Source organism: Anolis carolinensis, chromosome 2 (genome assembly GCF_035594765.1).
Source record: "Anolis carolinensis isolate JA03-04 chromosome 2, rAnoCar3.1.pri, whole genome shotgun sequence".
Lineage (NCBI taxonomy): Eukaryota > Metazoa > Chordata > Lepidosauria > Squamata > Dactyloidae > Anolis > Anolis carolinensis.
This window is the reverse complement of record NC_085842.1, coordinates 145,471,807-145,599,843: the sequence shown is the minus strand read 5'-3', so window position 1 is coordinate 145,599,843 and position 128,037 is coordinate 145,471,807. Positions and strand designations below refer to the sequence as shown.

Sequence of the window (128,037 nt, the reverse complement as noted above, 5' to 3'; positions counted from 1 at the left end):
TAAATTCTAAAAGACTATTATAAATCATTAAAAATTACAATTTACAGCCTAAGGAGGGAAGGAGTAGCCAAAGGGAGAGAAAAGGAGCCCAAGCGGCAATGGGAGAGAAGGAGGCGATTTAGCAACACGATTGGTTGATAGACTTAAAATAGTGTATAAGTACTAAAATAATGTATAAATATTAAAATAAATATAGTGTCCCTACTTCACGGATTTTCACTTATTGCGGGTGGTCCTGGAACCTAACCCCAGTGATAAGTGAGGGAACACTGTTATATCATGGGGCGTCAAGAGTTTTAACCTCAGAGAGACAAACCTTGCCAGGAAACCCTATGGCAGGCTCACCTTAGAGCAGTGGTTCTCAACCTGAGTGACCAGATGTTTTGTCCTTCAACTCCCAGAAATCCTGACAGCTGGTAAACTGGCTGGGATTTCTGGGAGTTTTAGGCCAAAACACCTGGGGACCCACAGGCTGAGAACTACTGCCTTAGAGTCAGGACCAGCCAGAAACGAAGGCACACAGCAACAAAGTATCAAGAAAGCCCTAGGAGGGTAACATAGAAGGGTTTCCTCTGTAGCAGACATGAGCAAACTTCGGCCATCCTGGTGTTTGGGACTTTAACTCTCACAATTCCTAACAGCCAATAGCGAGTTAGAAGTCCAAAACATCCAGAGGGCTGAAGTTTGCCCATGCCTGCTCTGCAGAGTGGGAACTTACACAAATGAAATTTCTTGCATTTTCTCCCACATGTCGGCACACTTGGAAAAATTATTTGACACCTGCACTGTAACACATAGTGGATGAAACAGGATCCGGGTAAAACTTGCAAGGATCACACCTGCCAACAGATCCCCTACTTCCACATTTAATATCAAGATTCTCATCATGCAGACATCACGAGTTCAACATCAGCTTTGAGAAGGTGGTGCAAATATCTTGTGGCACCCTTGTCTTCAAGGTTTGTTCACAAGATTTATTTCAGTTTCATCTGACAAAATAATCCTAATACAGATTATCCCATCCTACAAGAAATGGGTAAAACCATCTCAGAGTATTCAGCCTTATGAAATGCATGAGGTTGCTATAAAACAACTTTGAAGGCAAGTACACACTTTGAGTACAAGGGCACACTTAAACCTTCACTATTACAAGTGTTAAAACTTTCAGCCTATATCATTCCTTTGAACTCAGAAAGCTCTGGCTCCTTCACAGAAGCACCATCATGAAAATTGCAACTTCCCAGGAGTTTCTGATGTGATAAGAGCAGTCCAACAGCTTTTCAGTAGGTGGTCTCTGCTGCATAAGGTTCTGTGATGCATACTCTCAACAACTAAAATATCCCAAATGAGAATCTGGGCTGCATCTTGCCAAATCTGATTCAAACTTAGAAAAAGTAGCAATGAGGTGGTAACCTAAGATGTGGGCTATTAATTCCTATCTCTTCACTCAACAGCCTATTGTTAGAAAATGATGGGTTATATGACACCTTGCTTAGCACATTAGACCCTTGTGTTTGTTCTCTGTTTAGCACAGTGGTTCCCAAACCTCTTTGGCCTACCGCCCCCTTTCCAGAAAAAATATTACTCAGCGCCCCCTGGAAAGGGGGGCGTGGTTTAGAGGGGTGGGCATGGCTCCTGTTCAAGTGGGCAGGGCTGAGCCTCTCCTCTAGTCCAAGATGCAGGGGAAGAGGTGGGTGGGGCCACAAATGGGTGGCAAGGACTGGGATGGGCGGATTTATGAGCTCTGAGGCAGGGCTGAGCTTCTATCCCTGTCCTGCGGCGCCTGCCAGGACACAGTGGGTGGGACTAGAAGAGCGGGCAGGGCCTCTTCCCAAGTGCCTGACAGGGCTGAACCTCTTTACCCCGCCCCCGTGTTCTAACAAGCGCCTCAGGGGAGGTATACAGAGGCTCAGCCCTGTCTCTCACTCTTGGGAAGAGGCCCTGCCCATGCCCCTAGCCCCACCCTTTAATTCTAAAAGGCCTCTCAGGAGAAGTACAGAGGCTCAGCCCTGTCTCGGGCTCTTAGGAGGCCCCGCCCCCTTCCCTAGCTCCGCCCCCTGTGTCCTAACAGGCACCTCAGGAGAGGTATAGGTTCTCAGCCCTGTCTCCGGCACTTGGGAAGAGGCCCCGCCCCACCTCCTAAAAGATGCCACCACTGCCCCCCTGGATCGCTGCAGCACCCACCAGGGGGCGGTAGCACCCACTTTGGGAATCACTGGTTTAGCACATCCATAAATTTATCTCCATTATCTTTCCTTTGAATCAAATATTTTAACAGTCTACTATGTTTTGTTGTCTCCTGGTATTTCTTTAAAATCATTAAAATACCAAGGCTCGTTGTGAAACAGTTTATCAATTCAAGCCTTTATCATATCCTCTGATCTAATTCTGTTCATGCATGTTAATGTTTGGTAATCTATATCACTTCTTCAATTCTCTTCTACAATGCCTAGACATAACACACAATTTATCAAAAGAAATCAATAAACGGAATTGAACAAAGCATTATGCTGTTGGAAAAAATCTCATTCACACATATTTGTCATCTCAATACAGCACATTGGACCCTTGGTATCCATTGAGATTTGATTCCAAGATCCACTGTGGATACTAAAATCCATGGATGCTCAAGTCCCATTAGAATCTCACTTATCCAACATTTGCTTATCCAACATTCTAGATTATCCAACACAGTCTGCTTTTTAGTAGTCAATGTTTTTATAGTCAATCTTTTCAAAACATTGTGATTTGATGCTAACTTCGTAAATACAGTAATTACTACATAACATTGCTGTGTATTTAACATGTAAAACATGTTTTGGTGCTTAATTTGTAAAATAATGTAATTTGATGTTTAATAGGCTTTTCCTTAATCCCTCATTATCCAACATATTCGCTTATCCAACGTTCTGCCGGCCCGTTTATGTTGGGTAAGTGAGACTCTACTGTATATACAACAGTATGGCAAAAGGGTGTCTGTTATATAAAATGGCAATTCCAAGGTTGGCTTTTTGGATTTTTGTAAAAATAATTCAAGCCACGGATGGCTGAATCAGATGCAGAAACCATGGATACAGAGTGCTGATTGTAATAACTCCTAAAATTGTAAAAACACATTGCATTAATATATCTCAAAGTAATAGTTCCTCCTATTCTTTAAAAAGCTTCTTCAAAACATAGGACAAAATCTCCTGCCTTTTTATTCCATTAATTTGAATATGTTTGAGTCATCTCTCTCATCAGATCCTTGGGGGCTACTGAAAGTGATATGACAGTATAAGTTAGCCCCAGCACAGTACACACCAAACAAGCAAACGGGATTCTTCTTGCCTGTTGGTTTTATATTCATATTCATATTCCATTGCACTGCTGCATGACTGTTAGGGAATACAAGACTTTCTGGTTACTGTCCACAGTGAACACCCTACCAGAGTTTTCTTCCAGCTGAGTCACAGCATTCTTATACCTCAGTTAATGAAGTAGACCTGCATCAGAGCATTACTTCTTTTTTAAAAAATGGCATCAGAATGAGGAATAACATAGGTTCCTATAACACAAAAAAGCTCAGTTGAGCAAGCTTTGGTGAGGTTTTAGTCCAGGACTAACAATATGCATGTCTGAAATAAAACAACCAGGACAGGAACATTTTGGATAAGTAAACAAAGATTGTAGAGATAACTTGAAATCTTTCTCCAAAATGTATCTAGGGATTACTTTTTATTTCACTAACATCCACCTTTTGTTATGATTTCCATTTTGGTGCCCAAACTTACAATCTGTGTTTTATTTCACGCTTGAGGTAATTAATGAGGCCAGCTTTAATGAAGACAAGCTGCCACAAATTGACACTGAAATTGTATTTCTCCACCATCTTCCAAATGACTTCAAAGTTAAGAAAAAAATTCCTGCTAGACACAACTGAAGACATATCTCTCCCAGCAGGAGAGATAACCTGCATTTTATCTATCTTGCTATATATCTTTATCTCTCTGTTGTAATCATGTTGTACCCTGCCTCGAGCTGCAAAGAGAGGTGGGCAATAAAATTATTATAATCTATTTTAAACTATATCTGTAATTACACTTTGCTTATCTACAGGAACCTAAAAGTATTGCACATTACTATTCTATGAAGTAGGATGAGCTGAGAATCTATGATTGATTGCATGAATCTTACATTATAGAGAAGCCAAGATTTCACCTGATTTATAATGTGTTTTAGAGGTAGAGGAGGTAGATGTGCAAGTGGAGTTTACACAATGGATATGGGAGAAAGCTGTAATATTGAGCATATCTGATTAAGGCATTTTAATTTTAGAATACTGTATCATATACTATTGTATTTTGTGTTAATCATGCTATGCATATGTGTGCACAGTGGAATATTGTATTTATTGAATCCCCCCCTTTCTTTTTAGGCTTTCCAGAATCCAATACTTGTTTATCTGCTTAGAATGGTAGTTTTGTGTGTTCTTCCTCATTAATAACTGTTGCTGTCTTGTTGTCTGGCCACAATATTTTGACCACACACTTTGGCCACAGGAGTCCCCCATTCATCTGTGAAATACCGGAATAGGAGAGTAAGGCTGCAATTAATCACAGAAATCTCTTTACAAGTGGTTCTGAAAATTCCAAATTTCCCTATGACTACCATCACCCACTATATGTGTGTGTCAGTTCCTTCCAAATCACTTGCTAAATGAAGGTTCACAGGGCTTTTTTAGGCAATGCTCACGGGTGTTTTAGCCAGTTCCTTCCTTTGAAATTTATCCCACAGCATCTATCATCCACTAGGTAATGCTGCCACTTTTGAGTTTTATCTGTTTAAAGATAAAAACATTCAAAAGTTTATTCCCTTCAGGACATAAACTAATAACGGACTGAATGTATGGCCTTTGGAAAAATAAAAAGCCATCTGCTTTAACTACAGAAATAAATAAACCCAAATCAAATACATCTAATGCCAGTGAGACACTGTTGTTTTTTTGACAAGCAACAAATAGCTGGCTCAGTGACACAAATACATTTCAGAAGTCTTTCCAAGAAAGATTCCTGAAATTAATGCCAATAAAGACACAAGATAGAAAAGTTAATTCCACAAAGTAACAAAATTGCAGGACCATGTATGCAGGACGTATAAAGGAAAAATTCCTGACTCAAATAAAGCTTGTTTTAATACATACATACAGATATCATTGCAAACTTTTCAGAATAGGAATTGTGCCTGTGCATATGCAAAGAAAGGACATCTCTGAAGATTTGTATTTTTTTTCTTTATCATGAAAATAAAATGTCCTGTAATTTGCTGCAGGACAAAATCTTCCCTCTTTCTCCTTTTTTTTTTTTGGCTTTAAGTTAATTCTTGTAAGTTAAGCCAAATGGGGCTAAGAATTTTGCAGCTCTCCAAATGTCTTTTTGCCTGCAGCTCCCAGCAATCCTTGCCACTGGCCGGAGTTGCTGGGCATGGCCTTTCAACATATGGAAGGCTGGCTGCACAATTCCCTCCCCTGTGCTAGCATGATGTTGGCTACAAAGTTAGGGTACTGCCTGTGGTCCTTATTTAAAGTGGTGGCAGGAGTAACTCCGCCTTCTACTCTATAACCAGTAATTTTGGGAGATTTGCTTTAGTACAGAAGAACAGAAAGTGATATGGTAACTACACATTGGTGCAGAGTTTGGAAGTATATCGCCACACTTCTTAATCTACTAAAAATTGGTCCACATAGGGTCAAAATTTCTCTCACCAAATTATAATTCTCTGCTTTGCAAATTCTACATACCTTTAATTGGGTACCCAACACAAGCTCATAGACTGATAGGTCTTTATGCCATGGCATTCCTCTGTATTGCAAGTGTTTATGAAGGGAAGAAAATATTTCATGTGGTTTCATAATGTGACTACACTAAATTTATATACATAAAATAAATACATAAAAACTATTTGAAACATCACAGGAGGAGATTGTGCATGGAGAAACATGTAACCACTTTCAATCATAAACTGCCTTCAGTGATATCATCACACTTTTATAAACTGTCCTCCTACTTAATTCCTTTCATGCATTTGGTTCAGAATCAATTGCTGGATGAAATATGAGAAATACTCTCATACCTTGGAAAGTGAAAGCAACATTTTAAAACACATGTTTTAACGAGCGTAGTAGTAAGCCAGGCTTAAAAAGCAAACAATAATGCTCATTTCAGTGTATAGTAAGTGCTAAAACAGATTTGTTTTGTTTTTTTATAGGAAACAATCTGAAAGAGTTTTGGATTTCCTTCTACAGAAGCTACAAAGTATTTTTCATCCCCCCCCCCCTTTTTTATAAGGATGAGCAGAAACCACACACTCAGGATTCTCCATTTTGTTTCCAGAACAGAATTTAATCTAATATACATATTCCTAGATACAGTAATAACCAGAATATGCCCACTGGAAAAGTTAAAAGGTAATTTTTTCCCAGGCTCTTCTCAGCCCGGCTCCAAATAAAAACAAATGTTTGTTATTTCTACACAAAACTAGAGTTTAAAAAGTTGAGGTTCTATGAAGAGAGAAAAAGGACAGCAACAGTAACCAAAAACAGGAAAGCAGGAATTCCAACAGGGTCTACTGTTGCTGATTTGGGAACGGCACCAAGGGTCTGCTAGAAAGGAGGATCACATCCCTTCCACCAAGAAGTCCAGAAGGCTAAGCTCCCCTCAGCCTTCCATGTACTCTTGAAAAGAACATGATAATTCAGAATTGGTCAAAAGGACATGTTACCACTGATTTCAGGCAGATGTCACCAATGGGAAATCATGACCCATACTTCATTTCAGGGCTAAAGACAAGAAATGCAACATATTCCTCTGCCAAAATCTGATTATCATAATAATGGCAGAGCTGGGTTTCCTAAATGAAGGGTCCCACATGAAAAAGACAGGGATAACCAAGGGGTATCAGGAAGTGAGGAAAAGGGGAAGTGTATATGGTCAAGAGATTAATGACTTCCGCTTTGCTGCTGATGGGACCAATCCCCAGTACACATAGTTGGAGGACATGTACATGCACAACAGGACCCAACATCTACAGAAACTAAAGACTTGTCACCTAAGGAGTCAAACGCACATCAACTCTAAGGTCACATACAGAATCAACAACTTTCCCCACAGAACAAAACAGTTCTGCATCCACCCTCCCATCTTGACTAAGCTTGGCTTCACACAGATCCTCATGTTCACAACTTTCACTAGAACCTCATATTCACAACTCTCACCATCAAATCTCTTACAGCCTGAGCTGTAACAGAGCAAGCACATGCTTCCTATGAGAGTGTGTCTTTGGAGAAACTTGGATTCACTGGAAGGACAAGGAAATTCCCATTTCACTTTGTTCCACACCCTCAGCTCTGTGCAAACAGAATGCCCAAGGGCAAACTCCAATCTGGAGTACCACTGCTGTCAATAAAGAGCATCACTAATAGAAACAGCATGGTTCATTTAGTGCTTAAATGCTGGGACTTTTCCCAACCTCCCAAAATCCAAGTCAGCCTACAGATACCTATCTCTGAAATGAAGCTGTGGAATCCAGAAGGTCAAATACTGCTTCCGGCCCTGTTTGTTAACCATTACTCTTGTTCATCTGGAAAGGTAAGGGAGGAACCCTGGAATGGTTGTGCTTCCTAAGAGCTTTGCTACTGAGCCTCCGCAATAGGTGGTGCCATAGGCACATCGATCTCACTTCTCAGGCCATCTGCCTTGGAGAAGTTAGTCTCCAAGATATGGCGCTGGAGGTGCCGCACCCATTCTTCTTGGATGGAGAGGGGGCCCTGGAACTCCACTTCGCAAAACCTGTACAAAGAGAACATAATGCATATTGCAGTCAATTTGAAAAAAAAATGGGTCATTTCAAAGTACATAGTGAAACTTTCTGAAACAGTCTTACTCAACCTGGTGTCTTCTAGATGTTGTAGAATGCACCTCTCATCAGCAGGGCCAGTGGTAAACAATAATGTGAGATGAAGGCCAAAACATCTACATGGTAGTGAGTTAGGAAAATTTCAGGGGGCAAAACAGAGTTTCTTGTCCATTTCTTGGCTTACCTTGGTGAATACTATGGCAAGACGTACTGCCCCTGTAATATGTCTGATAGAATACTATATAGAAGAGCCACAGAACATACCATCTATTCAAAGTTTACCATCAAACAGATATGGCACAAACCTGCACTTCAGTGTATAGATGTTGCCTACAAACTTAACCAAAGAAGTCTGTGGTGGCCTTGGAACCAAAGAGGGCACTGGTCTCACTCTAAGAGGTGGCTGGCGAGCCTCATCAGCCTTCTGCTGCACATCACTGGCCTCATCTTCCCGAGGTAGAGGAGCCTCAATGGGTTTGGCCTGCCTCCGTTCAAACTCTAATAAAAAGAATAAATGTTTATTTCAGAAGGGATGGCTGGGCACGGCAAACAGCAATGGCTGTAACAGAATGGAGTTGAAAACAATATTCTTTGAAAAATTATGTGATTGGAAATATAAATACTGTGGAAAAATAAATACTGAAGAAATCTGCTTCTCCTGAAGTAGGAAGATAACAAAAAAATTTCTACATTTTTATGGCCATTTAGACCAGGGCTTCTAAACGTTTTCAAAAATATGCATGGAGAGGCTGGCAGGGTTCCTTCTCCTCCTCTTTTTTCCACCCTTACCTCCTTTGCTTTTCCTCATCCCACCTCCACCGCCTCCTCCTCCTCCTCCTCCTCTTGCCCTCCTCCTCCATTGCCGGGTGGTTTCTTTAGCCCTCATACAGCCACGTGACTAGCTGCCTCTGACCAGCTGCCTCATCTGGGCCGTTTCCCTTCTCTTAGCAGGCTGAGCTCAGCTTTTTCTGTTCCTTGTTTGACAGAAGCAGCAACAGCTGCTGTAGCTCCTACTAGGGGTAGGGAGGGGGGGAAGGAAGCTTTTCACAACGGCAACATTGAAGTATGGGGACCCCACTTGGGGTCGGAACCCACAGTTTAAGAAGCTCTGGTTTAGACAACCATTCAAAAATATTACGTTTGTGTTTAGCACTTTCTCTTATTGCTAACACAGCTGCTCTCTTTACTCCTTAAATACAGCAGTGGCAACAGTGGGAAATAAGATCTGTTCCTGCATCCTACTCAACCCATAATCCCAAGGAAGCTAGTGTCTTCTCTACCAAACAAGCCTCTTCTGACTGTCCAACAAGCCTTGCAATGGGCCCTATACAGACAATTTTCATGTAATGACTCACTGTTGATGTTATGGTGCTGATGCTCCTCCACCTTCACCAGAGACAGAGGGGATGTGACTACAGGCCGCTCACCACTGCTACCACAATCCACAGCTTTGCTGGGCTCACTGGGTAACATCTCCCCTAGTAGGCTTCTGCTTGCCAGTAGAGGGCTGCCTGCATGCAGACTCAGGGGAACCCTCTTCCCAGAGAGGTCGATTTCACGAAAATGAGAGGCGTTGCGGAACTTCTTGGTAAAGGGCCGTCCTCCCTGGATATAGCTGCGATAGGCTCCGGCTTTCTGGGGGCGATGCTTGATCCATTCACTTAAAGTCTCGATCGGGGAGCCGTTCACACACCACTCAGTCACTCCAAACTGTCTGAGATGCGCACGAGCATGGCTGGCCAGTGCCTTACGGTTCTCAAAGTAGAGGCCACAGAGTTCGCAGCAGGCTTCGCTGGCTGGGAGCAGAAATGGCAGGGAGCTAGACTGAGCAAAACCCTCAGTAAATCATATAAGCAGAATTTCAAGAGTGGGGCACTAAGTCTTACTTGCTTCATGACCCTACTTCCGTTTCCCCTTTAAAGGCTGACAAGCTGGTATACCCTACCTGAAATTCCTTAAGCATCACTTTCTAGTCTCTTACCTGCAACCCGCAAGCCAAGTAAATTCAACTACATAACCCTTCATGCATAAACTAGCTAATTGCATGCCTTTGGTTACTGTGGAGGTTTCAGCCTATGATTGAAGGCATAAGTGTTTGCTGTATTTATTGACACCAGATGGCTAACTCTCCAAAGATAGTGAAATAACCTATTCTTACAGTTAGAAGCTGTAAGTTTAAAGGTCAGGCAGTATTGTATCAAGTAAAAAGACCCGGCAATGCATCACCTTCTCGTTTACATTAGATTTTGAAAGCACCCACCCATTAGGATGTTTACTTAAACCTCCAAGTTTGTCACAAACTATTTATGATTAGAAATCCATAAGTAAATGAATGCATCACACCCAATTACAGCAGCGAAAAAGTAACCCCATTAAGGAAAGAAACAGAATACTAGTCTTTCTCTGGGTCCCATTCGTATCCCGTCCCCCATCCTGAAGAAGCACTTACATGTATGAGTGGGCTTTTCATGCATATGCTTGGCTTTGAATGGCAGTTCAGTCTGGATGTAGGTTTTATGCTTCATTTCACTGTGGTGAATACTCAGACGCTCATCTGACAGTGGACGCTTAGTGGACAGTGTCGTAAAGAATCCCTCCTGTGATTTGAGTGGGGAGAGAGAGACCTCTCGACCAAGATTTGGTTTTCCAGTCCTCCCACCCAAGGGGGACAAGGTCATGGACTGCAGCATTTTCCCATGGGATTTAGGATCAAATCCCTCATCTCCCATGGATTTTGGAAGCTCAATGCTCATTGTGTTTGGCTCCTTCTTTATGAAGTATGGCTTGTTCTTTTTCTTTATAATTTCTCGAAGTGTGTCAATGGGGGAGCCATTGACTGACCATTCAGTTACACCCATCTGGCGTAAGTGGGACCTCGCATGGCTGGAAAGTCCTTTTCGGTTCTCAAAAAACTCACCACAAAATTCACACCGAATATCCCGCACAGGGTCAGCACGAGAAGCTGTGAGAGACAGAAGGAAGGAAAGAAAGAATGCTTAACATTAAAAAATGTAGCATATGCAGCAAAACATGTAATTCTCTCACAGTGCCTTTAGTATTTCTGAGGCACTTTTCAATATAACAAAAATGAGGAATTTAATTACTTTTTTATATAATATATTGACTTCTTTAAAGCCACCATTCATCAGGGTTTAGTGCTCAATTGATTCTAAACCTGATTGTCTATGACTGTACAATATATTCAATACTTCATTATCTTTCAGGTGGTTGGACATTTGAAAAAAAGTGTGTCTAAATATTATACCAACTACAGGATTTATCACTGTGCTAAAGTATCACATGTTTGAAATGTCAATCTCTTATCATTTCATCTGTGCAAGCATGTGGGAACACATGCAATGACACCCCAGGGGTATTTGCATTTTTAATAGGGAGGAAAAAGGCCTGCTGCCCCACATCCCCATTCTGATATGCTTCTTTTTCTATTACCAAAGAACTATGTTTCTGGTGGCCTTATTATCAACACTTACAGAGATTGAGTGGGGACATATCTTCTCGTGGTGACCAAGCTCTATCAGACAGATGCGAATCGTTGTGAAGTCCCCCAGACAACATTTCTCGCTTGATTTCCATGTGCAATTGGTCTTGTTTCAGCTTCTTGTGCAGAGAGGAAGGAGAAGGAAGCCCTGGGAATATTTTTCTAGCAGTTGGGGGAGAAGATGAGGTAGATGAATGCCCCATGGGGCTCCCTGGAGGGTGTGCCTTCTTAGGGATTGCAGACACATGACCTTCCCCTGGACTGTGGGGCTCCAGAGAGCTTCCAAGAACAGGCAGGGCAACTGATTTTTGACCTTGGGCTGGAGAGCTGGAGGTACTGGTCCGAGGCTGTGATCGCCGCTTCATAATTTCTCGGAGTGTGTCGATGGGAGAGCCATTTACATACCACTCAGTCACTCCCATTTGTCGCAAGTGTGATCTGGCATGGCTGGAGAGCCCTTTCCGGTTCTCAAAATATTCACCACAGAACTCACACCTGATGTCGCGCACAGGTTCTGCTCCAGAAGCTATGAAGAAATATGCGAGAGGAGACAATCAATTACAGTGCTTGGGAACATGGAAAAATGAAAGGTCAAAGAGCAGACTGTGACGTGGGCACCATCTACTGTTCCCCCACAAAGCAGTATGAAGCAGGCACACAGCACAAGCATCTTATACAAGACAAAGCCGATACCTCAATAAGAATGGCCAAAGGAAATAAACCACCAACAATTCCTGTGAAGCTTGAAATTTAGGGGAGGACATGGTCAAAGCAGGAGACACTGGAGAAAAGGATAAGAGATGGTGGACAGCAGGCACAGCCAATTTAAAAAAAATGCAGAACCTGGCTGATCTTACGACATCTTGTCTCTCTAGTGATGAGGCAGAACAGAAGCTGTGTACTTTCCCTCCCACACAATACCATCCAGTTCTTTAAATAAAGAAGCCCAAGTGTATGCCAAGGAATCTACAGAAAGGTTAGATCTCCCCCATGACAGATATCCTAGGGTCTATTTCAAAATGCAGGCCCATTCAGGTAGATCAAAAAGCTGGATAGTACTTTCCTGTACAGCTGCACAAGTTGATCCATTATGGAAAAGGATGAGTATCCTTTCTCTCCTAGATTTTAATGTCTGCTTAATTTTCCCTATTTGTTTAGGAGAAAAAGCACCAAATGATCTGTATTTGCCAGAAAACACTCCTAACCCATGCAGCCTCCTGTGAAAGCATCCAGTATATGGGGTGCCCATTGTTATCAAAGGTTTTTAAACCAACACTATGGAGATAACTCTCTGACTGATCTTCTTTACTTGTCCCACACACAGGAGAGGAAATAGCTGATGCACATTTTTCCTCAATCCCTGGAATGCAATGTAGATTCAGTTTCAACCCCTGCTGAACTTCTAAACAGCAAAATAATAAGAAATCATTTCCCTCTGACTGCTAAATGCCAAGGAAAAAACCTCAATACCGAGTGTTTCATCTACTCTAGAATGTGCAGCAGAATCCAATCAATTGCCTCAAAAGGGCTCAGACTCTAAAGAGGATATACTCCTCCTTCCCAATCTACAATAAATCTCCCTTTCATCTGCAACAAAAGTTTATACTGGGATTCTCCCAACTTCATAGCCAACAAGCATACAGCCTTGCCCTAGCTCATTCAGGGAGATGCCATCCATCTGGAGCAAGGTGCAACCATGGAGTAACTGTCCAGACAGGGACGATATAACTTCAGTGAGTGCAAAGGCCAGCTGGAAAAGCTGCACAATAAACTTCGGGGGGGGGGGGGAGCTTTTGAGGCAAGGGGGAGTGGAGAATATATGGGCAACAGAGCCTGCTTCCCCATCCCTGCACTGCTTATCAGACATGGGAAAAGAAATGGCAAGGGCCTAGATAGCTAGGGGTATAGCTCCATATCACATAAACAAGACTGGGAAGGGAGAGAGGAGGAGGAGGGGATAAGAGCCAGTGCTGAAAGAACCTACAGAGATTGAGTGGAGCCATCTCAGCATCTGATGCCCAGTACGCACTGGATGAAAGACCCTGTTTTCTTTGAAGATTGGCCACAGCTGACAGCCTGTGACCATTTGGCTTCATTTTCTTGGATGATGGAGGGGATTGAGGTGAGAGTAGAGATGGCTGTTTGCCCAAAGGCCTTGGTGAATGTACTTGTTTCATGCCTGTGGCAGGCGCTGCTGTAGCTGTGCTCTTTGGGCTCGGTCCATCAGAGCTCTCAGTCTCCCCTAATGATTCTCTCTCACTAGAGAGGAGAGAAGAAAGATGGCCTTTGAAGTCTTCATTTTTGATGAGCTCATTTAAAACATCAATAGGAGATCCTTTAGCATCTGGATCGCTCACTCCCAGGTGTCTCAGGTGGGCTCTAGCGTGACTCGACAGCCCCTTTCTGGTTTCAAACCAGGCACCACATAACTGGCAGTCATTTTCTCTGCCCGAATCACTATCTACAGCTGCGGGGGGAAAAAAAACATTGATCACAATAGATACGATCACACAGAGAATGTGTCTCAAGCACCTGTTAACAAGCTAAAGAGGATCTTGCTCCAAAGGCTCAGTTTGTTACTCCAGAAATGGTATCATCAAGTAGCTTCCCAAAAGATTTAAGAAATAGACCCAAAGAAAAGGCATGATATTCACCTAAACCACTGCTGCTGGCTTAATAGTTGTGAACAGACATTCTCATAGAAGACTCATGTTTACCCTATATTGTAACCTGTATAAACCTAGAAGATCTAGCCAAAATTTCCAGGGGTCAATCTGAGCACTGTATCTTAACTTTTATCAAAAAAGAAGCCACATTCTTATCTGGGTAGAATGGCAAAAGACAAGAGCTCAGTCCATCCTGGGAAAACCTAAAAGAAGCACCAACTTCTCTATTTTCCCCGCTGCAACAGTACTTCTGGCCTTTTTGAATGCCTGGGCAGGAAAATGGCGGTGGTGGTCAGAGATGACTGGCTCCCTGAGGCAGCATTGGTGCTTTATTCTTTATATGGAACAGCCTTCAACTTAACCATGAACTGTAACAAAATCTATAATTTTGGTCCCAAACCTGCTCTCAACATATATATGAGGTCAACTTATACATGAGTATATACAGTAACCAGATTCCTTAGGTCACTTTTTCAAACAAACAAGAATCATCTTTCTTGAAAATATGCTGAAACCTTTTTCAATTTCATCAAGAACTACTACGCTATCCAGACCTTGATAACCTTTTGAGACCAGTAAGACCCACTTAAGTGTCAGATTCCACCAGTCCCAGATTTAGTGAAGCTACCAACAAGGAAGCAGGTTAATAGCAAAAATGCAAGATAGCAAAATGAGCAGTCAGTAAAATGCACACATTCTCTCAAATTTTCAATTGACAAGATTCCAAGTATTCATATTTCCACTTAACATTCCATTGCATCTGAATTATTACCCTCCACAATAGCAGAACAAAGCAAAACAGAAGCCTTTCCAATATGTACTAATTTCCCATAACTGAAGTTTTCAGAAATGTCTTCGATCCAGTTTCAGCTCTAGATTTAATTTCAAAACAAGGATGAGCTTAAAGGGCTTAACAGTGACTATTTCACAATCACATATTACTATAGTCCACAACATGAAATATAACCTGTTAGCAAGAATATGCCTGATACCAGAACTTAAAACTGTGGTGACTCAATGAGTGCAGAATTGCTACTTATGCCAGGTTTTGTCACATGTACACTTAAGCTATGTGGAAACAGTAAGTCACAGTTATGATTATTCAAATAGGTATAGAACTGCCTATACAAAACACAATTCAAGATCACATCTAGCAAGGTATAGCCAGTCAACAAAGAAAAATAAAAGGAAAAAATTTAGAATGCTCTCTAGAATACGAAAACAAATAACTTACCATGGGGAAAGAAGTGTAATTATAGGTGTATTCTATCTCAAAGTTGTTAAAATGTTGTTAAGTTTCTTAGTAACCTTTCTCAATTGTATAGCTGAGAGGGAACTACATTATACTCAAAGTCACCAATGTTCAAATTGAACTAAAACATTGTCTTACAACAAGAGTTGGTTGGCCCAATAAAATACTTTGATGGCAGCAAAGAAAGAAATTGGGCTTTTGAATGATATGGTAGCCAGATGAAAGGGAGGATTTTGGTCAGGGTACCACAGGAAACGTCCACATCACTGAAGCCACAGATTTGGCTACTGCCAAGAACCGTGAGGGGCACATAAACACAAGAGTGCATTTTGCAGCATTGGTCAAGCCCACCAGAACATTCCTCTCTCTGTACGGTCCAAATTACCTGTACCTTTAGACAGATTGAATGAGAGCTCATTATTACAACACCAGAAGCAACTGCAGTAGGGGCACTGGATGGCTTAAATAATTTCTGCTGCTTGTTAGGGCATACTGCTGAATAGCATTACTGAACAGACCTAACTCAAACACATAAGCACTTCTGCTACGTCAGTCTATGAGCAAACTAAGAAGCTCCAACATTAGTTGCAAGTCCGCAATGGATGGCCCAGACAAGGAAAGGACACAGATAACATGCATATTTGCAAAGCAGAAAAAGCAGCAACTCAGTAGCAGTAGAAATTGCCTTGAGCTGGGAAACCTGAAGTATCAATAGCACTGTGTCTCTCACCTTTTATTCCCAAACCCTGTACAGAGATGTTCTTTTAAAAGCACTATATATTCTCAGAAACGTAGACTGTGTCTCAGCTTTTTATTCTGATGAAGATAAACATCAGTCAGGACTTTTCTGATGAAAGAGATTGCATTTATGGCTGTTGCCACTTAAGTGAAAGAATATTCCTGCTATCCAGCAGTTACTTAATATCTCTAAGCACACATCAGAATGAAATATGCAGAGAAGCTCTATGGGATCTCCAACGTGTAATACAACTATGACTCACTCTTCCAGTGATACATCGGGGAAGGAATGCATTGACTTGAACAAAACTGCTTCTTTGGGAACAGAAGTCTCTCAGATGTGTGTCTAAGGAATTTTAAAATGAGCAAATCCTGCTTATGTAACTTGTGAAAGACAAGAACTGCCTCTCACCAAAACCAAAGAATCATATTAATAAACTCAGAAATTCTTGTAGAAAAAGAACAGGACTCTTTAGCCACTGATCAATTTGTCTCTTATGTCCTTCCTTTACTGTGATGTACATAAGATGGAATGTGTGTGAAAGCAGCAGCCTGCCCAGCACCAATAGTATAAGAGATATCTTGTTGGTAGGCAACCCTGAATTGGTTCTCACTATACGATAATGCAAAACCCAAGAGCTCCCTGCAGCAGCAAACTGCAAGCCAACTCTCTTGCTTGAAAGCAGCATCAGCATCAAACAGACTCACTTAGATTTAAGGGGCCTTCTTCCTCCGGCTGCGGCCACTGTGCGTTAGGAGAACTCTGCAGAGGGCTCAACGGTAGTTTGGGGCTTTTGTCTTCAGGGTTCTTTGGCAGAGGAGAACCAGGCAGAGCAGGAACCACTTTCTTGAATAGGGGAGATGCTGGTTGGGCAACATTCTTGGGGGTGAAACCTGGAGGGGATTTGATTGCTTTGTTTACAGGTGGCTCCTGGAGCTGTTCTGGAGCTTTGCTGAGAGGCAGTAGTGTTGGCCGTGTGGACCCTGCAGTCCCTTCTTTGGGAGAAGCAGATTTTTTGCTAAGACTTGGAGAGATGGGGCCGCTGTCCACTTTGCCCTTCTGCTTCATCAGTTCATACAGTAAATCGATGGGAGCTCCACTGCTCTCAGACTCAGCCACACCAAGCTGACGTAAGTGAGAACGGGCATGACTGGACAGGCCCTTGCGTGTCTCGAAGCAGGTGCCACAGACCTCACATGTCGTGAGGTTTGGTGCTGGAAAGAGGAGAGTGACTTATTGAGACAAGGTTAAGCTGAACCCACATTCGTCTTTGCTACCAGTCAGCAGACCTATGGCGCACCATGCTATCGTGATTTGGACCTCTATGATGGTATCAACCAACAAAATACAATCTTGGACATGCTAAACACACAACTACACTTCCAGTATATTTAGCCAGGGAGGGTTTCACTAATGATTGGGGTGATTTTTAAAGGGTACTCGGTAACCAAGTTCCTTTAAGAAAGAAATCAACATTTTTATTACCAGTCTACCATAACACTAACACTTGAAACATGTTCACACACAAAACTACCCATATACTAGTTAAGCTATGTAAATCGACAGGGTAACATCTTCTTCAGCCTTCCTCTTAACACAATATTACAATTCAAATTTTCAAACCTATTTCAAATATGACCACCCAGTGTAAACAAGAGGCAGGAGATGTATTTCACCAAGAGAGATTCCACCAAGAGAGAATGGGAAGAAGGGCACTCAGCTTGATCTGGTCCCTTCTTTGCTTGAACTGTTTCCACTTTATTTGGTCATAAAAAACCTACTGTCTAACTTTTAAGAACTGATCACTTGTTTCCAACACCACCCTCCTCATTCTTTCCCTCCTTTTATGTTGTGTCTTTTAGGTCTGTGAGCAGATAATCATTTTTTAATTGACCTTTCAATGCTAGTCTTGGAATACTGGAATTAAGGGAAATGCTTTAATAACCATACATCATCGCAACTGACTATTTGTGATGATCTCAGAAACTGAAATTTGAAAGAAGGAATATTTTCTTTGTTTCATAGAATCATAGAGTTGGAAAAGACTGCATGGGCTATCTATTTCAACCCCGTGCAGGAAAAGCACAATCAAGGTACCCCTGACAGAGAGCAAATACAAATTAAACTCGGAAATGTACATTTCTTTTAAGTGCAGTAACATCATCACAAATAATAGGAAAAAACTCCCAACTTCAACTGAAAATGATCCATACTGCTACCAGCAAACATATTTGCACAAGTCTATTCCCCAACTGTTTGGTTATTTGACTGCTATCATTTACCACCATGATTTCACACAAAACCTTTGAATGATTTTAAAGCAATACACTGCATGGAAAACATTGTAGTGTTTTACTACACAGGATATACAATATACTGATATGAAATATTTTTGTAAGGTAAGAGTTAAGGAACATGCAGCTCAAACATAGCTTTTTACTCAGTTTTATAGCTCAGCCTCTAATTCAATGGCTAGATTTGGGACAACGATAACAAATAAACTTTTAATTTATTTTGCATTTCTGCCTTAAGAGGAGATGAGCAAGGATAATATTTTGTCTTTAAGTAAATTCAGGCTTCAAGCAGTTCAAAAGTTTAAAAGGGAAAGCTTCCCATACACTATTATTTAGAGAAGAAATGTACTTTAAAAAGAGGTATTTGCCACCATACCACCCAGAACCTTCAAAAATTGCCCTTCCCTATATTAGACTTTCAGTATTTAATCAAAGTAAGCATTTTGTACAGAGTTTTGTGAACTTTTCAATATGAATAATATGGATCATAAAAGTCTGCAAATTTTTTATCAGCAATTAGGGAAAAATCAAAAGGAATGATTCCACCTTTCTTTAATAATGTTGGTTGAAACAAAAGACCTGCATTGTAATAAAATAATGAAAGTTTTCAAGATACCTTTGTAAACTCAGATACCACACACACACACACGAACACACAAAACTAAATACCAACCCAAAGAAAAATACTCACTTTTGGAATCTTGAGAGTCTGTTTTGTTACTGGAAATTTCAGGAGACAGTGAACCCCCTATTCTATTTGGGATTTGGTCTAATGACCCCGCCAGAGGACTCTTCTTCTGGAGGGGTGGAGACCCCATCTCTGTAGTAACAATTTCTTCTTCGTCTTCAGAAGCCATAACTAGTAAAAGACAGAAGCGAACATGTAGCTTCAGCTGGAAATCAGAAAATTAACAACGCAAAGAGGTTAAGCACATTGCAAATTATTCAGTGGCAAAGTCTATAGGAAGCTACTGAAGTTTACAAAAATTACCATAGTAGTAATGAATCTAGATTTTAATGTAAAAAAACCTACAGTAAATCAATCTGTCTTTCTGAATAATAGTCCCATCAGATGAACTAAGCAAATCGTAACAGAAAAGATGTTCAAAATTTTCAAATCAGTTATCTTGCCATAAGTTACTTCCCAGTTAGACCAGCCTTTCTCATCCGTTCTATCCTAGAGGAACTCTTGAAATAATTTCCAATTTAGCCCCAAACTGGTGAAAAGTCTTTATAAGAACACAATACTCATAAGCATCCTTACCTGGAGAGTGATAGCAAGGTGTAGTGGTGTTATACTTAAATTGCCGAGTTCCAAACCTTGCACTGAGCACTGATGCTCAACCTATCTCTCACCCTAATCCTCACTTTGTGAGGAAATGACAGGAGAGTGTTTTTTATGCCATTGTAATAAAATACAAGATTTAACTCCAGTAAACATGTGCATATGTATAAATTACTTATAGGGCATTACTTCTGTACCAACCTAAATAGGCTCAAACTACAAAGCAGATCAGAAAACGGGAGACATGAAATAGGGGGTCCTTTCCTAAATAATTCCAAATTCAACTCTTGTTTTTTGGCTTAATTCATTATAATTCACAGATAGTCATATTAATCATGCAAATGTAACAAAGCTATACAGTAAAAATAAAAAGCCAGCAAATATAGCAAGCTTAAAAAAGTGGGAAACGTCTATTGTGTTGTTATGTTGCATACTATATTCATGATTTTAAAAGACTGATGTCAACCAACATGATAAGCATACAAAAAGCATCTTCCATTTAAATTTAAAAGCACATCACTAATTTGTTGTTGTTGCCATGTTCCTTCATACCATTTCTGACTTAAAAAGAATCTAAGGTGTACCCATCATGGGGTTTTCTTGGCAAAATTTGTTCAGAAAGGGTTTACCCTTGCCTTTCTCTGAGGCTGCGAGAATGTGACTTGCCCATGGTATTCCAGGGGGTTTTCATGATTGAGCAGGGATTTGAATCCTGGTTTCCAGAGGCATAGTCCAACTCTCAAACCACTACACCACTGGCTTTCCAAAGTATGGTGTGGTTATGTAATCTGAAGTCGCCTGGTGATGCTATTAATATCATTAGGTTTTCTTAGAGCAAGGAATGGTCAGAGAGGTTTTGCAAGCTCTTTCCTCTGAAATATAGCTTACAGCACCAGGTATTCATTGCCAATCTTCAATTCTAATGTTAAGAATGGCTTGCCTTCCTTCATTTCCAAGATCTGACAGGAGCTGGAGCCTTTAGGGCACATGAGTCAAATGCAAGGTATGTGGGTCAAATCTGGCCACCATGTCATTTTATGTGGCCCACAAAGCTTTCAATGCCAGGGCAACATAGTTACAGTTATACAGCCTTACAATTGCAAACAGCCCTTTGAAGGGAAAAAGAGCTTGACACCATGCTTTAGCATATTTACCATTCAATGTATTTATGTTTCATGGCATTACCAAACATTTTGTTTCAATTTAGCAATAGACCCAGCAAGAAGAGTTCTGAGGATAATATGGGCTGTTAAAAAGATGAATGGGTCCTGGAGCAAATCAGGTCTGGGTTCTCCCTAGAAGTCAAGATGACTAAACTGAGGCGGTCACACTTTGGGCACAATATGAGAAGGCATGCCTCACAGGCAGCAGGAGAAGGGGGAGACCACTTTAGATCCAGGTACGCTGATTCAGTCAAGATACTGGGGCTCTGAGCCCTGTGCAAGGGAGTGAATGCCTGGATCTCTTGCTATAAGTCAAAGTTAATTTGAGAGTAAACCATGGGAACAAAGTAAAAGAAGGACCGTGAAGACAACTGTCAGGAAGAAAAGCAACTCGTTTGAAATGCAGTGATGGAGGATACGTTTACAGATAATGTGGACTGTCAAAAATACAAATAAATGGGTCTGACAACAAACTAAATCTGAACTCTCACTATGATGAAAGTATTGCAGTTCAACTTATCGTGGGATTACATGACTCACTGGAAAAGAGCACAAAACTGAGTGTGGATGAAGGCAGGAGGGAAAGAAGCCCAGGCCACAGGTGGGTTGGCTCCATCTAGTAAGGAAGCCACCCCCCCCCCCCCCCAATTCACAAGGCCTCCTGAGCAGGGATGACAATCGGCGGTGCCTCCTTCTTAGGATCAGTGTCAGTTGGAAGTCACAGTAGTGGTAGAGACCATCCAGTCCAGCCTTCCTACCGGGCAAGAACACCCAATCAAAGCACTCCTGAAAGGAGATTCCACCTGAACATTAGAAAGAACTTCTTCACTGTGAGAGCTGTTCAGCAGTGGAACTCTCTGCTCCTCAGTGTGGTGGAGGCTCCTTCTTTGGAGGCTTTGAAGCAAAGCACTATGTTGGGAGTGCTTTGAATGAGATGTTCCTGCTTCTTGGCAGAAAGGGGTTGGACTGGATGGCCCACAGGTCTCTTCCAACTCTATGATTCTATGATGGCCACCCAGCCTCTGCTTAAAAACCTACAGAGGAGACTCCACCAGGCTGGGCTCCCAGGCAGCAGCACACTCCACTGCTGAACAGCCCTGCCCCTCAAGAAGTTCTTCCCAATGTTTCTGAGGTCGAGTTGAGAACGAACAATAAACAAAAGCAAGAACCAGGAGGTCCTACGAGGAGGCACCCCATCTTTCCTCCTCATAAAGTGATATTTCATTGCAGTGGCAAGCCCCTCTTCCCTGAGCCGCCGCCGCTTCCCTTGCTACCAGAGACAGTGACTCGGCCCAAGAGGGAGGCGCTGGCCAGGGCCCCGGTGCTGCAAGCCAAAGCGAAGGTGGCGGATGGGAAGGGAAGGAAGGGCCGCGGCGGATGAGCGAAAGGGGAGGGCTTGGAAGGAAGAAAGGGCCCTGCTAGGCCCTGACAAGGAAGGTTTCCGGGCAGGGCCCGGCTCAGACAGACCGGCGGAAAGGCTCGCAGAGAGGGGGCGCCCCTTCCTTCCTTCCTGCTTTTATTTTCCCTCCCCGACACCCGCCCGCCGGGATTTGGGGCCTCCCCGCAGGAAGGAGGGAGGGAGGGGGGAGCTTGGCCTTGGGGCCCCACTAGCCAGGCAGCCAGGGATCCCACCCGCCAGCCGGCCGGCCGATCCCGCGCCGCCAAGGCTTACCGGCCTCGGGAGGCGGCCCCGCGCCGGCCTCCGCATCGCTGTCTCCTTCCTCCTCCCGGGGCCGGGGCGCCGCCGCCGCCTCCGGGGCTTTTGTGGCTCGGGGCTGCGAGGGGGTGGGGGCCGCCATCTTGGGCGCAGCACATGCGGGGCCGCAGCCAGGCGGGAGGGCGGAGCGCCGAGGCCCCGCCGAGCCCGAGCAGGGAGCGCAGTCGAGCGCCGAGCCGGGCCCCCACCAACCAGGCCCAGGCTCTCAGCCGGCCGGGAACAGGCCCAAGGACTCCGGCGCCGAGGCGCAGGCAGCTCTGGGCTCGGCCTTGCAGCAGGCCACACCAGCCCAGCGCCTCCCCTCGCCTCCGCCTCCCGCCCGCCCGCCCGCTCGGAAGGCAGGCAGGGAGAGAGGGCAAAGCAGGCCGCTCGGCCAAAGGGCAGACGGGGAAAGCCTCGGGATTTTCAGGTCTTCTCAGGAACGCAATGTTAACAAAACAACTGCGTCTGCTCTGTCTGTTTGTGAATCATCTCCTTTATGTGATTAACAGCTATCCAGGATCAGAACCTGAAATCTTTCAGTAGCAATCCTATCCTAAAATTTCTCTTGCCACGTTAAAACAGTGGATGTGGCTCTTAATGAGACATTCCGCATTATCGCAGGTTGTCTACCATCCACACCACTGGATACATTTTACTGTTTAGCTGGCATTACACCACTTGACCAAGGCAGTGACATTGGCGGCCCATTCCGTTTGGATATTAGTCAGTACACCAACGCCTTAAAACAAGAAATAGTTTTCTAAGATCTACAGAGATACTCGCAGGAACGCCTCGGCAAGCCAGAGTCCAAAAGTGGCAGGTTAAAACCCAGAACCTCAAGCCATGGCTGGTACCAAATGAGAGACTCCCCCCGGGCACATAGAAGACTGGGCGACATGGAAGAGATGCAGAGCCAACCTCAAGAAATGAGGCCACAAAGTGGAGTCCACAACATGCAAGTGTGGAGAAGAGCAAACCACAGACCACCTATTACAATGCAGCCTGAGCCCTGCCACATGCACAATGGAGGACCTTCCCATAGCAACACCAGGGGCGCTCCATGTGACCAGATACTGGTCAAAGGACATTTAGTAGAATGCCAAGTTTTTAAACTTTGTGTTTTTAAATACATTACAACTGTACCCTCAGTTCACTTCTGATACAATAAATAAACTCTAAAACTAAAATATCTTATGTACAAGACACAACCACATGTATACCCTGCCCAAATTGGACACTGCCTAAGTCTCTTTTTGGGTTCTGCACTGATAATGGAATCATACCCTATTTTTTGGAGCCTCCAGTGGCGCAGTGGGTTAAACTGCTGAGCTGCTGAATTTGCTGACTGAAAGGTCAGCGGTTCAAATCTGGAGAGTGAGGTGAGCTCCTGCTGCTAGCCCCAGCTGCTTCTACCAACCTAGCAGTTCAAAAACTTGCAAATTTGAATAGATCAATAGGTACCGCTCAAGTGAGAAGATAACAGTGCTCCGTGTAGTCATGCCAGCCACATGACCTTGGTGGCATCTACAGACAACGCCGGCTCTTCAGCTTAGAAATAGAGATGAGCACCAACCCCCAGATTCGGACACGGCTAGACTTAATGTCAAGGGGAAGCCTTTACCTTTACTTACCCTAATTTAAAACAAAATGTTATTTAGCATTTTCTATTTTAGCATCAAGGTGTTCAACACTATTTCAACCCAAACATGCACATGAAAAAATAGGGACTGTGCTGCCTTTACTTGAACTGCTTCCCTTCCCAGTGCTGCCACCTTAACTCCCCAGATAGTTTCTCCATACCTCACAAGCTCTGAGGATGCTTGCCATAGATGTGGGCGAAATGTCAGGAGAGAATACTTCTGGAACATGGCCATACAGCCCAGAAAACATACAACAACCCAGATATTAATGGCTGAAATTGATTACACTCTTTAGTCCTAGAATTTTAAGGATTCTGCTGAACATTAGACTCCTTCCACACAGCTGAATAAAATCCCACATTATCTGCTTTGAGCTGGAATATATGGCAGTGTGAACTCTGATAACCCAGTTCAAAACGGATATTGTAGGATTTTCTGCCTTGATATTCTGAGTTATATAGCTGTGAGGAAGGGCCCCCAGTCTCAATGTGAAATTGGAGCAGAAAAGGTAAAAGATGCTTTTATTTCTCACAACTCTCTCTATGGAAAGTTATCTGTGTCTAGAAAGTTGTTCAGATTCCACTTGATGGACAACAAAGTCAGAATGTGAAACTGAAAATGGCCAAGATGTGTATTGTAGTTCTGACTCAAGCAGAGCCCCCCTTAGAATCTTCAGGCTTCACACTACTTTGAAAGCCTGCTCATCAATGCCTGTAACATCTGCAGAACAATCTTCCAAAGATACATTTGAAGAGATTGAAGTCCCAATGGAGGAATGAGAAATGTGGTTTCATCTTCCATGACCTCTGCCACAGGAATGGGAAAAAATGATAGAAAAAGATAGGAACTGAGTTTAGACATGCAGGTGTAAAACTGAAAAAGGAGAAAATTGTTGAAATCAACAGAGAACAAGGATGAAAATAAGTTTGAACTCCTAAACAAATATTTTTAAATAGATAATGTACACAATTTCCTAAAAGTTTACATTGTTCATAAGTAACCTACAGTTTTGTGTGTGCATACACATGAGGAAGTATAACTGAAAGCATAGTTACTAAACTAATTAACAGAAACTCAGATTCAATAACAGATGCTTTGAATGCCATTTTAATAAATATGAGTGATTTTGAAATTTGTGGAGGTTGTGAATTAAGGGGAATGTGAGACAGCATACCTAAGAAAGGAGTCCATGGCTTCACAAAAGATCAGAGACTTCCTGCACACCAAATGGGGTTGCTTTACTGCAACTGAAGGAATGAAATTTTACTGCCCTTTGTGTTGGTCTCCACATGGCTAAAATGTTGGGAGAGGCCTCTGCCTGCATGAGATCCCTCAACCAAAGAACAGAAACAACATCTAAGACAAAATGTTGGTCTCTCACTGTAAAGCCATCATTTCTCTTATTTTTAACATCTTTTGCTTCATGAAGTTTCAATAGAGTTTCAAAAGCCTGCATCATGTATTTTGTTGGTCAGTAAAGGCATCACTTTTTGTTAGATTTTGGATTATATTTTGCGGCAATTCTGTAATTTTGATAAATACAATTTTAATGTATCGTTTTTTGCTTTGAATCCAGTGAAATTGAAAGAAATTGTGTGTGTGTGTAAAATCGATAACTATACAGCACACTGAGTTGATATATTAGGTTTAAATCCAATAGTTAATTCCAAGTAGAGTGTTGTTGCCTGTGCTTTCATTTCATTTTTGACTTCTGGTGAATAAAACAATTCTATCACAGGGCTTTCTTGGAAAGATTTGTTCAGGGGGCGAGGTTAGCATTCTTTTGAAGCTGAAAGTATGTGACATGCCCCAGATCATACAGTGGGTTCCCATGGCTGAAGGGGGATTCCAATACTGTTCTCCCAATAAACCACAACACTATACCTGCTCTCTTGTCAAATAGAGCAAACTTGCTATATCCAAATTCTTCCCATATGAAGGATACTGGAAATGAGTTAGGACTACCCTTGCCATGGCCTAACTTAGTACTGCCATTATGGTTATGCCTTGACCTAAATGAGGTTTAAATATGACCTACTCCATACCTCACAACCTCTGAGGATGCCTGCCATAGATGTGGGCGAAATGTCAGGAGAGAATACTTCTGGAACATGGCCACACAGCCCGAAAGACATACAACAACCCTGTGACCTACTTTAGTTTCTGCTTTAGTATGTGCCTTCTCTAGCTCTTCTTCAGACAGATCTCAGTGGAACACTTAGGACAGCAGATCTCTTAAGATCAGTTGACAGAAGAGAGTTCAGCAGGGTAAAGGTGATTTCTGCCAGTATAAATAGCTTGTGATTAATTTTAATTGATTTTTCTTTTTGGAATATGTGGGAACCAAGAACAATGCAAGGTATAACCTTCAGGATCTGACTCAAAAGAGATTACGAAGTTCTCGGTGAGAAGTTGAAGGACCTTGATGAACTCATTGTCATTTTGTCTCTGCTTCCATATGAAGGATGTGGCTATGAAAGAGAGGGAAGAATACTGGAGTTGAACAACTGGCTCCACAGATGGTGCTGCCTGCAACAATGTGATTTCTTGGGCACTGGTCTACCATTTTACTAAGACGGACTTCTGGCAAGTGGTGGGTTGCACCTCACAGCAGTTGGCAGGAATGTTTTTGCTAAGGGTCTCATAAACCTGATCAGGAAGGCTCTAAACAGAATTATTTTAGGGAGGGAGTATTCTTGAGGTAGGAGTTCACCAAGTGCTGGAGATAATAACCCAACTGTTAGAGAAAGAATTGGGCAAATGGTATAAGAACCCAATAGCGGGGGGAGAAAAAAATTATATAAGCACCTAGAGGGAATGACTGGTGTGGTTTTAGATGTTTATACACCAGTGGTTCTCAAACTTCGCTTCTCCAGATGTTTTGGACTTCAGCAGCCACAATTCTGAACAGCTGGTAAGGTGGCTGGAATTTCTGGGAGCTGAAGTCCAAAACACATGGAGGAGCACAGTTTGAGAAACACTGCTCTACACTTAAGGCATAGAGCACAGGGAATAAAATTAACTTGAATTCATAATACAGCAATGGACAACGCCGGCTCTTCGGCTTAGAAATGGAGATGAGCACCAACCTCCAGAGTCAGACATGACTGGACTTAACGTCAGGGGAAACCTTTACCTTTTTACCAAGCAAATATAATAGGCATCACTGAACCTGTGGGATGAGTCTCACGACTGAAATGTAGTAATGAAGGGTATAAATTATTTCAGAGAATTAGACTAAACAGGAAAGAAGGTGTAGCATTGTGTAACAATGATGTTTACACTTGTGAAGAGATCGAAGACTTAAATCCTGGAAGGAATGTTGAGAGCATCTGAGCAAAAATTAAGAAGTAAAACAACACGGGTATCATTGTGGAGGTCCACTACAAACTGAGCATGGGACAGATTACCAAAATGTCAAAAAGGAGAGTAGTAGTAGAAAATGATGATTTTAACTACCTGAATATTTGTTGGAAGACAAAGTCTGCCAAGGTTACAAGGTCCAACAATTTCCTCACTTGCTTTACAGACACTTTGATGGTCCAGAAGGTGAAAAGACAACAAGGGCGTCACCTATTTTAGATTTGATCCTAACCAACAGTGACAACCTGGTTAATGGAATGAAAGTGGCAGGATCCTTAGGAAGGAGTGACCATGATCTCTAGGAGTTTGTTATAGAGAATAAAGGTGAAGCCAGGCATGGTCAGACAAGCATTCTAGACTTTAAGAAAGCTGATTCCAGGAAACTTAGGAAAACACTGGGTGTGATCCCATGGGAAGAGTTAATGACAGATAGGAATTTCTTTAAAATGAGATAATGATTGCATAGTTTCAAATACGTAGCTCCAATTTGAAAAAAATGGGAGATGTTTAAATAAACCAGGAGGAAAATCTAAAAAACTCAGCTGAGTAAGTCAGCATGTGTAGGGAGAAAAAAAAAACTAAATTGCAGAACAAGCTCAGGTTTGCTAGAGAGATAAAAAGGACTGTTTTGATTATGTCTGTAGCCATTATGGTATGAAGATGGTGAAATGCTAATGGGACAGGAAAAAAGTAGAACTACTCAATACCTTATGTGTTTCAGACCTCTTTTATACTGCCCTATAACCCAGGATCTAATTCCAGATTATATGCTTTAAACTGGATTATATGCATCTCCACTGCCAGATAATCTGGGATAAGCAGAAAGTCTGGGATTGGATCCTGGGATATAGGGGCAGTGTGGAAGGGGCCTTAGTCTTATCTCAGAAGAAAACGGTGTTTAACCAGAGCAAATGAAGCAGATGGCGAAGAAGGAGAAATGCAGCACCAGACAGGTAAAGAGGTAGTAGCATATCTGACTGCTCTTAGTGAATCCAGATTTCCAGGGTTAAATGAATTACATCCAAGAGTATTCAAAGAACTTGCAGAAGTCATTTCAAGACCACTGGCAATAACCTTTGAAAATTCCTGGAATACAAGAAGCTGCAGCAGACTGGAGGAGGGTAAATGTTCCCATCTTCAAAGAGTAAGAAAAAGAGGGTCAAAGAATTACTGTTCTTGCAGCCTGACATCAATCCCAAGCAAGAGTCTAGAACAGATTATTAAACAGACAGTCTTAGAAAGGAATGCCATGATTACTAAAAATCAACATGGGATTCTCAAGAACAAATCATACCAGACCTTTATCTTTCCCTCCCTCCCTCCCTCTCTTTGGACTTAGAGACAGACTTTTTAGATTAATGGAATGCTATGGTGTAGCATATCTTGATTTCACTTTCACCCTTTCCAGGGGGACATATTGCTGCTTGTGCTTACACCATTTAATATGCCAGTGTAAAGTACAAAGCCATAGTGGGTAGCCATTAGACAATGGGCTCAAAAACAATTCTTCTCAAAATCAAACAAATGAGCCTTGCCAGGTAAATTTAGGATAACGTGAAGTTCATATGAATATGGACAAATATACGCTGAAGCAATTAAGTAGCCCTTTAGCAAAACACTAAAATGCCTCATATATAGAGTGCCAAAAGTTACTAGCCCACATGCTTTTATATGCCACTGATAGATTACACCAGACAAAGCACATTACTAGTCCCGTTTCTTAGTATATTTGACCTGCTGATTCCAAAAATGTTATCAGTTTTCCCCTATCAGCTCTAGTTTTTGAGATACAGAACACATGCCATCTACCAGTCGTCATCTGTTCCACCATATAAAACTATGATAACCTTATCTAAGGACCTTATCATACAGGCAGGGGGAAAGTGGGGGAAAGCAGAGGGAACTGTCCTCCTTCGTTCCCTGCCATCTTTTCCTGTCTTCTGGGATGGCCTCCCATCCCATGTGGTTTCCTGCCCTTTCCCTGTTCTTTTCCCACTTCCTCTTCATGTACTCCACTTAGGAGTCAGGCTACACCCAATTCCTTCAAAGGCACTCTGAGCTCCGTTTCTCCATGCTGGCAAAACAGAGTCCCACAGAGTCCCACTGGAAATTGCCCTGCTTCATGAGATGGGCTTCATGAGATTCTGTTTTGGCAACTGGGAGAAGACAGGGAGCCCTCCCACACAGGCATATAATCCAGAATATCAAAGCAGAACATCTTACAATATCTGCTTTGAACTGGGTTATCTGAGTCCACACTGCCATATATTCCAGTTCAAAGCAGATGTGGGATTTTATTCAGCTGTGTGGAAGGGGAAGAGTTTCATAATGTCCATAGAAACTAAGAGCTGATGCAGTATCTCAAAGAACCTAAGAAACAGAACTAAGACACTAAGAAATTTTAAGGGGGTTGGGCTGTGTTATTTTGTGTTGTTCATACTTCACTGTATACAATATATATTTGAAACTTTTAACTATAGCTATACTGGGTTGCTGTGAATTTTCTGGGCTTTGTCGCCATGTTCCAGAAGCATTATCTCCTGACGTTTCGCCCACATCTATGGCAGGCATCCTCAGAAGTTGTGAGATTGTGAGGACTCCCGGGTGCGCAGCATGGCGGTGAGCAGGGCACTTTAGAATTCCCGAGCAGTGCTGGCTTGGATCTATTGACCGGGTAGAGCTATAACTCCCTTCCCTGTCGCAGATCAAAGCGAGGGGAACAGCGAAACCTAGGACCAACCGAATGACCTAAAATAGACCCCCTCCTCAAGAGGGAGACTCATAAAGGTCCTGGTATTGGTCCCCAGGCACGGCCGGTCAAGATCACAAGTGCGGAGAGGGCGACCTTCCTGCAAATCGCTGGCCGGGCGCGCTTCTTTTTAAACAAAGACTCCCAAGAGGGAAAAGCAAAGAAAGATATTGCGATTGGAGGCAGTAGATCAAGGTGGAGATTTCCTTTTCTGCACTGTGAAGGTGAGGATCGAAACCCTGTTGGACTTATTAAAGGAAAGAGGAGGGGGACTCAGTTTCCACCCCCCTTGTATTTAATCTTTTTCTATACTTAAAATCCTGCGAGTTCTGTATATTCAGAAATCCCAATCCGTAATTAAAAGCCATTTTGTATGGTATGCTCAGGCCAAAAAAGAAAAGAACTTTGGAAATCACTTTGTGAGATCCACAATAATAAAAATTTGGGGAAAATACAAAAAGAAGATATATGGAAAAACACCTATGTGGATTTCTCCACTTGAGGCAGCACAGAGACGAATATCAGGATGGAGTAAGAGGCTGGGATATAAAGAATTACTAAAAAAACCAAAAAAAAAAAAACCAAGGAGGAGTATGGATAATGAAGTCACAAGAAGAAATGAATAAATTAGACAAAAACATATCTTGGTTCCAATTCTGGCAGATAAAGGAATATTACAAAAGAGATAAGGAAATAGGGTTTGCTGAACAAAACAATTGGTGGGACAAAATAATGCAATCAGACAGAAAAATAATATCCAAAATATATGAAAAGCTGATAGAGTGGGAAGTGGAGGAAGATAAAGAAAAGAATTATATGAAAAGATGGAAGGAAAATTTGGGTAGACAAATCAAACAACAAGAATGGGAAACAATTTGGAATAGAAAATTAAGATACTGCCACGCAATAGACTTGAAAGAAAATTGGTATAAAATGGCATACAGGTGGTATATGACCCCCAGGAAATTAGGGAAATCTTACAAGAACGCAAATACAAATTGTTGGAAATGTGGCAAGAAAGAGGGATCATATTTCCACATGTGGTAGACATGCGAAAAGGCCTAAAAATATGGGAAAAATATACAAAAAAATTAGAAAAAATATTAGAAATCAAAATGCCATTTAAAGCAGAAGTATTTCTGTTAGGGATACATGACATAAAATTAGAAAACGACGAAGATAAAATACTGTTTTTATTAACAACAACGGCAAGAATCTGTTATGTCAAACTATGGAAGGAGAAAGAGATTCCAGAGGATGATGCTTGGATGATAAAGGTGCTTGACATAAGAAATATGGACAGACTGACTTTTCTACTAGCAAAAAATAAAGGAATCCCAATTAAAGAAACAAATTGGAATAAAGTGATGGAAGAACAAAAGCAGACTGAGAAGAAAAGAAAAGAAAAATAGAAGGGAAAAAAGGATAGAAAAAGAGAGAAGGAAAGATAACTCCAACAGAAGGGAAAAATCAAAAAAGAAGAAAGGGAGAATAGAATTAAAAGAGGTTTAGGAATGGGAAAGAAGGATAGGTGAACCGCCCTGAAGAAACTGCCAAAAAGTCACTTAAAAAAAATTTTTTTTTTAAGAAAACTTTTTTCTTTTTCTTTTTTTTCTTTTTCTTTCTCTCTTTTCTTCTTCATACTTTTTTCTCATTTCTTGCTCTCCCCCCACCCCTTCTTATCTTCTCTCCCAAGCTGGGAGGATACTTTTAATGATTTGTAAAACCAATAAAGATTATTTTTTAAAAAAAGAAGTTGTGAGATTGTGATAGCTATACTGTTGTTTAACAATTGTTCAGAGGAAAGGCATTTGGACAATAGAGGGAAGCATGGTACCTATCAATACATAAGCAGGTGAAAAGATTACAGTCCTTCTTCTGCCATGTGCGAACTCAAAGGGTAGGAAAAGGTTTCTAAATTATGTTAAAATTATAGGTGAAAAATATGTCAGTTTGCGAGGGATAGATTCTATGTCTAACAGATTCTTCTAACTGACCAGTGAGGTTCTATACTAACATTGCTAGTATAGAAACAAGTTTGTTTTTTTAAAAACATACCTATAAAAAACAAACATTATGATGGTATGACAATTGAAAATGCCAATCCCTTTATTCCATGCACAGTTATGTACTTCTAATGCCTCATGGTAAAATTCTGAACTAGTATTAGTGATCCTTGTTATTTTTTCCTGGCTGTAGTCCATAACTATCACACGAAGGTTTTATCAATGTGAAAATCTCAGAAATATGCCAGGGCAGGCAAGCTGTAGAGACAAAAATCTAATGTTAAGACAGCAAATTGTCACTGTTGTGAAAAAAACAACTCAAATTATAATATATTGGCCTCAAATATGATGTATCAAATTCAGCCAAATTCATGATAACCTTTCCCCCTCTCAAATAATTATAAATTCTGAGTACTGCTTGATGCAATGTCAGGAGGAAACACTTCATATTATATGTCTGCTAACTAATGCACAAATTACAGGGAGAATAATTGTCCCATTCTTATTTTGGCACTACAATTTCACTGGCCACTTAAAGACCTGGCCCAGTGGCCTACTGATAAGAACAAGAAGCAAATTTTACACCTCTCACATGTGTTATACTCTATAGGAACCAATCTTTACCACAGTTTTCTACCAAAGTGTGTCTTTTCTAAAAGTGTTATTCTTTGGAAAGCTGTCTCAATTGACATGATGTATCATTTTCTATACTGGCCCCATCACCTTCCTCTCTGTTAGCCAGCTTCTAATATCCGAACAGGCTTTAGCCTCCTATCCATTAGATATGAACTGGGATAGCTGGAAGAGTGGTGAAAATCAATGATCAGGACAGTTTTTTCCGCTACTACATTAGGGCCTTTAGCGGGCTCCTAGGAAAAATGTGAATTCTACATTTTCTTCCCTGGGAAGAAAATGCACTTAAGTTTACCATTATAACAAACACAATTATTTTATTCATGGGCAAAGTAAAGGAATACAAATGGTTACTTTTACTAGCACTATTTCCAGGATGCGTGTAAAGTTTAAAAATTGCTTACCATCTCTGAAGGATTGCATGGGCTCATCTCCCCAGGAAGGAGGAAATGGGGAAAAAGGTGATTGTGAAATGCTGCATTCGGATATGGGAGTTGTGCTTTTGCAGGGCCTAAAGCCAAGCATCTCTCTGTCTTGATTTGGAGATGAAGGATCGGTTCCTAGTGCAGATTGAAGCATAGGATGTTCTGAAGAATTGGCCAATAGCTCCTTCAGGATGTTAATTGGTGAGATGGTAAGTTCCCAATTGGTGATACCAAAATCTCTCAAGTGGGCCCTGGCATGACTGGACAAGCCTGCACGTGTGTCAAAGCCTGCCCCACAGAATTCACATCTCATTAAACTGAAGGTGCCCGGATCAAAGTTTGCAACTGTGAAAGAAAGAATAACAATCAGTGTCATGATAAATTATAAAGCTTATGCAATAAGCAAGATCAAGAGACCACCCACTAGACTATGCAATTAAACACACAACACTGTGACAGCCATCACCAGGAACCTGTAATATTTGCTTGTGAGAGAGAATATAGGGGAACATACATACCCATCTTCACAGGAATGAAAAATATTTTTAAAATTGCAAAATTTGTAAATTGAATACATACTACCTTTTTTCTTCTTCTTTTGGAAGGAAAATTTTTGCTCAATAGCTTTCACTTCTTCTGCAGAGATGAAGTGACGGACATTGTAGCTCACACCCACCCTGTTCAGGTGGCCCCGCACGTGATTGGCTAGGCCAATCCCATTGTGGAACCTGTCAGGACAGTATGGGCATTTCCTCTCCTCATTCTTCAACATCGACGAATCTGCATCCAGAAGGTCATCCAGTTCTAGAGATCCTTCTAGAGAGGAATCTAATAGGAAGACACCTAGGGGAGGGGGCTCATCCATTCCAAACTCTCGGGAGAGAGGCAACACCTTTTTTTTGAGAGTTTTCATCTTGGGTCGTTTCACCTTTCTGCGATAAAGATTAATCTCCTCAACAATTACAATAGGAACCATCTGACGTAACTGGTGCTGCTGTCCTGCTGAGGCTACTGAAAAATCTATTGCTTTCAAAGTGCCCCTGAAAGTCCTTTTGAGGTCCAAGGCGGACTGAGGAATAGCAAAGGGCCTGAAGTATCTATTCTCTGCTAACTGTATTTCTGTTGCTAAGGGGAATTCTTCTTCCATACTCCTAACATCATTTATGGGTAACCACTTGTGCTGGAGTTCTTCTAACACACCTGGGTGGCTTTTGGCGTTCTCCCTCTCAGAATCAAGTGGCAGCATTGTGCTTTTATTCCTTTCTTTTAGGGCATGTGGAGAGTAAGCGTTTGCTGAGGTAAGAGAGGACATCTCCAAGATCTTCTGTGAGGTGCTATAGGGAGCTCGTTTCCTAGCCCGAAAGCCAGGCTTTGGAATTTCTTTCTTATTACTGCCATTACTTTTATTAAGTCTGTGATGCCCCCCTGGAAAGGGAGGGGGAGAGTCATAAATGATCTCACCGTGGGATTGGGGAAAGAATCTGTCTGCTTTGCTCAAATAATCACTTTCTGAAAATCGACTGGACCTGTTAGGGCTGTAGGTATCCCTACTAGTTCCAGGCTGATTCATATCTGCTTCAAAAGTCTCTGTGTTCCATGGCAATTGTGAATGAGTGTATTTCATGTGTTCTTTTAAAATATTGTCATTTGGGGCAGGAAAGCTGCAAAGCATGCAAGTGCTATGACCTTTGTTGCTACTGTGCATATGTGTCGTTTGAGGAAGACGCTCATTTGGCCGGAAGTGTCTGTATATATTGTGAATGGAGCTGTCTCTTGGTTCACTACCTCCAGAATTGCCAAACAAGTTCACATGCTTCAAACTTTGGTCCTTCCTCTCCCTGACATGCATTTTTGCATGCTGGACAAACACCTTAGAGGAGTTAGTGCCAAACACACATTTTGGGCATTGTAGCCTGGCATCACGTCCTTCATCCGGAAATTCATCAAGCTTCTGAATTTCCTCAATTATTTTTTCTCGTGACTCCTGATGGAGTCTCCTGTGCTGCTCTAGAGAATCAATGTCCCCAAAAGCCCATCCACACTCATTACAAGTCAACTGACATTGATCTTCAGCATCCTCTCTGTCTTGATCCAGATCTAGTCCTCTGTTATGCTGAAGCATGTGATCCATCAAATGTTCCTTCATCTTAAAATAGATGCTGCACTCAATGCATGTATACACAGTGGGATCCTCCTCCTGGCCTATATCCTCTTTCCCCTGTTCATCCAGCAGGAGACTGGATATATAGGGCCTTGTCTCATCATCATAAGCACTGCCGGTAGGAGACTCTGCAGACCTTGGGCGAACATGTTCCACAGTATCTCTGCCCCTAATGCTCCAAGTGCGTTTACGGACAGCCAGGTCCGTAGCAGTTTGAATCCCTGATGTTTGCAATGCCCATTCAGCTGTGTTGCCAGGACTTACATCACCCAAATCAGAGTTCATTGCCTGTCCCTTCCTTGGGGAGGGTGCACTCTCAGCAGTCTTTGCTTTACTTAGGTGAGGTTTTAGCGTTTTTCTAAATACTGGCAGAGCCAGTAAAGAAGCTTCTCGTGCCAACTGTCCCCTGACAGATAGGTTTGTTGCTACATCTGTTGGCTTATTTATGCTTCTATAGGGAGGACCAAGCCCTTCATTGTGCTCAGAAAGCCAGTCAAGTGTCTGAAAGCCCTTATTTTCCAATTCTTGCTTTCTGTCTAAGTGCTCTTTGCTGAAGGATTCTAGCTGCTTTGGTTCATTGCTGTGATATCTTTCATCCCCACTAACAGTCTGTGCACCATCAAGTTGTGGAGAAACTTCCCCAGCTGCCATTCCAGGTTCTAAGTGCTCAAGCTCCCCTTCTTGATCATCAGTATTCATTTGCACAGTTTTCATAATGTTAGATTCCACTGCAGAAGTAGGTTCTTCTGAGTAAGAAGGATTTTTCCATGAGATATCCTTAGTGCTCTCTGAATCTTTCAAACCAGGGAGTCTTTCTAAAGTGCTTTCTTCTTTGGAGACTCTGCCCACTGTCTCCTGTGTAGAGTAGTCCCACAAAACAGTCGTGCTTCTTTGATCCGCTGATCTTCTTGAATCTGCTTTGTAACAGCCTTTCCTAAATTTCAAGCGGTGCTCTGCCTTGCTGCTGAAATGAAAATGTCGAACACACATTATTTATTTTATTTATTTATTTATGACATTTATATCCCGCCTTTCTCAACCCCGAAAGGGACTCAAGGCAGCTTTACACATAGGCAACTAATTAATGCCTTAAAACAATGTACAATTGAAATAAACATTTTAAAATAGAATTATAAGATAAACTAAAACATTTAAAACAATATCTTCACTGTTAACCACGCTAACCACAATTGTAATCTGTTCCAATCGTCATTGCATAGAATTCCTTATCTATTGCAAAAATTCTCCAAAGGCTTGATTACAAAGCCATGTTTTCACTCTCTTATGGAAGGTCAGGAGGGAGGCAACTGATCTAATATCCGGGAGGGAATTTCACAACCAAGGGGCCACCATTGAGAAGGCCCTGTGTCTCAACCCCGCCCATCATGCCTGCAAAGGAGGCAGGACCAAGAGCAGGGCCTCCCCAGACGATTTCAAACTCTGAGATAGTTCATAGGGAGAGAGCCATTCAGACAGGTAAACTGGGCCAGAACCATTTAGGGCTTTATAGTCTAAAGCCAGGACTTTGACTTGTGCTCACTAACAATTGTGCATTAGCTAACACTTGCAATACAAATTCAATGCTTAAATTATACATATGCTTATAATCATGGATTATGAAGAACTATTGCTTGGAGTCACAGACAAGATTATGCATTTGTCTTAGCAGCTGTATGAAAAACATATGTCTGCTTACATCCTCCTGCATGTTTAAAGGTAAAGGTTTTCCCCTCAATTAAGTCCAGTCGTGTCCGACTCTGGGGGTTGTTGCTCATCTCCATTTCCAAGTCGAAAAGCTGGCGTTGTCCGTAGACACCTCCAAGGTCATGTGGCCGGCATGACTGCATGGAGCGCCATTACCTTCCCGTCAGAGCGGTACCTATTGATCTACTCACATTTGCATATTTTTGAACTGCTAGGTTGGCAGAAACTGAGGCTAATAGTGGGAGCTCACCCTACTCCCTGGATCTGAACCGCCGACCTTTCGGTTAGCAAGTTCAGCAGCTCAGTGGTTTAACCTGCATGCTGACATCAACAGAACACCAATCATGGAAGAATCATTGTTCCTACCCTTAGTAGCAGGACAGCAGAAACACCAAAGCCCCTCTACTGGCTCAGCCAATTGAGAACAACTACTTTTTGGTTCATCCTTTCCCAGAAATGTCTCCTCGATGATCATCCTATTTTTTCATGATACAGTATAACTAACATGTTTTGTTATCCGTGTTCGCTTATACTTTCTCCTTATTCATTGCCAGATCATGTTTTTCCTATTTTACACTTTTACTTCTGCTTCATATATTCCATAACAGCTCAATGACTGTGTCCAATTGCCCTAAAATAACATTCTCCTTTAGTATCAACTCAGAACACGTCTAGTAATGACAAGAGTCTTAATTTTGTGAAGCAATTCAGCAACGCTTTCTGTTAGGTTCTCACCAAATTCACAAAAGACCTAGGAAGAACTACTAAGAGCAAAAAGAAACTAATATTGTTTGTATTTTCACTACAGGAATCTTAGAAAGGGGTGTCATAATAAAAATGTCACTATCTGTTAACTGTCTGTCTAGTGTTCTTGTACAAAGGTCTCAGCTCAAAGGACACATGCATTAAGAACATTTAGCATTGGCTTTCTTTTCAAAAACAGCTTGGCCACGAACCCATCAGAATCAGGGCTGTGGCATGCTGGGAAAGAGTTTAACTCTTTCTTTGCTAAAATCCCCCCCCCCACCCAAAAAAAAAAAACAACCCCTATTATCGCCTTCAGGTTCAGAAAAAAAACTTTTGGGAAAAATAGCAGTGAGGGCATTTTAGATAAGAAAACCATACAAGGAGAAAGAGGTAAACCCCTTCTTCATGTACCACAATGTTGATCTAGACTAATACCTAATGCCACTGCTTATTTCTCAAAAGAAAGAAAGCAAGCTGCAATAATCATGCTTTTAAAAAAAATATGTGGCCAATATCAAATTTGGTTGTCATGCTCTTCTAGCTTGTGGACACTGCCCCATTTCTCCATTGCTTAAGGTAAGGTAAAGGTTTCCCCTGATGTTAAGTCCAGTCGTGTCTGACTCTGGGGGTTGGTGCTCATCTCCATTTCTAAGCTGAAAAGCCGGCATTGTCCCTAGACACCTCCAAGGTCATGTGGCCAGCATGACAGCATGGAGCGCTATTACCTTCCCGCCGGAGATGTACCTATTGACCTACTCACATTTGCATGTTTTTGAACTGCTAGGTTGGCAGGTGCTGGGGCTAACAGCGGGCGCTCATTCCGCTCCCAGGATTTGAGCCTGGGACCTTTTGGTCCGCAAGTTCAGCAGCTCAGTGCTTTAACACACTTTGCCACCAGGTTTTCAGCACTACAATTATGTACCCATTCCAAACCCTTTACAGTTCATTTCACACAGAAAGGAGAAGATATCCAAATAATTGAGAGGAGCTGTATAATCTTAGCGGATCACATATGACAGTGAAGACTAGATATCCAATGAACAATAAAAGAACAATCTATCTCAAAAGCGTTGTGTACACTTAATTTATATGCATGGTGGTGGGCAACCTGATGTCTTCTAGATGTAATTGACTAGAACTCCTATACAGTCCAACATCATAGCCAATGATTAGGAAATATGAGAACTATAGTCAACAATGTCTGGATTAAAATGGATTTCCTCCCTATGCTTTGGAAGCAAATTTCATTGATAACCTGAGATATTATTTCTATATAAAGATGGCTAGGATCAGTGATCAAGTAGTAGGAACATGTTCTTTCAAATTGCTCCAATGACCTGAAGAGCAAACACAACTGCCTTGGGTATGACCCACTTGAAAGAGAGGTTAGGGAAATTTTCCAGGAAAGATTATATGGGCAAAGGCACACATGTTACATTGAATGGTATTATACTAAGCTTGATGTTCCAGTACAAATGAAAGACCTTGGGAACTGGCCCACAGAGATTAGAATTGCCCAAAACAGTAATTCTTCCTCCAGAAATTTCAGTACTTACCGGGATTCCTTCCTGCGATCTGTAATGGTGACAACACCAAGAGAAGGACTGAGCTCATCTGCAGGGGAGAAAAAGAAACATCACAGGCCTGACTGTGAAGATGACTACCGAGATTTCCAGTGTAATTTACAATCTTGTAATTTTAAAGCTATAAAGCTTTCCAAGCAGATAAACCCACCCAGCTTCTGAGCCTTCCTGGGGGCGGTTTTTGGATTAGCATGAGATTTCTAACCCACACCATTTAATCCTGAGCACCAACAATTTGATATATAATCATTCTTGCAGTTAAGCAGTTTAATATACTATATATATATATGTATGTATAAATAAATAAATTTGAAAGGAAGTGTGCCCAATAATCTTTTGTGTAAGAAACCAAATTATTTGCTCGTGCTAGGTTTTGTTCCAGATACCCCACCAAATTGCAGTCTTGCTTTCCACATGAATTGAAAGGCAGCTCATATACAACATTTTGACCAGGTGCCTTATAATTACAGTGATTTGCCTTGTCTGTCCTCTCAGAGGTAGTGGCACCTTGCATAACAGACTTGTAAAAGTCTGCATAATACCTTAATATACACAAACACATACACAATGCACAGGCACATTCAGAGTCCGTTAGTAATAATACTTAATTATATTCACATTCTAGATCTATTAGAAGGATTAAACTTTCCAAATAACACTGATAATGACTGGAGGAAGGGAAACAAATAATTCCAGTACTCCTAAATTTCAAGGAGGCAAAACTGAAACATAGTTCTTTAAACTAAGTTTTTATCTACCGTAATTTCAGCAATGTGGAGACATAAGGTACAACATTTTGAATTATAAGGCACAGTCAAATTGAAACAAAAACCAAAAACCTGCTTCTTTGTCCCTCATTCTGACTCATATCTATGCAAATGTATGACATTCCTCATTGTCCTATTTTTTCTAAATGTTTCTCTTCAAATTATTTGAATTACTCCTCTCCTCTCATAGAGTTCCAGACACTGCTTGGGTTTAGCATAGTGTTCCAGAGGTTTATGTGAACATTTATTCTGGATGTAAAGCCACAAAAGCTGGATTTTCCTGATGAAAAATTAGGAAGGGGGTATTGGTATTCACTGGGAATACAAAAATCCGTGGATGCTCAAATGGCATATCTTATATAAAATGACCCCCTCCCCAATAAAAAAATATTAACTTATAGTTTTGTTAAGGACAAGGAAATCAGGCTGGATAATAAGGGTTAAGTCTTGGTTAGTATGCAAAGACAACAACAACAAGGACCCTTCCATGTTAGATAGTGTGTACGTTTTAATCAAGGCTTTATGTTCTATATTTCATATATTTATAGCAGAAGGTAACTGAGATTTTTTACTGGAGTTTACTTTAATTTACTAAAACCCTGGCACAAACGGTGTTTGACCTTTTAGCCTGAGGCAAGAGTTAACGACTCTCCTAATCCTTTCCTACACCAGTCAATGACTCACAAACAAAAGGACTCCCTTTTGTTTAGAGTTGAGACATATCTAGGCTAAAGGTTAGCAAAGGAAAAAAGCCAGTTTTAAACAACATGCTTTACAATCTTGCCCTTATTTTCTCAAAATGTGAAGTGTATTCTTCTGCTTTTCTTTCTGCCTCTCTGTATCACCTCTGCACACATTTTTCTGTTCCTTTAGACTAGACTCTACTGCCCATTTTTGCTCCCTTTCCCTTGCCATTCATTCCCCCTTTTATGAACTTTTAGGTATCAGGGACCCCCTTCCCCCTCCTCCTTGCATGCTCCCCATTTCCCTTGCGTCCTTCCAAGTCTCAGGGTATCCCCAGTCAGCTCATTTGCCTGCCTGGGCTGGTGGGGAAAATTATGGGATTCCTCCTTAACCCTTATGAATACCCGGAGGGGGATAGAATCCTCTCCAAACAGTCATAAAGAAGATTGTGTTTGTCTACCTAAACCCATAAGGGATGCCGGACTCCGTATAATCCTCCCCACGTATGGGTGTTGGATTATGGTTGTATGTGTATGAAATGTAAATCAAGTGTTTTCTGCTGTTTTGCAAGAGTGTGTGTTTCAGTAATGAAACAGTTAACAGCAGGCTAGTTTTCACTGACAGCCTGCTATGACCTATCAGGCATGATTTCTGGCCTTGGAGACAGGGAACTTCCTTTGGACTGAGCTGGTGCTTGCCGAGGCAAGAGGCTATAGAAGAATGCCAGCTCAGAGCAATGGCTTTTTCTGTGCTTTGTAAATATGTATTATAGATATTGAAATAAATGTTTGGACTTCAGACTACAGATGTGTTTGAGTCTAAGATTGAACAGAGGAATTGGTGTGGCAGACGATTGCAACCAATTCATCAGGGTGCTGGAGAAGATGATTGATGGAGTTTGAAGAAACCCACCCAGCACGCACCCTGACACCCACGCTGACAATGGGTTCCTACTGTATCTGCTATCATTTATTATTATTAGTTATTATTTTGTCCTTATTATTTACCTTTAGTCTCTGTATAATATCTTCCCCTTATAAATGGAGCATGGTAACCTTAACCTGAACTCTAGCCAGCACACCATTCTGCCCAGGCAACATCAGGATGCCTCAGGGCTATGTATGACAAACATGGGTTATCAGAAACCACCTTCTGCAAAGAAACAATGGATTTTTTTCCCTTCCTGGACCTCGGAGGGCAAGATGCCAGACTATCTAGGAAGAAAGGAACCTTTTGGACATTTAAATCACTCATGATAAATGACTCATCTTCCTGGAAGCGAGAGGCAAGGCTTGACAAAAGCCACCTTTTCCTCATGAGTCACAGATAATCCCATCACCGATCCTATGGACAAACCAGCAGTGGCCAGACTCCCATTCATGAATCTGGACAAATCAATCAATGAAACCATAAGCCACATGTGTACTCTTTGTCTCTCCTGTTGCCGCACCTCCATCTCCCCAATTGGCCAGTAAGGGAGAGTGAGGTCACATATGGGGCTCACGCTCTCATTGGAGGAGGCCCCTAGTGGCTCCTCCTCTGCTCTGACGTCAGAGCCAATCAGCGCAGAGCCAGCCGGTGAGCGGGAGGTTGGAAATTCAAAACTAGAAATGTATAAAAAGTGCTGTTTTCATTGTAAATGTATGCCGGTTTATTTCTGCATCATATTGCGGCCATCATCCTGTACCAGCTGAACAGAATAAAGGCTTCGGTGCTCTCTGCTTTACAAGACTTGGGTGAGATAATATTCTGTGACAGGGAAATTCTGATTTGCTTCTCGGAAGGCTCACCAAGTGATGCTTAATCCTCCTTGCTGGCTTTGCGCGGATCTCCTCCACTAGGAGAGATCCCCAAATTCTTTGATTGGGACCTCAATACAACATAAGATTAAACAAGAAGGCTATGTTAAAACAATAATTACACATTTAACTTTGCAAGCTTTCCACTGAATGCTTCAATATGCACACAGTCTGGCACAAGTGCTGTGTGGGATTGCTATTATTTTGGCACAACTGGTCAGCAACCAGTACCTGGCCCTACCCTATCCTAAGACAGAATCCATGCAGAACTCCACTGCCTGGATGTGCATTGAAGTGCATTCTTCTTAGGCTGCATTCTCCAAGCACAACTGCATGCAACAACACTGTGCTCTTTTAGCAATGGGCTTTCTTTTGCCAGGAACTGACTGCTTCTACAATAGCTTAAGGAGAAACACTATAAAGGTTACTGAAAGTACAGTGATTTTATATTTCTGTCTGATAAAAAAAAGAGTGAGTCTGGATGATCCATGGGTTTCCTATGTGAAAAAGAAAGCCGGGGTTGGAAACAGCAACTCAAATGGTATCCTACTTTTCAATAAATGTGCAGAATACAAATTTGTCATCACCAACACACTCTTCCATGAGAAAAATAAGTTTAAGACATCATGGAAGCACCTCTGGTCAAATTATTAGCATGTCTTAGCTTATTATACATGCTAGAGACCACCGTGATGTGCTTTTCCCAAGATCCATGACAAGCACTGGTGACTGCTGGACAGACCACAGGTTCATTCTATCCACAATGGCCATCAAGACCACCCCCAAACACAGACTCCAAGGAAGAAAGATAAGTCATAAAGTGAACACCCAAATCCTTCAAGAGCCCTTCTCCAAACAACACTCAAGGATCATCTACCCATGGAAAACCTTGAAAATGTGAGAAACATGGGAATAAACTGAAGATTTCTATCATTACAGCCTGTGAAAAAAATATTGGATACAAAATAAGGAACAACAAGACTGGTTTGATAAAAATGATAACAAGATCCAACAGTTAATCAATATGAGAAGGAAAGCCTTCCAAATATGCCAAAAAGACATCAACTATGCTGCTAAGAAAAAGATCTACACTAGTGTAAAGCGGGGGTCCAAAGAAGGGCCAGAGAACTCAAGAGCATCTGCTGGACAAAGAAGGCTCAAGAAAGCCTACACCTCACAGATGTCCATGATGCAAGGGGATACTTTAAAACCACAAAGGTCATATATGATCCAACAAATAATGGCATATACCCTCTATGTTCATCAGCTGGAAACAAACTTATAAAGCACAAAAAAAATCAATTGCACAACATTGGAAAAAGCACTACCACAACTTCCTTAAGCGCAGCTCCAAAGTGGTCAAAGAAGTCCTCTTGCAAATACTGCCAGAACAAACCAGGGATGAGCTTGCAGCACTACCTAGTTTGGAGGAAGTCAGCAAAACCATCAACCAACTAAAAAACAACAAAGCCAGCAGACCTCATGGGATCCCTATTGAAATCTTTAAAGCTGACATAGCAGCTTCACCATCTCATTGAAAAAGTGTGAGTGACTGAGAAGATTCCAGCAGACTTCAAGGACACCACTATCATCACCCTTTTCAAAAAAGGGGGAAATAGCATACTGTGGAAATTATTGAGGTATCTCTCTTTTAACTTCAGCTGGGAAAATCCTCATAAGAATCCTCGCAAACCGCCTTCTACCTCTTTCAGAAGACATCCTCCCGGAATCCCAGAACGGCTTCTGTCCCTCCAGATAAACAGTGGATGTGATTTTCACTGCATGACAGCTCCAAGAAAAATGCAGCTAACAGAATCAACCTCTGTACATGGTATTCCATCTTCATAGTTATGATTCTGCACTTTGTTGATGGAAAGCTTTGCACTGGTGTGGAAATCACCTATCGGACAGATAGCAAGCTATTTAACCTTAGAAGGCTAAAAGCCAAAACCAAGGGCACAATAACATCTGTTATAGAATTCCAGTATGCTGATGACAATGTAGTCTGTGCTCATTAAGAAGAAGATCTAAACACCACTTTAAACACCTTTTCAGAAGCATATTAAAAGCTTGGCCTGAGAAAAGTGCTCTACCAGATGGCACCAACCAATCCCCCTACAATACCAAAATTAAAATTTAATGGTATAATGTGCGAAAATGTTGACCATTTCGGCTACCTTGGGCAGTCACCTCTCCACCAAAGTCAACATTGACACCAAAATACACCATCTGAGCTCTGCGAGTACAGCATTTTAAAGAAAATGAAACAGAGAGAGTTTTGAGGATTGGGACATTTGCAGGGATACCAAGATGCTTGTTTATAAAGCTATTGTTCTCTCAACTCTGTTATATGCCTGCAAAACATGGACCATCTACAAATGCCAACTTCTGGAAAGATTCCATCAGCGTTGTCTTTGAAAAATCTTGCAAATCTCTTGAGAAGACAGGAGGACAAAAGTCAGTGTTCTGGAAGAAACAAATACCACCAGCATTGAAGTGATTATCCTCTGGATCAACTTTGCTGGACTGGCCAAGTTGTCCTATAGCCCGATCACCGTTTCCTAAAACTATCGTATACCCGGGACTGAAGACTGGAGACCTCGGTACACTCCTTCTATACTTGAGATGTCGTCCTCTTCCACTGAGCACGCAGCTTTGGGAGAGACGCACATGGAGCGGTGAGGGAGGAAGGGGACACCCGCCTAGCCAGCAAGATCAGCCGAATCAACCCTGGTGATCAATGGGGTGACAGATGTCATAGCCAGATCGCCCTCACATCCTGTTTCCTAAAGCAGTTACTTTACTATCAACCCAAGAATGGAAAATTGAATGTTGGTGGACTGCAAAAGAGATTTAAAGATGGACTTGAAGCTAATCTTAAAAACTGTGGCATAGACACTGAGAACTTGAAATCCCTGGCCCTTGAATGTGCTAACTGTGCTAACTGGAGGTCAGCTATTACCAACAGTGCTGTGGATCTTGAAGAGGCATAAATGGAGGGTGAAATGGAGAAAAGTATCAAGAGGATACCCCCTAGAGTTCATTTGACAACATTCAAGAGGGAAAAAAATATTTTGTATTCCTGGATGCAACAAAAATATTCCAGGAGAGAGGGTGCGTGTGGTCTGTGGGCAACATTTTGCCTTCACTTATCTAAACATTCTCCCCTCCACTACACTACAAACTCTCATCTGAAGCTGAAATTTAAATTTGAGTTAGCAGCATCACTGGTGTCAATCTCTAATACTGTCTAGCTCTAAATCAGCAGAGGATTTGTTGAGTTCTCTCTACAGCCCTAAGAGTACAGACAAAAGGAAAAATACTATTTTGCTGGCATGCCTTTCTGCAGAACAAACATATCTTAACATATGGCTCTAAATGGGGGGAATGCAAGAGAGTACATCAAAAAGATTTCAGGAATTAAGAAGGGAGATGGCAAGTGTCACTGGAGAAAATTGAATAGGTATATTAAGAAGATAGCTTGAATACACATAAGCCATTTTTATAAACATTCTGTTTCTGCCTTCCTGTATCTGATTGCCTTCACAGGTAGGAAGTGTAGTGCCGAAAACTGAAGAACATTCCCAGTCAGACGAAGCATTGAATACATTTGTAGCATAATAACAAATGGAGTGAAAGGATAATCAAGATTTATATTCTCTGCGAGTAGCTTCAGGCAAGAATTATAATTCAATGCAATTTTCACTCACACTAAGAAAAAGAGAAAGTATTGCTGCATACGTCATTTCAAGACAAAGACAGATTTAACCTTTTAATGATATGAGTCTGTGTTTTAGTCCCATTTTACATTGTTAAGGATTCAGTGTTCAATAATGGTATGAATTAAAGCTTCCACAATGCAACTAAAACACGACATTATCAACATTGTCCCAACCTTCATACATTCATATGCTTAACCCTCACCTTATGAAAAAAATAGACACAAAAGATTAAATGCAGAATTGCAAAACTCTTTTGGAGATGGGGGAAAGACATTTTCTAGGTTTTCTTAGTGCTTTATTTCAGAGGAAGACAATGGCAACCCACATTTGAGTGTTTGTTGACTAATAAAATCCTATGAAATTTTAACTGTGCCACCTAAATTGATGGGTAACCTGAAGGCAAATTAATTATAACACTGCCAAACAGACATCTAGAATTGAAACTTCCACACTGAAACAGAAATACTTTGAAGGAAAAATATGTCATTTTTTCTGAGAGCCTTCCCCAGGAGGAAAAAAAGAGAATTTAGATGGACACATTAAATTCTCTTCAAATTATTCCCAGACTCCCAGTACTGTAGATATCATCATACATCAATGTTCACGTTCACTTTTTATTTAAGTCATAGCCATTGTTATCATTTGAATGCTAGCTTTCCACAAACAAGTGTATCACCTACCCATCCCAAATCCTCTAGTTCAACTTGTCAGTAAGTCACTATTCATGAATAAACCTCATTTTAATTATACATCAGTAATTTTAATTATACATTCATTTCAAATGAAAACACGGAATGACTTCAGATTTCTGTTGTAAGACCAATGAAAATCATGGCTAAAGAGATAACATCTCTAAACCTTTAGAGAATGACCTCTCTGAAAGCTCTTCACATTTTTTAAAGAAGTGTTTTGTAAGACAAAAAATTGACATTGATCTCTTAATGAACAGCAGGTTCCCAAGTGCTCAGGGAAACCAGGTACTGTGGTGTAGTTTCAATAGCAGAGAAGGAAGATGTTGGAGAATTTCCATCTTTATGAAGGGAGAAAGAAAGCTAAATTTTAAAACCATCCAATTGTTCAGTGAAAACAGCAAAAGCAGGCATAAAGACAGAAGGACAATGGCAGAGGTGGATCTTAGGAATTCTTTTGTTCGAGCTGAGCTCCAGCATGCTCTATTTTTAGAAACCATTGCCTTTAGAGGAAAAACAGAGCAATTTATCTTCCTTCTGATGAGCACAACTATACTATGCGCTACCTCATTTCTTAGAAGCAGCACAGGGTGCATTTAATGTCTTAATCTTAGCAGGCTAACATTTTACCCTCTATGGTCTTCCAAAATAAACTTTGCTTCTGAATACTAAGAATGGGAGACATGGGCTTTTTAAAAAACAACAACAAAATAAATGCATTCAGCATCACAAGGTTCCTGACTCAGCCAGAGGTTCAAACGTGCATTACATTTTACTTGCAAATTTTTCCCATTGTCTAAATAGTGCAACTTGGTGTATTATTCAGAGAAATAAAAATTTACACAAGTGATTTCAAAATGACAAAATAGTACACTTTATGCATCAGTTAAATTACATCCTGTGTTACGTTCGATTGTGAGCAGAGTGCTCACAGGTAAGGCTCTGCGTGTCCCTTCTGGCATGAGTGCCATAGGTTCGCCAGCACTGCTCTAAGGGAACAAACTAATTGTGATGTCTCAGGGACCTTTGACCCATGACCCCGCAGCCACCATAGATCAAACTGAAGAGGATATGGGTTTTTTCCCATCTCAGCAAGACTCTGTTCCATTCCAGATGTCCCCTGTTGACATTTTCGTGCCAAAGCCAATTACAGAAACAGAGCCTGGTTCCCCGGAAAGTGTTGTGTTTGATAGGAAGTCCTTTCTCAAAAGACATCACTCCCATAAGGAGTTTCTGAGACGAAGCGTGAGATTAGCAGAGAGAAACGATTGTAATTAAACCGTTTCCCTTAGGAAGTTTCGGGGAGGCAGGCATGTTGAAACAGCTACTTTCTCTGGGAACAATTGGGGAGTTAAACACCTGTTGGGAGGAAGCTCTTGAACTTCCATAAAAGTTCTGCACTGAGCTCTCCTTATCGCGGTGTCAATGTGACTAATCAAAGAAGAACATCGTTCCTTGTTTCTGAGCTCCTAAGCGGCCTTTCGGTGCACTTACTCACGAGTAGACCGGGAGTTGCGTTTTCACTCCTGTTCAAGTTTGGACTGCATTTCAGATCCACCACGAATTACCTTGCCTAGCCTCGAATCCTTGTCTGGACTTTACTTCAAGAATCTCCTGGTGAATCCTTGCTCTTTCCCCACTCAAACTTCCAAAGAGTTTGAGTGTGTTTCGGCTATTGGATTGTAGACTTTGGACTCTAATACTGGACATATAACTTCATTTATTTGGACTATTTTCGATCTTTCCTATAAGAACAATTGCTTGACTATACACTCTGCATACTTTTGTTTTATTCTTTTATTGCATTAATAAAGATATTAGATTGTTTATTGGCCTCCGTGTTGGTTTCCAGTGCTCACGCAGTCTAGGGGTGTTACACTAATGGAAAATAAACATGGAATACTATAAGTAATATAACAATTTTGTTTTCAATAGTACAACAGCTATATTCATATTACAGTTGCAAAAAATACTAGACCAATTTCAAGTGCAAATGTAAAATAAATTTTTCTAATGTTTCCAAACATTTCACAAAATTCCCAGTTTCCTAGCAATGAACATGCCATGGATGAAACATGAACCATGGTCAGATTCTCAGATGTCAACCACACTTTTTCAGTGAGTTTATGGAGTTGCTATGTTAGCTCAGGGCACCTTCTTTAAAGATTCAGCAGAGATCCCATCAAGTTCGCTGGCTTTGCTATGTTTTAGTTGGTTGATGACTTTGATTTCCTCCAAATAGTGCTGCAAACTCATCCCTGGTTTGTTGTTAAGAGATTTGCAGGATAACCTCTTCAGAATTGTTGAAACTGTGGCTATTAACCGCCGGTTAAGGAGGTTATGGTAGTGCTCTTTCCATCGTAAAGCAATTGATTTTTGTCCTGTATTTATTTATTTATTTACAGAATTTATATTCCGCCCTTCTCACCCTGAAGAAGTCTCAGGGTGGATCACAATGTACATATACATGGCAAACATTCAATGCCATTAGACACAGTGGCTATTTAACATTTTCCAGCTTCTGGCTTCATGAGGGTATGCTTGATTCCAGCCACAAGAGGAGCTGCTGCTTCATCATCCACTGTGACACCGAGTCCTTCATGGAGTACTTCCTCAATCTTCCACACGCATGCTGCTGGACATTTTATGGTGACGTAAATAAGTTAAATTAACCTCCCTGCATAAGTGGTCCCTAAATTTTCCTACTTGACAGATGCAACTGTCTTTCAGGTTGCTTACGTAAACAAGCTAGGCTATTTAATGGGTGGGCACTCAATCCGACCTGGGCTTCGAACTCATGACCTCTTGGTCAGTAGTGATTTATTGCAGCTGGCTACTAACCAGCTGCGCCACAGACCGGCCCTGAAGAAGTTTGGTTTCATCTGATGAACGTAGAGGGTGTATGTCATGATTTATTGGATCATAGATGACCTTTGTGGCTATAAAGAATCCCCATGCATCGTGGACATCTGCAAAGCACTGGATTTCTTGAGTCTTTTTTTTTTTTTTTGGTCAGGCAGATGTTCTTGAGTTTTCTGGTTCTTCTTTGGACCTCAGCTTTACACTAGGGTAGATCTTTTTCTTAGCAGTACAGTTGATGTTTCTTTGCCATATTTGGAAGGTTTCCTTCTCTTATTCATTAACTGTTGGATTTCGTTATCATTCTCATCAATCTAGTCTTGATGTTTCTTAGTTAGGCATCCAATGGTTTATTCATAGGTTGTAGTAATAGAGGTCTTCAGTTTATTCCAATGTTCTCAGCATTTTCAGGGTGTTTCATAGATACGTGATCCTTGACTGTTAGGAAAAGGGCTCATTTAGAAGGCTCTTGAAAGGCTAGTGTGTTCATTTTACACCTTATCCTTCTTCCCTGGAGCCTACATTTAGGAGCCATCTTGATAGTCATCATAGACTGAATTAATTGGTGGTCTGTCCAGCAGTCATCAGCACTTGTCATGGATCTTGTGAGATGACTGACTAACAGTCTGCCTACAAATGTCTGTTCCTTGGCACTTTGTTCCATGCATCTGAGGAAGTAATCTTCAAAAGGTATGCTACTAGCTTATTTCTCTCAGTCCCAAAGGTGCAACAAGATCCCTTTGCATTTTGATTAACTTTTCCATGCTATTTCAACTTCTTGTATCAATGTTTCAGTTATAGAAATGATGCTCAGGATTACATCTACTTTGTTAACTGAGGTATACCTGTAATTAATTATATTACATTAATTGTTTTAATTAATTAGTATTTAAGCATGTCTATTTGTTAAGGTGCTGTTTGTTATATTTGTAAAAATGTTTTATGTGTGCGTATTTCCATTTAGAAGTATGTAATACTTTAAATTTAATTAAAATTAATTTAAAATAAATTAAAATTTAAAAATAAGACTTCTATCTATGTTCGTTTTTACATTTTGGTAAAAAAGTAAAAGGAATTAATTACTATTTAAAAGTAAAAAATTGAACTCTGGCAAATGATTTTGCCAAGCTCTGGGGATGGTGTTTCAATTTTAGGCTGTGCAGTTTAGGAAGTGAGCAGGAAGCATACAAAACTTAAAATAAAATGTTTGAAGAAAAAGGTGCTCTAAGAGAAATTATTGTTTTTGATCAACAGCAAAAATACATTTTAAACACCAGCAAAACTATGCAAGCACTCTTGAAAACGAAAATCTAGTTCAAAGTGTGTACAAGGAAATCTTTGCCACACTAATTTGTAAATAATAATAACTGTACACCACAGCCTTGTTTTGGTTTTAAAAAGGATAAGATGCTCAGAAGCATAACACTATATTTTTCCCACATTACATTTTTCTGTGAAAAAGCAGTTTCCTTCACAAAACTGCTTTTTGGGAGAAGACATTGTGATTCCATACAACCCCTAAATTTTTTTACATTAATATTTCCAAAAACCTGCTCACACTCAGAAAGTTTAAAATTAAGCTTTCAATTAAGATTTGTGCTAGTGACTGTCCACAGGCATTACACATTTTTCTTCTTTTCTTCTCCCTCCTACAGACTTCCACAGAACCCCAAAATAATTTCCCAGTCCTCAGGAATAGATGTATCAAGGTCTGTGTGTGATTGCAGAAGTGCGGGTGCGTTGCCCCTTTTCATTTTGAATAATCAAAGTGGAACCTGGCTTAACTGGTTACGGTCGATGACTGCCATAGGATTATGACTAAGTCCTATTTGCTTTAGCTTATATGCCAGAAACTGAGGTACGCAAGCTTAACCTCCCCTGAATGTGCTGGTTATGGAGTTACAGTAGTTGGCTTTTAACCTGCCAACTAACTCCATAAATACAGCTGAACTCTGTCCAATGTAATTATCCTGAATCTCATGGAACAACTAACTGACAACCAAGAGAAGACCATCCAATTTCCACATCATCACCATCTTTTGAGGAGAACCCCAGAAACGCATCCTAACATTTCCTAATATTATACCAAAAAGCACTCAAAATTTTGAGGATCTTGAGTACAACTACACTATATAATACTATTTTTGTTCCTAGGTTATAAATTTCATTTAGTAATTGGTTCTATCATAAAAACATGGAAAAGGTTTATTAAACTGCAAAAACTTTGTTTTTGCAGGATATCCTGCAGCACATTTTGCTATTGTTTTTCGGTTAATATCTCCTTGAGTCTCAATCAATTCAGCATAGTTTGTGGCAGCCACATAAAAGAAGTTCCTGGAGTATAACCATTACTTTCAAAATAAGTACTGCAAATTAAAAAGAAAACAACACTTTAAAACCAGGAACAGAATATATTTTCAATTTTTTTTTTACTAACAACCTCTTTACATGGGGCGGCAGCATATGCCAATTTAGCCCTGGTCACCCACCAAGCCAGAAGGCTCCCATCAGATAATGCTGGCGTGGTTCCATGGGTAAAAGAGAGCAGAGCTGGTGCATACTGCCACCAGGGGAACATGGGAGGATTCCCATGTTGCCATTGGAATGCATGGGGGAAACCGTGTTTACCACACGGGCTCACGTTTTCCATCTAATCGCTCTTGGCTGGAGCTAGGGTTCAACACACCTCTCTATGAAGCGGAGCACCTCCAGCAACCATGTATCAAACACTACTACCAGCAGAAAAGGTATAACCTCCTGCAACTGTGATTTATTAGCAGTTATTTTCTTTAAGGCTTTCAGAAATGGATCTGGCAGGGTAACAAGATCAGCTTTGAACTGAGTTATCTGAGTCTACACTGCCATATATTCCAGTTTAAAGCAGATATTGGGGGTTTTTTTTTAGCTGTGTGGAAGGGTCCTAACTCTCATAACGAATCCATGATATGTTAATAGTTCATCAACATTAGATGCATATTTGTGGAGAAGGCTTGTATCTGGAGCATTCAATTCTTGCTTCTCTGTGGTAAGAGAACATATTCTTTGTCAGATTTTAAATGTAAATATTGCTAACTCAGAAACAATTGCAAGTTCCTCTCAGAAAGAAGCTACAGAGACAGCTGCTAAGAAGAAAGAGCTATGAGTTTATGAAAGAGATCCTTGTGAACTGACAGTCAGAGCCTTTAAAATACTGGCAGATCAGAAGCAGACTCAGTGTGACATCAGATAAAAGCAAGCAAGTTCTTTCAGTCAGCAGAACACAGATTATGAGAGCACTCTTCTCACTTTCAGTAGGCTAACTTGAATACCTCCCTCTCCATCAGACCAGTACTGGGGCTGTCTCACCCTTTCCCACTATTATAAAGAATACATTTGGGAAAAGGCTTGCCACCACTTTCTACAAGCTGTTTCCTATGTCATTCTGTTTAGATTCTACAACAGGATAAAGTTGACATCTGTCTCTACATGGTAACAGGGCCGGTCCAACAATGAAGCGAATTAAGCGGTCGCTTCGGGCACAAAACATACGGGGGCGCAGTCAAGACTGCTTTTTCTGTTGATTTCTTGTAAAACATGATGTTTTGGTGCTTAGTTTGTAAAATCTTAATGTAATTTGATGTTTAATAGGCTTTTCCTTAATCCCTCCTTATTATCCAACATTTTCGCTTATCCAACGCTTTTATTTTTCAGTGATTGGTTTGGGGGGGTGTGCCAAAATTCTGTTCGCCTACACTTGAAAAATACCTAGGGCCGGCTCTGATGGTAACAAATATATTACATCAGTGGTTCCCAAACTTATTTGGCCTGCCGCCCGCTTTCCAGAAAAAATATGACTCAAGCGCCCCCTGGAAAGGGGGTGTGGCTTAGAGAGGTGGGGGTGGCTCCTGCTTAAGAGGGCGGGGCTGAGCCTCTCCCCTAGTCCAAGATGCAGGGCTGGGAGGGGGAGGGGGTGGGGCTACAAATGGGTGGCCAGGACCGGGATGGGCGAGTTACGAGCTCTGAGGCAGGGTTGAGCTTCTATCCCTGTCCTGCGGCGCCTTCCAGGACACAGTAGGCGGGGCTAGAGGAGGGGGCGGGGCCTCTTCCCAAGTGCCTGACAGGGCTGAACATCTATACCCCGCCCCCGTGTTCTAACAAGCGCCTCAGGGGAAGTATACAGGTATATATATGTCTCGCGCTCTTGGGAAGAGGCCCCGCTCCCACCCCTACCCCCATCCTTTAGTCCTAAAAGGCCTCTCAGGAGAGGTATAGAGGCTCAGTCCTGTCTCGGGCTCTTGGAAGGAGGCCCTGCCCCCTTCCCTAGCTCTATCCTCTGTGTCCCAACAAAAGCCTCAGGAGAGGTATAGATTCTCAGCCCTGTCTCCAGCTCTTGGGAAGAAGCCACCCCCACTCCTCTAGCTCCACCCCCTGTGTGTCCTAATAGGCGCCTCAGGTGCTCAGCCCTGTCTCCGGCACTTGGGAAGAGGCCCCGCCCCCGTGTCCTAATAGGTGCCATCACCGCCCCCCTGGATCGCTCCAGCGCCCACTGGGGGATACTAGCGCCCACTTTGGGAATCACTGTATTACATGATTCTTATACAATGAATCTGGAGCCCCATCTCACCATTACCTGTATTTTCCAGGTTCCCATCTGAAGCAAGGAGGAACACAGCGTAAGAGAAATAAAGGTCGTCCTAAGAGCTTATCAAATGTGGAATTGAGCCAACACAGAGGTTACAAAGCTTTTCTACTCTTGTGGCGATAATCAGAAGTTATCTAACTGTGCACAGAAAAGATAACAAATATCACTATTGGGCTGTAACAGGTAAATTAAATACATAGGATAATGTAATAATAATAATGTAATAATAATACATATATTATTTTAATAATATCATTTGGAGATTTATATGTTATGGTAGTCAGTGTGACTACACAGGGGAGATCAACTTGTTTTATTCTCTTTTCATGTTAGATATTTGTAGCCCACTTTTCAAGGCAAAAAGCCTTGGCGAAGCAGATTATAATATAAGCGACTTACAAGTGAATATAGCATTGGGCGCAATAGATATGAAAGGATATGAGTCCATTTTAAAGGCAATGAGAAATGGTTGGAACCGCAGTCCACATCTTTATATTTAACATGTTTACTGTAGAGGCTGCCTACAAGTACTGAAACTACAGATTTGAGTAAAGAATTTACCTTATTAAGAACTCAATAAAAAGGTAAAAAAGCCAGAATTAAATTCACAAATATGACGGATATAAAAAATAGAGGAGTTTTTGGTCTCCCGGACCTCAAACTCTATTATGAAGCATGTGGCCTTTCATGGATTATGGAATGGATAACTTAGAAAAAAGAAAAAAATGTTGACCCTGGAAGATTTCAATCTAAGGGTTGGATGGCACTCATATCTATGGTATGGGAAAACAAAAATTGAGAAATATTTTGGCAACCATTTTATAAGGTCCTCTTTAATAAAGATTTGGGAACAATATAAAGGAAACTTCTACTCTGAGCCCTCAGTTCCCTCTGGGGCGAGAATGGCGAGGTAAAAGTATAGTAAATAAATAAATAAATACTCAAATACTCCAATGTGGCTTCCCCCCCCCCCCCCAGAAGTAAGTCAAAGAAGATTATTGGGATGGCCAAAATGGCCCATTTACAAAGAGATTTTAACTAAAAAGATCAATACTTTTTATCTGAAGTCACAAGAAGAGATAACCCAAAACTATAAAAAAACCATGGTTCCAATAAATGCAACTGAAAGAACACTATAATAAGGATAAGAAGAAAGGCTTCAATGTTAAAGAGATTTTTTGGGATCCTTACTGACAAGAAGATGATCACCAAAATTAATAGAATGGTCCACTGAAAGTGAGGGGGTAAAAAGTTGTATGGTAAAATGGGCAATGAACATTGGCAGATCCATAAGTTTAAGTGAATGGGATTTAATGTGGAACAAAAAACTGAAATACTCTTATGTGACAGAGTTAAAAGAAAACTGGTATAAAATGTTCTATAGCTGGTACATGACCCCACAAAAGTAAGGAATTATTTACAAAAATACAAATAATAAATGTTGGAAATGTGGAGCACATGAGGGCACCTTTTACCACCTGTGGCGGACCTGCAAAAAGTTATTGGTTATTGGAAAATGATTCATGAAACATGTCAAAAGATTTTAAATCCAAAAATCCAAATGGAGCCTGAATATTTTTTATTAGGAATTACAGATACTGAAACTGGCCTAGATACCAATAAAGGCATTTTATTTACATATTTGACAACCACAGCAAGGATTGCCAATACTAGTTATTGGAAAACAGAAGAAATACCATCTAAGGAACTATGGCTTGATAAAATGTTAGAAATTATGGATATGGATAGACTGTTTTTCTTCATGAAAAGACACACAGGAAGGGCAATTACACCAACTGACAGGAGACTTTTTAAAGAGTATATGAACATATAAAAAATACATTTACAGAGACAGATAGATATGAAGAAAGGAAGACCCCAAATTAAGAGGACGAAAAGGGGATAAGATAATTCAAACGAACTATAAGAAAATGTGTTGTCGAAGGCTTTCATGGCCGGGATCACAGGGTTGTTGTATGTCTTTCGGGCTGTGTGGCATGTTCCAGAAGCATTCTCTCCTGACGTTTCGCCCACATCTATGGCAGGCATCCTCAGAGGTTAAGAAATATCAGAAGACTTCAAAGAAGAATGGAATAATAATAATAATAAAACTTTATTTATACCCCGCCACCATCTCCCCAACGGGGACTCGGGGCGGCTAACATGGGGCCACGCCCAGAGCGATACAATATAATAACATATAAAAACAACATATCATAACACAATTAAAAGCAATACAATAGATGATAATAGACATTACATCAAGAAATAAAAAAAACAAAAAACAAACAAACAGTAAAACAGTAAAATAAGGGCAGGCCGCATGGACACGAGGATAAAACTCGGAGTGGGAGGGACAGAGGGGGTACTCCACTGTGGACAGGGACACATGAAAGTAGGGCAGTCTAGAAGATAAATGCTGAGGGGGGAGTAACACAGAAATATATAGCAAAATTACTCACCGAAAGCACAGCGGAAGAGACATGTTTTCAAATCTTTCCTAAAAGCTAACAGAGTAGGTGCTTGCCTGATCTCAGTGGGCAGTGAATTCCATAGTCGGGGGGCCACAGCGGAAAAGGCCCTCTCCCTTGTACTCACAAGGCGGGCCTGGGATAAAAGGGCCTCCCCGGATGATCGCAAAGATCGGGCAGGTTTATGGTAGGAGAAGACAACAAATCTCCCCTATTCCCCTCCCTCCGCTTCCCTTTTTCCCCCTTTCCCTCCCTTCCCCTCTTCTTCCCCTTTCTCCTTTTGCCTCTTTTTTTTCCGTACCCCACACCCCGCTTCTATCCTCTCTTTCCTCACTTTTAAATATAATGCATATTTGAAATCAATCTAATAAACATGTTTAAAATGAAGAACACAATAAAACCAGCAGGTTTTGTTGATTTTGATGATATCTGGAGAGGTCCACAAATACTTCGGGCAGTGGAGGCAAGGGGAAGGAATATCTTGAAGTATGGGTAAGTGTGAAATACGACATGAGCTGCTAAATGGAAAGTCATATAAAGCTTGTTGATTTGAATGGTTTACTCTAGCTAGGAGTCCCAAAAGAATATAGCATATTGATGGGAATAGCATTTAGGACTTGAAAACATGTATCCTTTTGCAAAAATTTGAGCACAAAGCATCTGTTCAGTGCCAGTCTTTGGAAACAAGATGCTCCAATAACTCTTTACCTTACCATGATTTATTCAGTGCATGATTAGAAAATGGCCACAGGCTACTTTTGCTCATACACATCATGCAATTCTTATAGCCTTTTCTTATTTTCTTATTTCTTATCCATTGTATTTCATTTCAGGACCTCCCCTGGAGGTCAAAATCTATGTATGCTCAAGTCCCACACAATGGTGCAGTAAAATCCCTAATATAAAATGCCAAAATGAAGGTTTGCTTTATGGATTTAAAAAAAAAAGATATTATCAAGCCATGGATTGTTGAATCTGTGGATGCAGAATCCACGGATATGGAGGGCCAGCTGTACTACAATATTCTAGGAATTAGTAAGAAATCTCACTCATATCTATCAGCCCCACCTGTTGTGAATGAGTCTTCTGAGGCTGTGAGTGATAATGGAGAGATCAGGAGAGGAAGGAAGAACCCTCGCGAGGAGGGCTCGCTGGAAGATTTACACAGGAAGAGAATCAGGGAGATTGATGGGGAGTCTTCTGAGGAGGATTCATGTGGGGACTTGGGAGGGGATCTTGAGCTGGAAATGGATGCTGAGGAACCGGTGGTGACAGAGGAAGTTGGCATAGATTGGGCACGGGCTCCGGAGGATCTTGGGGAGGAATCTGGGTCCATGGATGCTGTAGATGCTGGAGAGGCTTGGGTATCTTCAGAAGCAGATCCCACATGGTCTGCCTGGAGGAATGAGGGTAGTTCCACAGGTGTGGACAGAGTTGGGTGTGGGCAGGATGATGTTGATTCTGATGAGGAGTTTGGGACGCCTGATCCTAGGGCGCTGGCTGTTTGGAGCTCAGATTCTGATGAGGAACTTGGGACACCTGACCCTAGGGCGTTGGAAGTTTGGATGCTCAAGGAAACCTAAATAAATTGGGGATTTTTGGCCACTATTCTTTGCGTGTGGCAAGGTGTTGCTGGGTGCCATTGGGTTTCCTGTACGTGATTCTGAAGACTGGCTTGGGACTTTGCAACAGATGTAAGTTTGCTCCGGGTTATTCTTCAACGGAGGGCTGGAATTGTGTGGGGTTTCCTGGACTGCACTGTTATTACTATTTTGCATTAGCTGCTGTTCGCCTTCGTTGTCTTGGCTTTTTGTGCCAACCCTTGACGTGGACCATTTTTTGACGACTTCACCCTTTGGACCTTGGAGTGAATCTCGACTTGGCTTATCTCTTCGCTCCCAAACTCGGCTTGGCATCGTTCTCATCTCTGTGGCTGTCTACCGTTGCTGACTGCTGGCTTCGTTCCCGACCCTGACGCTGTTCCCTTATCCCGACTTCAGACCGGCTTGACTTCGCTACAACACTAGGCTCCTGGCTTGGCTTCCGTCTCTGCAGCAGCTTGCCGCTAACTCCTCAGCATTTTCCAGTTTTGTTTGTTTGTGGCGCTTTTGATGGCGCTTTTGATGAAGAGCTTTTTAACCCGGTTTGGGTTTTTGCCTCAGTTTGGAATCGCTGCTGTACTCCTGGATTTTGGGGAAGGTTTTGGAGCTTTGCGGTGATTTACCTTTGTTTGTTTTGCCATTTTAAGCCCATTTTGTGTCTTTGGGCTGAGTTCAAGTACTTTATGTTAAATCCGGATTATATCTCTGGTTAATATGGATTATATGCCAGTACATGTTTTTGGCGTTTTTTTTCTGTTTTAACTGCTTAATAACACTGAAGATTAAGTGTTTTAAGCCTCTGACAATTTACTGAGCTATTTTTGAGTTGTTACTTAAATAAACTATATTTTGCTCTCAGTTGGCGTCTGACCTTTGACACCACCTGTTTTCGGCAAACAAACTGCCCCCAAGATACTCTACTACCTGACATAATCTGCCTCATTTAATCAAAAATACATATAGAACTCAAAAGCAAAGCTATTTTGAAATCCAAGACACAGGATCCTACACACCTCATCTCTCAAAGTAAAAAATTAATCAAAAACAACATAAACAATTATTGGCTATCCTTTTATGATAAATTGGGATATATTCCTTAAAAGAGTCCAACCCCCCGCTAAGAAGCAGGAAATCGCATTCAAAGGACTGCACTTGCACATCCCCGCTCTATAGCTATTACTTGAAGTGCTGCTCTGTTCCCATTTATTTGTGGCTGCACAGCTGACCATACAGAAGAACAAAGGAATTTCAGCTACAGAGAAACAGAGAAAAAACAGACCTAGTGAAAGAAAAAAATGCCTCCTTATTTGTTATAATTTTTACTTTAAACAATCCCAACTGTAACCTCATTAACTTCACGTACAGTTTTCTTGTACATGCAGCAAATTTATGGATTACACTGAATGCATTTCAAGATTGTTATAAGGCATGCCCTACTTTCATGTTTCAAAAGTACTCTTATTGTGAGCAGTTAAACAAACTCTTACAGTTTAGCTTCAGCTATGATCTTATGGCATTATTGTAATATAACAAACTTGTGTCACAGATAGTTAACTCTATACATATTTGATAGAAAATGTGTTTATGTTTTTAATCTATTTGAGATAAAAAAAATCAAAAAAAGAAAAGAAAGAGGTATAGAACAACCATGTTAACTAATAATTTGTGAAATAGTCTACCAGTAAGTGTTCAACCAATCGTAGACCAGGCGCAACAAGAACACCATTGGGAGAGTGATGGGCTCTTACACGCATCTTAATGGATTGTCATTGACGAATGCATTGGGGATGTCGAGGAGGAGGACAACAGTTTACACCTACACAATCCACTTCAACAGGAACACTTTTCAGGGGACCTTACACATTATCTTGCACAAAAGAGACCCTACGAGTCCTCAATCATTTCCAGACAGGATGGGATGGCTCGAGAAACATGCTGCCTCCCGGGGGCAAAAATACACCATGTCACTCAGAGGCTCACCAGGCTCCTAAAGCCCTATCACCCTCCCCGCCCCCCTCATGTTGATTCATGTAGGAACCAATGATACAGCTAGGCATACCTTTCAAAAGATCGCAAATGATTTTTGAGCTCTTGGAACAAAGCTAAAACAAAGTAATGTACATGTGGTCTTTTCATCCCTTCTCCCCATTGTAAAATGTGGCCCTGCAAGAGCTAGAAAAATTGTACTGGTCAGTAACTGGCTCAGAAAATGGGGTCAGGAGGAACGCTTTGGCTTCCTAGACCATGGTCTGCTTTTCGAGGAGGAAGGCCTACTGGCAAGGGATGGGGTGCATCTCACACAAGTAGGAAAACACCTTTTTGCTCTCAGACTAGCAAACTTCATCAGGCGCACTTTAAATTAGGTCAGCCGGGGGAGGGGGACAATAGCCTTGCAAACAGTATTTTACCCACAACCATAGGGAATCGCCATAAGGCTAAATGGAGGGTTACAACAAACACAACAAGGACCAATTACCAAGAGCACAATAATCCCAAAGGAACAGCTCAGGGGAAGGTCCGAGGGGCTTACATGTCTTTACACTAATGCACAGAGCATGGGGAATAAACAAGACAAACTCCAACTTTTAGCACAACACCATACTTACGATGTCATAGGCATTGTCGCACCTCAGAATAGTTCACCTTGCTGTTGACACCAAGTCACACACAGAAGATAGTATTTTGTAATTTTATTGAGAAAAAGCCAATATATATATCAAAGCAGGCAGATATAAAGTTCCCAAAGTAGTTGTAAATAGAGTCAGTAAAATCCAATAGTCCATAGGCAAAACAAGAGTCCAATTTCCAAAGAAACAAAGGTCCACAGCTTACAAAGATCCAAGAACAGGAGAATTTCCAAGGCAGGAAGACATAGGCATCCACTCTGATGAAGCGAGGATTTGCTTTGACAAAGATCTGTCTCTCAACACACATTTTTAAAGGCAACCCAAAAATGCATTTCTCTTTCCTTCAGAGGCCTCCCGCTTTCCAGCCAATCTCAAGCTATGGCGAGGCTGAGACATTCCTTTCCATTGCAAGCGATCTGCTCTAGATAGTAATGGTGCTCCTTCAAGGCCTTCAAGGCCAGCCACCTCATTATCTCGCACCTGAACCGGGGCCTGGGACATCTCCAGCTCATTATTTCCCATGGGAATGTCATCCTGGCTGTTATCTATGACAGGCTGGTTCAAGAGTTCATCCACCAGCTGCATTTCTTGTGCCTCTGAATCAGCCTGTATAATTCCCATCCCCATGCCATCATCCTGAAATTCATCCTGTATCCCATCATCTGGCTTTTGCATCTGAAACCCAGAATCCCCTTCCTCATCTTCACTCTGGCTCTGCAGGCTGTGCTGTTGCTGAGTCACAACAGACATCACTGAAACGTGGTGGGATGACTCCCATCATTGGAATGTAGCCATTGAAGGCTATAAGCTCTTCCACAGAAACAGAACAAAGGGGAGAGGAGGGGGAGTAGCCCTATATTTCAAAAACATTTACATTGCAGAAGAGATGCAAGACGGCAATCCGGGAAACCAGCTTGAAAGCATCTGGATAAGAATCAAGGGAACCGGGACTCAAAAAGATCTCATTGTGGGTGTCTACTACAGACCTCCGAACCAGGATGAAGAAATTGATGAAGCCTTCTGTCAGCAGCTGACCAAACAGGCACAAAGAAGAGATATAGTAGTCATGGGCGATTTCAACTATCCTGATATCTGCTGGAAAACAAACTCAGCCAAGAGTACAAATTCCTCGCTTGCCTTGCAGACAATTTTATGATCCAGAAGGTAGAAGAGGCAACAAGGGGATCAGCTACTCTCGATCTCATCTTAACAAATGCAGAGGACCAGATCAGTGCAGTTGAAGTGGTCGGATCCTTAGGGGCAAGTGACTATGTGCTCCTGCAGTTTGCGATACAAAGGAGAGCTGAAATAAAGACAAATCAAACCTGCATTCTGGACTTTAGGACAGACGACTTCCAAAAAATGAAAGAAATACTGAGCAGCATTCCATGGACGCCAATACCAAAAGACAAGGGAGTTAAGGATGGATGGGAGTTTTTCAAAAGTGAAATACTCAATGCGCAAATCCAAATAGTGCCAACAAAGAATAAAAATAAGACAAGTGCAAAGAATCCAGAATGGATGTCCAAAGAACTTGTAACTGGTCTAAGACTAAAAAAAGACACACAAGAAGTGGAAAAAGGGAGAAATCACCAAAGAAGAATTCAAACGAATAGCCAACTCCTGTAGGGAAAAGGTTCACAAGGCAAAAGCGTAAAATGAGCTCAGGCTTGCCAGAGACATTAAAAACAATTTTAAAAGGCTTCTTTGCTTACGTCCGTAGGAGAAGGAAGAACAAGGAGGCGATAGGGCCTTTGTGAAGAGAAGATGGGGAAATTCTGACAGGGGAAAGGGAAAAGGCAGAACTATTTAATGCCTTCTTTGCCTCAGTCTTCTCACAAAAAGAAAGCCAGCCTCAACCTCAGCAACATGGAATGGATCAAGAATTAGGGGAAATCCAACCCCAAATAGGGAAACAAGTTGTCCAGGAACACTTGGCCGCTCTAAATGAATTCAAGTCTCCAGTGGCGGATCAACTACACCCAAGAATATTGAAGGAACTAGCGGAAGTTATTTAGGAACCACTGGCAATCATTTTTGAGAGTTCTTGGAGAACGGGAGAAGTCCCAGCAGATTGGAGGAGGGAGAATGTGGTCCCTATCTTCAAGAAGGGAAAAAAGGACGACCCAAACAATTACCGTCCGGTCAGGCTCACGTCAATACCAGGCAAGATTTTGGAAAAAATAATCAAGGAAGTGGTCTGCAAACACTTAGAAACAAATGTGGTCATTGCTAATAGTCAACACACATTTACCAAAAACAAATCATGCCATACTAATCTGATCTCTTTTTTCGATAGAGTTACAAGCTGGGTAGATACGGGGAACGCCTATCTGGATTTCAGTAAGGCCTTCGACAAGGTCCCCCATGACCTTCTGGCAAACAAGCTAGTCAAATGTGGGCTAAACAAAACTACGGTTAAGTGGATCTGTAATTGGTTAAGTGAACGAACCCAAAGAGTGCTCACCAATGTGTCGTCTTCATCTTGGAAAGAAGTCACGAGTGCCGCAGGGTTCTGTCCCGGGCCCAGTTCTGTTCAACATCTTTATTAACGACTTAGATGAAGGGTTAGAAGGCACGATCATCAAGTTTGCAGATGACACCAAACTGGGAGGGATAGCTAACACTCCAGAAGACAGGAGCAGAATACAAAACGATCTTGACAGATTAGAGAGATGGGACGAAACTAACAAAATGAAGTTCAACAGGGACAAATGCAAGATACTTCACTTAGGCAGAAAAAATAAAATGCAGAGATACAGAATGGGGGACGATGCCTGGCTCGACAGCAGTACGTGCAGAAAAGATCTTGGAGTCCTCGTGGACAACAAGTTAAACATGAGCCTACAATGTGATGCAGCGGCGAAAAAAGCCAGTGGGATTTTGGCCTGCAACAATAGGAATATAGCGTCTAGATCCAAGGAAGTCATGCTACCCCTATATTCTGCCTTGGTCAGACCATACCTGGAATAATGTGTCCAATTCTGGGCACCGCAGTTGAAGGGAGATGTTGACAAGCTGGAAAGCATCCAGAGGAGGGCAACTAAAATGATCAAGAGTCTGGAGAACAAGCCCTATGAGGAGCGGCTTAAAGAGCTTGGCATGTTTAGCCTGCAGAAGAGAAGGCTGAGAGGAGACATGATAGCCATGTACAAATATGTGAGGGGAAGTCATAGGGAGGAAGGAGCAAGCTTGTTTGATGCTGCCCTGCAGAATAGGACATGGAACAATGGCTTCAAACTGCAGGAAAGGAGATTCCACCTGAACATCAGGAAGAATTTCCTCACTGTTAGAGCTGTTCAACAGTGGAACTCTCTGCCCCGGACTGTGGTAGAGGCTCTGTCTTTGGAAGCTTTTAAGCAGAGGCTGGATGGCCATCTGTCGGGGGTGCTTTGAATTAGATTTTCCTGCTTTTTGCAGGGGGTTGGACTGGATAGCCCGTGAGGTCTCTTCCAATTCTACGATTCTATGATTCTATGATTCTAAACTGACATTCTGTAAATTCCTATGTAACATCGCTATAATGCACTTTATTGCGACATTGTGGTGGCTTTTAAACATGAGGAACTACAAAGAAATGTTTTTTCTTATTACTGCTCACACACATACCACATAATATTTTTCATTAATTCCAGTCTTCCAATGTTTCAGGCTCCTTTTCCCCATATTTGGCAGACCCACTGTATGACATTTTAAATTTATTTGTTCATTTAGTGCTTTATTGCAGTGTCCCTGATCTAATTACTTCATGGCAGACAGGCAGTGCACTAAAGAGTCTGTCCTGTATTTGTTGGTGGCTATCAATTAGTCAGCCATCAAAACATCTTGGATGATAGGGTCAAAAGTATACCTATACAACTATGGAACTCTGAATAAACACTGAATATTGCTTTAATTTTTAACAAAGCAGTTCACCTGCACAGCTGCACACAACTGCTCTAATGACTATGAGGTTGATTTGATGTGACAAATCAAACCAGGAGGTAACCTTTTCTTCTTCAAGTCCAATTTCTCATTCAGGAAAAAAGTGGTTTAGAACAACCGTGTCGCACCATATGTTTTTTGTCTATAACTCTCATTATCTGTAGCCAGCTTAAGCCAATGATCAAGATCTAGAGAAAGTACAGCACAAAAATGTCTGGATGGGTACAGTTTTTCAACCTTGTTTAAAGTGTCTGTTCAAGTCCTGTTACCTAGTTTTCTTTTACTTTCTCATCTTCTTAAAATAAACCAACAATGCAATCTACAAAGAAATTATCCCCAAGAAATTCAATGGTGATGACACACAGGTAAGTAGAAGGAAGGACACTGGGGAAAGAATGCAAAACAAGATGTGCTTGAGATAAGACAGCTGAGATATTACAGTACCGAAATACATGTATTTTTATTAGTTTCAAGTGAATGTAAAATAATATATTTTGATGGGGGAGAATATTGGAATATTGGAAGAAAAGGCCCCTGTACTAACATATCAGTAAAAATTTCAAAGCCAAAAGCATCTATAATATCACTCCCATTAAGAGTCTGTGCCAGAATGATGCTACAGAAGTACGTCATCTGGAAAATACTGTAATAAAGAATATTAATAGATATGGAGAAGAGGGAACAAAAATAGACATTAGATCAGAAAAAAATGAAAAATAGCAACAACGTTAACACAGACATACTGAACTACACTTTAATAATTAATTATCTCCAATTATTCGCCCAATGTCTGTGCATGTATGCTATTATCTGTGAGGGATGCTGTGGCTTCTTTCACCACAAAGGCTTAACACAGGAATGGAAATCATGTAGCTCTGGATTTTATTTCATAGTTGACTATATAGGTTAAGGAAGTGGTTCCCAACCCTTTTTTGGCCAGGGTCCACTTGATCAGGGCCCACTTTGACCAGGGACCACTCTCCAACATTAGTACCAAAAGGGTTACAAATCAGGTTTTGGTCAACTTTAGATTCGGGTTGGTTATTTGGAGTGCTGATTCAGAAAATTGCATTGGATAGACCACATCAGCTCTAGTTTCTGATATAGAACATATGCCATCCAGTAGTTGCCATTTGCTCACCCACAGAAAACCATATTTAATAATCTAGAGCTGATGTGGTCTATCCAATGAAATGGTCAGCTCTGCAGAAAGGAGCAGAAATAAATAAAATAAAATAAAATAAAATAAATACATAAAGAGGAAGGAGGTTCGTAGATCAGATTTTCATTCTCATGGCCCACTGCTGGGCTGCGGCCCACAGGTTGAGAACCACTGGGTTAAGGCAACTGGCACATATAACTGGGCAATAGAAGGACTGCACTATTACCATCACTGGTCAAACAGGTATCTTTGGAGTAAAGCTCTACCAGACAAACTGAACAAAGTAGTAATGATTTTATAAGAATTTTGTAGGTCAGTTTCCTAAAAAGAGTTTCAAGCTGCTGTATTCTTGCCAATGAAGGCTTCCTTTCCGGAATAGTTCTGCAAAAGAGTTCACCTTATTACTTACTTTTGTGGTCACACAACTAGCTTGTTGTTTAATTTTTTAAAAGGCAATTCATTCTACATGATCCTGTGTCATACTGACATTAATTTTGGGCTGTCCTAACTAGAAAATATGCTACACAGATTTCCACAGAATGCCAGCTGCTGTCAAAAGTTGGGCAGACTTGAACTTGCAGTATGTTGTTGTTCAGTGTGTTCAAATTATTTCTGATTTATTGCCACCCTATCATAGGGGTTTCTTGGCAAGCTTTGTTCTGAGTTTTGCCTTTGCTATCCTCTGAGACTGAAAGAATGTGACTTGCTCAAAGTCACCCAGTGGATTTCCATGGCCAAGATAGGATTTGAACTCCAGTCTCCCAGTGTATTAGTCCTACACTTCTACTAACCACACCGTTTCCTATCCTACAATATATACCTTCAAAAGAACAGTTATGCATTGAAGGAATATCAATGGCACAACATAGCACACTTTTGGGGGGGGGGGGTGCAGTGGTTATCCAGGAACATAAATTAATAGCTTAATCAAGGCAGGTTAAAACTTCTGTAAGCAGAAGATTATGTTAGGATAATGAAGTGAAGGAACGAAAGAATCTTGTGAGAGTAGTTTAGTCTGCAGTCCTAAATAAACTTGCTAGAGAATAGATCACATTGGGCATAGTAGGACTTACTTCTCAATGAGTACATTCTGAATGACATTATTACAATTCTTGCCTCACCCATCTGTAGAACCACCTGTGTGTTTGGTTAAGGATTCTCAAGTATCTATAATTTAATAAAGCAATTATTCATGTATGTATAATTTGCCAAGCAGTACTGTCTGACAAGCAACCCAAAGGCTTTGTTCACACAGGCATATAATGTGTCCTGAAAACTACTGTATAATCTATTACTCTTTGTTTCACTACTGGTATGTCCCATCTATAGACAAAACAGACAATATATCTGTCATCTGTCTTTTTCATTTATGAAATGTCATAAAATCTGGCTAGATTTTCATATCATGACAGGATACACAACAGAAATGAATTTATTTTCCATAAAAACAGTTGATATGTGAGATTAGTTTCTAGACAAAGCATCCAGGAAACTTTCACTTTGAAAACTAAAACAAATAAAATATTTTAAAATTCTAAATATTGTAACCAGGAAGTGTGTTGTTTTAATGCTTTGCATATTTCTTTGCCATCCTTTATAAATAGCAAAAGCACAGCAAAACAGGCAAAAAAAAACCTAGCGAATATATCTTGATGTGCTAATCACACAAGGTTTGAGGAGAACTTTGATACACCAGCCCCAGCTACCTGATAGTAGGTTATTCACTTTTACAAGCATCCACTTCTGACACATTTCATACAGTAGCCCCAACAGTAATAGATGGCAACACACTACCCCTCTACCAGGCCTTTGCACCTGCACTTCACAAGTTCAAAATACAACACTTTGAGAGACCAGAAAATAAAATATCCTCATAACAAAATTCCAACTGAGAGAAAACATGTGCAAACAAAATTCACAGCAACATGTGGAAATTTATTGATGAGATTTCTATCCTCACTTTATCTCTTGTTCCACTAACAGCACTCAAGATAGCTAACAACATCCAACAGAGCAAATATAGTTAACAACGTAAAGCAGATTAATTCAAACCTAAGATGAAAAGCATTTAAAAACAAATATATAAGTGTGGGGAGGAAACCCTGCACACAACTGAATTTAAAACCCCTATTAATCTACCTTCTTTGCTGAGAATGGAGCAATGATAACAAAACTAAAAAGCCAGAATCCTCTAACTCTTAGAACTCTGACAGAACTATAAACATTTTATGCCTTTTCTTTCTTGGAGTTATGTACTGTACATTAAATGTATATTTGATCCCCACAAGTGTCTGTGCTTGATGATCCTAAATTCTTTAAAAGGAAAACTTTAGAAGACTAGGTCCCCTGGAGAAATATTATTGAAAAGGCTAACTGTGGGTGTATTGCAGGGGTCTCCAAACTAAGGCCTGGGGGCCACATGTGGCCCATTGAAGCCATTTATCCGGCCCCCGCGGCGGCGGTGGCTCCCTTCTCCTCCACCGGAGAAGGTGTGCACCTTTCCCACCTCCTCTCTCACCTGGTGTGCGCCTTCCAAAGCTTTGCTTGTTTATAATGGTATTTTAATTATTATTTAATAAATAATTAATTATTAAGGGGTGCTTTGCTAGTGCTTTTGGTGCACAAAGGCAGAAGGGGTTTGGACTAAATGGCCCAAGGGGTCTCTTCCAATCCTCTTTGTTATTATAATAATAATAATAATTATTATTATTATTGACACAAAGACAAAGCATAACACAACTAATGAGATATATATGCTTGATTTCATATCACAAAATCATATGTTGGACGCTTCCCAAGCGTTTATGTCTATGTGATGTATTATTATTATTATTATTATTATTATTATTATTATCATCATCATCATCATTATTATGTTTAACAACATTGAGGCTGGGTGGCCATCTGTCAGGAGTGCTTTGCTAGTGCTTTTGGTGCACAAAGGTAGAAGGGGGTTGGATTGGCAAGCCACATGAAAAGACAAAAGCATCCATCACATAAAGTCTCTATTACATCTATTGCTTTAAGCATAATTTCTATTGTGTATGTGATATCCTTCCTTGAAATAATCTGTTGTAAAGTTTTTTGTTGTTTGTTCAGTCACTTCCGACTCTTCGTGACCTCATGGACCAACCAATGCCAGAGCTCCATGTCAACTGCCACCCCCAGCTCCTTCAAGGTAAAGCCAGTCATTTTAAGGATACCATCCACCCATCTTGCCCTTGGTCGACCCCTCTTCCTTTTTCCTTCCATTTTCCCCAGCATCAATATCTTTTTCCAATCTTTCCTGTCTTCTCATTATGTGGCCAAAATACTTCATCTTTGCCTCTATAGTATCCTTTCCTCCAGTGAGCAGTCAGGCATTATGTCCTAAAGTATGGACTGGTTTGATCTTCTTGCGGTTGAAGGCACTTTCAGAATTTTTCTCCAACACCACAGTTCAAAAGCGTCTATCTTCCTTTGCTCAGCCTTCCTTATGGTCCAGCTCTCGCATCCATAGGTTACTACGGGGAATACCATTGCTTTAACTATGCGGACCTTCGTTGCCAGTGTGATGTCTCTACTCTTCACTATTTTATTGAGATTGGTCATTGCTCTGCTCCCAAGAAGTAAACGTCTTCTGATTTCCTGGCTGTAATCTGCATCTCCAGTAATATTCGCGCCTAGAAATATAAAGTCTGTCACTGTCTCCACTTTTCTCCCTCTGTTTGCCAGTTATCAATCAGTCTGGTTGCTATCATCTTGGTTTTTTTATGTTTAAATACAACCCAGCTTTTGCACTTTCTTCTTTCACCTTGGTTATAAGGTTCCTCAGCTCCTCCTCGCTTTCAGCCATCAAAGTGGTATCATCTGCATATCTAAGGTTGTTAATGTTTCTTCCAGCAATTTTAACTCCAGCCTTAGATTCAACAAGTCCTGCACATTGCATGATGTGTTCTGCATACAAGTTAAATAAGTAGGGTGAGAGTTTACAGCCCTGACCTATTCCTTTTCCAATCTTGAACCGATCTGTTGTTCCATGGTCTGTTCTTACTGTTGCTATTTGGTCGTTATATAGATTCCTCAGAGACAGACAAGGTGACTAGGTATCCTTATACCACCAAGAACTTGCCACAATGTATTATGATCCACACAGTCAAAGAATCATAGAATCATAGAATGATAGAGTTGGAAGAGACCTCATGGGCCATCCAGTCCAACCCCCTGCCAAGAAGCAGGAAAATGATCTTCAAAGCACCCCCAACAGATGGCCATCCAGCCTCTGCTTAAAAGCCTCCAAAGAAAGAGTTAAGCTGGGGTTAAGCTTACTGTTTTATTGACTTATAATCGTGGCTTCTATCTGAGCTTGGTCAGAGGCTTGCCTTGACACGGCTGGACTCGGGGCTGCTGCTCCTCCTTGTTGCCTGCTATTCTGAGGAGCCTCGCCGACTGCCAGCTCACCCTGGTGTGGTTGGAGCCCGGAGTTATCACTCCTGCTGTTGGCCATTTTAGGAGAGCCTTGCTGCCGGCTACCGGCCCGCTCTAGCGTTGTGGGGCCTTAGAGCCACTGCCCCTTCTTCTTCCCGTTCTTGGGGGGCCTTGTCACCAGCTGCTGGCTCGCCCTAGTGCCTTGGCGCTTTTGGGGCTTGGAGCTGCTGTCCTCCCTGCGATTGGCTCATCTCAGGAAGTCGTGGCTACCTACTGGACCTTTCTACTAAGACTCAACAAGGTGCCTGTGTCAACTGCTGCAGTGGCAACACCGCACCTGCAGTGGCAACACTGCACCTGAGACCATACAGGGGTGTAAAAGAACCTTTCTTTAGTTGCCATCACGGGCGTGGGTACGTGTTGGAGGGCCCACGCTGCTATCCTTGCTGTGTCAGAGAACTTTCAACAGGCCTTGCCGGATCAGGAGGCCTGCTCTTACCATCACATTGAAGGGTGGGCAAAAGTTCTTGCAAGATGGCGGCCGGAACAGAGGTTTGACTCGGAGGCGCATGAGGTTTTTCTATCAACTCGGAGGTTGACTACTATCAAACCTTAAACAATATCTGCCAGACCACGAGTCTGCCTTTTACATTACACGGCCCATTATTTTTGAAAGGCATCCTTGACAGACATCACCATCTTGATTAGCACAGAGGACCTGAGAAGACCTCGCTAGTCTCAAAGGCAACAGGGAGAAGCATTTGGGTCCTGGTTTTGCATCCTCACACCAGGAGGGAACTAAATTTCCATCAGTTGAGCCCTGACTGCTGTTGTGATTATTTGGGCTTTAGTTCCTGGGAGGCTCTCCTATCTGCTGTTGCCATGCCTCCTTGGATAGACCTAGCCCAAGATCAGGAATAAAAAGAGCTATTATTGTCTTCAGGGATCATATTTAATTCTTAGATTTTATTTTCTTATCTTATTTTAATTTTGGTCTCATCTTATAGGATTTTATTTTAGTGGTTAGAGCCTAGGGACTGTTCAGGCCCAGAGATTTAGAGTATAGTCATTTAAATACCCAGGCTTCGAGTATATTACCTTGATTGGTTTTTTGGTTGGCACAGTTCCTCTGTGATGGTTCTGTTTACGTTAGAGTGCTGCGTGTGTATATTCCACGGGCCTTCCCTTGTATCTGGACAATTGCGGGATTTTCTGTGCCTACTCCACCACTGAAGAGGCCTACGGAGTGGATTCATACTTGGATTGATGGATTACCATCCACCTCTCTTGAACACTATGCTCTCAAATATGAGTGACCTATTAGGTCAATCCATGAGTCTTCTTTTCCTTCATTTGAAAACATTGAATGAAAAACTAGATTATTTAGTTGAGGGTATAGCCCGAAACACAACTGTGTTATCTGATAAATTTTGCCATCAGGAGGATAGGGTTGAGGAATTTTTGGACCAGATACCCTCCTGGCATGGGGGGAGGGAAAATGAGACTTTAATTGATCTTGGAAAGAGAGCGGGTTGAAGAATTTTTGGACCAGATACCCTCCTGGCATGGGGGGAGGGAAAATGAGACTTTAATTGATCTTGGAAAGAGAGCGGTTCTGGAAATTAGTAGCTACACCACCAAAAAAGGAAGCCACGTTACAGAGTCTTCCAATCTAATAAAGTAGCCTTTGATGTTGGACATACAATTAAGTTTTTCAAGATATTGTCATCCACCTACTACGACCTGGACTGAGAGGAACTGCCCAAAAAAATAGTTGTCAAAAAAAATCAATTGAGACCCTTAATCCCAGCATCTCTGGCTCACGAAAGAGAACTAACTTGTAAATGGAGACTCCCCACATTGCCGAAAATCCAGAAAGAGCCCCAAATGGTAACTCCAATCTGCCCTCCTCTCTTAGCCTACACCTCTTCTGGAGATGAATTTATCCCACAAAGCTCCGCCCAAGGAGGACTCTCCCCTCCTCCTCCAGCACCAACTATACATTGACTATCCTCTCCTCCAAGTTTAAATGAGACCATCCAGGGACAGAATGTTTTCCAGAGCCGGGGGTCCACCATTGAGACTGTACTGGGGAGGCGGAGAAGCGCAACAGAGTTCTTGCGACCCCAAAGCGAGATAGGTTAGAGAGCTAGCATGGCAGTCCCCCTGGGTTTAAGGTCCTGCTGTTAAATGCTAGGTCTGTGAACGGTAAAACAGCTGCCATTCAGGACTTAATCCTGGATGAAGTAGCAGACCTAGCATGCATTACTGAGACCTGGTTGGATGAGCTGGAGGGGTAAACCTTACCCAGCTCTGTCCACCAGGCTTCGGAGTGCATCAGCAGGCCAGACCTGGGGGGCGGGGAGGCGGGATTGCGGTCGTCTATCGTGATTCCATCGTCCTGACCAGGTGCCCTGTTCCGCAATTTTCAGGGTTCAAATGTGTCCATCTGAAAGTGGGTAACCGGGACAGTCTGGGGCTTCTACTTGTGTACCGACCACCCCGCAACACAGTAGTCTCCCTGCCAGAGCTTGCGAGGGTGATCTCTGACATGGTGTTGGAGTCTCAGCGGCTTATTGTGCTGGGAGACTTCAACGTCCACGCGGAGGCCACCCTGTCTGGCGCAGCTCTGGACTTCATGGCCACCATGACGACCATGGGATTGTCCCAAGTGATATCAGGGCTCACCCATGTAGCTGGCCACACTTTGGACCTAGTCTTTGTTGCAGGCGGGGGAAATGTCGGTGTGGAAGAGCAAAACATTCTTCCACTGTCATGGACCGATCATCATCTGATCAGCTTTAGACTTACTGTAACCTCTAACCTCCGCAGGGGTGGTAGGCCCATTAAGTTGGTCCACCCCAGGAGACTTATGGACCCGGATGGATTCCTGTTGTCTCTTGGGGATTTTCCTGCCATGCTGGCTGATGATCCTGTCGATATCCTCGTAGATCTCTATAACACTGAGGTCTCTAGGGCAATAGACACGATCGCCCCTGAGCGTCCCCTCTTGTCGCATCGGTCCAAACCAGCCCCCTGGTTGACTGGGGAACTGGCAGTGATGAAGCGTACGAGGCGGGGGCTAGAGAGCCGTTGGCGGAGGACTCGAAGTGTATCCGACCGAACATGGGCTAAAGCCTCTCTTAAGGCATACTCCGTGGCAATGCGCGCAGCCAGAAAGACTTTCTTGACTGCGCGCAGCCAGAAAGACTTTCTTGACTGCGCGCATTGCGTCTGCAATTAATAGACCAAGAGAGTTGTTTCAGGTGGTCAGGGAGCTCCTCCATCCCCCTGAGGGGGAGGGGCCTTCTGACCACCTGACAACCCGATGTGGCGAGGTCGCATATCATTTTGCAGACAAAGTCGCTCGAATTCTCTCCGACTTGGACGCTGACATTAGTGCAGAACCAGGGGATGTAACCGAGGCACCTGTCTGTCAGATTTTATTGGATTCGTTTCAACTTGTTCAGCCTGATGATGTTGACAACGTTCTTGGAGAGGTGAGGGCGACCACTTGCATCCTAGATCCTTGCCCATCTTGGCTTATCAAACTTGCCGGTGGGGGGCTGGCTGATTGGTTTACTGGTATCATCAATGCCTCTTTGCAGCAAGGGCATGTTCCATCTTGCCTTAAAAAGACAATTGTGAGGCCCATATTAAAGAAGGCGACTTTAGATTCATTATTATTGAACAACTACTGGCCAATCTCCAACCTCCCATTTTTGAGCAAGGTCCTGGAGAGAGTGGTTGCTTCGCAGCTCCAGGAATTCTTGGATGAGACCGATTATCTGGATTCGTCACAGTCTGGCTTCAGGCCTGGTCATGGGACTGAAACGGCTTTGGTCGCCTTGGTGGATGACCTCCGCAGAGAACTAGATAGGGGGAGTGCATCTCCTGGACATCTCAGCGGCTTTCGATACCATCAACCATGGTATCCTTCTGGGGCGGCTCTCGGGAATGGGTCTTGGGGGCATGGCTTTGCAGTGGCTCCGCTCCTTCCTGGGGGATCGTACCCAAATGGTGAAGCTGGGGGACATCTGCTCGGACCCCTGGCCTTTGACCTGTGGGGTCCCGCAAGGTTCCATTCTCTCCCCCATGCTTTTCAACATCTACATGAAACCACTGGGTGAGGTCATCCGGGGTTTTGGAGTTCGGTGCCATCTTTACGCAGATGACACACAACTCTACTACTCTTTTCCACCAAACTCCAAGGTAATCCCCTACATTATCCAATTTCCGTAAGGTGTCGGCAGGTTTTTGAGTAATTACATTGGAATACCGCCGATTTCTGGGCCTGAATATATTGTACAAGATTTCTCTAGCCTAAAATGATACATTTTAATATATTGGGTTTATGGTTCCCATCCCCTTGATCAGGTCATGTAACTATTATTTATTGCTATAATTGTATTATTTTACTTTGCTTAATCATGTGTTATTATGTTGCTATGTAATGTTTGTGTTGTTTTTATGATTGGAAACTGCCCTGAGTTCCATCCAGGAGATAGGGCGGTATATAAATAAAGTTTTATTATTATTATTCTTTATTATAAGGAGCCACAACCACACTCCGGGGCAGAGAGTTCCAGTGCCAAACAGCTCTCATAGTTAGGAAGTTCTTCCTAATGTTCAGGTGGAATCTCCTTTCCTGTAGTTTGAAGCCATTGTTCTGTGTCCTAGCCTCCAGGGCAGCAGAAAACAAGCTTGCTCCCTTCTCCCTATGACTTCCCCTCACATATTTGTACATGGCTATCATGTCTCCTCGCAGCCTTCTCTTCTGTAGGCTAAACATGCCCAGCTCTTTAAGCCGCTCCTCATAGGGCTTGTTCTCCAGACTCTTGATCATTTTAGTCACTCTCCTCTGGACATTTCCAGCTTGTCAGCATCTCCCTTCAATTGCGGTGCCCAGAATTAGACACAGTGTGATTCCAGGTGTGGTCTGACCAAGGCAGAATAGAGGGGTAGCATGATTTCCCTGGATCTAGACACTATACTCATATTTATGCAGGCCAAAATCCCATTGGCTTTTTTAGCCGCCGCATCACATTGTAGGCTCATGTTTAACTTGTTGTCCATGAGGACTCCAAGATCCTTTTCACACGTACTGTTGTCGAGTCAGGTGTCCCCCATACTGTATCTTGCATTTCATTTTTTCTGCCTAAGTGGTGTATCTTCCATTTGTCACTGGTGGACTTCATTTTGTTAGTTTCGGCCCATCTCTCTAATCTGTTAAGATCGTTTTGGATTTTGCTCCTATCTTCTGGAGTATTAGCTATCCCTCTCATTAGCTATCCCTCGCAAGTCATTAATAAAGTTGTTAAACAGAACTAGGCCCAGGACGGAACCTTGCAGAACTCCACTCGTCACTTCTTTCCAGGATGAAGAGGAAGCACTGGTGAGCACCCTTTGGGTTCGTTCGCTTAACCAATTACAGATCCTCCAAACTGTAGTTTTGCCTGGCCCACATTTGACTAGCTTGTTTGCCATAAGGTCATCGGGCACCTTCACAAAGGCCTTACTGAAATCCAGATACGCTACTTCCACAGCGTTCCCTGAATCTACCCAGCTCATAACTCTATCGAAAAAAAAGATCAGATTAGTTTGGCATGATTTGTTTTTGATAAATCTGTGTTGACTATTAGCAATGACCGCGTTCATTTCTAAGTGTTTGTGGACCACTTCCTTAACAAACTTTTTCAGAATCTTGCCTGGTATTGACATAAGGCCAACCGGACGGTAATTGTTTGGGTCGTCCTTTTTTCCCTTCTTGAAGATAGGGACTATATTCGCTTTCCTCCAATCTGCTGGGACTTCTCCCATTCTCCAAGCCTTTAGAATACTCAATAAAACAGAAATAGATGTTTTTCTGAAACTCCCTAACTTCTTCCATTATCCAGTGGATATTGCCAATTTGGTTTCTGATTCCTCTGCCTTGGCAATTTGGTCTCTCGTTCCTCTGTTGTAGACTTTATCTTCTTGGAATGTTTTACTGACCAACTCTATGCACATATTCTATAGGTGGGGGCAGCAATAACAATCCTCATTTGTACAGTTGGCAATGCCTTTGAAGGCAAAGGATATCACTGGCATCCTAACTGTGACATGCCTGCACTATATAGTAAGAATGCTGAACCAATGGCCCCACTTCTGCAGATTTTGTGGATCTACAGCTTCTATCAGCCGTGTCAGCCAGGGTAGATGCAAACTGGAATCTTACACACCCAGAGGACCACACACTTTCTACTTCTTCTCACAAGACAGTTACCCTGCTCCCAGGGCCGGTTCTTAATGGAGGCCCATGAAGCCGCCGCTTCGGGCGCAGCCCTTGCTGGGTGCACTCGAAGCAGTGGCGGCGGTGGCGGCGGCGGGGACCATTGGGTCGCTTGCTGCGAAACAAGGAAGTACTTGGTATTCTCGCGAGATTTTGCGAAATCTCACAAGATCTCACAGAAATCTCGCAAAATCTCACGAGAATACCAAATACTTCCTTGTAACCCAATGGTCGTCGCCGCCACCGGTAAGTTGGGGGGGCGTAATTTCAGGGGGGGGCTAGGTTTGCTTACATACTGCTCCTGATCTCAGAGACTCTTTCTGATTCTATACATGTATTTCTATATATATGAAACAAACATATTATTGTGTTAGACAAATTTCCCTCTTAGGACTTCATCCCACAGGTTTAGGGATCTGTTTTCATGTGCTTCGGAAACAGATTCCCACAGAAGTCCCATAGAGGCCATCACATGACACAAGGGCACTTCCAGTGATACTCTGTGGGGCTCCATTTCCGTAGAACATTGTGATGAAGCCCTAGACCCATCTTTCAGAGTCAGATGTTTCCTGATTCCAAATGGAGAAAAGTCTAGAAAGCAGGGGAAAGATAGGCATTGACATGGTAAGAACATGGGATGGCTGGTCATCCTAGAAGATGCTTCCCCCCCCCCCCCACCTAGGGGATGAAATCCTTAATCCAATTAGCTGAAGCAAAGGAACTGCATCAAATGTCTCTGGAATGGCTACTGATTTGTTTAAAAAACTTTCCTTTTGGTTTCATATAGTTCTGCCTGAGCTTTTTAGAAAGAAATAGAACTTTATGAAAAAATGCCTGTCATCACAAGGTACGGGACTTACCTGTCTTTGCACAGGCTTCCAAGGTACCATCTGGCTCTTGGTGAGTGAATGATAACAAAAAGCTGGGATCCTCTTTAGGGCTACCCATCACATCGGTTCCTTTTCCCTCTCTATTAATTGCTTCTGGTTTCTTGGAAGAACTATGGACTGTCTCCTTGAGACCAATTTCCTTTTCCTTTGATGGACTCAACAGAGCCATACTATTTGGAGGTGTTTTTGCATCTTTCAAAAAGACAGCTGTTCTCTCCTCATCTTGGGAAGACTCAAGGGAAGCAAGATCATTGTTTGACACCACAGTCATCAGCACAGCTTTTTCCTCACCATCCTTGGGTTCTTTCTCTTGTTCTGATAAAGCAGTTGAAACAACTTTCTCCATTCCTTGTGGATGCTGCTGGGTTGATTTCACAAACCAAATATCAAGGCTTTGGTGGATTTGGAAGAATTACAGCCAGACAACCTATAATTTTAAAAAAAAAAGTCAAAATGGCTCACATTCCAAAACATTCAGAAAACTGAATTTCAAATAAGTTCTTTCCAGGGCTTCTACCTAGAGAAAGTACCTTATACCTAGAGGCAGTACCTTACACACTAGACTGAAGAATAGCAAATTCTGTTTAACAACTGAGAAAAATAAAATAAAATAATATAATATAAATGTATATGTATAGGCAGTCCCCAAGTTACAAACAAGATTGGTTCTGTAATTTTGTTTTTAAGCTAAATGTATATTTAAATCAGAACAGGTACTTTTTAAAAGTTTTAGATAGCATAGGGAAGGGTTTTACCCCTGTGGCATTTGCTTTGCTATCTGTGCCCCTTTTTCAGAAGATTCTACCTCACTTTCTGTCACTGTGATAATTGGATTTTGAAAAATTTGGCTAGTTGTGGAAACAAGGATTGGTGAAACCTTTTCCTCATGATGACTCTTTCAGGAGTGAATTTCCCTTCAGAGGGACAGATTTCTCTCGCCTTCTGTTGTCTCACCACCATTCTGAACTATGAGTTGTCTGTAAGTCGGATGTTTGTAACTCTGGGGCTGCCTATAGTGCCCAGTACAACCCTTATACAGATTTGATTCTGCCATAGGTGGCTGATCAGCATATCCTATACACTAGGAGAAGAGAACCTTTTTTCTGCCATTTGAATATGTATAGAATCATTTGCCGGTCATACCTTTATGTATATATTTATTTTATTATTACAAATAAATAATAATACAATTATATATAATAAATTATACACTTATATATTAAAATCAAATGCAAGTTCCAAAGGCCATGTGGCGCAGCTGCCTCCACTTTGACTCATACAAGAGAGAAGAAGCAGGCCCATAGTGGCTCGGAGGAGCAACAGGAACCTGGTTAAGGTGGCAGACTGGGCAGCCATCCTTCCAGGGCAAACCCAATGATTGTGTGGGGGCTTATGCTCTGCTGGGAAATTCATGAGCAGAAACGGCCCAAATTGTAGGGTAAATGCCTGAGAGGTAAAAGTATAGTAAATGTAACCCTCTCATCTACTGGGACAGAGAAGAAGAGACAGGAAGGAGGGAAGACATAGCTCACAAATAGCAACCTGCCTCCCACCTCCCGCAATGCTGACAATTCAATAGTCGGCCTTCATCCCTGTGCCAACCCTGCAACTTCAAAAAGGAAGCAAAAAGGATCAACGTAAGTCACGACTACTGATCCTGTGGAGCATCACATCCTCCTGACCTAGTCTTGAAAAGAGCAGAAAGAGGCCCAGAGGAGGACAGCCTTGCTTTGATTGCTGTGCTAATCCTGCATCTTGGATTTGGAACATATCAGATGTTTGTATCATCGACCTCTGGGATCTTTTGGTGCCTTGTCATTTCCTTAATCTTCACCTGAGATTCAGTTTGTGCAAGGATTGTTAAAGGCACCAGATTAAAGTCAGTACTTGGTTAGTATTTGGGTAAAAGACAAATGGTCAGACCAAATGGTCTTGGGGGCCAATGCAGCCCCCCATCCAACATTCCCCAGCCCTGCTATATACAAACTGACTATTGGCTTACAGATTGAGTCCATGTGTCTATTTATTGAATTCACAGCAGCCATTCATTCAACTGTTGGCGGAGAAAGCTATTTTTGCCATTTCCCCCATCTCTGTGGCTCTCCATTCCTGTGTACTCCCAAGCTCTCTGGAGAATATTAGGAAAATACATGGGGATTTAGAAGAATGAAAAAATCATGAGAAACTGTCCCTGTTTCACTGGAAGAGAGTCCTGTATGCAGAATTCAGGGTCATCACCAGTGGTTTACTGGGAAGAACTTACTTTGAAGTAAGTACTACATAGCATTATAGCCTATAATTCCTTTTCCTTCTCAGAAACTGTAGCATCTAGATTATCCTTCAAATTATAGCTGCTAAAACTTTTTTAAAACCCTAACTTAAATTCAAATCTGAGACATGACCATGGGAAGCAAGTATAATTCCTGCTGTATCTTCACTGATTCAAACAAAAAATAAAACAAAAACAAAAATAATACAAATATATCAGTCACAGACTTATCTGTTTGCCTACCCACTGATTTTCAGAATGCTTGACTGGAGAAATCTTAATTTAAAACAATTGAAATAATATCATAACTACAGGAGAACCTAGAGATACATTATTGCTTGGTCTACTGGCACTACTAGCAGGTTTTATTGAATTGAGATAGAAGTCTGAAGAGCCAATATTAAGAATATCAATCTGAATCCCAGAGAAATCTGTTATAAGGCAGAAATTGGCATGGGTCAGTGTTGCGCACTGGCCAGTGCCAGCAGAACAACAAATGCAATTGCCACTAGGAGGAGATAAATGCTGAAGTGTGATACTACGTGAGCCCATGGATGTCTGAGCAAACACACATGGTTGGCAAAGGATGAATTTAAGATGAAACACATAAGAAAACAGTTTGGGAAGCTTTCCTGATCCCCCCAACCAATCCACCTGGGATGAACCCACTTGTTGCACTTTCTTCCATACAAGCTGTTCCTGCATGGCATACATATTCACTAAACAACACAATGGCATCTATGATATGCTTTCTCCCATCTGTTATGTTGTGATGTGTGCCAACACTGACCTTGTGAATACCATTTTCATTCACAAATATGATGCACAAGAGTAACATAGTCTTTTTAAATGCTCTGCTTGCAATAATCCTAAGAAAGTTTTTTTCCTCAAATCTTCTATCAGAGTTTTCACTGTGTGAACCTTGGGTTGAAGATGTAGACAGTACATGCCACAATAGGCTGCCTCTGACAAATGCTACTACACAAAAAGCACTGACCATGCTGGACGGATGCCCTGCCAGGACTCCCTTTGCTGCATACCTTTACCAGAGAAAGACACAGTAAGCTATTCAATATTTAAATTATTATGATTACTGTTGAGTAATAATCAATTTTATGTGCCACTTGTTGGAAAGGCAATACAGACACACAAAATGCATCCTTTATCAACACTTGAACAGCATCCTTTTGAAAGATGTTCCACTATATAAGGCAGAATCTTTATCATTTGCCACTGATGCCATTAGAAAACACACAAATTAAACAGAATGGTATTAACTTCAAATATCAACACTAGTTAATAAATAATATTATAGTTTGAACACATTCCATTGGGACGTCCTCAAATGATCTAGGAAAAGATGCTGAAACAGCAGTTCAGTTAAAGTTGTTTAAATCAGAAGAGCACAAACCTATGCAGCTTTAGGTTGAAGTAAATTTCACTATATTACTCTCAAAAAGCATTCACAGCATCATAGCGTAAAAGGGGGGGGGGCATTTCTTCTTGTATTTCCAAAACCAATATCATAATCACAGAATTAACAAAATGTCAGGCACCTCAAAGGGCTTTGCTGATGTATTTTCCAAGGAGAAAATCAATCTGAGGAACTTGATCAAAAAATTATGATATCATGCATGCAGAACAGAACTAAAGATTTGTCCCAGTCACAGCAAGTTTAAAATCTGAATTTGAGCAGTGTTGTGTAGGAAGGAAGATTCAAGATTAATAAACAGAACTGAGAAGCAGCCTAGCTGAAAATATTTTCTACTCTGTAACAATTACAATATGAGCATAAAGACAGACTACTGAAAAACCTGGGGATAGTGTCACAGGAATGTTGCAAGAAGCCCTAAATGTTGTCCTCCTGAGAGGCAGTAGCTTTCAGAAAGTAAAGGTTTTGCACTACAATTTCTCTTTGTAGTCTCTCTTCCCCCTGACACCAGAAGTAGTGCCATGAGTATTTAAACAATTCCATTAACATAAGATGCTAGTTTCCCGAAAATGCTAAATACAGTAGAGTCTCACTAATCCAAGCTAAACGGGCCGGCAGAAGCTTGGATAAGTGAATATCTTGGATTATAAGGACTGATCAAGGAAAAGCCTATTAAACATCAAATTAGGTTATGATTTTACAAATTAAGCACCAAAACTTCATGTTATACAACAAATTTGACAGAAAAAGTAGTTCAATACGCAGTAATGTTATGTTGTAATTACTGTATTTATGAATTTAGCACCAAAATATCACAATATATTGGAAACATTGACTACAAAAATGGCTTGGATTATCCAGAAGCTTGGATAAGCGAGGCTTGGATTAGTGAGACTCTACTGTAGCATGATTACATTTGTTGTTGTAACTGCTGTTGTTGTGTGCCTTCAAGTTGTTTCCAACTTACAGCAAGCCATTCATGGGGTTTTCTTGGCAATATTTGTTCAGAGACATTTGTTTTTTCCTCCCTCTGAAGCTGAGAGAGTGTGATTTACTCAAGAATACCCAATGGGTTTCAATGGCCGAGTAGATAATGCATACCCTGGTCTCCAGAGTCTTAATCCAACACTCAGACACCTACACCATGCAGACTCACACTGCCATTAAGTAAATGCTATACTGTGTTTGGAATCCTGTATCCACCTTCAGCAATGGATGGAGTTACTGAAAAAATAATTTAAGATTTCAATGCATATCAACTACGCCATAATGAAAAAGTCACAATTCACTCCTTTGGTTGTAACCATAAGACTTAAAACATGCAGTTGACATTTAATTAGTGCCTGCCTGAACATGCAAACAACCTGGAGCAATTGTTCTAAATTCAACAAAACAGACCTTCCCACAAAGTCATGTTTTAATTAACCTTTATTATTGTTATATTAAAATGTCACAAACATGGTAAAATTTGTCTTCACCGGAACTCTTCTTGAGGCAGAAATGGAACAAAATTTTAAGCCCTGGGAAAGTTTACAATATTTAGAAGAAGTTAGATCTTGAAGTTCAGTGCCAAATACACAACTGTATTTATCATATTCCCACTAAGAAAAAAAATCCCATTACATTCATTTCTGATGTAATGACAAGGAAGCAGACCAAACAGCACAATTACGTGATCAACAGATGTTAGTTGGCACACAAAGAGTTGTTATCTTCCATCCAGACATACAATCTGCCACCAATGTGAAGCAAATAACAATGGCCCATGGGTGAGCAGCCAAAGGGAAAATCGTATTTCTGCCTGTGCCCATTTTTTGTCTGTTTATAGTATTTCTATACCACTGGCCAATTTAAAACAAGTTTAGGGCAGCTTGCAACCAGTGTAAAGGTAGCATGAAAGCCATCTAGCAGGATGTAATGCAGATTTCAGGTAGACTGTTTTAGAAGAAGGAGTAGGCAGACACAACCAAGAAGATTCTCTTTCCAATTGCCACCCTCCTTGCCTCAGACAGTGCCCCCATCCTGGAGAAGGTCTGTATCGCTGATTTTAAACCATGGGCAAGTTCATGAAGACATCCCCTCAAGCACTTAACTCTAGCTCAGGGATTCTCAAACCTTTTCAGTCATGGAGTCATATTTGAAGCAAAAGTTTCTCATGGAGCCCAATAAATGTTTATATATTATATTATAATATATATTATGTATATACATCAGGCATAGGCCAGGACAATGGCAGGTGGATGGATAATGTTTGTGTGAACTAATTTACGCAATTCAAAAAAAAAAAAAAGGAAAGAAAGAAAGAGCAATACAATATTTAAAATGAAGAACAATTTTTGCCAGCATAAAGTTAACAGTATTTCAGTGGAAGACCGCCGGGACCATCCAGTCCAACCCCCTTCTGCCATGCAGGAAAAGCACATCAAAACACCCCGAAATTCGCTTATAGTCATCGACAGATGGCCACCCAGCCTTTGAAATAGTAATAGTAATAGTAATGATAATAATAGAAACCCTAGAGGCCATCGAGTCCAACCCCCTCCTGCCATGCAGAAAAAACAAAACCTGAGTGGTGGGAGGGAAATTGGGTTTTGGAAGCAAAGAAATCGTGCGGGGGGGGGGGGGGGTCTGGGTGCCAAGGAAAAGAGTGTGGAGCACAACTTGAGAACCCCTGCTCTAGCTGTCTGTGACTTTCTTTCCATAACCTAAAGCTTCCAATATTATTCTTGCTGTCCTCTCACCCCCACCCCGTAAGAAATATGGAAGCAACCGTAGGAGCAAAGGAATTGAGTCATTTTGTCAACTCTGAATGCTACAGGTAGGTTTTTAAACTGTTATGAGATCTGAAGTTATAATTAGAAAAACGACAAAAAATACATTCCTGAGACATAGACAGATATGAACCTTAGAGCTACAATACGGGCATATTCGCAAATGCCACCTATAAGATGCTTTTAGCAGTGTCTGGTACAATGACAGTATGGTGATAATTCAATCTAATCATACATTTTAGATACTAGCCATTTCTCCTTCAGGTCTTATATGCTGTGACTTTTCCCAGAAAGTTCAATAAAGCAATCCTTTGAAGCCTTTCATCAGGCTGACAAAGAGAGAGAGGGAAGCAAAGTAGGTCTACTATCACCAGTCCTCTTGGGAAGCTGCTTCTCTCGACCTAGCTGCCATTTGGCAGCTCTTCCACCAGGCTGAAGTTAAGAAACTAGCCCTCCTAAAGGGCCAGGTACACTGGGCTTTTTTAAATAACCATTTCTATCAGAGAGAAAAAATGGATGCTGTCTTCCAAAGTGATTACAATCAAAGATAATGAATGGAGATCTTGCTTGCTATAACTCAGCGGAGTAAAAGCAACCAATCAACCATAAAATAAAACTTCTGATGGGAAGAGAACTTCCATCCTAGACTAAGGGTCCTTCTATATTGAGAATTAATGCGGGCTCAATTCAGCATCTGGGATATTGGATCAGCCCTGCAGGATGGCCAGATACGGACTTCCTGAACAGCCTCCGGGGTGGCAGGGAGTCCTGATGGTTAGCTGTGCCGAACGTGGTTCAATGCAGCACAGCACCCAACTTAGAGGTCTACCCTGCCCCCAGTGCCACAACCAGAACACTTGAGAACAAGGTAGATGGGTGTGGCAGCTGGGGATAGCTGCAATGTTGGGGGGGGGACGATGATGAAAAGCAGATTGCCATCCTGCATCCCTGGGCCACCTGAGCCTGAAGAACATGGATAGCAGTGAAGACAGTTGTGACTGATTCTATTTAGTAATCAGGCTAACTGTTTTCACTGCCCCTAATTTGGGAGGAAAGCCCAAATCATAGGTAAGGATTTGGGCTTTATTCTGAGTTAACTCAACTTGGGGCAAGTCCGCGTTAAAGTGGTTTTGCCTTGGGTTAAGCCATATCAACCTCATGCAGGGCTAATCCAACTACACATGGACCTAAGTGGTTAGTGTAGATGAGCCCTAAGTGAGCAATTGCTATTCAACCCACATCATAGAGGATTTTAATGGCAGCTAATGTCTATCTCTGCTATACATTCGGCCCTCCACAATTGCTAGGGTTACGGGTGCAGGAATCCTGCAAAAGTGGAAAAACTACAAAAAATTAAATACTCTTTTTAATCCTAAAGAAGACTTCTCTAGGAATCCATAGGAAGTTGACCACAGAGTTGTGATGGATGATCTAGAAATTCCTAGAGAGGTGGTCTCTCTAGGAATCTTTAGGTCCACCAGCATGCTTCTATGGTTAACCACTTTTTTATCGTGTCAGAAGCGACTTGGGAACATAGTGCAAGTTACTTCTGGTGTGAGAAAATTCGCCGTCTACAGAGACGTTGCCCAGGGGACAACCGGATGTGTTAGCTGTGAGGCTTCCCTTATGTCCCCGCAAGCTAGAGCTGACACTGGGGGCAAGGAGCTCACCCCGTCTCGTGGATTTGAACTGGCAATCTTCAGGTCAACAACCTAACCTTCAGGCCAGAAGTTCAACCAGCAGAAAAGTTTAACCCATTGCATCACCGCGGCTCCTCATGGTCAACCACTGGCAGAAGCTGATCACAGATTTGCACTGGAGTACCTCAAGGCAGAAAGACCATATTAATGAAATCTGCAAAAGTTAAACCCACACATGTGGAGGGTCATCTGTAATGACACCTAAGAAAAATAACCAGGGAGGCCAAAAGAATTACTTCAATAATCCTGCCTGGGCATGGGCAAACTAAGGCCCGGGGGACGGATGCAGCCCCCTGGGTACTGACCTCAGGCCCTCCTCATTTTCCCTGTTGTCTTGGCATAGGAACATGGTGGCCCACTGCGTCCTTATGCCAAAAAGATAGGGGATGAAGGCACGTAGCAGATGAGAGCCCTCTGGATTGTTCTCAGACACGTTGTGTCTCAACCTCCTCCCGGCATAAGGATGATGTGAACGACACTCTGATGCCGAGAGGACAGTTCAAAGAAGGCACGCGGAAGCTGAGAGCCCTCCAAGGCACACTCAGCCACTGCCTGTCTCACTCTCCTCCTGGCATAATGCCAAGAGGACAGCCCAAGGATCGGGGGAGGAGGATGGGAAGAAGAATTGGAGCAGTCGTTGCGTGTCCTGCCTTCCCAGCATAAGGATGGGATAAGCAGACCCGTACTTAAACTGAGAGGACAACCTGAGGATGATTTGGGCCTTGCCCTGCCTCCTCCTGGCCCCATTCTTTCCTGAGCTCTCTCCACCCAACATGTGCCCGGCCCCCCTCCCTCCTGGCCCGGCCCTCCTGGCTGGACTCACAATGCAGCCCCAGGGCAAAAATGTTTGCTCATGCCTGCTCTATACAGATGTCATGTATTTTAGGTTACAGTAATAGTATTATTTTATTTTAGCTCAAAAAAAATTCACTCCCGCTCTGGGTCCCCCTGGGGGAGAAGAGCGGTATATAAATTAAATAAATAAATAAATAAATAAATAATAAGCTATTTTGCAGAGTGCCAGATCTATAAAACACTATACACATGCTATAACTAAACACATAGGGGGAACTATGTTTCACACTATTGTTTGTAACTAAGTAGACCCTGTAAATTCACCATGGTGTCCCTTCAGATCTGAACATAATTAATATTTAAAATCATCAACACTTCCTTTCATGCTTACAAATCAAGTTACTTTCTATTATCCTTACAATCAAATATACCTTTAACTCTCATAGCACAGTTTTTAGGTTCCATCTGAGCACTTTCAGCAAACTTGGCACTACCTTTACTATTTCACCATCAACATTCTTCCCAAGGAATAGAATCACCTCAGGATCACAAATCGAAATTGTGATGGATCTCCACTTAACAAAGATGGCATGCGTGGGTTTTGCGAAGATATGTGCCAAATAAGAATCTGAACAGAAAACACTTTCCTTCAATTTAACTTGGAAATGTTCCCAAAGTTGCTGTTCAAATTTCTATTGTAACACACCAATGTAGTTGATCAGTATTCAAATTTCACAAACCAATTTTATCAATGTTTACTAGAGAACTGTCTCATTAGGTTAAATATCCTGAAGGCATCACATCTTCGAAGCTAGGCAGAGTTGTGCCTTATGCCAAGGAATACAAGAGGCTACAGGCTATATTTCAAAGGAGGATAATGGCACATCACTTTTGAGTATTCCTTGCCTATGAGAGCCCTATGAAATTATGATGGTTGCCATAAGTCAACAGGTTAGTTGAAGATGCACATGCAGGTACACACTTTCTTCCAAGTAGGTAGAGCTGGGATTGTAGTCTGAATCACTGTCCTACCTGACTCTTTAGACCAGCTGTGCCAGCATGTCATTGTCAAATTGCCAGAACTAAGGTTCCTGCCAAATACCTCGCAGGAAGGAATGACAGGAATATTTGCAGAACAACATTCTCAATGCCATGCAAAAATAAGTAGCGGATGAGTTTTATTCTATGGCACATATTCTCAGATAAAGAAAGATGGGACTGTAGCCTTAAAGGTATGTGTGTGCATGTGTGAAGTTTTACAAAGAAGATTTATCTAAGACAAGCCATACCTGCCCAGTTCAAAAGCCTGGGCTCATTAAAACTTAATGGTTTATCACTTGAATACCCTCTTGTAAAAGTAACTGTATGTGTAGATAGAGAGATAGGATGAGCATCTCTTTTCTGGAATTCTGAATTCCAAAATACTCTAAAATGTGTTGTTGAAGGATTTCATGGCCAGAATCACTGGGTTGCTGTGAGTTTTCCGGGCTGTATGGCCATGTTCCAAACATGAATCAAGGAATATGAAAGGTACTAGTGCAGACTAATTCAACCAGAGAAGTCAGCCATAGCAGAGCCCTTGATGAACCAACCTGGACACAGCATATTATTTGAGAACACGGAAATGCTTGACCACTCTAACAACCAGCATGTCAAACTACACAGAGAAGCCATTGACATCCATAAGCATGTGAACAAACAGAAAGGAGGAAACCATGAAATTTTGGAGGAGGGATACTCGGTTTGTACATAGAAGGAAAAAAATTATATGAAACATACATTAAAAGCTATTAAAACACATTAATGCAATTTAGCTTATGGAGAGGAAGAGGAGGATTAAGTACATCTATTTGCATTTTACCTAGCTGCTAGCACCCACTCTATTAACTTGTTTTCTATTTCCACCCAACAATTTTAGCCCAGTTTTAGATATTTTAAATGATATTTTAAGGATTTAATATGTTAGTAATTATGTGGACTTATTTTACATCATGTTCATTTATGTTGATTTATAATTTACGGAGTTGTTCCTGAGTTGTTTATTGATTTGTTTATGTATTACTGTTGGCATGGAATGTTTGCAATTGTGTATTTTGTTGTGAGCTGACCTGAGTCCCTTTGGGGAGACAGAGTGGGTTATAAATGAAGTTTCATTCATTCATGAATTCCAGGTGGAAAAGGGGAGGCCCTGCTCTTGGTCCCACCACCTTTGCAGGTGCGACTAGTGGGGACGGGAGACACTGGTGGGAAGAGAGACAGGACCTTCTCAGTGGTGGCCCTGCGGCTGTGGAACTCCCTCCCTAATGGAATTAGATAGGTCCCTTCCCTCCTGTCATTTCCCAAACAAGTGAAAAGTTGTTTTTGGGAGCAAGCATTCGGCCCAGCATAACTATTGGTGCAATACAGTTAGAATTGGCTTTGGATTGATGAATATGATTATTTGGATCTATGCACAATAGTCATCTGATGTATACATATGTTGTTTTAAATTGTTGCTTAATTGCTTCTAATTGTTGTGGTTCGGGAACGAAATAATGCCTCCAATGTAAGCTTCGGGGGGGGGGGGGGGGGGTGAGAGGACTGGATATAAATGCCTTAAATAAGTAAATAATTAAATCTTTGGAGGAGGGATTGTCAACCTATACATCGAGAGATGCCATGGGAAAGAGAAGGGCTGTTTAATAATGCCCTCAAATAAACCAACCCACCATCTCTGGGCCAAGCAAGAGGCAATCGGTTCCTTCCCAGGGTTTGGAGAAAAGGGGTTCCCCTCGTTTTCTCAGCACCTAACCCGAGGCGCCCCCTCAGCCCCCCCCCCATCTCAGAAGCCCCCCCCTTCCCTCCGTGTCCACATTGCCCACCTTGCGCCGCACCTGTCCCACTTTCAAGCCCCGCGCCACCTCCGGGACCTCCCGCGGGACCCGCTGCTTGCCTGTTTGGGGCGCTGGCAGGCCATCCGCTCCGCTGCCCGACGGGCCGAGCGGAGCCAGTCCCGCCCGTGGCCTACCTGTCACTTTGCTCCCTGACAGCGGCAGCAGAGGCAGCGGCAGCAGCACCCGCTCCCTCAGTCCCTCCCTCCCTCCCTCCCTCCTTGCCGCCTGTCACTTGCCCTCCTCAGCCGCTGCTCTCCCTCTCGCTCTCGCTCTCCCTCTCTCCTCCCTCCCTGAGGGCGTACTCACCCTCGCGCGCCCCGCTCAACGGCTCCTCGGGGCTGGGCGGGCTCGCGCGCTTCCGAATCTCCCTCAGCACCTTCCTCTTCGGCCCCCCGCCCGGCTCCGGCCTCTTCAGCAGCAGCAGCCGAGGCCGCCGCGCAGGGGACATGGCTCCTTTAAGCGTCCCCCCGCCTCCCCCCCCCTCCGCGCGCGCCGTCCCACCAACTCCCCCCCCCCTCTCTCCCCTCTCCTCCCTCTCTTCCCGGCCGGCCCAGCTGCCTGCTCCGACCCGGCTGCTCCCCGCCCCTTTCCCCCCCTCCCCCCCGCTCAGCGTCGCGAACACAGAGCGTCTCTAGCAACGCGACGTCCGCCGCCGAGGCGCCATGTTGAGAGAGGCAGAACTCAAACGCCATGATGTCATGGGCCGGATCCCGCCCCGGGCGCCATGTTGAGAGAGGAGCTGAGTGGAAGGGGGAGGTTTGTCAGTGGTGGCGAAGAGCCTCCCATGGCTGTTCTCGCTTTTCCCCTCTGGCGTCTGCGCCTCTAGGGCGCCCCCTCCTGGCTAGGCCTGTTCCTGGCCCTCGAAAGGCCTAAAGGCCCCAAAGAAGGGACGCGGCCCCAGGCTCTTTTGTCCCTTGAGATGGGACTGGGGGCCGACATCAGTAGGCATAACAATAAAGAGGTTCAATGTGTTGCCGAAGGCTTTCATGGCCGGAATCAATGAGTTTTCCGGGCTGTATGGCCATGTTCCAGAAGCATTCTCTCTTGACGTTTCGCCCACATCTATGGCAGGCATCCACAAATGGGGTTTAGATATCTGTGGAAATGTTCAGGGTGGGAGAATAAAGAGGTTTGTGCATAGTGATTCTATCCGTAAAGGTAAAGGTTTTCCCCTGACATGAAGTCTAGTCGTGTCCGACTCTGGGGGTTGGTGCTCGTCTCCATTTCTAAGGCAAAGAGCCGCCATTGTCCATAGACACCTCCAAGGTCATGTGGCTGGCATGACTGCATGGATTCTATCCATGCTGACCCAGAATTTAGCCTTGCCAGCGACAGTGCAGGCAGAATTGTGGGAGTTGAAGTCCAAAACACCTGGGGAGGGGGGCGAAGTTTGCCCAGGCCTGGTGTAGCAGGTCTTGGAGGTGGCATGTGTAGTGCAGAGCTTTCCAAACATTTCATGTTGGTGATATGGTGCTTTTCAGATCTTCATCATTTCGCGACATAGTGATTCAGTTTTACTAGCAAACCAGATAAAAGATACAGGCACATACATAAATTGTAATAACAAAATGTATAGATACAACATATATCATGGAAGCGTTTCATTCGTATTATTAAAAATATATGATTCATAAGAGACTTATTTATACATAAGAGACTTATATACACTGCCTGTATCCCAGACCCGCCTGGTGGGAACAAGGGACAGGGCCTTTTCTGCTGTGGCCCCCCGTTTATGGAACTCACTGCCCATCGAAATTAGGCAAGCCCCCACTCTTTTAGCCTTCAGGAAAGATTTAAAAACCTGGCTTTTCCGATGTGCTTTCGGAGAGTAACTATTACACACTTCTTTTGTTACTCCCCCATCATCTACCCTCTAGATTGTTTTTATCTTATGTCCCTGGTCTCCGTGATTGTATTCTTATCCTTTTCTCACCCCAAGTTTTAATTAAGTGTCTCATGCGGCCCGCCCTGTTATATATATATATATAGATAGATAGATAGATAGATAGATTTTGTGTTGCAGTGTATATGATTATTTATTGTATTGTTTAATTGTATTGTGATATGTTGTTTTATATTTTGCTATATTGTACTGTTCTGGGCATGGCCCCATGTAAGCCGCCCCGAGTCCCCGTTGGGGAGATGGTGGCGGGATATAAATAAAGTTTTATTATTATTATTATTATTATTATTATTATTTCATTTATTCTAAGGCATACTGATATCATTAAAAAGGTTTCCCCTTGACATTAAGCCTAGTCAAATCCGACTGCAGGGGTTGATGCTAATCTCCATTTTTAAGCCGAAGAGCCGGGGTTGTCCGTAGACACTTCCAAGATCATGTGGCTGGCATGACTGCGTGAAGTGCCATTACTTTCCTACCAGAGTGGTACCTACCGGTATTGATCTCACATTTGTATGTTTCCGAACTGCTAGGTTGACTGAAGCTTGCACTAACAATGGGAGCTCATCCCACCCCACAGATTCGAACCACTGACCTTTCGGTCAGCAAGTTCAGCAGGTCAGCATCTTGCTGCACTACCACCTCCAACATTACCACCAACAAAAAGACAAACTTTATTTAAATGCTGGTGTATAAAAAAGGGCCTGCAGTTCAAAGGCGCACTCAATTTTTAGAGATGTTTATATGGAGAACAACGTGTGTCTTAGAATTGAAGAAATACAGTAATATAGATTTCCAATGTCATTTGTGAGTCACAATATGTTACTAGTATTAATGTTACTAATACTAATCAGCACTTTTGCTGAATAAAAATGCATGCAAGTTGGTATTGCTTCTTGCATATAGAGTAAGAGGTCTCATTACGTTTGTGCAACACACAAATATTGCAGCGTACAGTTTGCAAAGCTCTGGTGTGGTAAATTGAGGACTGGATTATGAATCAGAGTTTTAATCCCCACGGAACTCACTGTAAGAAAAGAACTGAGAAATCAGACCCCAAATTATGGATTATATAAAGTGTATAAATAATAAGATGCAGCTCTGTTGGGACATACAATGAGCGAGTGCACTTTTGTCCTGTGGTAGCCCCTCTCATGAATTGTCTTTTGAATGTCGCCTAACATATCAGGATCCCAGGCAATGATCCCGCCAATTTCCATAGTCCGCTCACAATGAGCTGGAAGACTTGAGCATACAATGAATTTGGTTCAGAAGTCCTGGGTCCATTTCCTGTTCCTGGTATGATAGGGATCATCTGTGGGAGCGGTCCATCTCCCATCTCCCATGCCCCAAGCCAGCCTCACTTGTTCAGCACCAATTGAAATGGCCATTATCTTCAACCACCTAGGTTCTCATCACATTAGGAAATACTCAGTTTCTGAGACTGATTGAGAATGATTTCTGACAGATTCCATCAAATGACATTACCTGTTGATAATCCATTGAAATCTGTCTGTAAAACCATCATATGGAATATTTCTAAACAATATTATAATTGTAGTATTTTAAATACTATGGAGTGTTCCGTCACTGAAGCGCTGTTTTTTTTTATGTGATCAGAAAATTAGTATACATCCCATCATCAACTATATGACGTCATCAGGAGATGTGTCTGGTGGGCGGAGTATTTTGACCTCGGAATTTTCATGAAGTATTATTTCTGTTTCAGACATTGAAGGAGAAAGAGCCATATCTAACCAATCAATAATCTATCATTTAAACATCCGATAAGATTAGATTCCTCAGAACTCCATATTGTAGATCTCCACATTTCATGCCAAAAGGTAGCAATCAGATGAATGCCTTTACTGTGCAGGCACAAGTACATGTTCAAATCTCACGAGGCTACATCACTGCAGAATTAGGAAAAAAATGTTTGAGGTCACAGAGTGACATAGGTGGTCTTCTGAATGGTTTGGGAGGAACCAGCCTTCTGAGGTATGGTGGGATGAAGCACAGCATTTTCTGAAGGGTACGAACTGTAGTATTTGGGTGTTATGGAGTCAATATGCATCCCATATGCATTCAGTATGCATTCAGTCAGAAAAAAACCTCAGAGATGCATAGTGATAGAAATGGATTATTTGCTAATGTAATGAGGTCCCTATTGTGTAATTTGGACTACTCCCATTGTGTCCACGAGATCCCAATCATTAAGCCCATCAAGGACCCATTATATATTTCCACACCACATTCCTTTCTGGTCACGCCCCTCTCAAATGCTTATCAATAAATGGACCGACAAATCAAATGCTTCAGTGAGTTTATTAAATTTCCCACCACTACAAGGAGCCATGTAGTGATGGTGTCGGACAGAGTCCTGAGCCAATCAGGACAAGGATCCTAGCTGGACAGTTTCTGAACCAATCAGGAGCTGGTGTGGGTTTCCTGACTAGCTGTCAAATGAAATAAAAATGCTTTGTACAGTGTACTTGCATTCGCAGTATGTCAGTACTTTGGAGTGCTTTCTCCACTGACATCCTCTGGGACTATTGAGAATAAATACATCTCCTTTTGCCTTCTAGAAAGTTAGATATACAGAGCTGAAATCACTCAACAACTGGGTGACCTTGAGCAAGTCACACCTCCTCTGACCCAGAAGACCCATGGATGATTCTCCTTAGCATCGCCATAAATTGGAAACTAGTTAAAGATACACAACAGAACCAAGCATTGTTCTCTTAAAGCTTTGGACAGGATTTCAGCAATCTACCGTGTTTCCCCGAAAATAAGACAGTGTCTTATATTAATTTTTGCTCCCAAAGATACGCTAGGTCTTATTTTCAGGGGATGTCTTATTTTTCCATGAAGAATTCACATTTATTATTGAACAAAAAAAATGGACATATACTATGATTATATACTGTACAGTAGTTGTCATCACAAACCAGCATAACCAGACAAACTGTGAATCCTATTATTTCTTGTTACTACCATTAGTTCCATATACAACAATCTATGGTACATATGTTTACCAATCTTGCATGCTGTAATGTTCTGTTTGGCGGGCATCCTTCCAAACAAAAACTTTGCTACCCTGTTTCCCCGAAAATAAGACAGTGTTGTATATTAATTTTTGCTCCCAAAGAGGCGCTAGGTCTTATTTTCAGGGGATGTCTTATTTTTCCACAAAGAAGAATTCACATGGTTGATTTTTTTAAAATGAAAATGTATTATCTACTGTACAGTAGTTGTCATCACAAACCATCATAACCAAACTGTGAATCCTTTCAAGAATTTCTATATTATATTTTATCGCTATACTGTTTTTAAATTACTGTTTTAAATTTCTGTTCCTATGTAAATTTATGTTGTTGGGCTTGTCCCTGTGTAAGCTGCCCTGAGTCCCTTCTGGGAGATGGAGGTGGGATACAAGAATAAAGTTATTATAATATAATTACTATTATTTCTTGTTACTACCTTTATTTCCATGTACAACAATCTATGGCATGTACATTTACCGATCCTGCATGCTTCCAAACAAAAACTCTGCTAGGTCTTACTTTCGGGGGAGGCCTTATATTTAGCAAATCAGCAAAACCTCTACTAGGTCTTATTTTCTGGGGATGTCTTATTTTAGGGGAAACAGGGTATACTGCTGACATGTTAGAGAAAAATACCAGTAATAGGGATTTCCGCTGTACTTGTGCATTTTGTTTACACTTTGTTATATAGAATGGGCCGAAAGTAACAAAGGTGACTTATGTTTTAATAACTTTTTGGAAATGTTTTTGAAAAGTTCTTATATGTAATGTAATACAATACAATTGCATTTCCAATATATGCTGTATATGATACTATGATATTGTAAATTAAAAACAACACATAAGGAGGCTTTTACAAACTGAACCCGCTTTGTGACCTTTAGCCCACCCTGTGCTTTAAGTCAGAGACAAATGCAGAGGGGGGACTAATGCATCCTCCAGATGTGGAGCTGCATCTTCCATGCTTCCTCATCTACTAAGCTAGCTAACAGCTGGGAATTGCAATCCAACAAGACCTGGAGATCTCTGTTTTGGTATGCCTATTCTAAAAAGGCATATTTCTAATGTGTCTTTTTAGAACAGGAGTAGCTAAGCACAGTTCTAGTTCTAGAAACTTGCAATCAGAGAACAGTTTAGAGACAGCACGAATTTCCAGAATTATTCAGAAATAGTAACGGCATGTAGTTTCTGAGCAAAGAAGTTTATTTCCGTAAGATTAAAGGGCATCTCTGATTCATGTTTGGTAGGTAAAGGATAAATATTCACAATTTGGCAACTGATCAAATTATTGCTTAATTTGTTGTCGAAGGCTTTCATGGCCAGAATCACAGGGTTGTTGTATGTCTTTCGGGCTGTGTGGCCATGTTCGCCAACAGCTGTGCAAATCAGAAGCCCTCCCACCCAGGCTTTACGGACTCCCCAAAATCCACAAGGACTCCATCCCACTCAGACCCATTGTAAGTGCCATTGGATCGCCGACTTACAACCTGGCAAAATTTCTGGCTACACAGCTACAAACCCACATTGGGCTCACTGCACATTATATCAAGGACTCTACACACTTTATAGAAAAGATCAGCAACCTCAATCTAAGCACCAAGGACATCCTGATCAGCTTTGATGTGGTGTCCCTTTTTACCAAAGTCCCAGTAGCTGACACCCTCACACTAATCAAACAAAACTTCCCAGAAGACATCACAGCCCTGTTTCACCATTGCCTCACCACTAGCTACTTTCAGTGGGACACTGGATTCTATGAACAGAAGGATGGAGTGGCCATGGGGAGCCCTCTCAGCCCAGTAGTAGCAAATTTCTATATGGAATACTTTGAAAAACAGGCCCTAGAAACAGCACCAAAAAAGCCAACTGTTTGGTTCAGATACGTAGATGACACCTTCACAATTTGGAGCCATGGAGAGGAAGAACTCAGCAAGTTCCTGGACCATCTTAACAGCATCCACCCAAACATCCAATTCACCATGGAAAAAGAAAAGGAAGGAAAACTGCCATTTCTAGATGTTCTGGTCATCCGCAAACCCAATCAACAATTGGGCCACACAGTTTACAGAAAACCTACACATACAGATAGATACCTTCATAAAAACTCCAACCATCACCCAAGTCAAAAAAGGAGCACAATCAAAGCCCTGACAGACCGTGCACAAAGAATCTGCGAACCTCACCTCCTCCAAGGTGAACTCAACCACCTAAACTGGGCTCTACAGGCCAATGGATACTCCACCACAGACATCAGAAGAGCTGCAAGGCCAAGAACAAGCCATGAGAGTCAAGACAAAGATCCACCCAGAGGAAAGGTGTTCTTACCATACATCAAGGGAACTACTGACCGCATAGGGAAGCTGATGAAGAAGCACAACCTACAAACTATCTACAGACCCACGAAGAAAATCCAACAAATGCTACGGTCAGCGAAGGACAAGAGGGATCCTCTCTCTTCTGCAGGAGTCTACCGGATACCATGCAGCTGTGGACAAGTCTACATAGGGACCACCAAACGCAGCGCCCAAACAAGAGTCAAAGAACATGAAAGGCACTGCAGACTAATTCAACCAGAGAAATCAGCCATAGCAGAGCATTTGATGAACCAGCCTGGACACAGAATACTATTTGAGAACACAAAAATGCTGGACCATTCTAACAACTATCATGTCAGACTACACAGAGAAGCCATTGAAATCCACAAGCATGTGGACAACTTCAACAGAAAGGAAGAAACCATGAAAATGAACAAAATCTGGCTACCAGTATTACAAAACTCCAAAATCAAAACAGTAGATGGGAACCAACACAATGAGGACTTGACTGAACAAAGGATGCCCCCAGGCAAGGGACAAAACATTTCCAGTGCCAATTAGGGTGATTAACTGAAACATTAATGCTGGCTCCCAGTGACAAAGAACTCTTGCCACACCTTGGACTCTACACAGATATATATTCTTTCCTTTCCTGACTTAGTTTATCCATACCTCACAACCTCTGAGGATGCCTGCCATAGATGTGGGCGAAACGTCAGGAGAGAATGCTTCTGGAACATGGCCACACAGCCCGAAAGACATACAACAACCCTATTGCTTAATTTGTATAGAAAAACAGTCCAGCACAGATCAATGTAGTCATTGACAAGTGAATTCAATTTAAAGCAATGGAATTAAAATTACAGCAGTCACACTTAAATTGACCATTGGTTCCAAGTAAACTTATATTATGGTTAATTACATCAGACGGAAAGTAATGGATTCTTTTTTTAAAAGATATTATTTATTTATTTTATCATAATTCCATACATTGGTTATACATTGTTTGTTTTATAGCAGACACATAATATTCAACACAATCTACCATACACTAACTTATGGCATCTACTGTTATTTTTACGCTTAAACATATTTTCTATTCCTCACCACCATGTTCCCCTCCCCTCGAGCCACTCCTTTCATGTCTCATCTGATGCAATGCAATGCTTTTGGGTTGGAAAAGATTGGCCGTTTACAAGAAACATTGCCTAGGGGACGCCCGACTGGATTTACTCAATCTTCGAGGAGACTCTTTCCATGTCCCCCAGGATGCCTTAAACCTACTCCTGTTGATAAACTCTATAAGCTAGCTGGCATTGCCCCCCCCCCCCCCGGATGTGCGACGGGGAGTTGCTGCTAACAGTGAGAGAAATAAGGTCGAACATTGTGAAAGCCACCCACTGCATGACTATCAGCCTCCTCCCAGTAGACTCAAGGAGGAGCTTCATGAGAACCACCACTCCTCTTGATGTTCCTCCAGCAACAGCAAGGGTGTCCCTCTGGGCAGCTAAACCAGGCAATCCCAACTGGATGGCCCCCCATGAGGGTCTTCCTCCAGGGGCAAACCAAGAATGGGCAACTTGGAAGTCCCTGAACAGACTCAGAAGCGGAGTGAGCAGATCTAAAGACAACTTGGCAAGGTGGCACTACCTGGAGGAATCCTCCACCTTGTGTGACTGTGGAGCTGAACAAACAACTCCTCATATGTATGCTTGCCCACAAGGCCCTGCCTCATGCACGGAGGAGGAGTTGTTTAAAGCTACGGACAATGCGGTTGCTGTTGCCCGTTTTTGGTCTAAAACTATTTAGTTGCTTGTGATTTCCTCTTTTTTTCATCATTTTAAAATGTATTTGTTTTGCAATGCTTTTGACACGAAATAAATAAAAATATCTCATCTACCCAACATTTCATTTCCTCTTGTGGAGGTAATTTTCCATCCTTCTTTTTAAATCCTCTTTCAATAAATTTTCCCCACACATCATCAAACGCACTTTGTTTCCACATCTCTCCTTTAACTTTTAATTTACATGTCAACTTATCATTTATTGCCAATGTCCATACTTCCTTATTTATTTATGTACTACATTTATATGCCGCTCTTCTCACCCCGAAGGGGACTCAGAGTGGCTTACAAATCAAATGTACATACAATATATTATTAGCATAGCACAATATAAGCATTAAATTACTATATTGTACTATATAATTTTATGGTAATATTATTAGTCCTCTTTTATTATATCTTATCATTATTACATATTATTATTATCACTCCTCTATTTGTATATCTATTTCCCTTTTCCAATTCTTTACTATAATTTATTTATTTATTTCCAACATTTATATCCTGCCCTTCTCACCCGAAGGGACTCAGGGCGGCATACACAATTGGCAACAATTCGATGCCTACACATAATTAAAACATAGCAATGAAAATCCAATTAAAACAATTAAAACAATATAAAAACATATAAACATATGGTTAAAAATCCGTTCATCCAAAATCCTCGTGCTGTGGCCGTAAATCAGTATAAGCAGTGTTGCTATTGTTAATAAGTTTGTTATCGCATCTTTATCCTCTTTTTTCAGCTGTTTATTATTATATAATGATAATAAAGCTATATTAGGACTTCTTCCTATTTTAATGTTCATTATATCCTCTAAATACCTTTCCCCAAAATTACTTACATATTTACATTGCCACCACATATGTATATATGTTCCCGATTCTTGGCATCCTCTCCAGAATTTTTTTGAATACTTTTTATTTATATTTGCTATTCTTATTGGTGTTAGATACCATTTCCATATTAACTTATAATAATTTTCTTTAACCCGTATTGATAAATTTTTCAAATGTCTTTGTCTCCATAATTGTGACCACTACGTTTCATCTCTAAATATTCTTCCCAGATCTCCTTGAGGGTATTATTCTTTATTTTTTCCTTTGTTTATTCCAATTATTATCTTTATGAGTTATTCCTGGCTGCACTTAAAAAATGTTTTGTAAAGGTGGAGGGAGGGGGGGAAAGGGGGTAAAAAGTAATGGTATATGGATGTATATAAAATAAGTTGATTTCTATGTATTAAATGGATACCATTGCAATAAAAATAATTAAAATATTTGTACAGTATATACTAATTATATGTGTGTGTGTGTGTGTGTGTGTATAGGCAACCTTCAGATCTGCAATCCAACCTTCAGGTCAGCAGTCCTGCCAGCACAAGGATTTAACCCATTGCGCCACTGGGGGCTCCACAACAAATGGCTGACCACCACAATCTGCAAAATGTTTGAATAGTCTGAAGGTGCTGACTAGCAAAGAAGCAAATACAGATACAGGAACAACTGCCTTTTGTAGATGCTTGGAAAATATTTATAAATATTGTAATGCTGCCATCATGTGGCTACCTGGGGACAGTGGAAATTAAAATAAGCTTGTGTATCTTACCTTTTCCTACCCTGGTGTGAAGGCATTTGCTGATCCAGGGCAGTCACACGTACCTAAAGTCAGGTAGAGAACATTATAAAAGAATATAGACTGCAAAGATACTTCAGTTTGGAAAAAAGTGCAGAGGAACATTTCAACTTTCTGCAAAGGCAAATAGTATAGAAACAATGCATGTTTCTGGCACAGGTATGTTTTTGATGTGAGTTTGGAACATTTGGAGATAAGTAGAGGTGACCATGCAGTATTTATATATCATTAACCCATTGCGAGGCAGACGAAGAATTGTATTTCCCATTATGTATTGTGTAAAAATTATATAAGAAAGAGACAAAGGGGGAGGAGAAGCAATACTATCAGGTATATTCCAGTTTCCTAAGATACAGTATCTTGCAAATGTTGCTAAAAATGTTTGCAAGAGCAGATCAGTTTTCAGAATTGTCTACAGAATTTCTTTTACCACTCCAATGGCTCAGTCAATGTGGTTAATGGTGGTTGTGGGGAATTATGGAAGCTGTAATTCAAAATGAAAGTGAAGATAGCCATGCTGGTAAAATCATTATTGTAGAAATATACTTACTGAGCCCACAAACAACTAATTTTCTTCCACCATGAAAGGTGGAGCAACAGGTGAAGCCTAATACTTGATGAATTCTAGTTCAAGAGTCTGCACATCCTAGCATCTTAAAACAACATGCAGATCTGTCTGTTAACTAGTTCCAAGTTCTGTATTCTAACATAGTAAAGGGCAGGATATCTACTGAGAGGGAGTGAATCAAGTGAATTGTTTGTAGGAGTTGCTAGCATATACTTTCTTTGTATATAACTACAGCCCCAGTCCTTGGAGCTGGTCAAATAGGAGCTTAGCTAATAGTTCACCCCCCTCAATTAAAGTTGGATAATGAAGGGTATGTATGAGAAGTTTGGTCCAGTTCCATCAAGCCATGTAGAATCATAGAATCATAGAATAGTAGAGTTGGAAGAGACCTCATGGGCCATCTAGTCCAACCCCCCGCTAAGAAGCAGGAAATCGCATTCAAAGCACCCCCGACAGATGGCCACCCAGCCTCTGCTTAAAAGCTTCCAAAGAAGGAGCCTCCACTACAGTCCGGGGGAGAGAGTTCCACTGCCGAACAGCCCTCACAGTGAGGAAGTTCTTCCTAATGTTCAGGTGGAATCTCCTTTCCTGTAGTTTGAAGCCATTGTTCCGTGTCCTAGTCTGCAGGGCAGCAGAAAACAAGCTTGCTCCCTCCTGCCTATGACTTCCCCTCACATATTTGTACATGGCTATCATGTCTCCTCCCAGCCTTCTCTTCTGCAGGCTAAACATGCCCAGCTCTTTAAGCCTCTCCTCATAGGGCTTGTTCTCCAGACCCTTAATCATTTTAGTCGCCCTCCTCTGGACGCTTTCCAGCTTGTCAACATCTCCCTTCATCTGCGGTGCCCAAAATTGGACACAGTATTCCAGGTGTGGTCTGACCAAGGCAGAATAGAGGGGGGGGGGCATGACTTCCCTGGATCTAGACGCTATTCCCCTATTGATGCAGGCCAGAATCCCATTGGCTTTTTTAGCTGCCGCATCACATTGTAGGCTCATGTTTAACTTGTTGTCCATGAGGACTCCAAGGTCTTTTTCGCACACACTGCTGTCAAGCCAGGCGTCCCCCATTCTGTATCTTTGATTTCCATTTTTTCTGCCGAAGTGAAGTATCTTGCATTTGTCCCTGTTGAACTTCAGGAGCCTTTGTGGTACAAACCAACAAATAGACATGTGTGTACTTTAAAGCCCTATATGGTTTGGGTCCAGGTTACCTACAGGATCACATTCTTCTGTACAATTTACCTACAACACTGAGGTCCTCTGGTCCATCTGCTCCAGGCTGCCAGAACCTGACTGGCACCTGTCACCAAGAGGACCTTTTCATCGGCTTCCCCAAGACTGTGGAACAACCTGCTTGATGTCCAGCTCTGTCACTCCTTCCCATCTGTCACTAAGGAGGCTGTCCAGGTCCTGAACCGGTGTCTGGCCGCTGTGTTGGACTGGATGAGGGCGAACAAATTGAAACTGAATCCAGACAAGACGGAGGTCCTCCTGGTCAGTCGTAAGGCTGAACAGGGAATAGGGTTACAGCCTGTGTTGCACTCCCCCTGAAGACACAGGTTTGCAGTCTGCGTGTGATCCTGGACTCATCGCTGAGCCTGGAGCCCCAGGTCTCGGCGGTGGCCACGGGAGCCTTCACACAACTCAGACTTGTGCGCCAGCTGCGCCCGTTCCTTGGGAGGTCTGACTTGGCCACGGTGGTCCACGCTCTGGTTACATCCCGTTTGGACTATTGCAATGCTCTCTACGTGGGGCTGCCTTTGAAGACGGCCCGGAAGCTCCAATTAGTACAACAGGCGGCAGCCAGATTAATAACTGGGGCGGCTTACAGGGAGCGTACCACCCCCCTACTTAGCCAGCTCCACTGGCTGCCGATATGCTACCGAGCCCAATTCAAAGTGCTGGTTTTGACCTATAAAGCCCTAAACGGTCCTGGCCCAATCTACTCGTCCGAACGTATCTCCTCCTATGAGCCAGGAAGATCCCTAAGGTTATCTGGTGAGGCCCTGCTCTCGGTCCCGCCTGCCTCGCAAGCACAGCTGGTGTGGACGAGGGACAGGGCCTTTTCGATCGTGGCTCCTCAGTTGTGGAACACCCTCCCCAGAGATGTATGACAAGCCCCAACCCTTTTGAATTTTAGAAAAGCCCTGAAAACATGGCTATGTGCCCAGGCTTTCGAAAATTAAATGATAAAGACGACCCGGACTGATTTATGGCTACAGCACGAGGATTTGGGATGAATGGATTTTATTCATATGCTTTATATTTTTATATTGTTTTAATTGTTTTAATTGGATTTTCGTTGCTCTTTTAATTATGTGTAGGCATTGAATTGTTGCCAATTTTGTACGCCGCCCTGAGTCCCTTCGGGTGAGAAGGGCGGGATATAAATGTTGGAAATAAATAAATAAATGAATAAATAAAGAGCCCTGGCAGCTAGATCAGCTGTCACAATTTAAGAAACAAGTGAAGATCTATCTCTTCTGGCAGGCCTACCCAGACAGTTTTAATGGCAAATTTTAAACTTGCATCTTACGTTTAACCTTTGTTTTGTGTATTTTAATACGTATTTTGTGGAAATATGTTTAATATGTGTATTTTGAGGAATGTTTTTAGATGGATGTGTCTTTAGAAATGTTGTAACCTGCCTCAAGTCATGAGGAGAGATGGACAAAAAATTATTATTATTATTATTACTACTACTACTACTACTACTACTACTACTTTGACTTTTATATAGAGACAAGATATATATATGAAGAGAGAGAGAGAGAGAGCATGAGTAGACTGTTCTGAACAAGGGAACATCTCTGGGGAGAACGTCAATTCCGAAACACAGGAGGTAGACATTTGGAGGAAAGTGACACATCAAACTAGAAGGACCAGGATCATTCTGTGAGTTTAGAGCAATGGAATCAATTTGAAGCGTTCTCCCTTGTCAGTGATGATAAGGAACAGGAATATGAACAACTGTGTTAATACTCAGAAGAGATATGTGGTGGGGCAAAAGGAGAACTCTGTGTTGAGAAGATGCAGTGGTTTGTGGGCCTGACATTATGCTTTGAGAGGTGTCCTGTCTCCCTGGATCTTGATGCACAGGTTGTTATGATGTCTTTCCTCCCAGTTGAAGGATATGGCCAAGGAAGGGAGAGAAGAATAATGGAACTGAACAACTGGCTCCACAGATGGTATTGCCTGCAGTAATGTCACTTCTTGGGCACTGGTCTACTATTTAATGAAGATGGGCTTCTAGCAAGTGATGGGTTGTACCTCATAGCAATGAAAGAATGCTTTTGCAACAAGTCTCAAAAATTTGATGGGAAGGGTTTAAACTGGGTTACGTGAGGAAAGAGACAGTATTCTCGAAGTGCTGAAAATAATCCAAATGTTATAATGAGGACTGGGTGAATAGTACAGGAACCTGATAGTGTGAGGGGGGGAAATATAAGCCACTAGGGAGAATAGTCCATGGTCTTAGTTATCTGTAACCTAATGCACAGAGCACAGGAAATGTACAAAATGCACCCAAACTCTTAACACAGCATAACAAATTGATATATTGGTAATAGTCAAATCTGAAACCTTGTGGAATCATCTCATGATTGGAATGTCATAATGGAGGGAGATAATCTATTTCAGAGAAACAGACAAAACAGGAAAGGATGAGAAGTAGCATTAATTGTCAAGGTTGTTTATACCTGTGAAAAGATCCTTGACTTAAATCCTGGAAGCCAGATTGAGATCATCTGAGGGAAACAAAGAGGGAGAGAAATAAGAGGAATGCCATTGTGTGGATCTACTACAGACCTACAAGCCAAACTGAGGATTTGGATAACACCTTCCTGAAACAAATGAACAAACATTCAGAAAGGAGAGATCTAGTAGTAATGGGAGATTTCAAATATCCAGATACCGTGTTTCCCCGAAAATAAGACAGTGTCTTATATTAATTTTTGCTCCCAAAGATGCTCTAGGTCTTATTTTCAGGGGATGTCTTATTTTTCCATGAAGAAGAAATCACATTTATTGTTGAACAAATAAAATGAACATTTTTTATATACTGTACAGTAGTTGCCATCATAAACCAGCATAACCAGACAAACTGTGAATCCTATCAAGAATTTCTTGTTACTACCAGTATTTCCATATACAACACTTTATGGTACGTAAATTTACCAATCCTGCATGCTCTGGTGTTGTGTTCGGCGGGCATGCTTCCAAACAAAAACTTTGCTAGGTCTTACTTTCGGGGGAGGCCTTATATTTAGCAATTCAGCAAAACCTCTACTAGGTCTTATTTTTTGGGGATGTCTTATTTTACGGGAAACAGGGTATTTGTTGGAAGTCAAACTCATCCAATAATTTTAGTTCCAACATTTTGCTGACTTCCCTTCCTGGCAAATTTGTTGACCAGAAGGTGGGATGAGATCCATTACTTAAGATCTGATCCTAATTAATAGGGTGGAAGAGGCTGTATCCTTAGGTAAGAGTAATTACGGTATTTTCTCCTGCAGTTTGTTATACAGTGGAAAGGGAAAGCCAAGCATAATCACTCAGACACACATTACAGACTTTAAGAAGGCTAATTTCAGTAAATTTAGGGGAAACTCGGTATGAGCAAATGGTCAGAAATATTAAAAGAGAAAAGAGATTGTTGTTGTTGTTGTTGTTGTTACTATTATGTTTATTTATGCTCTGTTTTATCTCTCCCAAAGGATACTCAAATTCATTATGGATAAAAATCTAGTTCGCGATGGGTAAAAACGTCTTAAAAGTGAGATACTAGAAGCTTGATTTCAAATAGTTCCAATGAAAAGGAAAACTGGGAAATGTCTAAGGAAACCAAGAGGGATGTCTAAAGAACTTTAAATGGGGCTAAAAGGGACACAACATGAAATAGAAAAAGGGGGAAATTACAAATGAATAGCTTGTAGGGAAAAAGTCAGAAAAGCTAAAGTCCAGAACAAGCTTAGGCTTGCTAGAGATTAACAGCAATGAAAAGGGTTTGTTTGTTTTTTATGTACATAACAAAAGGAAGAACAAGGAATTGATAGGAGCACCGTGTGGAGAAGATGGTTTGCCGTATTCTGAGGCTGAGAGCATTTTGCTATTGAGTTTGCTTTACTACAGCAGCACCTAGTTCTACCCAATTGTTGTTTTTTCTAAAATTATATGTAGATTTGCACTTGGCTTTCTGCACTTTGGTAAGCATAATATTTCTATGTGTATAATTGGCCATGATCTATTCAAACCACTGAGCCTGGCATAGCTGTGGGGGAGGTAATTCACCTGAATATGCAATAAAAACCATAAAATAGTATATAAAATGGTTTCAAGCCACTTTTCAGTTTCAACACTGTTGAAATGTCACCGATTTTTCAACATCTTCAGAAGTAGAGTAGAAGAAAAAAATAATTGAAAAAGAAAAAAGTATAATATAAATGACACTGACTAGAAAGACAGAATTTCACCACTTGTTTGCTCTCCTCTTGTTCCTTCCAACATCACAGGTTCGGTTGGTGGGGACGAGGGAGAGAGCCTTCTCTGTGGTGGCCCCTTGGCTCTGGAACTCCCTCCCCAGGGAGATTAGGCTGGCCCCAACCCTGCCTGCTTTTATTAAACAACTTAAGACATGGTTCTTTCAGTGTGCTTTCGATTAAACAGACACTACGGACCCTTCAACAACTATGCTGCTATTTTTGCACTTTACCTCTGGTATCACCCTATCCTACTGAAGTCAAACATGACCCCCTCCCCAATAAAAGACAGTAACTTATAGTTTTGCTAAGGACAAGGACATCAGGCTGGATGATAAGGGTTAAGTCTTGGTCAATTTGCAAAGACAACAATAACAACAACAAAGACCCTTCCCATGTTAGATAGTGTGTACATTTTAATCAAGGCTTTATGTCCTATATTTCATATATTTATAGCAGAAGGTAACTGAGATATTTTACTGGAGTTTACTTTAATTTACTAAAACCCTGGCACAAAGGGTGTTTGACCTTTTAGCCTGAGGAAAGAGTTAACGACTCTCCTGATCCTCTCCTACACCAGTCAATGACTCACAAACAAAAGGACTCCCTTTTGATGTGTTGTCGAAGGCTTTCATGGAAATACCTCACAACCTCTGAGGATGCCTGCCATAGATGTGGGTGAAACGTCAGGAGAAAGTACTTCTGGAACATGGCCACACAGCCCGAAAAACATACAACAACCCTGGACTCCCTTTTGTTTAGAGCTGAGACATATCTAGGCTAAAGGTTAGCAAAGGGAAAAAAAGCCAATTTTAAACAACATGCCCTTATTTCTCAAAATGTGAAGTGTATTCTTCTGCTTATCTTTCTGCCTCTCTGTATCACCTTGACACACATTTTTCTGTTCCTTTGGACTAGGCTCTACTGCCCATTTTGCTCCTTTCCCTTGCCATTCATTTCCCCTTTTATGAACTTTTAGGATTTTCTAGGTATCAGGGACCCACCCCTTCCCCCTCCTCCTTGCATGCTCCCCATTTCCCAAGTCTCAGGGTACTCCCCAGCCTGCCCTCCTTGCCTGCCTGGGCAGGAAAGGAAAACCTGAGATTCCCTTCTAAAGAGGCCTCCATGGAAATGTGTCCAGAGTTTGAAGCCTGGACATACAGTCATGGAGAACATGTGTCTGTCTCCCCAGCCCCATAGGATGTTGGATTTATCTGGAAATTCTCCCCAGATCTGGAGCTCCCTCGCGTGTCGTTATCATAATATTATATCATTATTGTTTCTTATTGCCAATATTATTTTCCTTGTCCAATGTCTTTCCTCCCATGCATGTATATATCAAAATGAAGCATGGTCACCTTAACTTGAACTCTGGTCGGCACCATCCGGATGTCCAAAACAAGGGTCAACGGATTACAGGCATGAACTGTCATTGATCACTATCTACAGTGCACAATGGATTTCCCCAGACCTCGGAGGATATTAATGTCAGGCCATCTGGGAGAAACCCCTTTGGACATTTTGAAAACTATTCATCATAAAAGACCGCGATTTAGCTTGGATCAGCCCCATGAGGGAGATCCAATCCGTCTCCCAGATGAGGGAACGAACCTTGGCGAGCCGACCGAAAAATAGAAAATAACCCGGAATGTAATTTACCTGAGACCGAAAGGAAAGATTCTGCCAAGTTGAAGGAAAAACCATCAAAGTGTTTATTAAAGCGATTCAGCTGAAAAGGACATTAGGCAGCGATAGATCGACATGCGAGATGTAACATTTTGATGAAAATAAAGCCATTTTATACATTTCTAAGTTTGAAGTCTGCTTGAATCTCCCGCCCCGTCCCTCTGCCCATCTGGCTGCTGATAGGTCGAGGGTGCCGCACTAGGCGGGAGCTTGGTTTCCCACCCCGCGCCTCGGCCAATGAGGAACAACCTTCGCCTCTGCCAGGGCCAATCAGGTTGGGGAAGGCGGGAGTCAGCTAGACAATGGGTTCTGGTGAATGAATCATTGGAGTTATCTTATGCAAAGCGATTACCCGAGGCTAGCGTCGTCTAAGATAATCTTAAGATTATTGCTGTTTTGAATAGGGCCATTTGGAATGTCCGGGGTTCTTTGCGCACGTACACAGTTCATGAACACCTGTGGTGTGGCGGAGATGACAGCAAATATTGACACTATGGGATTATGGTGGCAGGACCAGTGGGAAGCCTTCCTTGGCTCCCCAGGGGTCCGGATGGGTTTGTGGTCAACATTACCATATGAGATTTTATCACCCCGGGGACTGCTCCGATCTGGGGTGGGTCAATCTCTCGCTATGGGCCATGCAGATGCAACATAGATTAAATCTTATGGTGACAGTTTATCCTCTTTTATGTGTGAAGCTCAGAATCTAGGATGAGGGAAGGCAGGAATTTTTGAGGTTAACTAGAGTTCAGGCTATGCCTTCATTGATTAAAATATACTAGGGAATATAGAGAATCATTTTCTAGCCATTTCTACCCAGAATTACCAAAAAAAGGACTAAATATTAACATTTATAGCTTATTTTCCATTCCTACGCTAATAGCGAAAGGCGGGAGGCTATTTAGGCAAGGAACGCAGTTTGACAATCAGCTGATGATCAGAGAAAAAATTGTCAAAAATGATCTCTGTTGGTTGTATTTTAAAGATTAGGCGATTTTAGTCATAAATATGAATAGGGGTGATTCTTGGTGCAAAATTGAGTGAGTTATGAATGAAAATGCATGCTGGGGGTGGGCAATTCGGCCATATCGCGGTTTGTCTAAGGACAGGGAGGGAATTCAGATTCCCTCCGGTTTTAAAGGGAAGGAAAAAATCCAGATTTTTCTGTAATATAACATATATAAAAGAGAAATATATGAGTCTGGGGGTCTTCCAGGGAACCCATAGACCAAGTTACATCTGGCTAAACAGTTAATAAAGAATTGATTCCAATATTTCATAAACATATAAGCATATAGTTCATGAAAAGTTCATAAGCAGCTCAGGTTGATTTCTGTCCTTAGGAGTCCAGCAAGAGTATATGAATGAGGAATCCGTTCATTCATAAAAATGAATGAATGAGCCAAAGAAATCCATCCGGAAGCTCTTGCCACCGTTGAAATCACAGCTGGTCCTTGGAGAAACTACATCTCCCTCTCAGGGAGGGTGGCAGTCCACCACCAGCAGCCCTGGAGAGAAGCCCAGGTTCCCTGGAGACAGCCTGCCAGCCGCGAGAGCCGAGAAGTGGCTGTAGCGGAGAAAGAGGCAAACGGAGCCGGCTTTCTGACAATCAGCTGATTCGGAGCTTCAAACTGGACCGATCCGGGCGCTGTTGGTTGTCCCGGAACCAGGAGCCTCAAAGAGTGTTAAATATAAAAGATAGGCATGCTTGGAGTATTTTTGATGAGGTTATGGTTCAATTTGTTCCGTTCGTCATGTTATTCCATGGCAAGGAGAACGCGGCGAGGTTAATGGAGGAAGGAGAGAGGATTTCATGCGAGGGAGTCAAGAAAGGATACAAAATAACCACTGGAGAGGATTTCAGGTTAAAGGAAAGGATACTTTTTTATTCAAGGATTAGTTACAATGTCAGGGCTGGGGAAAGTAATGAAAAGAAAATTTAATAATAATTTGTTGCGGTCTGAACATTCTCCCACTTTGCTGGCGATCCGGATCTGTGGAACTCCCCACCGCAGGTCAGATGAATTTAAAAGCGGGGGTCTCCGCTATCACTAGTAGCTCCCCCTCTGCTCTGGTGTCAGAGCCAAACAGCATACAGCCGGCCGGTGGGCAGGAGGCGGGAAATTCAAAACTAGACATGTATAAAAAGTGCATGCTTTGTTATGTTATGGATTCCAGTCTATTTTTGGCGAACTATCACAGGCTGGCATCACTTTCAGCTGAAATTAAATAAAAATATTTGGTGGCTTCTGCTTCAACTTGGTGAGTTATATTCTGGAAATTATTGGCTTCTATTCTCACCAGGTCTAACCCAGAGCTCGGATCTCACTATGCAATGCTGCTCTAAATTGCTCTACAACATTACCCCTAATGCCATCTTAGGTAACATTGGAACACTTGGCCAGGCACTTTATGGAATACCTAGTTATCATGCACTTTGCTCTGACCCCCCCCCCTTTATTTTGTCCTTTTGGTGGTTGAAATTGAGATCGTTTTAAAACTTTTTTAGCTTGTCTTATGTATTTATATATAATTGTGCTTGAACTTAATTTTGATTTTATACTGCCTGTTGTTTTATTGTTTGTTTTATATTTTAACTTGTATACACTTTGTCTTTTTTGGGCTTGGCCCCATGTTAGCCGCCCCGAGTCCCATCGGGGAGATGGTGGCAGGATACAAAAATAAAGTATTATTATTATTATTGTTGTTATTATTATTATTATTATTATTATTATTATTATATTGTATAGTACAAATGCAGTTAAAATGCCAACTGGAAGGGTAACAATGTATATGTGTTGTTTGGCAATTGGTCTTTGCATCTGTGTTAGAAAAAGCTGGGACTAATACTAGGTATTCTTGGATCTGCATGCAGCTACCCACTCTAGTTGCCCTTCTCCTTACTTTCATCCTGCAGATGTTTTGGATTGTGACTCTCATAATCCACAACCAGAATGGACATGCTGTCTAGGCATGAGGGTTTGTAATCTAATGGATCTGGACCTTACCACGCTGGGATAGACTGGAATATATCATTAGTAATCTAAAACTTTTGGACTTTCTTATAATACCCAGACTGGTTATTAACTTTGCTGAATAGGAATAAGAGAGTTTTCTATGTCAGTCCCATATTTTTCTTAGCAACAAGCTTTTTCTGAACCCTGTCCCTTATGTCTGCCCTTCTATCCTGCTTCCTAGTTTAACTTTCAGTCCAAATGTACGTCTGTAGATCTACATGTGTACTGTTTAGTGATTTGGGTTTTTTTTCAATCTGACTTTAGAACTTATTTTTAAAGGCTTGAAGTAGTAGTAGTAGTAGTAATAATAATAATAACTTTATTTATATTCTAATATTATTTATATTATTTATATTCAACATATAAAGACAAATTCAGACTTAACAACTAAAATTAAATTAAAAACGCAACCTGTTATATCAGACATAAAACAAAACATCAAACACCGAACAGCAGCATCAATTCCCCAGTTCCTTGAGGGCAAATAAATTGATCATTGCTCAAGATGTCTATTGAGCTGGTGGGGCGAACAGGGCATGGATACGGATGGTAGCTATTAATCAGAGGTATAATGGTAGTATTACCATCTACTCCTCCTTGTATGCATAGATGTATGCATGCAGCAAATATATGCATGTAGATGTAGATAAAGTGTCATAATTCTTAAACTTTTGAAGCCGTTGCTAACTAAAAAAAAATCCTATTTTTACCTCTGATGGACTTCCCAATACAATAAGACTGATGGAACTATCCGTTTGCTAGCCAGTGTGCATGTATGTTATAATTGCCACATTAATGGTGTGGGAGGCAACGTATAATTTCAATGTTCTTTTGAAATTGCCAGGGCTTCAAGTTGAGACTTTCACTTGCCCTTGGCTCAGTCGTGCCACGTGGCTCCCTGCTTTGGAGCCCTTGCAAATGCAAAAACCAGCCCAGTTTAGCCTCTCTGGAGACTGAGGGCTTTGCCCTGCTCTCCGCCAGGAGCAATTGTCCTGCCCTGTTCTGTATTTACAAACACAGACCGAGCGAGCCTCTCCCTGCCTGGGTCACTGCCCAGCCAGGGAGGGCGATGATGTCATGCTGAAAAGCACATGTCGTGCTGCCGCATGGAGGCTCCTGCATTCCTCCCACAAGGAGGCCGGCTAAGGAGTAGGCAGGAGTCAGGAAGCCACTGATTCGGTGCCCTCCTTGCGCCAGGATCATTTTTGCCCTACAACATATTGTCCAGCACACCACAGACGGAAAATTTAATCAGAGATTATTGCTCTGCACGTTGCATCCTCTATAAGCAGCTTGGTGTTCAGAGCATTATGGGTAACATGGTTTGTAAACCAACTGCAGACATTTGTGTAGGACGCAATAACAGGCAAGGATTTTTTCCTCAGGTTACTGGATTGGAATGGGTTCAGCCTTAATACTTGTGAAACCAATTCCTTAATACAAAACTGCACTTCAGATGAGCATTGTCTGTAATGTATTTGACAATTTAAATTGCCATGTCTTAATTTTTGTTTGTTAATCCGAGAATTTCCAGATAAATGTGGGCAAAGGAACACACATGCATTCTGTCTTATAGCAAGGGGATCTTCAGGCAGTGGCAGACTACATATTTTGCATGCAGAGAGCTGAACTCTACCGTTGGCATCTCCAGTTGAAAGGATCAGGTAGCAGGAGAACTTAGAGAAGTACTTTTCAGCTACGATTATCGCAAGAATGGAAGGTACACTACATGTAAATTGATCGGGCTTATTTCCTTGGGTCTGTACAATATTGCTATTGCAATTATATATACTACAGCAAGCCATAGGTAAAGGTAAAGGTTTTCCCCTGACATTAAATCTAGTCGTGTCTGACTCTGGGGGTCGGTGCTCATCTCCATTTTTAAGCAGAAGAGACGGTGTCGTCCATAGACACCTTCAAGGTCATGTGGCTGGCATAACTGCATGGAGTGCCGTTACCTTCCCACCGGAGCAGTACCTATTGATCTACTCACATTTGGATGTTTTCAAACTGATAGGTTGGCAGAAGCTGCGGCAAACAGCGGGAGCTCACTCTGTTCCCTGGATTCGAACCACGAACTTTTCGGTCAGCAAGTTTAGTAACTCAATGGTTTAACCTGCTGTGCCACCGGGGCACAGCAAGCCATACTGGTGCAAATAATACTGCTTTTCCCTTCCAAACATACTTTATTATTCAAATCTTAATGAGACATTTTGCCATAAACTATGAAAGAACTTTGAATCTTTTCTGCAAATAAAGCATTAAAATGCAATTGCCCTCTGAGTGTGATTAATTCACAAGCTATTAGAAAGATGTAGGACCACTAGAATGTGTGAGACTACATGTCTCTAAGTCATCAGCATATTCAAATTAATTGGTGTTTCACTGTTTTGTATTAAAGGCGATTAGTCATGCAGGTCCAACACTTGACTAAACTGATCTGATTTGTAGTGTTGTCACATATGTTTAGTAGTGCACAAGTGGTAAGAAAAATCACTTGGCGCCATTGTTTTTATCATAGAAGTGAACACTGGGTCATTATTAGTAATACCCTTTCTGCATTATTTCAAAATGTGCATTTTACAAGCGCTACGCCTATGCTATTCCCAGTTTAGGTCTAATAGTGTGACATTCCCTCCAAAACCAGTGTTTGACAGTCCTGCCACAGGGAGTTAAGTTTAACTTCCTAAATACAAAGCAATGTACTGTAGAGAAGGTACCTACAACCACAATTGAGTCATCAGCATATTCAAATTAATTGGTGTTTCACTGTTTTGTATTAAAGGCGATTAGTCATGCAGGTCCAACACTTGACTAAACTGATCTGATTTGTAGTGTTGTCACATATGTTTAGTAGTGCACAAGTGGTAAGAAAAATCACTTGGCGCCATTGTTTTTATCATAGAAGTGAACACTGGGTCATTATTAGTAATACCCTTTCTGCATTATTTCAAAATGTGCATTTTACAAGCGCTACGCCTATGCTATTCCCAGTTTAGGTCTAATAGTGTGACATTCCCTCCAAAACCAGTGTTTGACAGTCCTGCCACAGGGAGTTAAGTTTAACTTCCTAAATACAAAGCAATGTACTGTAGAGAAGGTACCTACAACCACAATTGAGTTTCGTCCCTATACCGATTATTACTATGATTGTTGTTGTTAACTTTATTTCCATCCTAACTTTCTCTCCCACAGGGACTCATGGCAGCTAAAAACAATCTAACCATTAACCAACACACTGCATGGGTGGGATGCACTTTTCAATGGGAAATTGTTTCTTTTGCAATGCTGGGGAAGGGCAGTATCCTAGCAACCTTTGCAACCTGAACTCTCCAACAGAAAAACATTGATCTCATGCAATAAGTAACAATAGGGAAATGACTGGGCAAAAAATAAGGCGACCCTTTTATGAAGCTTTCAGGGGGTTTGTTTAGAACATCAGTGTTATCTAGAACAGGGCTTCTCTGACCATCTGATGTCCGGAACCAGCAATTATTTCCCCCACAATTTGCTGGGAATAGGCACTGTATTTGCGCCCATTGGGTACAAATTGTTTCCTGTAAATTTGCCAGTGCTCAGGAACCAGTGCCAGCAGCACTGGTGTTTGTGCCTCTGGATTACACAGAGACACTTAATGAGTTTGTTTCCTTCACAGAAAGCATGTGGCACTACAGTAACTCATTAAGTATATGTGGCTGTCTTGGACTATTCTTTATAATGAACAAATAGTTACGAATAATAACAATAATCTTTATTTATATCCTGCTCCCGCTCCCCGAAGGGACTCAGTACATACAGTAAATGATATAACAGACAATAATAAAATATCAAGTAATAAAACAAAATGGTATAATATTGTAAACAAAAACAAATGTTTAAAATACTATTTAAGCCCTTCAGATTCATAATTGCAATCTCAGGCATTAAGGGTTATTAGCAGGTGTGAATCTTGGGATTCCAATTCTATGTATACTTTTCCTGGTCATGCTATGCTGCATTAATTACATACCTATACTATTTAAAATATGTGTGTCTGTCTGTCTGTCTCTAGCACACTGCACAACTGTAAAACCTAATTATCTGAAACTTGGCATGGATGAGAAGGGAAATCCAGAGGCATGCATCTTTGTGTTATAGTGATTACAATGGACACAATAAGTTTAATTAATTAAAGTCTGTCTGCAGTCTGTGTTGACACTTGATATCTCTAATCTAGAGACCAAGGACTGAGGCAGGTTGGGAGGCTGGTTTCTTCTTCACAGGGTTCCTAGACTCAATGGTGGTCTGTGGATCAGTGCCGTCTGCAACACCAGGCTGCCAGTATACAATAATAGCCAAAGAGCACAACTGGTGCTAGTCGCTGGTACAACATAGGGGATTGCCAATCCAAAAGCACTGCTCTCAGCATCTCCACACACTGCCTTCCTCTATATGATCAGAGCTTTCCAACGATCCAAAAAGGCAGAAAATGAATAAGAAGGCAAAAATGAGAACTAGAGGTTGGAGGGAAAGAAAGCAAAGTATGAAAGAATGGGAAGAAACAGCAAAATATTGTTATTACTTTTAAAAGCATATAATTGAATTCAAAAAGCCACTTGACAAGGGTACAAATCACCTGTCCATCCTAAGATGTTGTTTGAATACTCATAGATGAGCATAAGGCCACAATTTGAGGGATAGAATTAACTGGCATTTCAACTCTGATATTCCTCTTCTATCATTTAGTGATTCCCCCCCCCCCAGTCCACCCACAACTATTTTAGATGTTACATTGAAAGACAAGTTAAGCTTTCCTGTAATGTAATTAAACTTTTATTAATTGGAAGAAGGCTATATTATTTAAATACATTCAAAACTATATTTGTTTTAAATAGATATGTCCTATAAAAAGAGATGTTAATAATAATATAATACCATATTTCTTCAATTGTAAGACACCATTGATTGTAAGATGTGCATTAATTTCAGTACTACCGACAGAAAAATAAGTATATATATACCCACACAGTATATACAAATGCATACACACCCCATTTTTAGTTTGTATGGGAGGAAAGCATGTCTTAAAAACAAAGAAATATAATAATAACAATAATGATAATAATTGTTGTTTTATGTATGATGTTTTGTTCCTATGTATACAAGCTACTGTAAGAAAATTGTGAGTTCGTTTACTATTTCTCTAAGGAAAGTAAAGCATTTAATGAGAGGGAAGATACAGTATTTATGTATTACAATACACAAACAGGAAAGATATTTCCTAAAATTCAAATGTCACATGTAAACATAAAAAGTGTTATTAATTATAATTAAATTTCCACTTTCATAATATATATTAATAGAATTTTAGATATATACAGTATTACATATTCCAGAAACTTGGTTACACATTGGGATCTGATGAAAGAAACACAATCTACCTGTTTTGAATTCAATTCAGCCCCAGTATTTTGAAACCTTGAAACCGTCTGTCTATGCATATACACTTGAGAGCAGACATACTGTAATTCTATAGGACTTATTGCGAAGTAAACACACATAAGACTGCACCACAGATGTCTATCTATGGGTAGACAGAAATCCATAGTGTTTTTTTATTGTGTCAAAAGCTAACATACTACAAGTCGCTTCTGGTGTGAGAGAATCGGCTGCCTGCAAGGACATTGCCCAGGATGTGCTACCATTCTGCTGGGAGGCTTCTCTTATGACCCTGCATGCTAGGGCTGACAGATAGAAACTAACCCTTCAGGTCAGCAGTTCAGCCAGCACAAGGATTTAACCCATTGCGCCACTGCGGCTCCATAGGAGTGGTGATGCAAGCCAATTTTCCTTAAATAACTTCAAAACCAGACCACCCACCACATACATTTGTTTACTGTTAGGACCTACATCAAAGGTCTTTTTGTAGATCCCTTTGCTGCATTTGGATAGGTATGCCATGACTGATGACAGGGTTTTAGCCACTGTGGCCCCTTGTCTAGCTAGTTAGCTAGTTGATTTCCCCCCCTGCTATTTACTTAGGCTTCAGATGAGGAGCTCTGGTGTCCCTCCACATATTTTGGCCCATTTCCTAAACCAGTCCTGGACAATACAGTCAACACTGAGCAATTAAGGGAGCCACAACAGCCAGTGTACTTTAGTGATTTGTGCACCGGACAACTCTAGAGACCAGGATTCAGTTCCTGCTGATCCATGGAAGCCCACTGGGTGACATTAGGTGAGTTACACTTTCTCAGCCTCAGAAATACATTGGCCTTAGGGTTTGCCATAAGTTGGAAATGGCTTGGAGACAACGCAACAAACAGGGCCACAGCTGCTCACTATAAAGAATGCTTTTAGTACATATGATTATTGTACTTACAATATGAATTTGCATTTTCTTGTTGCTAGCCTTTCCATTACTGATTGAATTTAAATGCTATCCTTAAAATTTCTGTAAATGGCTTTGGGATTCTGTTTATACCTGAAAAAGGGTATACAGAAGTGTTAAGCAAACATGTTTGAAATAGATCACAGATATATTGTACAAGACTGTTTTTCAATTTGCCAGGTAAGACTCAGAAGATGGTATTCACTCTTCTGGCAACATAAGATATGTTTGCACCTGAAACTTTTTTGTATGCAAAGTGGGTGCTGTGCCAGGGAGCTACAGTACATTGGAAAATGTGAGTGACAATACTGTAGTCATCTTTGTAGACTTATGGAAGATCTACACCACAGAATGAATGGTCTGGTACTACAGTACTTTAACTGCCATAGCTCAATGTTATGGGAAGTGTAGTTTGGGCAACAAAAGGAACCAGCATTCTTTGCAGAGAAAGCTACTTTGTAAAATCACGACTCCCATGATTCTATACCATTGAGCCATGGTAGTTAAAACAGTGTCAAACTGTATTACTTCTACAGTGTAGAAGATGCACTCTAAGTCACAAATAATCCTTAATTGTTTATGATGCTTCCTCACTGTAAACGAAATAAAGGTATGTTGTCAAAGGCTTTCATGGCCAGAATCACTGGGTTGCTGTGTGTTTTCCTGGCTGTATGGGCATGTTCCAGAAGCATTCTCTCCTGACGTTTCACCCACATAAATGTCAGGCATTCTCAGAGGTTGTGAGGTCTGTTGGAAACTAGGCAAGTGTGGTTTATATAGCTGTGGAATGTCCAGGGTGGGAGAAAAAACTCTTGTCTGTCTGAGGCAGGTGAGAATGTTGCTATTGATCACCTTGATTAACATTGAGTAGCCTTGCAGCTTCAAAGCCTGGCTGTGTCCTGCCTGGGTAAATCCTTTGTTGAGAGGTGTTAGCTGGCCCTGATTGATTAATGTCTGGAATTTCTCTGTTTTCAGAGTGTTGTTACTTATTTACTGGCCTGATTTTATTTTAAAAAATACTGGTAGTCAGATTTTGTTCAATGTCATGGTTTCCTCCTTTTTGTCGAAAATGTCTACATGCTGTTGTCGAAGGCTTTAATGGCTGGAATCACTGGGTTGCTGTGAGTTTTCTGGGCTGTATGGCCATGTTTCTGAAGCATTTTCTCCTGACCTCACAACTTCTGAGGATAGAATCACTATGCACAAACCTCATTATTCCCCCACCCAGAACATTCTACATATATATAAACCCCACTTGCCTAGTTTCCAGCAGACCTCACAAACTCTGAGGATGTCTGCCACAGATGCAGGCGAAACGTCAGGAGAGAATGCTTCTGGAACATAGTCATACAGACAGGAAAAAACACAGCAACTCAGTGTCCACATGCTTGTGTAATAATAAAATAAAGATAGAAATGTGTGCGCAAGCATGGAAATAATTTCCTCGCCTCATGTACTTCCCACTTTCTTGAAGGCTACTTCCAACGAGTTGGGACTCTCGGCAAGCAGGACCCTCTCCGAATAATTTCAGAACTCCAGACCACGTTTTTGCCACAGCCCAGGCTGCCCGGCTGCCTCTTGCGCGGTGAACTCTACCTTGCTTCCTACCCCCCCCCCCCCGCCCCTCTCCCTGGCTGGTCCCGGCTCCGCTCGTGATTGGCGAACCGGGAGCAGCTCCAAAGGCGTGCAGCGCTCTCGTTGGCCGAGCCTGCCGCCCGTCTAACGGAGGGTGAAGGGGGAGGATCTGCGTGAGCATAGGCTGCACGGCGGCCGCTGCCTGTGCCTGTCGGTGTCGGGGGCTGGTGCGCGAGGGGAGGAGGAGGGGGGCCGCGCACGCGCTCGGGTTTGGAGGAGGGGGGGGGGAAGCTGCGTGCGCGCGCTGACTGGCTGGCTGGCTGGCAGGCAGGCTCTCGTGCCCTGTCTCGGCCAAGATGGCGGCGGGGGCGGCAGCAGCGGCGGCGGCAGTGGCCCGGCTGGAAGGCCGCGAGTTCGAATACCTCATGAAGAAGCGCTCAGTGACCATCGGCCGTAACTCCTCGCAGGGCTCGGTGGACGTGAGCATGGGCCACTCCAGCTTCATCTCCCGGCGGCACCTCGAGATCTTCACCGCCCCGCCCGCCCAGGCCCCGGCCGTTTCCAATAACAGCAGCAATGCCGCCGCCCCAGCCGCCGCCACCGCCGGGCCCGGGCCGCAGTCCCAAGCCCCCAACCCCGCCCCCGCGGCTTCCTCCGGCGGCGACTTCTACCTGCGCTGCCTGGGCAAGAACGGCGTCTTCGTCGACGGAGTGTTCCAGCGCCGGGGGGCGCCGCCGCTGCAGCTGCCCCGAGTGTGAGTACGGACACGCGGCCGGTCTGTCCCTGTGTGTTTGTGTGTGTGTGTGTGTACGCCTGGGAGGGAGGCACGGGGACGCGTGTGAGGGAGGAATGCCAGGCCCGCCCCCTCACCCCTCCCGCGCGCCCCTGAGGGCTCTCCGGGGGCTTCGCGAAGGGAGCCTCCTCTCCCTCAAAAGGAGGCGCAGCAGGCACAGCAGACCAGGCCTCCCTCCTCCACCCACCCACCTTCCTTCCATCCATCTCACACCCTCTCTCTCTCTCCCCCCCGTCTCTCTCACACCTACACCTTTCTCAACTAGAACTATGTGCGTCTCAGACAGGTACAGGTCCAGCATTCCTCGTCGAAAAGGCTTAGCACCCAAAACTCTCAGGATTTAGGACAGGCATGGGCAAACTTTGGCCTTCCAGGTGTTTCGGACTTCAGCTCCCACAATTCCTAACAGCCAGGCTGTTAGGAATTGTGGGAGGTGAAGTCCAACCAGGAAGGCTAAAGTTTGCTCGTGCCTGATTTAGCACCTTTACTGTGTTGTCGAAGGCTTTCATGGCCGGAACCCCTGGGTTGCTGTGAGTTGTCCCCGCTGTATGGCCATGTTCCAGATGGAAGCATTCTCTCCTGACGTTTCATCTGCATCTATGGTAGGCATCTTCAGAGGTTTCGAGGTCTGTTGGAAACTAGGCAAGTGGGGTTTATATATCTGTGGAATGTTCAGGGTTTTTTGTTTTTTGGGTTTTTTTTCCGTATTAGGAGCAACTTGAGTTGCTTCTGGAGTGAGAGAATTGGCCGTCTGCAAGGATGTTGCCCAGGGGATGCCCGGATGTTTTGATGTTTTTACCATCCTTGTGGGAGGCTTTTCTCATGTCCCCGCATGGAGCTGGAGCTGATAGAGGGAGCTCATCCACACTTTCCCCAGGTGGGATTCGAACCTGGCAGCAACCCAACCTTCAAGTCACTCAGTCCACTACGCCATCTGGGGGCTCCATGTTCAGGGTGGGAGGAAGAACTCTTGTCTGTTTGAATGTTGCAATTGATCACCTTGATTAGCATTGAATAGCTTTGCAGCTTCAAGACCTGGTTGCTTCTTGCCTGGGGAAATCCTTTATTGGGTGGTGTTAGCTGGCCCTGATTGATTAATCTCTGAAATTCCTCTGCTTTCTCAGTAGTGTTCTATATTTTCTGTCCTGATTCATGTTTGCGTTTACACACATTATGAAATGTCTTCTTGATGGCACCTAGGCCTCATCAGGAAATACATCGATTTTTCATCGACACCTAACCCGAAGGTAATTTTGTACACCATATTTTTAAAATTAAGGTGTTGGCCAACTTGTTTTCTGCTGCTCTGGAGACTAGGTTGTGTCTACACTGCCATACCATGCAGTTCCAGAATGCAGATTTAACTGGACTATATGCCTATACTCCAGTTCAATGCAGTTAATCAGCTTTCTGAAACTGCATCATATGGCAGTGTAGATCCAGCCTAGGACACAGTGCAATAGATTCAAATTGCAGGAAAAGAGATTCGGAACAACTTCTTTCCAGTTCAGTGGTGGAATATGCTGCTGCCTTTGAGCTTGTTGGAGTTTATTTCTCTGGACGATTTAAGCAGAGTAGGACCCCCTAAACTAAGGCTCATGGGCCGGATGCGGCCCTCCAAGGTCATTTACCTGGCCCCCGCCCTCAGTTTTAGACTTAGGCTTGCCCAAAGTCTGAAATGACTTGAAGGCATACAACAACAACAATCCTAATTAACTTGACTATCTCATTGGCCAGAAGCAGGCCCACACTTCCCATTGAAATCCTGATAGGTTTATGGTAGTTAAAATTGTTCCTATTTTTTAAAATTGTATTGTTATTTCATTGTTGCTCTTGTTTTTGCGCTATTTGTTTGTATTTTTTAAAAAAATAATGCCACCCCTCAACAGTCTGAAGGATTGTGGACCAGCTCTATGCTTAAAACGTTTGAAGACTCCTGAAGCAGAGGGTGCTTTGATTCTGTTCCTACATGGCATGGAAGTGGTCTGGGTGGCCTACTGTGATTTCTTCCAACTTTATGAGTCTCTTAAGCAAAGTTTGTGTATAAACCGTCAGAAATCAATAGTGGCACCCAGGCGGACCATTTTGGCTTTCTAGTAATCTATTTATATAAACAATATTTGTAATAATTTTATGCCTGAAACAAAGTCTGTGAGGATAGAACCACCTGCAAAGGTGACACCCAGGTGTACAATTTGAGGTTTTGAAGTAATCCATGTATGTTTCATAAACACCTTGTATTTTATACAATATTTGTAATACTTTTGTGCCCAAAGCAAAATTTATGTGTATTGAACAAGCAGAAAGCAAATATGTGATTCTCTCAGCCACCCATGTGAACAATTTTGAATTTGGCGGTAATTTGAATTTCAGAATTTTGGATAAGGGATACTCAACTTGTACCTTGGATAAGGAATACTCAACTTGTACCTTCTGTTTGGTCAGAAGCCTTGTTCAAACATAGTAGAGGGGCCTTGATGAATCTTTCAGGCAACATGCGCAGGAGAGATTTGTCAATTATATCTCTGCAACTTAATAGTTCGTATTTCTGTGGTGGTAGAAGAGGCACAAATGTCTTTAATGGAGAATGAGTTTCCCTTATCTGGAATTCCAAAATCTGAAGTGATCCAAAATTGTCCACATTTGTGATTGAGACATCTTTGCATTGTGATGGTTTCAATGTACACAAACTTTTCATGCTTAAAATTATGCAAAAATATGGTGCATAAAATTGCCTTCTGGCATGTAATATATATATGAAGCATTGGTGAAATTTAAGTGTAGATTTGGGACCAAGACATGTCATTGTGTTCATATGTCTAAAGTGTTTCTGGTCCAAAGTATTTCAGTTAAAGGAGACTCACCCTGTTCTTGGAGACATCTCCATGTTCAAGTATGGCGTGACTTGTGGTTCAGATGTCTGTGTTTCTGAAGTGTGATAGTTTAAGAAATGAGCTTTTTGGAATTACCCTATTGGACAGAAAATATGAATGGGCCATTCACAAACATAAGACTTATTTCCACAGGCAGTTAAAAACAAGCAAACAAGCCACGTGTTGCTTGTTTTTTTATTATAAAAAGTCAGTACTTTCTAGGCACCTTCGTGCCTGTTGACATTGCTTAGCAATGTGTCATGTTCATAATGCTGTATTGTCAGGTTAGTTGAATATCTTTTTTTGACCTCTAACAAGTATAACCTCAATTCTTGCTTTTGGCAGTGATGTAGTTATTATACAAGGAGGAAAAACAAGTAGTTTGCTTTGTCTCTTTGACTTAGTTTTTTGAAACAGAAAGTAATTTTTAAGACCACAGATCCCCACCCCTCACAAGTGTGCTTTCTCATGTGCTCCCATTATAATGTAAATACTAAAGGAAGATCTTGAATGACATAAGAGGTAACATCTAATTTTAAAACTTGAATGCATACATATATCTGCGGCTTACTTCTGTTGATTTTCATAGTGAATTTCAGTGTTCAATGTGAGAGAAGTTTTAGCAGGCGCCTTATGATTTGGAAACTCTTTTATTTCAGTGGTCTAGAGGGAGTGGTTTGCTTAATTTTGTTTCATTATTTTGAGGACAGGGTGTTGTGCAAATGTATTGAAACTAAGAAAAGTCAAGTAAAATATGGTATGAAATCGGCTATCCAATTAATATACGTTCACTTGTAAAAAGTTAGCATTTCCTTTAGCAATATAGGCAGTGGGTCCTTTCTCTCCAAATCATACCCTAAGTATGTTTCAGTTATGTAAAGCTTTTCCAGACATACAAGAAACAAAAATAAATTTCAAGATTTTGCTGTTGAATTGATTGAAGATTCTAAGTGTCAGCACATTAACTAATACAGTAGTTATCAACCTAGGTCCCCAGATGTTTTGGTCTTCAACTCCCAGAAATATTAACAGCTGGTAAACTGGTTGAGATTTCTGGGAGTTGTAGGCCAAAACACCTGGGGACCCACAGGTTGAGAACCACTGAACTAATAAGTTGATGATCATAGAATAAATGTATCAACTACACTGAGATTACTTTTGCAAAATGAGTTTTAAGATCATTTATAATTATAAGACTGTGTGATGTGTAATGTGATATAGGTAGTCATAGTGAAAGATACAGTTATCTCATAGTATAGTACTACATTACTAATGTAATTACTTATACTAATGTATAAGATATTTAGTCATGTCATCTTGAATAGACTGATATGAAATACATTTACTTAGAAGGAGTTGTTTGTGATTTTGATCACACTTCCAAGCAATTTACAACAAATACCTGCTATTGTTAAAGGGATATGCATGTACTGTAGTTACATTCTTTAAAAAGAAATCAGCAGAATTTGTCTTAGTGTCATTGTCTTTTTCTTTTTGGCTGAAGATAACCAACAAACAATTATCATAACTTCAGATAAACTTTGTGTCGTATTAGACAGTATCCGAGTATATTGTGTATAAAGTATTTTATTCTTATTTGTTTACTTTTGGAATGAATGCTTAGATGAGCTTGAGATCTGTTTACCTACAATTATAGAGTAAAATTCCAACCTAGTGAAGTCAGTTAAGAACTTTACCAGGGTTTCATCAGTAGTGTGTACTTAGACTTTGAAAATCTCTTAACTGCCAACAGTATGTCCCCCTTTCATTTGGGCAACTGATACCTTTGTTCTGATAGTTATTGTATAAACAATAGTTATTGATTGTTCAGAATATTTTTTACATTTTCAGTAGAAAAGTAGAGTGCATTCTCCAGCCTATAGAGTCTGATCTTTAAAATACAGTTTGCCCTTCACATTTACAGGTTTAACTTGTGGATTTGTTATGCTTAGATTTCATTAATATGTTTTCTCTAGGAAAGTCTAGATCATTCAGGGCAACTATGGTCAACTCCTGCTGGAAATTTTTAGAGCACTTTAGGAAACTAGGTCCTTTGGTACAGTTCTGTGGTCAGCTCTCAGTCTCGGAGGAAGGCTAAGGCAAACAAATTTGAACAAATCTTGTCAAGAAATTCCTGTGAAAGAAATACCTGTGATCGGGTTGTCATAAGTCAGGAATGACTAGTTCTTCAGATATTTGTACATTCTGTAGATAGAAGAAAATTGTTCAACTAGCGCTTCTTTGAAAATAATGCATGTGTGTATATGCCTTCAAATTGCCAGTTGAATTGCCCCATGAATTCCATAACTTACCTTTAGATAAGAACACTCCTCTGAAATACAGTCTATAGCACTTGGTATTTGTTAACAGTTCCCATTCAGAGAACTTAGCTTTCCAAGATGAGATAGGATCTAGTGTCTTTAAGTTTTTTGTTAATCTAATAATCATATTTTATTTGTACCCCTCCCTATCTCCCCAAGGGGACTCAGGACGGTTTCTAACAAAAGTAACAAAATGGCAAACATTAAATGTTGAAAACAGACAATAATAAATGAAATCTAAAACAATGGATAAAAAAATCTCAAAATAAACTTATAAAACTACCTTATATACTCGACTATAAGCCGACCCGAATATAAGCCGAGGCACCTAATTTTACCACAAAAACTAGGAAAACTTATTGACTCGAGTATAAGCCGAGGGTGGGAAATGCAGTAGTTATTGATAAATTTCAAGAATAAAAACAAAAATCGATACCAATAAAATTACATTAATTGAGGCATCAGTAGGTTAAATGTTTTTTGAATATTTACATAAAACTGCAATTTTAAAATAAGACTGTCCACCTCTGATTAAATCATTATTCTAACCTTCTTCAATGTACCAGTAAATCTGCTTACGTATCCTTCCAATAATAATAAATAGGGTAAAATAATGTAATAGTAACAATAATGGTAGAGTAAAATAATAAATGTAATAATAATGAGTAAAATAATAAATGTGATAATAATATAGAAAAATAATAAATGTAACAATAATGATAGAATAAAATACTAAATGTAATAATAATAATAATAGAGTAAAATAATAAATGTAAAAATAATAAATATAATAAAATAATAAATGTAATACTAATAGAGAAAAATAATAAATTTATAATAAAGAGTAAAATACTAAATGTAATAATAATAGTGAAAAATAATAAATGTAATAATAATAATAATAGTAAAATAAATGTAAAATAATAAATGTAATAACAAGAGATTAACATAATAAATGTAATAACAATAATAGAGAAAATAAATTTATAATAAAGAGTAAAATACTAAATGTAATAAGAATAGAGAAAAATAATAAATGTAATAATAATAAATAGAGAAAAACAATAAATGTAATAATAAGAATAGTAAATGTAATAATAATGATAATATTAAAGGTAACAACAACAAAAACAATAATAATCAAATAATCTCCATATATTATTTTAACTACAGGATGCATTTTGGGGAAAGTGCTGTATGTTTATAAATGAGAAAAGTGGGAAAGGCTGACTTGGGAAGGGGGGAAAAGAAGGATGGAAATGAGAAAAACTTGGAATGGGAAGGGGTGTTTGAAAAAATGGGAAAATTAGGTGGAAAAGGGGTAGCTGGAAAAGTTGGACAGATTGGGGTGGGAGGGGGAAACTGGGGAAGGGGGAAAGATTGAGTTGGGAAAGGGAGGCTGGAAACTAGGAAAGGTTGAGATGGAAAGGGTGGCTGAAAAGTGGGCAACTGCAGTGGGGAAAGGAGCAAGACTGAAATGGGAAAGAGAGTCTGGGATATGTAGGTGGTCAACTAGAAAAAGGGAAGATTGGGGTGGGAAAGGGGTGCTGTAAAAGTGTGTGTGTGGGGGGGGGGACTGAGGTGGGGAGGAAGGGGAAAGCTTGGGGAGGTAAATTGTGGGTGGGGGTCCTTCCTTTGGCTCTTTGGAAGGGGCTGCTTGGGAGAGCCACCTGCCTGCTCTCCTTCCTCTTCCTCCCTTCTCCCTCCTCCTCCTCCTCCTCTCCCATCCCCAGAAGGGAGACCTAGAAATCAGGGAAGGGAATAAAGTCACAGAAGCGGCTGCTTGATCATGGAAGGGGGCATCTCCTCCGCACTTCTATTCCTCTCTGCTTTCCAGGTCTCCCTCCTGGGAGGCAGGAGGGGAGGAAGAGAGCCAGGCAGCTGGTGGATTGCGGGATGGGAATGGAAGCACAGAGGAGACTTGCTCTCCTGCGATCCACCAGCTGCCTGCCTACCTCAATGGCCAGCTGAAGTGGGAGGAGGAGAAAGAGGAGAGCGGGTGCTGCCCCCGTTCCTCCTCCTCTTCCTTCTCCTCCTTCGAGATGGCCAGCTGAAATGGGAGGAGGAGAAAGAGGAGAAAGGGGGCAGTAGCCCCTGTGCTGCCTCTGCCATTTCTCCTCTTCTTCCTCCTCTCGCCAGGTGGAGGAGGCGGAGGATTGGCAGAACAGCAGTCCTTGCTGCATAGTGCCTGGGGACCCCTGTGCCGCCTCCACCCTCTTTCTCCATGGACAGCCAGCTTCAGAGCCTCGCCTCCAGGCTCCGCTACCTGGCTTGACCTGAATATAAGCCGAGGGAGGATTTTTCAGCCCAAAAAAAGTGCTGAAAAACTTGGCTTATATTTGAGTATATACGGTAAATAAAAATAATATAGTTGAATTTAAATAAACATAATAGAACCCATCACACACAATTTCCACAGGCTGAAGAAGGTGTAAGTAGTATTTCGACCTCCAGTCTTCAGTATAAGGGGTCAAACTGGAATTTTGCTGTGGGCCAGACACCTGAGAGAACTGTAATTTATGTAACCCATATAAATTTAATTTAATTTAATTTGGTATCCTGGATTACTCCGTCTGGTCAAAGTTTTGTATTTAAAGTAAGGTTCTTCTGCATGTCTTCTGATTTTTGCAGTTGCCAGTCAGATACATGAAGTCAAAATCACAAAACAATCAAATCTGCATTTGCTGAAGAGGAGACTTAACTCTGAATTTATGTTATCTGCCAGAGTTCTAGTAGAACTCTAAAACTGTTGAGTTGTGATTGATATGTACTGC

General features: G+C 41.7%; 2 protein-coding genes and 1 long non-coding RNA gene across 20 annotated transcripts in view; 1 reads left to right on the top strand and 2 right to left on the bottom strand.

The window, feature by feature from the left end:
• Positions 1-6,359: 6,359 nt before the first annotated feature.
• Positions 6,360-90,301, bottom strand: wiz (WIZ zinc finger). Of its 17 annotated transcripts, none has more exons than XM_008104249.3 (13): positions 90,142-90,278; positions 77,966-78,422; positions 39,475-39,532; positions 33,886-36,431; positions 33,286-33,651; positions 19,035-19,202; positions 16,757-17,263; positions 13,377-13,859; positions 11,385-11,918; positions 10,343-10,855; positions 9,249-9,689; positions 8,199-8,391; positions 6,360-7,826 (listed from the first exon to the last, which is right to left on the bottom strand). In XM_008104249.3, the coding sequence occupies exons 2-13, from the start codon at positions 78,339-78,341 to the stop codon at positions 7,670-7,672; spliced, it is 6,342 nt and encodes a 2,113-aa protein (XP_008102456.1). In that variant the 5' UTR covers positions 78,342-78,422; positions 90,142-90,278; the 3' UTR covers positions 6,360-7,669. The 17 variants fall into 17 exon arrangements, with proteins under 17 accessions (XP_008102456.1, XP_062826797.1, XP_062826799.1 ...); XM_062970727.1 differs by lacking the exon at positions 90,142-90,278 and adding an exon at positions 89,824-89,952; XM_062970729.1 differs by lacking the exon at positions 90,142-90,278 and adding an exon at positions 89,824-89,952 and having other exon boundaries at positions 33,889-36,431.
• Positions 90,302-115,060: 24,759 nt separating this feature from the next.
• LOC103277806 (uncharacterized) lies at positions 115,061-120,082 on the bottom strand. The gene is made up of 3 exons (XR_505686.3): positions 119,948-120,082; positions 117,693-117,794; positions 115,061-115,824 (listed from the first exon to the last, which is right to left on the bottom strand). It is a non-coding gene; the product is annotated as an uncharacterized LOC103277806 (long non-coding RNA).
• Positions 119,480-128,037, top strand: part of foxk2 (forkhead box K2) — a 50,164-nt gene continuing 41,606 nt past the window's right edge. Inside the window, exon 1 of one of the 2 annotated variants that reach the window (XM_008104260.3) lies at positions 119,480-120,030. In XM_008104260.3, coding sequence (XP_008102467.2) covers positions 119,633-120,030 — 398 coding nt within the window. In that variant the 5' untranslated portion in view covers positions 119,480-119,632. The remainder of the gene's footprint in view (positions 120,031-128,037) is intronic. The other variant, XM_003217149.4, reaches the window with a different exon arrangement.

Coding starts and splice junctions, on each gene's coding strand:
- wiz (XM_008104249.3), bottom strand. CDS start 78,341: ATGGAGAAAGTTGTTTCAACTGCTTTATCAGAACAAGAGAAAGAACCC. Junction 39,533..77,965: donor GGAAGCCTGTGCAAAGACAG/GTAAGTCCCGTA, acceptor TCTCCCCTGCAG/ATGAGCTCAGTCCTTCTCTT. Junction 11,919..13,376: donor GATGGCTCCACTCAATCTCT/GTAGGTTCTTTC, acceptor ATTTCTTCATAG/CTTCTGGAGCAGAACCTGTG.